Source organism: Passer montanus, unplaced genomic scaffold (genome assembly GCF_014805655.1).
Source record: "Passer montanus isolate IOZ18808 unplaced genomic scaffold, ASM1480565v1 scaffold1, whole genome shotgun sequence".
Classification (NCBI taxonomy): domain Eukaryota; kingdom Metazoa; phylum Chordata; class Aves; order Passeriformes; family Passeridae; genus Passer; species Passer montanus.
This window is the reverse complement of record NW_024356504.1, coordinates 20,254,420-20,366,858: the sequence shown is the minus strand read 5'-3', so window position 1 is coordinate 20,366,858 and position 112,439 is coordinate 20,254,420. Positions and strand designations below refer to the sequence as shown.

Sequence of the window (112,439 nt, the reverse complement as noted above, 5' to 3'; positions counted from 1 at the left end):
CTGTGACTTGGTTTTAGTTCTACCACTGCCCTGCTTAGGAGATCATTGTCCAGTCACTTCAGGTGCCCAAAACTTAGAAGGGATTTTATAGAGCCCTGAAAATAGCCAGAAAAGAGCCAGTTATTAGCCCTTGAAAGGTGGGTCAGTTGTTTGGTTTGAGTTTTTAAGTTTTTTTCAAATTAAAGTAATGCTGAAAGAAGCTTATAATCAAGGGGCTGAGCGTACAGAATAAAATTATCACTGCTCCTGGCTTTTGCTCTATTAGCTTGATTTTCTCAGGATTTTAGCTGATAGGAGAATTCATGCAGTGCTTATTGAGGTTTTTGTTTGTCCAATGCTTTTAGATTTATAGAAGGTGTTGAGCCCTGACAATAAGAATCCAACCTCGAGCTGCAATGCTCTTAGCTGCTAAAAAAATCTGCTGGCTTGCATCAAAGTCATAAATACCATGATGTTGCCTCTGTCAAATCTCTTTATTGCACAGCCATGTGGGGAAGAGATTACTTTTGTTTTTTCCTCTTAGCCCCCATGATAAACTTTTGCTATGGAGTTGTGAGGAGAGATAGAGGAAAGATGCCATTAGAAGAAGGGAAGACAAATGGAAAGTCAGGGTCCTGTCTAGAAACACATCCACTTTGCTGTATGGGTGTCATCCAGCTTAAGAACTGCATTCACTTTTCAAAAAAAGCCCCAAAACCTTAGCATACTCCTCAATAGCAGTCCATCTTCCCAGACACTTTTGTAAGCTGCAACACTGAAAAACATAACCATCTACTATTTTTCCCAGTTGGTCAGAATTTAAAGGGAAAAAAAAATGGAAATTGTAGGCTCTGCAAAATCTTGTATAACAGTTACAAAACTTCCAAACCCTCCTCTCTGTTCTGACTGTCAGCTAAAGATGTTGAGACACCTAGGACTTTATGGGCTCCTCTATGAGTGGTTACAATCACCTGTGAATGTTTTTACTATTGATAAAATCAATATTACCTAGCATCTATGTGACATCTAGATTCTCCATCATATTTTCAATCGTAAAAGTATGAAACCAGCTCTTAAAGGACTTTGGAAGGTTTGTTTTTTGTCGAGCTGAAATTTTCTGTATATTTCTCAAATTATCTACAGGATTTATACAACTGACTTCTTAAAAATGCTTTAGAAAGGAGGCTTATTTTCTATTAAAGAGGATGGAATAAAACTGCATCTGCCAGAAGCTTTTTTAGCACTTGAATCTAAAACAAAAAATGGAAAATATGTAAAGAGTCAAGTTCAGTGTAGTCCCTTTATAATGGTCTAAAAATAATCTGCCTCTAATGGATAAAAACAAACTTCTGGAAAATGTAACATAAAATTTTATACATTTGCTATAAAAATACAGCATCACTTCACAAAATGGGCTGGAATTCTGTTATATCTGGATGAATCATCACCCTCCAGAGCTGTTACTGAGCTGCCTGCTGTTCTTGGAAGTGCTTGGAAATGGTGCTGTGACAACGCTGGCTGAGCAGCTGCTCCCTGGGGAGGACAGACACCTCCTCAGCACAGCTGAGCAAAGGGGAGCTTGGACATGAATTACAAGGATGCAGGGAGAGTTAAGCCAAGAACTTTCAGACTGACAGAAAAAAATAGTATAACAAGACCGAGTCCAAAAAAATTCAGTTAAAGAGACTCCTGAAGTGATGTTTGGTAAAGTGATGAGGACTAGGAAATATGTTTTGCAATTCCTCCCCTCTGTCACAAGTCCTTTTCTCATCAATTCTTGGGTCAACAGGGAAAAGTGAGAACAGATGCAAAGGAAGATGTGAAGTATTTAGACTTACAAGAGATTGCTATTTTCCACCCTTTTGCGTTTTGCTTCTCAAAAGCGCCACAAAGCACCAAACATCCAGATGGAAAGATGACATTCCCTTGTATTCACTGCTGATTCTACTGTCCGTCTCCAAGCCCTTGGTCACATATTTTGATTACTTATTTTAAGAACAACGAAATTGTTGGTGGGAGCACTGAGGGAACATGGCAGGAAAGGGCTGTGAAGAGAAGAGGGTGTCCCGTAGCCTCATGGGGTCCATGGGGAGAAGGGGGTGTCTTGTCACCACCTGGGTCTGTGGGGACACAGACTATTGCTGTCTACTCAGTCCTGCTGAGGCCACATCTGAGCACTGTGTCCACATCAGGGCTCCTCCGTACAGGAAAGGCAAGGGGAGGGTCCAGCAGAGGCCACAAAGGTCATGGGGGGTCTGGAGCAATTTCTCTTATGAGGAGAGACTGTGAGAGCTGGGCCTGTTCAGTCTGGAGAAGACAGGACAGAGAGGGGATCCCACTGATGGAGAAGACAGGACAGAGAGGGGATCCCACTGATGCACATTAAGATCTCAAAGGCAGCTGCCGAGAGGATGGCGCCAGACTCTTTCCAGTGGTGCCCAGCGACACCACTGAAAAACTAAAACACAAGGAGTTTAACCTCAACATGAGGAAGAGCTTTACACTGAGGTGGCAGCACACTAAAGGCTGCCGAGGGAGGTCGTGGAGCCTCCCTCTCCGGAGACATTCCAAACCCACCGGGACGTGTTCCTGAGACACCTGCCCGAGGTGACCCTGCCCGGGCAGGGCGGTGGGTCAGGATGATCCCCGGAGGTCCCTTCCAGCCCCGGCAGCTCAGAGATCCGCGAGCAGGGGCCTGTCTCCCCTCACGGGCAGCAGCGGCGGAGGCGGCGCCTCCCGCCGCCCCACACGGCGGGATGGGCGTGCGGAGCGGCGGGTGGGAGCGGCGGGCAGCGCTGGGGCGGCGGCGCTTGTGGGGCGGGCGCTGAGCGGAGGCGCGTCCCGGCGTGGGGCTCCCGCTGGCCGGCAGCGGGGCTGGGACGGTGCCGGCGGCCTGGGAAGGGGCAGCGGTGAGGGGTCGAGCCCTGATCCGGGGCATGGCGGAGACCCTGAGCCCCTGCTCCCCACGGGGCCAGTGCCAGCCCAGCATGGGCACCAATACCTCGTCCGCCAACGTGGACACCAACGCGTCCTCCTCGGTGGTGGGCGGCAGCGCGTGGAGGGGCAGGGAGCCCTTCTCCATCCTCACCGTCCTCATCCTCACCTTGCTGGTGCTCCTGACCGTGGCCACCTTCCTCTGGAACCTGCTGGTGCTGGCGACCATCCTGCGAGTGAAGGCCTTCCACCGGGTGCCCCACAACCTGGTGGCCTCCACGGCGGTGTCGGACGTGCTGGTGGCGGCCCTGGTGATGCCGCTGAGCCTGGCGAAGGAGCTGTCGGCCGGGCGGCGGTGGCGGCTGGGCCGGGCGCTGTGCCTCGTGTGGGTGTGCTTCGACATGCTGTGCTGCACGGCCAGCATCTGGAACGTGACGGCCATCGCCCTGGACCGCTACTGGTCCATCACCCGGCAGCTGCAGTACACGCTGCTCGCCCGCCGCCGCATCTCCAACGTGATGATCGCTCTCACCTGGCTGCTGTCTGCCGCCATCGCCCTCGCCCCGCTCCTGGGCTGGGGGGAGACCTACAGCCCCGAGCAGGAGCGCTGCCAGCTCCGCCAGGACCCGTCCTACACCATCGTGTCCACGGGCGGCGCGTTCTACCTGCCCCTCTGCGTGGTGCTCTTCGTCTACTGGAAGATCTACAGGGCGTCCAAGTTCCACATGGGCGCCCGCAGGAGGAACGCCGTGGGGCCCCTGCCCGAGGCTGCCCAGGTAAGGCTGGCCAAGGGGAGGGATTCCCCGCTGCTCCCCCGGGCACTGCCGTCCTGCTTCTCCTCACTCCGGCCGTCACCCCTCGGCACAGCGAGAAGGATGCCAGGTGCCTCGCAGGCTCCCGTGTGTTTGACTTTGTCACAGACTGGACGGGAGCACAATTAGCCAGTCAAAAAGTGCAGCTCCTGGAGAAGAGCTTTATTCTCATTTTTTCTTTGTGGGTTGTAAGCGTAAGGGAGAGGTGCATTCACTGCCAGTCAGGAGAGACTTTTGAAAATTGTCTCGTTCTGAATTTGCCAGTCCTTAGGGTTTTTTTCCCCTCTTTATGTATTTTTATAGCATTGGTGGGGTAAAAAAAGACATAAACAGATCCCCAGGTCTGTACCAAGATAAATGCACATTTAACTACCAGCACAGGCTTTGCATATCTGAATACATTTTGGTAAGCAAATTAAGCACTATTCACAATATAAACGTATATATATTGATGTGCTTGGGCTATTTTTCCTTGAATGCTGCTCACTGCCTAGTGTTGAAGCAATGAGCAATCATTTCTGGTTTAAAATTACCTGCTGGCTTCAAAACCATGGTCTCCTTATCCCAAAGATTGTCTGTAATCCTGCAGTGTTGGGAGGTTTTGTTCATTTTGGGGATACACTTTGCTGACAGGAAAGCTGTGTCCCTTCAGAAGGGTTGGGGTTAGCTCCTTGTGCTCCATAAGCCAGGCTCCCTGCATGGTGCTGCTGTCACCCATTCCATGCCTCCACCGTGCCTGGCTGTGCTCTCTGTAAACTTTCCTGCCTTCTGTCACAAACTCTTACTCTCACTCCTGTCACTCTTTATGTTTCTGTGACTGCGCGTTGCACTTCCTAAGCCCAGTCTCTTCCCAGTAGCCAAAGATGAGCTGTGTGGGAGTTGGAGATACCTACAGAGAACATTTCTGTTCCATTTGGGGTTAATCCTGCAGAGCCTCATTCCCCTGCAAAATCCTATCTTTGATTTGGAGGCAAAGGAAGCTCATTATGATGGTCACAAGTAAGAGTCTGTAGGTTATGTCCCCAGATGCTTGCAAGAGATGCACTAGTATAATTGTATTATTGCACTGGCATAATTGCATAATTGCACTGGCAATTATGTGTGATTAGACTTGCAGATTTGTGTAATAATGTCTTGAAGCTGCTTCTAATATATATTGATTTATGAAGGTATCTTCTATGAAAAAGCAAAAAATTTGTTAGAAAAGTAGAGAACGTCTCCTCTAGTGGCATTATTTTTCCTACAATTTTCAGCCCCTAGTTTGCATCAGATTTCTTCCAAGCTGTTTTAAGTACAATGAAAATATTGCTTGGAGTTAATGTATAATCTCTTCAAGCACAAAACCCAGCTGATTATTTGTAGTGGTTTTGCATGCTCTGTCTGTTACACACACACCTACCCACACAGGACTAGTTGTTTGGAATCTAAAAGTCTGAGAAGTGAAATGAGCTGAGGCATTGCTGCTCGAGCCAGTGGAGAGACACAGCACATGACAGCTTTAGCAAGACTGAGTCTGGCTGCAAATTGTCATAGTTCTGTCTGCAGGAGGCCCTGCGTGGGCCCAGCAGGGCTGCCAGGTGAGTGCTTTTTGTGATGCAGCATCTGGGGGCTGGTTTAGGCTGCACTGACACAAGGGCTCTGTCAGAGTGAGCTACACACGCGTTTTGGAGGGGTTATTGCAATGCCAGCAGGTGCTCAAGCCAGTAGGTCTTGTTTCTCATTGATGTGATTGACATATTAACTTCTCCTAGCAGGGATTCTTGAGTCTGCAATTCATGTGTAGTGGCAGCTTCCCCTATTGTCCCAGCATCTCTGTTTGCTGACTTAAATTAAAAGACTTGTGTGATTCAGATGCAAACTTTACTCCTCACCTGAAGGAAGAGCTGATGCTTCACACGTGCACATTAAATGAATTTGTGGATCAAGCAAGCTGGCATTCAGGGTACACTTCTTGTTTTCTATCTAAATTAAGATACTGAGATTTACTTACTGAGTGCTATCCTGATCTTTTTTAAGAATGTGATAGTGGATTCCATCACTTTCACAGGAAGAGTAGCAGTTCCCCAGTGAATTCTGGAGGGGAATCTTCGCACACATCACTGCTGTTCTTTGGCAAAATTCTGTTGATTTTTCAACATGCAAACACAAAGGTAACATTGCCAATCTTTGCTTCTCTGCATGCAGGGCTGATCAGGCTGTCAGCACGAGCTCTGTCCTCTCTGATGGGGCAAATTCTGTTCTGCTTCTCATGGTTTGCCCATCAGCTCATTCTGATTTTCCCATTCTTTCTCCCCTGATGTCTCTCCTCCCTCTACTTTCTTCCATCTCTGTTCTCAGAGAATGCTCACCTGTCATGCTCACCCTGGCAACGTTTTCCTTCTGTCACTGTGACTCTGCATGTGAATTCCCCTCTGCATCTATGTCAGTCCTCACTCCAGGTGCCCTGCACCAGTTGACCTGAAGAATATTAGCAGGGTTTTTTTGGCAGACGATGCCAAAGGCTGGCAGTGTTTCCCAGTCTGGAGGTGAGCAATAACAGCAGTGATCCCTGCTGGGAGAGACGTCTGTGTTGCACTCAGGAATGAGCTGTCAGGTAGTGCTGGACTGGAACCGCACAGCAGGGCTGCAGTTGGTGGCCTGAGGTACAACCAGCTGGTTAATTCTGGCAAGGCTAAGGGCAGAAAAGGTCCGAGTTCACAGCACTCAGATGCCTGTAGGGATGTCTTGGAAAAAACAATGCACCAAGCAGAGCAGTGAGGGTGGTACCTTGATGTTTGTCAGCCAACAGAGTCAGGCACCAAAGTGCTTTGCAGGTTGCCTATATATAAATATATAAATAGATAAATAGATAGATAGATAATGGTTTGGGGTTTTTTCACAGAGAAAGGGCATTCCTTTCAAACTGGGAGTTGGCATACATACCTTATGTTCTTACAGAGCTGCAGAATAGAATAGGCACAAAATAACTATTCTGAGTCATTCTTTGGTTAAAATTTTACTTGTGTTTTTGAAAAATACTTTTCAAAACCTTTGAAAAAATTCAGGTGAGGGAGATGGATGTGAAGCATCTGAGATACTTCTGGTTTTAATGAGAGCTTGGTTTTTGCTTTCCTTTGAAGTAAAACAATTGGGATTCTAAATTAAGCTGGTGCTTTTATAAGTTTTTGTTTGCCAATTATGAAACTCCCTGAAAAGTGAATTCTGCAGGCAATACTGACGTGGGTGACCCTCATTAAAAACCTAGTGACATATCATCACTGACAGAGAGCTATGCTCTGTCACACCTGGTTGACAGCAGGCAATAATTCTCTCTCTAAACAGTCCAATTGAAATAAATGAGACTACTTGAAAACCAGCAGATACTGCTGGATAGTGCCCTTTAAAATCAATGAAATCACTTCTAGCATAGGGATAGCCCAGGAAACCTGAGAATGATGGGATCTGAATTTCTGCATTATTTACATGTAGCAATTGTAAAATCAGGTTTAAATTTTCATGTGAGGAGTTAAAAATTGAGTTCTGTTGATGATTGGTGGAGGTCTTGTTGGTGGGGTTTTATTTATTTATTTTTTATTTCTCCTCTCTCAAAGTACTTAGATAGTATATAAAAACATTAGGCATGATCCAAACCTTAGAGTTTTGTGAGAGTCCTTCCCACTTTGGATAACATCAGGCCCCAGAGCTCCAGAGGTGCTGTGTTGTTGTTCTGCACCTTGGCCCATTCAGCTTCTCCAACCCACTTAACCAGTCAGGACAATGTGAGAGTAAAAAAAACAAATTCTTCTTTTCTGAAGGGGCCACAGGCCTTTTATTTCTTATTTGTGCCTCTGTACAAGTAGAAGAGATGTGTCAGGAAACAAAGTTCAGCTGTCCAGAAGAGGTGAAAAAATGTCCAGAAAAGAGTGAGTCAGGAGGCAAAGTGGAGTGGGTAGTTATTTCCTGGGAGAAATACAGTTAGTGAGAGAGAGCAGGTGTTCTCTCTGTCAGATGAGCTGTTTGTCGTGTTGGTGGAGCGAGGCCTTTTATTTCTTATTTGTGCCTCTGTACAAGTAGAAGAGATGTGTCAGGAAACAAAGTTCAGCTGTCCAGAAGAGGTGAAAAAATGTCCAGAAAAGAGTGAGTCAGGAGGCAAAGTGGAGTGGGTAGTTATTTCCTGGGAGAAATACAGTTAGTGAGAGAGAGCAGGTGTTCTTCTCCCTGTCAAAGGAGCTGTTTGTCGTGTTGGTGGAGCATCCAAGACAGTGTAGACATTTCTATGTTTTGATCCTTTGTTGTGCATTTAGCTTCTTGTGCTCTTGTTCAGAGAGCAAGTAGTGTGCCAGGGCTGCACTGAGGCAGTACTGACCTTTGCTGAACCACACTGTGATAGGCAAAGCTCTAAATTTGTGGTGCTAAGCCAGATTTGATTGATGTTTGTCATTACTGTTGTTTTGTTATTGCAGCCCTGCAGGTGCAGGACAGACACACGCCGAGCACCTGCCACGAAGGACCAGTAATAACAATCATTAAAGCTATAAGGAACATTTTAAATCAAAGGATGTTGTCAGAAGGTCCTTGGTGGCATGTTTTCTATGACATTCTAGGAACACAGGAATTGGGAACATGTAGCCATTTAGGAGTAGTAATTTACTGGGGACAAACAAACAAGAGAAGAAGCATTGAACTGTAATTGCTGATCAGTGTACAGAAGAATAAATTCTGGAACTCAAACCAAACTCCTTTGTGACTGTAGAAGGATTTGTACTTGAGCTCATTCCCTTCATTTACTTTTTATTAGTCTCACAGAACAGCAGTTATCTCTGCAGTTCTCACAGCCCATTGTCCTGGAAATAGCTGATTCCATGAGTTCAGAACCAAATTCTGGCCTCAGAGGAGCAGTCCTTTCATGCCAGCTCTTCCCCCAGTGCTCCCGACTCACAGCTCCTGGAGTAGTGCCTGGGCAGATGGAAGGAAATCTGTGCCCAAGGCAGAGAGTGCTGCTAGACGCCGAGTGAGAACAGGGTGCAGCACTGCAGAGATGGCTCCAGCATAACCCAAGGCATCTCCATGCACTGCTCTAATTTACAGTCTGTGACCACCTCTTCTGCTGCCACAGCCCGCTTGCTAGTGCTCATCAGTAAGCCCAAAATGGGGGCAAAGGTTCTACACTTGTCCTTTGTTCTGTGTGGTTTGGGGATAAAGGTCAGCTGTTGTGACTTACATTGGAAACTGGAGTCATGAGAAGCCTCTGGGGCTGGCACTGGGAGCAGAAGATTTGATGCCAGTTAGAGCTGCATTTAGTTCTAGCAAGTAATTTACAAAACACACCATGATCTAGTTTCACTTGCTCTTTTGTTTTCAGAGGCTTGACCTAACAACCAGGGAAGTTTGTAAAAACTCCTCTTACTTCAGTAGGAGCTTGACCAGGCTGTACGTGCAGGCTTCATTGTGGAAAACACCTGAGGACTGAGGTATCTTCTAGCAAAGGAAATGAAATAACCTTTTCTTACAATATGTAATTAAGTGATGAAAGGGTCACTGCTAGGAATTTCTACAGTCAGAAGCAATGAGAAGGCTCTGATTTGATTTTGTGATTTGATGATGGCACACAGCAAGCTCCATCTTCTGAGCAGGAGCTGCAGATTAAATACAGTATCAAACTGTGCCTGATGCTCCTGAGGAAGTCCTTTGTATGGCTGTTCCCAGGAGGCACTTACGCAACTGTTCCTCAGGGCTAAGACATAATCTTTCAGGGTTGCTTGTCACAGATTTGTCCTCGTGTCATACATTCATCCCTTTTTGCAGAGTGTGATTAAGGACATGCAGAGCAAGTCCTTCTGCAGACAAATGGTGTGATCCTTGCTACATGAGGGGTGTCCCATTTTAATTGTCAGAACAGATGTGATTTTCATTTTCCTCCATTATTTGCCTGTGCCCATAATCTGCTGCTGTTGTGTTCTGCAGCCCTGTCTCGTGTCTGAGGGTGCAGACAGGGATATCCATCCTGAAGAGTGATTGTTCAGCCACTGCTTCACTGCCTGAATTGCTGTGCTCATACTGAGTAGAGGTCCTCCTTCTATTGCAGAGGTAGCACATGAATGTGCAATATGTAGCTAATCTAACAATGACCCATATTTGGAGTGCCTGTGAATTATCACTCAGGAAAATTTTACAGCCTTAAGCTGTTGCTTTTATTGCACTCTCTTCATAAGTGTAGTGCCTAGAAAAACTTTAATATCACAGACACTTCAATCTTCAGATTAAAATCTCTAGGGATTTTCTTCATCTGTTTAGACTCAAAGAACACAGTTTCTGCCCAGAAGCTGTTTGCTCCAGAGCACTGTGCTGTACTCACTGCAGAGTAGTGTCCTGCCCTCAGTGAGAGGAGACAAGAAGCACTGTCAACAGCCTGGAGTAGCTGAAATTTTCTCCTCTCTTGTATAACCTCTACTGAAGCCAGAGTTTGAACTGAAGGTCAAATGAAATGGTGTTTTTCTGGCAATGGTGTTCTTTTTGAGAAAGTACAGAACCACAGCATGGCTGGACTTGGAAGGGACCTCTGGAACTGATCTAGTCCAAGCCCTGCTGAAGCAGTTCACCTAGAGTGGGTCTGAAGGCCATGTAGCAGCATGAGGCTGATGCAGGGACAGGCAGCAGACACAGGCCTTTGTTAGCCTGCCTTGACAACCTCATTTCCCCCTGGGTATGAAGGCATCCAGTGCAATGAAGTGAAAGAGTCCCACAACACACGTGGTACCAGGTACTCTTTATTTAGCTCTGTTTGTCAGTTACACTTGGCAGCTTTTCCAGTGTAATGAGTTTGGCACTCTGGGGCATTCTCTTTCTTTTAGCATGGAAGGAATGAAGTTCAGGCCTTTTGTGGTAGGTGCACAGATGTTGTGCTGTCATTTAGAAGTAATACTTCACTCAAACAAACTGTCTTGGTAAGAAACTGTGTTTGCTTTTGTTTGAGGTGAAGGAAGCTTCGAAGGAACCACAGATGGTGTTTACAGCTCGTCGTGCAGCTATCACTTTCCAGACAGATGGAGAAACATGGAGAGAACAGAAAGAGAAAAAGGCAGCTCTGATGGTTGGCATCTTAATTGGAGTTTTTGTGCTGTGCTGGAGCCCTTTCTTCATCACAGAATTAATAAGTCCCCTCTGTTCCTGTAACATCCCTCCCGTCTGGAAAAGCATCTTTCTTTGGCTTGGTTACTCAAATTCTTTCTTTAATCCTCTCATTTATACAGCATTTAACAAAAATTACAACAATGCCTTCAAGAACCTTTTTGTAAAACAAAGATAAAAGGGGACACAGAGGAGAAAATGATTATTGCATAAAAGAAACATGCCTGTGCTATGTACAGTTTTCATGCACAAGAGCTACTTGAGGGGATTTAGGAGCAGTGAAAAAGAAGATGGAAGACGTCTGGATATAAACCTACTGAGAGTTTACAGCTCCCCCTTATAAACACAGATGTGCTACGCCAGTGTTTGGCAAAGAAGGTGGGAGCAGGGAATGCCTCCCGTCTGCTCCTCAATCATGTCAGGCTGGGTGTGCCAGCGCAGCGCTGTGAGCGTTCGGTGCCGCGGCTGGCACACCCAGCCCGGCTGATGCCGCCCGGGCCGGGCTGCAGCTCTCCTCATTAGCAAAGGCACCGGTGGGAGATGCTAATGAGCGATCCCGACGTGTTTGTGATATGGGCAGGATGCTGGCCTCGCGTTTGAGATTTATTTGGAAGGGAATAAACATGCTGCAGTCAATCAGTCCTGGAGCTGATGTGAAATTGAAGTGGATGACCAAGCAGCTCAGGAACACACCCTGCCGGGACTGAGGGGCTGTGTGCTCTGCAAGCAGCAGGGCTTGATGGGCAGGCTCGGTCAAACAGGGGCCAGCTGTGTCCCCTGGGGTTAAGTGAAACTTAAGGGGCAAGCATAGAATTATTGAGAGCCCCCGAGAATATGTTCTCACTGCTTGCACAGGAGGATTTAGTGAGGATTTTTCACTTGTGTTGTCCTCTCTCACTCTGCCAGGCTCAGACTCTCCCTGTTTTATGAAACCCAGGTGAGCTCAAGATAGACACCAACACCTCCAAGCGAATGGGGACTGTGTGCATGGTTATTTCATGCTATCATAAAACTGAGCAGGCATCTGTGTTACAAACTCCAAACAGGATGCTCAGTCACACCAGGTGTGCTGGCAGCAGCACGTGGCTGCTTGGCAGTGGTGGGTGAGTGCCTGCACTGTGTCTGGGGCCCTTGCACCATAAATGTGCTCATCACCCAGCCTGGGTGAAGTCCACAATTTGTCAGCTGGCATCAACTTCCTCCTACTGTAACAAAGGTGTTGGTGCCATCAGGTTTAAGAGACTCCCCAAAACCCAAAGAGACTCTAAATAATTTTCCCAAGATCTGACGAACATCCCTAACCCAACAATATATACATAAATAACCTATTTCCTTGCATACTACCAAGTCCATCTTGCTCCATATTTGTTTCTCTGGTGGGTTTTACTTCCTCCCCTGCTCTGAGTGGGAGGGCTGACAGCATCTCTGAGTATTTCTAGCTTGGCAGCTTTTTACTGACAGAGTCCCAGGAAGCTTAAGGGAGCTTGGCTGCATCTCAGGAGCACAGTGTATGGTGAGGTCAGGCAGTGCTGTACCTCACACCTGCAGGGCTGTGACAGGCCAGGGTGACCTGCTGTGCCCACAGCCACCTCTGTGTCTTGCATTCCTGCAGAGGATGCTTCTCTCAATTTCAGTGAGAATTCAGAAGTTTTAATTACTAAGAATTTCAAAAGAGTTGTTAGACAGTGACTCAGACTTAAATGCTGATTTAAATAGCTTTCCCTTGTGACTCTCAACTTGCCTGCATATGGAATAGCTACCATTCAAACCAGTGTTTGGAGGATTAATTAAACCAGAAGGAAGGCATATATCTAAGAGACTGAATGTTACTAAAACCTGCAGCTTCATTCAGAATCACTGCCAAATTTTTCAAGTCAATTGATTTTTTTCATGTAAGAGAGTCACTGCTCTAAAACCTTTAAAATCCAAACAGATGACATGGATGGAGGAAATGCAGAGGTCATCCTCAGCTGGTGTTGAAAAACATACAAATCTTCTGCATGTGGCACTCCTGAAATTTCTAGTAAACACATTTTTGGACAAATTTTAGTGCCTGTAATTCCTCAGCCTGGTAAGCCAAGCCATTACTGTCACACAAATCCACTGCCAACACTGGTGCCCTGGCCCATCCAGTCTGGCTGCAGGAGCTGCAGTGATCTCCAGCTGCACATTCCAACTGACTGGAGCAGCACCCAGCTCCAGCTCCAGCAACAGCACAGCAGTGCAGGCACCTTCTCCCATGGCTTGGCCTCTGGAGCATGGGAGGACAGCACAGAGCTGCAAGGCCCCTGTGCAGTTCCTGCAGGGCACAGCTGCAGACACTGACCTGCAGGAGAGCAGCAGGAGGGCACTGAGAGCTCTCCTCCTCCTCAAGGATGAATTTAGCTCCCTTAGGAGGCAGGGCTGGGCCTCTGGAGTTCTGAAGAGAAGCAGCCAGTGCTCTGCCCACCCAAGCATCTGTGCCAGCAGCGAGTGTTACAGTGACAGGCTCACACAGCCAGCCTCCCTACGCACCCAGAGGCTACAACAGGCAAGCAGAGCTTTCATTTCATTGGCTTTAGAAAGCTCTCAACAAAATCAGCTTCCCACACTGGCTCTAAATCCAGACTACATTTAGAAGAGGGGCAGCACAGAATCGGGATTTAAAATTCTGGGTGTTAATCACAGCTTCCTGTGGGAAAAAGAAAATATCAGTGGTTGCTGCCTAACTTGCTGGATGCTGCCATATGAACTAAGATTAATGACACACTATCTTGACTATTCAAACAGGAAAAAAAAATCAAATATTCTAAAGAGACATCATTTGGCACAGCTTAAATACTATGTATTTATTTCCCCAATAGAAGCTGCCAATTTGGAGTACAGCAATCATCTCTGCTTTTAAGCAGTGGACTACTAGTTTTAAACTTCATTTCCTGACACTGAATTTGATCCTAGAAAAGTTTATTGGAGCCTATTGCTCAGCAGAAGGGCAGAGTTGCATCCTGCAGCAAGGCTTTAAGAATCCTGCAGCAGCTGCATTGTGGGAGGCCAGAATGTGCAGACATGAAAGGGCTTTGGAAGATGAGTGTGAGCAGACAATGCTAATAACCCTAATAAAGAAATTAGGTTTTGCTGCAAGTCCTGAAAATGTTACTTTACAAGTCTTAGAAGGTAACACCAAAAGAGTTCAGGGCAAGACCGTTCTCTTTCAACAAGGAAATCCAGCAATACTAAAGAAAAATTCTGAGAATGCCTTGCATGCAACCAGCTGAGATGGAGAATTAAGGCAGATTCTCCTTGCTGTTAATTTCTCCCCAGGAAGAGAGGGAGGAGAACCCTGACACACAGAGCCTGTGCCAGGAAGCAAGGAACAGCTGATGGAACTGTTTTCACACCCTCACCAGCTCCTTTCTTCTCCTTTTCACATGGGCCTCACACCAAAGGTAGTGGCCATCTGCCCATCTCCAGCAGGGCTCCATCTACAGCAGACAGTGAGTTATGATTTCTCCTTTGTGAGCAGCAACTGCATTCTACAAACCTCAGATTTATATCTCAGTCAAAATCATACAAATCCTAGTCAGAGAAACATTTTTATATTCCTTGTGGAAGTTTCCAGGTTACTGTGTTTGTAGCTGGTAACCATAAATTTTAACATTATACTGAACAAATAATCACATAATTTATTCTACATGCAAATTCATTATTTACCTTACCTAGGAAATTTTGCTTGATGCTAAAAAGCAATTGTGATTAAAATGACAAATCCCAAATTGAAATGCCCATTCAAGTTATTTTTTTAGAGTTGTGTGGTACACAAAGACAGCACAGCTTGAATTCCCAATCAGCTCTCCTTGGTGCCAAAGTTAAGTTATTCTAGCTACAAACTGGAAAGAGCCTTATATAGTTGTTATAGCAAGCAAAGTTTGTAGACAGAAATAATGCTTCCTGTATCAAAGCTGACTATAGAAAATCTGCAAGCAGCACTCAATGCAGGTTTCCTTCTTTGAAGGAATGCTGAATGTAAACTTTTCCTTCTTTGAAGGGACTTGGAATCTGATTTTACCTTCATTATTTTGCTAGCCCTGGGCAGACTGACTTTTTGAACAGATTCAAGAGGAGCAGCCCAGATCTATTCCCTCAGTAACCAGTGTGGGGGAGCAAGGTTCCAGCTGGCTCAGTGGGAAGGTTTCCTTTCTGTTGGTGCTGAAGGAACAGGACATCACAAACACAGTGACTCATTGACTATGGACACGATTCATCTTTTAATGCACTTGTAATTCAGGAGCCTGGGAAAGCTTCCAAGGCAAGTTCCACCTTAAAAACACGATATCAGAATATCAGTGGATTCCAAACATTTTTATTTTGTATTTGCTGCCACAGACAGTAACTGAACAGTGCTGTCATCAGTGTCAGTGGGAAAAAGGAGCATGGGTCTTCTTCTCCCAAAGATGTCATGTACATTAAGAAGTCAGTCCAAAATCCTGGTGTTAAGTACAAAAAGCAACTGTTTGAATTATAAAATACTGTATATACAGATATAAAAATGTCTCAGAAAGTGTCCCACAAAGTTTCTGAACTTTCAAGAGCAAATCTTCAGCAGGGTAAGTATTGGTTGTTGTCTTCAAAGGTGAGCATCAGTTCGTTAGAGCAGAATGTCCCAGTCTTTATCTTCCTATATTACAGGTGACAGACTCTGATTTTCATCCCCACCAGGGATAACGTGGTGATCCTAGTATTAAGGTGTTTTTTTCCTGGAGCTATTAATTTAACAAGCAAACTCTCTATATATAAAAATGAAATTTCAAAGAAATTTATACAACAGCTAGACTTTATAAAAATATAGATCTATAATTTTACACCAGGAATTATCCAAGGTAAATTTTCATTTTCTTAGTCATTAGAAATTAATTGTTATCCTTTGGAATCCTATATATGGCTAGAGTATAAACTAAAATAATGTGAAGTTATTAGCTGGAAAAGCAAGTTTGAAGAATCTCATTCTGTGGTTTTTTTTGGGGCCAAAATTAACAAACTACTGCATTCTGTAGTGCTTATCCTGTGGGGTGGTGGACATACTACACAGTACATGTAAACTTATTCCAGAATTTTCACCTAATTGAGTGTTAAAACCCAAATTAAAAAAAAACAAAAAACATTCCCACTGTCCTTACTGTAGAAAAAGAAACCCAAACCCAAATAAATAAAGTTAGACAGTATTTCTATTTTGCTGTACTGTGTTAACTCTTTACTGTGTAGTGGAGGCAATAATGAATAATACAGCCATGTGATGAGGGAATGTAAACTGAACACATACTGGAAAAACCAGACTTTTACAGCTGTGTGTATATATATTTTTTATATATTTCTATATATATACATCTACATTGCAGTTATAACTGTCACCTCACAAAAGAGATTCAGTGGACTGAGCAATCTTCTATAAATTTCCCCAGCTGGAGTTCTTCAGGAAGAACTGGCTTTCAGCTTGGACAGCAGCATTTCATTCTTACGGCATTCCTGTTAACAGAGAGCAAACATGCCAGGAGGAATTGCTCTCAACTCTGCTACCTGCATCTCCACACCAACAGAACCAAACCCTTTCTTTCATTTTGAAACATCTCCACAATCCAAAGCAGCCTGGAGTGAGTGATGAGTTGAAGATAATTGTTATTCCAATGGCAATACTCATTAAACTTCATGACATGCCAGCCAGAAGGAACACTGCTTGACCACCCATCTGAAGTTTTTACATGTAGCTAAAGCAAATTCAGCTTTTTACTTATAACTAGAATAAATCTGAAATGGAGATTACTTGTAGGTGATCTGGAACAGTTCACAGGACAGTTTGCAAAAGAGTCAGTGCTCAGGGAACAACTCTTGGTCAGGAAATGTATTTCCACAAGTACACCTGGTTTCAGTACCACAACCATGACTTTTTTATTTTTAAGGGTGGCAGAGTTGAGCAGAAATTCCCTCATATGGCAATGGAAGAAAAATAGGAAAAAAACTTAACAATAGATCTACCTAAATTCTGCAAGTAGGATGTAAAATTCTGCATGTCAGACAAGTAGCTGAACAGCCCCTGTCATTCTGCCAGAGTATGCTGTCTGAAACAGGAAGGAACTGTCTCAGAACAAAGCAGGAATAATTACACAAAGATGTTTTTCCTCGAACATATGAAGCCAAATGACAATTTTGCCTGCAGCAGTCCTTTTCATTCATTCATTCTCATGGAGACAGCAAGTAACAGAAGCCCAAGATGATTAAAAGCTTGGGAAAGGCTAAATCAATGAAGTGTTATACAGTGCTTTCACAGTCATTAGGCAACAAGGCTGGTTCCTGAAGATTAATGACCAAGATCCTGCATTTCCTCCTTATTCACACACATTTCCACACCCCTCTTTGCTCCAATAACTAACTGCTCACAGACCTTCAGGAGATGCCACGTGAAAATCTAAATACACCACTGGCTTGATAACCTCTCCCTGTAACATGGAGAGGTGCCAATCTAGCAGTGAAAGGACTCCCAGAATCAAATTCAGAGTCCAAGATTCACATGGAGAAAACGATCAAGATATATCATAAACATGGTGTGATAAGCACCATATCAGGAAATCTGGTGCATACATTAATGCACAAGTCACATCAAAATGGATCACTGAACAGGACAGTTGAACATAGCAAAAGCATTCTTACCTCTTTAAATTCTTTCACTGTTTTGAAATAAAGTCTCTGTTTCTCTAGAAGCTCTAAGTATTCATCATTCAACTGGTCTCTTCTCATTTTGTTTTCTTGCTTCTTCTTTTCCATCTGTTGGTATGCAGGAAGGGTAAGAGATCATATGTATGTGATACACATGGACATACTGCACAAGGAACAGCTAGCTATAACACACAAGGGGAGACAGATACTTCATAAATGATACCCCTGGCTCATGCTTGAAATGCAATGAACATTTAGGTCAGCTCTTCAAAATTAAAAGCCTAATGCTGAAGTCTCAGTACCAGAGGCACTGTAGGTGCAACTGGGACAAGGGCACATCATGGTTGGGACTCTGAGGTGCTGCTGACCCTCTTCAGCAGCAGAAAGCAACTTCAGTCAGCTCCCACAGTCTGAGAAACTGTGCTTGAGGTGCAGGTCTGACTGCACCCACAGAGTTCAAATGGAAGAGTTCTCACTGATTTCAGTGGCATTCAATTGTCTCAGGCATTTAAATAACTACACTACCAGTAATGAAGTAGAGAGGTATAAAATTCCTGTCAGGACAGAGGTGTTATAACACTCTGTCATACTCTATTCATTGACATTTAATGGTGAGAAGTTTCTGGCAAATGTGGAAAGAAATAATACTTTTTAGTTGTTTGCTTAATTTGCACCTCTTGTAATGGATAATAATTGTGCATAAAAAGATCCAAGAGGCTTTGTTGAGATAATTCCCAGGTTTTAGCAAAGAAAATGAGAGGAGTCAGACCTTCATTCGATTCTGTTTGATGCCTTCTACAATCTGCTCCATCTGCCGCAAAAACTGCTCCCGAGATCCGGATGATGCCATGGCTCTGGAAAGAAGAAAATGAACACCTGACAGGGATATGGGACACTCTCAGCTGCTGCTGTCTTGCACACCTACCCATGTCCAAAGTTCTCATTGCTTAGTGTTCTGTGTAAAAATTCATCCTTTTAACCACTGGTACCACTGACAGTGCAGCTCTTCAGCTCCCAAGGAGATGGGCACAGAGAGCTCAGAGCCCGTCACAGGTGTGCTCCCTGTCAGCTCAAGTCTGTTCCTTGCCCTCATGTGCTGTACAGAGATCAACTGCTAATAACTAAATAAAAACATAATTTTTTAAGAAAAGCCTCTGTTGTGAATAGTAAGAAGGTGACTAGAGGTCTAGGAGAACAGCAAATGTTGTACAATTTCTCACTGTAATAGAGAAAGCCTAGAAGTCATTTTAGACCTCGAATCATTAGAGAAAAATAAACACTGGCTGATTCACAGACTGATCTTTGACCATGAACTTCCAAGGCAACCACAATTTTACACAGACTCCACAACATATCAAAATCTCCAGATACAGAGATAGTTTATAATAAACATGTCTGAAGTACGTCCCAGTCTAATGTTTTGTACATAATGTAATAACCACAACTCCACAAAAAGGAGGAAAATACTTAAATTAACTCCAGGAAAATTATGACTGAATTTCCACATCTAAAGAGTCAGATATTGAAAACATATGTTGGCTATAAAAGTTACGTAATTCCAAGTCCATGATTCCCCAAAATAGCTTAAACAGAGTTAACAAACTATTCTATAAATTAGTTTATGACTATACAATCTTCTAAGAAAATTTTTAGTCTCTATAACTGATGCCCTCTCCCACTTGTCCAACCAACTCTACCACTCTTTACAACTATTATGAGATAAAGAACCATCACTTACTGGTGGAAGTTGTCATGGATAGAATTCAGTAAGTTAACCTGTGAAATGGAAAAAAAATGAAGAAAATACACATTTGTCTTTTCTGGTATGAGTTTTCAGACAATAAGATGACTTTTATTTTAAAAAAATTTACTATATAGATAATGTCCTCAAAAGCAGACAGATGGACAAAAATTATCATGAGTTTTCTTTCAAAAGATAAACCACAATCCTTTTGATTTAGTAAAATCTGTCCCACTGGTTGAAGCAGAAGTGTTGGACCACAACTGGTCTTTTTAATTTTACTGGCACTCAATTATATCACTGAGAGTTTTCCAGCATGATGCCTTCCCAAACGAAAGCAATGAAGTAAAATGGCCTGTACACGTGTTCAACACGTGTTGGAATTTGACATAAAAGCAGCTGCTGGTCCAGTGTTCAGCAGTTACTGTTGACATGTGCACAAGCACATCACAAGTAAACAGGAAAAAACCACTTTTGCCTTTGAGATGGGAACCACTCAACACATTCTATTTCCACAAAAGGCTCTGAAGACTCTCCAAGCAGTGCAGGAGCAGCAGGTGAATTCCTGCACTGCTTTCATTGTGCAGATGAGGTTTAGAGAGTCCCTATCAGCCATGCATCCTAACTCACTTTGCTTATGTGTACTTTACTGGTTGCTAAAAGGTGAACTCATAAAAAGTACAGAATGGCATTTCAGAGATGTGGCTTCTCTTACAAGATAATAACATTGCACTGAATGAAGACAAAAATAGACATTTCTAACATTTATTCCCAGGAATATTTTGCTACTTGTATAAATTCCCCTAACGAATAAAACTATATCGAAAATATATATGTAACTGCCTTTGATTTTTTTCCTGTTTTTTACATATTGCTGAGAGCATTAAAATTCAACAACTGGAAATTAAATGTAATCCTTTCTTCAGTTTTGAATACATCTTGAAAGTCTCCTGTGGTTAAGCCTTCCAAGCAGTTTCTCCTTTTGAAGAGTTCTGCAAACCCAAGGGCTGCAAACAGAATCACCTGTCCCACTGCCACAGAAAGCTGAACTCATCTCTCCTAAATCTAAAATCCTCCACCTGAATGAGACAGCAATAAGCAGGCATGGCAGAATCTGCAGGGTCTCCTGACCTTCCCTTGGGAAACTCAAAAAAATTCTGAACAGACTCCCAAGCAGCCAAGGTGCTTACGAATTCCTGTAATTCACAGCAGTGAAAATATTGCATTACTCATCAATATTTGCCATGTTCACATCCCTGCCTCAAGATATTTCCACTAAGCCTGTGCTTGAGAACATGATTACAGTTTACACAGACATATACATATATACATTCAAGCCAGGAAAAGTAACCCTGCCCAGCAGTGCTGCACATCCACAGCACAGGAAGAGTGTGGGTGGATTACACTACAGTGAAATCAGCATACACACCCCAAAATTGAAAGACATTATGAAAAAAATTACTTTTAAACCATTTTAAAAAAATGCATCTTTCTCAAAATAGGGTTAAATATGACCCATGGTGACAGAGACCTTTCATGACAGAACTAAAATCCTCATAGCCAAAATTCAACTGAAGAACAATTTTTACTATTGTTTTAAAGCAATGATGCTCAGTGTGTTTTACAAAAGGGCTGGACTGGGGAGGAAAAAGGGGAAAAAAATCTCCCCAAAACCCAGGAACAAGACAAAATGCAAGTATATTCCAGAAATCTTTGTGAAGCACAGATGCCAAGGACATGTTTTATACACTATTAGACAATATTTGCTTGCTGAAACCTTGGTTCTAATATTAAATGCATCTCAGGGAAAGCTCAATGATATTATACACTTAACTAAGTTAAGATGGCATCAGAAGACATTCAGCATTCCCCCTGTGAACCCCCCAAAGGCATTGAATTATTTTGGCAAGAGTACTCCCAGTTTATACAACAGTGAAGTAAATCTGTTCTGCATTCTGTTTCTATTTTCTCTATAATCTGCTTTTTATGCCCCCATTTCAAAACCAGTCTCTCTATAATGTTTAAATTTTCAGGTCTGCCCTCAAAAAAACCAAACCAAGAATAAAACAAAACCTCCAACAAATAAATCTGCATTAAATGCTAATGTAGGGAAGAAGTTAAAGTAATGTTAAGTAATATAGCTTGTACTTCATGCATTTTTTTAAATATGGTATATGACTTTTCTGAATGGAAAAAATGAAAACTCCCTAATGTGGATTAGAATCAGCTGCTTAAGGGAAGGAAATGGTTGCACATGATCTCCAAAACATGATGTGAAAGGACACTGAAAAAGTGTCTTTACATAGCCAGAAATTTGACCACTGCTTGTCTCACAAACTAAAGAAATGTATCTATATAATGCAAAACTCACTAATCTGTTCTTATTTTATTAGAACAAACAGGAAAACCTGAGGTATCAAAACATTTTGTATTTTAAAAGTACAGTCGTAATTTTTATTTCCTCTTGTTTCCTCCTATTTCTCCATCTTTACTGAAATCAAACACTTGCAAAAAAGGAAGACTGACATCATTCAGGCCCAAAAAAGAAGGGAACTCTACATGAGATGGGAAAGAGGAGGGAAAAAACCCCATTCTTTTATGAAAACTACTCTTCTGACCCAGTAAAATCACCAGCAAATTCAATGTAGGCAGCTCAAACCCTGAGAACTAAATCTGATGTTGCTGACAGCAGCTGGAATTTGCTGTGGTCTGAGTTCAAAATAAAAGGTATCGACTAAAAAGAGAAAAAAGGGTAATTTAGTGCTATGATTACAAAGATATTTGCTGATCAAATGTTACTCAGGTTTCAAGAGCACAGTGAGTGTTCAAACATCTGTACTAACAGCAATTGTTTTACAATACAGACCATTGCCCCTCCACTGCCCTTCAATAAATATTCTTATGAATCTGTTGTTCCATTTTTGTTTACAAAGATCAGTAACTCTACTCTGACAGGACTGAATATGGAGAAATCCAAGCAAAAACTTTTTATTTCCTTCCCCAAAGACTGAATACTTGGAAAATAGTAATATTTTCTTACCTCCTTTTCCAAATATACTTTCTTATCATCCAGCGTATTATAAAGAGTAAAAAACTGCTTCGTTTCTTTGTGAGTTGCTGAGACTACAAACAAAAAAAAAAGGGGTAGAATAATAAAAGAATATGAGGTAAAAAGGAATCTGTAAAAATACTCTGTAGGCTTTCTATAACATATTTTCCACTATCAACAATGGAACACCGTCAGTAATGTACATGCAGAGGGAACATCCTTCCAGAGTTTCTCTCAGCAGGGTTCCAGCTATAATCTCTTACAAGAACAACACAGCTCAGTGTCTAAATAAAACCCCAACTGCTGACAGCCCTTTCTGCCAACCCCTGTTGGCACCACCAGCTGCTTGTTTGTGCTTCCTTCCCACCTGTACCTGCCACCACCCAGGCTGCTGTGCTCAAGTGGCCTTGCCTGGGCTGTTGGAGGGGCACAGCCTCAGCAGGGACAGGGAAGAGCAGATAATCTTGGTAGTACTGTGTGGGGGAAAAAGTGCATTAGACTATAAATGTCAAGCTATACATGTGCAAGATGTCCAACAGAGCTTTTGCTGTTTTACAGTATTTTTATTTTTATAATCTATGTGTGGTGATAGAATTAATACTTTCTGGTTTAGATGGTTACAGCAGATGTTGGTCAGAGCTCAGCTGGGAAGGCGAGGCTCAGACATGCCTTCCCATTGGGCCTACAGGATGACACTCAAATCTGCTGAATGTTCCTCTAGCCTTTAGTTCTTTGATGCCTAAGGAAACCCAGTATATTTGTGACTCCCAAGGAAAGAGTTCAACAGGCAGCAAAAGTAAGTCTGGATAGAAACCACAAGTTGGAAAAAATGTATGGGTTAAAAATTATAAACCTTGGTGAAATCTTGCTCATTAGTCTGGGATTTGCAGAACTGCTGCCAAATGAAAGAGGCCTTTCCCAAACCATTTCCTTCATGCACCTCCTTCTGCTCTTCCAGCAGCTCTGGCAGTCACAAGTCTTTCATGAGTGGATTCCACAAAACAACTCAGAAAACCTTTCAAGATTTCACCTGTGTTGGAAAGTTGTGCCAACTTAAGGAGCCTTATGGGCACACACCAGAACCCATGCAGGGTAAAACAAAGGGACATGAGGAAGAGGGAACCAATTGGCTCATTGATTCTCTTAAACATTTTCAATGGAAGAGACTCAGGTCAAAACCAAAACACTGAATATTGTAACTCAAAAGGATACTGGTACAAAAATCACAAAATCACTAAGGTTTGAAGTTACTGCTGAAGATTGTCCTGTCTAACCCCTTGAAGCAAAGTTCAAAAAAAACATGTTTTGGCAACTGAAGATAACCTGAATCTGGATAAATTAAAAGCCTCTAAGTACCTCTAAAAACACAATAATTCACAGAAAAACTTGCTAGAGATTTCCAGCTCATTTCTCTAGAAGCTTAGCCTGTGCAATCAGGCTCCCAACCACAACTGAGCAGTGTGTTATCCTGAGATACTACTCACACTTTATACTTTAGGAAACAAAGTCCCATAAAATTCAAAGCATCTTAAATCCACACCCAAAGCTGCCCAAGTCTCTTTGATGCTAGTCTCTCTGTACTTCAGGTATAAAGGAAGCTCCATCTTTTGAGCAGGTAGCTCTGACCAGACATGACAGAGAATTAGACATGACAGAGAATGTGTGGAAATTTTAAGGAAAAACAACAAAGTTCTTTATAGCTGGACTTGATTAAATAAACTGCATGGCACAGCAAAGAGGGAGGAAGAAGTACTGGACTTGTACTCACATCTATTCCATGTATTTGGACAATACACGTGGAGGACAGCACAGAACTGTGCCACTGGAGGTGCCTCCCCAGGGCAGGGGATTTGGATCCCACTCAGATAACCAGTTTGGAACTGCTCACCCTTCCAGAGCTTGCTTCACACATATATTAATAAATGCAGAATGCCTCTGAATCATTAGCTAGGTTTTCTTATGCTAGCACTCAATCCAGTTAAATATACACCAGTAAGCATACTGGTCTGCTATCAGTTTAATGGAACAACTTTGAAATTTTATTCCATTTGCACCTTTTCCAATTTTATAATTTCTGATCATAACAGCTAAAGACAATTTCTATTCTTCTCCTACCAAGATATAGCAGGATTGTGTCAATTAAAAATGAAAGAAGCCAATCCCCTCAAGAGGATTGGTTTTTACTTTGTAGTTCTTGACATAGATTGGTTCAGAACCAGTTATGTCATGTCAGTAGAAACAATAAAAGCAATCTAATGGTAAGGCAAATTAATTAAACACGATTCAAACTTACAGCAACCTCATTTGTAAATGGTGAATTAAGGACTTTCAGAACATACTGTCCATTAACCTACATGACAGAACCTGCTGCAGACAAAATTTTGTCCAGAGATCTTGTGCACCAAGTTTCACCCTCAGGAAGATTCTTAAAGCCCAGCTTATAAAACCTCGAAAATATGATGTGCAACATGAATACCAAAACCCTTTAAAATACCACCAAATGAGTAGGTGCTGTTGTTACATGCCATATGCTTAAAATGCAACTGCCCTCCTTTCAGGGCTTTAGCCTTCAGCAGGATGGTCCTGCTTGATATACATACCCTGACTGTAAAGTTCAATAAATCTCTTCTGATACTGTGTGAGCTCAGCTCGGCTGGGTACTTCATCAATCTTGCGCTGTAAAATGGCTATTTCTCTGTTTCTTCGTGCCTGAATAGAAAGTTAGGAGGGGAGAAAACAAAGCCTCTTCTTGTTCTCTTCTTAAAATGGATGAAACCCCCCCAGCAATACTTTGTTATTAAATAATTGATTTTAAAAACAAAAAGCTTTGGCTGAGGATCCAATTATTTTTTTGGCAATTGATTTGTGACAAACACTTGTTAAAATTAGAACAACAAGACAAAGAATTAGAAGCTACAAGATAGGACAAACATCAGCAATTTTGTACAAGTAAGGACACAAAGAGTAACTCACCAGTAGCAGGCGGATCTTTTGAAGTTTCTCTTTCTCAGCTTTGTACTGCTGTTCTATAATCTTATTTGGCTCCTGGAAGTTGAGAACCCAAAACAATTGTGTATTACAGTAACATATGAGAGCTGCAGTGCAAAAATGGGCAGATTTGCTTTGTTTTCTGGTTTTGCCTACCTTTGGCTCCCACAATATCACCAGCATATGTTTGTGGGTTTTTTAAATAATAATTCATTATCTGTATTAAAAGCCTGACATCATTTACTCTAAACAAAGGCATTTAGATGGTTTTTAGCTTTGATATTTTTAAGAGCTATCAACAGCTTTTGCACTGCTTTACACCAGTCACACTTTAAATGAAGATACAAATCCAAAGATTGTCAGTACCCCTTGTCTGAGTGCTTATACTTTGATTCGGTGGTGGGGTTAAGAATAAACAAGGCACCTGAACAGAACATAAACCCTCCAAAATGTGGTCTAAACTTCCTGCAGTGTGAACTTCAAGCTAACTACTTCTTGCTAAAAAATTTAAGATTTCAACTTGAACTTTAAATTTTTTCATGCTGTGTTGAGGAGGACAGCAGCATCATGGAAGTTGTAATCTTCCTTGTTCCAGAGGTATGAATGCATCAAATGTTTACCCACTGAAAATAAAGTCATTGAAGCTTTTCCTTTTCTGTTCATTCATTATTCATTGCCATCAGTCTGGATGCACTTGTGTTAAAGTCTAACTTCTGACAGCTGCTCACTGCATGCAGTGCACTGAGCCACTGAAAGCTCATGCTTTCATCCTTCAGATAACCCCACTTCTAAGAAAAAAACAACCAAACCAGACATTCTTTCTGAGGAAGACATGTTTCTGTCAGAGATATGCACAGAGATTCTTCTCTGGTACTACAAAGAAGTAAAAGGCATCTACGAGCAGAGCCCCATGGATTCTGCAAAAAGAACAGATAATGCTGTTGTTGTTTGCAGAGTCCTGTATTTTTAGGATTATCAGCCTGAACTGTGGCTTTACAGAGCTTTTTAAACATTCCAGCAGATACTTTAAGGCTTACAAGAATGTTCCAGAAGTCAGGACTTAAACAAACAATCCAAATGCAATTTGAAAATTGGAACTTGGACTTTTGCTATTACCTGTTCCTCCCCATCTTCTGCTGCTTCGGCTTTCAACATCTCAATATTTTGTTGTAGTCTCTCCATTTCTTCCTTTAAAACAAACAGAAGTTGATTTTTTTTAAACTTAGACCTCTTCTCTTAAGAGGGGAGGGAAGGATCTTGACAACACAACTTCTAACAAAATTTCAGAATTGAACAAATACATAATATTTAAATTTGGAAGATTAAACAGCATTCCCTGCTTAAGGGTATTAAGGAAGGCCACACCAACTCAGATCCTTCTATAAAGGATATAAACCTGGAGTTAGCAGTACCTGGAGGTGTGGGACAGACAACAGACAGGCACACACAGCACAACAACACACCAGGAAAGTACTTATTTACCAAGTTTTAAATGAATCCTTCTAGGAGACACTGGAACTTACCCTACAATGTGCTTTGAACTCTTGCTCCTGGCTTTTTAGGTTTTCATTCATGGCCACCAGTGCTCGCAGACTCTGTAATATGCTAAATTTGAAGATCCAGTAAGCTATGTTAGAGTTTTAGTTTCTAATTTAAACAGATTGAGAATTAACATATATTAAAACAAGCTTAGTTCTAAATAAATTTACAATAAAACCTGGGTAAATTAAAACCAAATATCAGCACTGATATATCAAGGTCAAAATAAAGATGGAGCATTATGGAGTGTTACACTGCATTTTCTGATGGCTTTGTTATGTTTTAACCTCATTATTGTGAAAGTTTTGAGAGACTTCTACTTCATTTATGTGAGATGAAGGCTTCAAATACGAACAAAATAAATCAAGAATGCCTCATCTACTTGTCAGATGTGTCTAGGGCTCTTCTGCTTTAAACACCTACAATTATTTTGAACTACAGACTGACACTTTTCATTCTGACTGAATCCTATTGCAGTATTTCCCTGTCTCTGGAAAGCACGCTGGAGAATAATTTAATTTTTAAATTTTAGTTATTTGTTAAGGCTGACAAACCAAGAAACACTGAATGATTCATTTTAAAACCATCATTTTTCAGAATTTCAAAGATAACAAAGGAAGAAACTTACCTAGAATCTGCTTGGGATTCTATTGTTTCTAAGGCTGCCAATTCCTTGTCCAGCTTTTCACTGTAACTCTTAACCTAAGGGTTACAATTAATAATATATTGATACTAAATTGATTGATAATAAATTGAGTTTCCCACACTATGAGATCAGTGAGTTAAGCTGGCAAACACCTTCAGTGTTTAATATATCCCTTCACAAACAAAATTACTCAAAAAAGTTTCAGCTACAAACAACACAGAAAAAACCCAAGATTACCTCTGCTAATGTCTTTTTTGCTTTGGTACACTTTGCCTGCAGATCAGCACACTTAGCTTGCAACTGTTACAAAAGAGAAAAAAAAAAAGAGTTGGATCTGTTGGATCTATATTCACACTAATTACACCTGTAATGGAGAACAGAGAATATTTGAGCTGCTCATAATGGTTGTCTGTCAAACAGCAGGCCAAGCATAACAAACACTGTCTTTTCCTGTCAGCTACTCCTGCATCTGAGTGCAAGAATTCTGACTGAATATTTAATTACTAATAGCAAACATTTACCACCTGATCCTTTAGGTGTATAAAGTCCCAGAATAAACAACAGCTTTTCCAAAATAGAGGCCAACAGAATGGTGACTTATTGGACAGAATCTCTGCCAAACTGCTCAAACTTTTCTAGCCTGGTTGTACTGGCCTAGTTTCACACCAAGCTAAGAATGAGTCCCATTTTATACTTCTCCAAATAAGTCAGGGCAATTCAAGACTTGCACAGAAGCACCATGGCACCAAACCACAGACACTTCCACACCAAATAACCAAGCTGCTTTATGTTTTTTTTCTGAGTAACTATGAAAAGTCTAGTAAGGCAGTGAGCAAAACATGTATTATAAACAAATATTAGATATTTCACTTGTCAATTAATTTATGGAGGCTAATTTTAGAAAAAAACATCCTTCTTTAAATTCCTCATGATTTAAGGTAAGATTGCAAATAGTGACAACAACATGTATTATAAACAAATATTAGATATTTCACTTGTCAATTAATTTACAGAGGCTAATTTTAGAAGAACATCCTTTAAATTGCTCATGATTTAAGATAAGATTGCAAATAGTAATAACAAAACAGGACATGGTTTACAAAAGTGGAGCAAAAGTGAGCAAACAGAAAATGCACATGTAGCACAGTTCCACTTCCTTTCATGCTGCTTTAGTTTGCTGTTCACAGGATAGAGCTGTGACTCAATGCTCCACTCTTCTCTTTCCACAGCCAAATTTATAAAAATAAAGCTTTGTTATTGTTTTTCATAATTTTTCACCAATAATTCACCAATAAATTTTATTCTAAGTAACTGAAAAAAATTTAAGTCTGCAGTCTACATCTCATGAAAACTGACATGAATTGTTAGTTTTGAGAAATCTTGCCAAAACTTATTGCAGTATTGAAGCAGAACTCCAAAAATATTTTTTAAAAGACCGGGTTCTTGACTGTCACTGATTTCAAAAGCTGATTTTGGCAAGTGGTAAATGAAATTCAGCCAGGAAATTCTTACTTTAGTAAAGTGATAAAAGGATTATATTTGGCTTACAGCTGTCAGTACATTTTTTCCCCATATAAAAACAGCACTGAGATTGTTATGTACTGAAAACAAGCTGCACAGAATTAAAGGGCCCTCAACTGTTAAAATGGCAAAATGGTGCTTCCCAAAATTAAGGCTGAGCTAAGTGCCCCAAGAACACAACCTGTTCTCACAATCCAAGGGCAATGCAAGCATGACATTCAGAGAAATCAGTGCTCAGCATGACAAACTGCTGGTGGAGAAGGTAGCTTGCAGGTATTTTCTGGATGGCAAAAACTTTGTGATCAACCACTTTTATCAATGTTTTCTTCTTTCCTACACACACAATACTTACCTCTTCGAGGAGTTTGGTTTTCTGCAAAATCTGCTTGTTGAGAGATGCCACCTTCCTTCTGTGCTGCTGGGCAGCTCCGAGCCTTTCTGGTCGCTCCTCAGCGGAAAGCTCAGATTGCTGAAAAACCAATAACAACATTTAGAATAGAAATTGTATATTTGCAGTAGACAAAAGACTCACTAAAAACCAGTGACATCTTGATCTCTAAGGGATTATTTGCCTAAAAATTATTTGTACCTTTTGAAAGTCTTCACTTTGATACTTGCATCCATCTGTTTTTGTAATTTGCTTCATGCACTCAGACTTCTTTTTTCACTTAATCCATTTTCCAATATTTCACTAGAAAATCAGTTAATTTTCACGTACCTCAAGTGCTAATTTATAGTCTGTCAAAGACTTCAATACTAAGTGCTTTTTGAATAATTACCAAATGCTGACAACTGCTACAATCAGCTAACATGCTACAAGAAGTGTGATATACTCTTCACTCCTATTTGCTCCTGGTTCCACTCCAGGCAGATGGGTAAGCAGCTTAACTTTTAAATGAAAATAAGCCTGTCTTCCTCCTCTACATTTTCTATGTAATTCATATTGAAGAGCAGCTTAATGATTTGTTATGTTTTTACATCCACAGCAAGAAAAGACCAATTCTGATGGCTGAACCCAACAATTCAGAAGCTTTCTTTGCTTTTGTTGTTAGGAAAGGAAGAAATTACTCTAAGCAACACCTGTGACCCTGAACTACTTAACAAATATACACTCACTCTTACTTAATCCTCTCACCATTTAGTCAAATCACATTCCTTCATCATGTTATGCATTCCAAAACCTTATCCTTCTCACCACAGATTTAGCCTCTTACATGCATAAGATACAAAGGGAGAAAAATGGAAATGCAAGAGAAAGAAACATGAGCTAAACCAGTCTGAGACTAATGTTTGCAGAAATAGTAAAAATTCATGTAGTACAGCTTTGGCATTAAAAAAAAAGAGTGGATCATATTTCAAGAAGTGAACTTTACATCTTGCTTTTGGAAAATGGGAAAGAACCACCACTAATGTCTCTGTTTAAAGATGATCAATTTGCTACTCATTAATAATTTTCTGCCGGTATTTTCAAAAGGTGAGGAACAACAATACAATCCTTCCTCCAGTTCACTCAGCCGGTTAACATGGCAAAAGAATGGAGGGGCAAATGCAGAAAATTCTAAGCATTGATCTTCTGCAAAAATGCCTCTTGTAAGAAAGGTCCTGGCCCAGACCTCGCATTTGGCTTGTCAGGTATCTTTACTGGGCTTGTGGATTCTAGTAAGACTCTGGTAAACAAATAAAGACTGCTGTGTTTCTCAGGCTATGTACAGTTACCAGGGGCTAAGACTATTAGCATTATATCCAAACATTGCTGATGCTTCAGTAAACTCTTTGATAACATCCTTAATTCTCTTCCTGGTGCATGCATACGTGCACAGAAATTCTATTTTTTTATCACATCCCATAGATTTGAAAAGTGATCTATTTTTGGTTTGACTTGAATCAGTTCTTACTTTTCAGAGTATTAATCATAGCTCAACTATAGTCAAGGTCCTGCTCCCTTCTCTCAGAACAGAAGAAATGTAACATTGAAATATGACCCTTGGGCTTCTGTTCTTCCAATCTTTTATAATAAAGAAAAGCCAAGAATTTGCTGTTGAGCTATAGGGTTTATCTCCAGAATGGGAAAGCTCCATACCTCAAATATGTCAACAAAAAGGAAGAAATATGAGAAGACTATTGGACAAGTAAGAGCGACCTATAACTCATATCTGGCAGTGATGTATTGGACGCATTAATTGCTTGGAGAGCCAGATTTTCTTTTCACATTACTGCAAAAAACAATCACAGCTGAACACAGTAACTGGAGCAAACACACACATTTAATTGCTTTGACTTCTCAAAGCAACAAAGGTTTGAGTTTGATGAGATGAGATTCAAAACTTGAGATCCAGGGCATGGCTGGGAACTGGAGTCCAGTGCCAACATCTGGAAATCTGAGTGGAGGAGGCCTAGACTTTTCTCTGAGCAGGCCCACAGAACTGCATTTCTGTGCTTAACACTGAACATTTTAAAGCATATCAAGAATTTAGGCCTCTAGTTTGAATAGGTACAACTCAGGCCCCTCTTCATCCATGAAAGCATTTAGGCAGGTGCTTAAACCCAAATTTGTCACAAATGTAATTTAGGGATATGCACTATTCACACCAAAAGCCTGGGTATGTTTAACTCTGAACTCTGCCTGTGCTGCTGCCCACAGCATGTATTAAATAGTGTTTCAAGAGAATCATGGCAATGAAGTTGGCAGCTTAAAGCCTAAATTAAAAATCTATCAAACACCACAGTGTTAAACCCACTCAGGTAACACACTTACCTTCTCAGCATATTCAGACACAATTTGCTTGATCTCATCTGACTGGAGCCCAACAATCTGGCCAACTGTGCTTGCTGTCAGTTTGCCCTGCAATTGTATCAAGAAAATACAATTTGATGCTTGGAGCTTTGGAACTGCCTGTATTTTTACATGATAATTTCCAATAAGTTCTAATTTTAAACAGAAATTTGCACAATGAGTAAAAATCCCTAATCATAAGAAAAGTCCAGGAAACATTTTACCCCCAAACCTCATTTTGCTGATAGAAATGTCTCACTTAAATCCTTTTAGCAAATTTTTATTCATATTTCAGAAACTAAATTTTTATTCTTTATACTGAATTTTGCATTTGCTTAATAAACCTCTAAGCATGCAGGCATGTGCAAGAATTCACCTTTAAACTGCATGTATGTATAAAACCAGTTTTCAAACAGAACTGAATTCTACAGTGGATTTCAGTAGAAAGCATGTCAGCTAACTGAGACTAGACTAATTATTACCTTTCCTTTCATGACTCCAGCATAAACAGAAACAATGTTTAACAACTGAGCTTATTTCCAGTCCTTTCACCCAGAAATCAAAGAACAGACTACAAGTTCCATTAGATCATTAAACACAACGAAGAAATTAAGAAAAGAAGATAGATATCCAGTATTTTCTGTCTCTTAGACTAATGTTGTTGTATTTATAAGTGCTTTGAAAAGAACCTTGAAAGGCAGTTTTCCAGCACTCTCCCCAGTAATCTTCTGAATAATTTCACAAGATGAATAAAGTAAGATAGTGCATCTTGGGTAACTGCAGAGTAATGTCTTTCCCCAGAAATTCTTGTAGAAACCATTTAAAATAGGCATTTATTTATATTGTCATTATCATTTCAAGGCAAATGATGAACTAATTAGCCCTGTAAAATTTACTGTCTTCCTAATTCAACCATTTTTATGCACTCTTATGAAAATTTAAACACAGTCATTCCATGACTTCAGACCTGAATCAGCAGCCTGATTTTAAGAATCATTACCACAATTAACCATAATTTAAAGAAAGCTGTATCTGTTTTAAATACTACTGACCTCTTCTGTTGCCATTGCAGCCATTCCAGTCATCAGAGTTTTAATGCGAAGCTACAGCAAAACATGAAGAATTATACACAACAATTTAACTTCCATCATTTTGTTATCTTTCTGCCAGGGACACATACATATAATCAGTATCATATAGTGTGTGTTTTAAAACATGCAACAGGGCCCTCTGTGAAAAGAAGAGGTGGCTAAAGTGACTCAATGTAAGGAAAATTTCTTGTAACAGTAAACTTTCACTCAGACTATTCACCTCCCACTGTCAACCAAAAATCAACCTTTTAAAAAAATGATCAGATTCAAGAAATAAAAAAGACGTTTTGGGTGTTAAACACCAACAAGCATTACTTTTGTGCATCAATTTCAGACTCTGTATTCTTCTTTGGGAAGCACTCTCACTTCAACTAACCATGGAAATTTTCCTTCTTTTGGAGAACAACTGGGCAGTGAAAATTGCTGCTCTCCCCCAGGTTAGTAACTCCCATCCCTACTGTGTCTGGGGCTCACCTCTTCAGCTGCCTGAAGATCATCTTCATCACAAGGCTCAGATTTCCCTGCTGCTGCAAGCCCTGGAGGTAGCACTGCTTTTTTATCCTCAGCCTTTTAAAGAAAAATTGAGACATTATTATAACTAGTTCCAATATTATAAAGTGTTAAGAAAGACATCAAGCAGAAAACTGGAATGTAGCTGTTGTGTTTATATGAACACATTTCAGCTACTGGAACATCCTCATCCTCCAAATATCTCCATTTATAAAAACTTAAATGTGACATTTGTATGTGGAATATTGAGATAATGAAGAAGAGCGCCTTTAATCTACTCAAAGTATTGTTGGGTCCATACGTGTTTAATGCATTACCTTCATTAACTCTGTAATAAAAACTTATAGCCAAATTAACATCTGCACTGAAATAACAAAACTACAGGTACCCTGCATTTTATGGACATTTTAAGATGCCGCAATCATCAAAAGCACAGCAAGGATGCTAATTTTGAAGAAGAACAATGATTTATTTATAATTTTATTTATGTACAGGTTTCTCTATCACATTAAACAAAGTGTTTTGTAATAAACGTCTACAATATTTCTTACCAAGTTGAATGGTTCTTTAAAAATAAAGACCCTTTAATGATCACATTATGGAACACTCAGTTAAAAGATACTAAACAGACAAGATATGTCATTATCTAACAGTAAAAGTCAAACCAAAACAAACCTTCGTTCTTCTAAACAAAAAAATTGTTTACAAAATGTGATCTGTGAGCAGAGAAGAAGGAAATCCTTTAAAAAGAGTAATTAATTACACCTTTCATGGCATGCAGATTTTTAATTGCAGTTAGCTATTTTTAAAATCTGTTAATAGTAGAAGTTCTAGCTGTCTATTCTGCTGTATGCTTTTAGGATTTGACAGGAACCAACACTTCAATGCAGTTCTTCCCACAATTTAAGCATTTTAAATTAGTATATTTTTTACCTGTTCTGTTTTTCCTGCTTGTCTGCTAAATCCATATCTCCTAAAAGAACAATAGTAACATGAAGGAAAAATATTGTTTATGACTTCCACAAATATATTAAGTTTTTATCAATTTTCAATGTAAGATATGAACCAAGAGACAGGACCAAATTAGTTTTGAAATGTTTCAAGTAAATTAAATAAGCAGGTACTGGAGCATATTTACAGAATGGTTTCAGATCCATTATCTGATTATTCCATATTCCTCCCATCAAGATTTGCAAATTTTAACTTTCCATAAAACACTGTCATGTAGAGCTCATGAGAGGAAAAGGCAATGTCCTCCTCCCATTTGAAAGTTAATCCTGAGCTATTACACTACAGTCCATGTTAAAAGGAAAGTACTCAAAACAGTGAGACAAAAAAAAAATCAAAATATCTATGGCTTTGGGGGAAAAGAAGCCCCAGAAGACACAAAATGGAATTCAGATGTAAGCGGCACTTGTTAAGTATTAAGAGCTCAGACAACAGACAAGATGTCCTTACTTCTAAACTGTGAAAAGAAAACTGGAAATAGAAACTAGAAACTAGAAATAGAAGCTCTGTAACTTTATTTTTATGTGTTTGGAGAGCTCTCAGTAAACCAGAGGGACTTTCAGAGATAATGGAAAATTGAAAGCCTTGGTAACTTTGTCTCTGAATGAAAGTTTGCAGCAAGGTGAGAAGACAAAACATTCAACCATGATTCAGCAACCACATGAGAACAAGAAAAGCAACAGCTACTGCAGGTCCTTTTCCACCAAATTTTCAGTGGATTGCTTGCAAAAACCTAACACTGACTGATATGCACTAGCTGGAAGGATGATGTATTTAAGATGTTTTTATAAAAAAAACACACCCCAGAAGGAGCATAAAACCTGGTCTCCCATTGCACAAAATATGGTTCACAAATATGAGGACTGTCCAGTCCCCAGAGAACTTACAGGATAAGGACACAAAATCTGAAACCAAACAGGAGAAAATCTGAAATAGCTAAATTCTGACGTAGTAGGAAAAACCCTACCACTATCCAAATTTCATCTGTACTGCTTGTAATACTATAAAACCCAGAGAGAGCTAAGTGAAGCCTTTCACCTGCCATATTCCAGAAGTGTAGCATGAACCTTTGATTCCTCATCCAGCAGTTCCTCAGCTCCTGTCTGACGTTTGTATTTTCTCTGGGGTTTGTAAACCTCCTGCAAGACAGTGAATGAGTTCAGAGCTTGTAAAAGGGTTTTTTTATAGAAAAATAAATGAGGAATTGTCATCTAAAGTGATATACACTCTGTTTGCTTTCCAATTCAATATACTTACCCAAATAAACATCCTTCACTTTCTCTCTTTAGAATTACATTATAAAACCTTACTGAATTAATTTCTAAGCAATTTGCTATAGAAATTTTCTAAGTTTAAAAAACATTATAAATGACTGTTTAACATTAAACAATGTCTCAACCACCTCTTCTGTCATGTTTGAAAGAACAATAAAAAGTAAAACACTCAATATCTATTAAAATTATTTTGCTAATGCCAGTGTCTAGAATATTGTTACCTTCTTTGTGAGTTAATCCTATTTTTAAACTCTGATTAGATAATTAAATGCAATTATTATCTATTCAATGATCACAGGTTACAATGGAATTAAAACAGATTTTATTACAATTTAAGGGGAAAAAAAGTCTCAAGAAGTTTGGTAGTAAAATGACTTTTTTCTCCCGCTATCCAAGTGTAATCCAATAGCTCATCAACAGCCCATCAAATAAAACAAGAATTCACAATTACTATTTTGTACTGATAGGGCTGCTTCCAATTTAAAAACAAAAGGGAGAACATCTCTTCTTAAATCTGGCTTTCCATACCACACAAACTATTATTTTCAACAAACAATTCCTACACCATAACACTGCTGAAATGGCTTTCCATCTTTTTCAAAGATGTAATCCCAAGTGGAGATTTCAAACAGGTACAAATTGATAGAGGGTGAGCTGACATGTAAAACAGAATACAGGTCTCACTGGAAAGGTAAGTGTTTCTAGTTGGAATAAAAGACTCATTGTAATTAAAAAACCCAATCAAAACATGGGGAACAACACTTTAGAAACTGTAATTGAAATTTTCAAAGCAAGGACAATTATTCAAATAAATTAACAAAGGAGTTACATTGGTCATCACCTGGAGACTTTCACTGCAATGTTATTTTACAAACACTTGCTGTAATTCAACCACATGTAGCAGGCTCAGCAGCACTCAGGTCATTTGTACAGAAAACCAACTACCTCTCTCCAAAACCTGACAAGAGAGTAAGGTGACTTGTCTGGCCCATCACACAGCCTCTCATGTGGCACCTTACACCAGCACTGAGCATCTCATCTGTGCATGAAGAGCTCAGGGTGCCTGGCTAGAGCTGTCTGAAAAAAAAGTGATTTTCTCAGGAGAGCAGGGTTACACATTCAATTGAAGAGCCTTGAAAATGTCCCCTTCAAAGCAAACCCAGATTTCTCCTCTTTTGGCAAATACTGCCCTGGAATTTATCAAGATGGTCCAAAAACCCCCAAAGCAGTAGCAAACTACTGTGAGTCAGAAATGGTGAATTGATGGTCCCAAGCAAAGAGGAAATTAGAAAGCAACAACAGAAACTCCAGCTGTCAGCCAGACAGCTGAATTCAGGTATGAGAGTGAGAGAGCCTAGGTATTTTACTGTTTTACCTCTCTGTAGCATTGATGAACAAGTTCAAAAAATATATGCAAACAATTTAGCCAAGTTAGATGTGCATGTAAACAGGGAGAACACAGGTGAGACCACCTTTGCTAACCAACATCTGCTACTTGAAGAAAACATTCCTGAAGTAGGATGTTTACTTTCATTGTTAATTACAAGTGAAAAAGTCAAGTTCTGAAATGCAGATAATGGAGATCATCACCACATTAACTAATTTCAAGACAAACAGCACAACTGCTGATAGCTTCAAACACACATTTAAGTCTGCTGAGGGTTTAACAGTCTGTAAGCTACCCTGTGACTTCTGTTTGATTGTGTGGGATTCCACACAGCCTGTGCAGGCAGTGGATATGGTTTATCTCCTCATACAGTGCACACCTATCAATGTGATATATTGGCATTTGAGACCTGTCTCAAGTACAAAGATCAACATGTAACTTAATTGGGATCTTCTCATGAGAAAACCCAATTAATCCAGAATTAACCACCTGCGTTTAATTACTAAACCACTCACTTGGCCATAAAAAAAAGGAAATCTAACATACTTACAAAGATATCAGTAACCGTTTTGAGTGCCTTCTCTTTTCTTTGCATGAATTCATCATCCTGAAAGACATCAGTGGAGGTAATTAAAAATGCCAGGAATAGAGACTAAATTTCAAACATTCTAATGATTCTGTGAAACAAAGCTGTCAAACAGTTTCTGAGTTGCCCAATGATTTGGTGAAATGTTAGTAATTTTTTGCTGTAACAAGACAAGTACTGGCTTCTGTCTTCAGATGGGAGAGAGGTCATCAAAACTGTGCTCAGACCAACAGCCTGGCTGCTTTTGTGTCAGGCAGTACCTGACACAAAAGCAGTCCCAGCCCACTACTGGGATCTCCAATCTTTAATACACTATTAAGAAATGAAGCTGAGAAAGACTTGATGTGGAAAAGGGAAGTTTCCTCTACTGTTTAGTTTCTAAGCATTAAAGATAATAAAAAAAAAAATCAAAATCAAAACCACCCCAAGTTAATAAAATCTGTCTATCCCAATACTAAGGACATGTACCTTTAATCCTGTTACTAAGGGACAACACTTGGGTAGTAGATGTTAAAAATGGAATTATCTTGTGATACGTAAGAACAGAACTGATGCCTTTGCACTACAGGCACATATCCAAGCTCATTCAATGTCTCCTCCTCTACCAAGGAAACTTCATCTCATTGCAGAAGAGCAGTTCAGTTATTGAATGAAGTTTTTTACAAATCTAGTTTTCAAGAACACATTTTGGGGTTTGGATACAGAAAGACAAGATCTGCCTTTCAGCACTCTGAAAGAAACCCCAAATTATAGAGTATTAACAGCATATTAGTTCTCATTAGCTACATTAGCCTCTCCACAACATGCTGGGTGTTTCTGAACAGTTAGAATAACACAAAAATACCAAATATGGCAGAAAAACTAAGGCAATCATTGGGCAAAAGTTAACCAGAATCTACAAAATTTCTGTCACAATAACGCTTCAATGTTTTTCCAGATAAATTTGTAGGGGATTCCTTTAACACTCACTCACAAAACAATGGCACTTTACTCTGGTAAAGTGTGCAGATTTCAGAGCTGTGAGGCTGGTACTTCAGCTGAAGATCTGACACATAACAGAAACAAGAAATGCCTTGATCTTACCTCTGGCAGTCTGTGAGTTTTTTGAAACTGTGATATAGAGTAAGAACGGACATAATCTCCCATTTCTTCCCTTGTTTCTATTGCACGTTTTACCAGCCACTGAAAAAAAAAATTGTATTAGCTGAAAACAAAAGAATAACAGCAGCAAGAACCAAGCTCTGCCTAATTTTTTAATACATGATAAAAGCTAAAAGCACATTTTTAAGCATGGAAACAAGAGCATGTGATTTATTTGTAAACGTGGCAACTCTTTGGCCTAACCCTAAAAAAATGTGTCAGTATTTACTACTTTATAAACATTTCTTTTTCTTTTGTGCATATGTTTCTTGTATGAAATTCTCCTACTGTAGATCACTCACTGGTTTAAAAGACTACAGCTCCACCAGGAACAGACAGATCTTCAAGCCTATGAAGTGCTCATGAAGAACCACATGCCTGTGCAAGAAAAAAGGCTTCTTCTGACATTTATAAGACCACACAAAAAGCCACAAAATACTGAAGTACATTTTAAACAATGTTAGAGAAGATAAATCTTGCAGACTGTTGACAGCCTGTGCAGGAGGTCACAGAAGAGATGAGATCAGTTGTGGGATCCAAGTTTGAACCAACAACTGTTTGCTGTGCTATAACCATGAACCCCTGGAAAGTGAGGGGAACATGATGACAACAACACATGAAAATGAAGAATATTAATTACCAAGAACATCTCAACACAAGACTGTGTACATACTTTTGCCTGTGATCATATGCAGAATTTATTAGGAAGAACAAAGACATTTCTGCCCAATGGAATATTTGTTAGATTTTTAAAAGTTTTTTTAAAGTTCTGCTACAGTCTATGGCAGTGAGCCAACTTAGCCTAATTTCTTCCTGTAGGGAAGGATCCATCAAAATTCTTGCACAGTGCTAGAGCTAATGGGACACAATGTCAGACTTAAGAGCAAGTATTTGAAAAGTGATTTGAGAGTTACAGATAGCAAGTGGAATCTTGATTTTAACAGGGCATTGAATAAAGTGCCATTATCAAATACATAATTCCTACATGGTGTAGTCAGCATTTTATATTTTGCATGGTCTGTTTCAGAACACAGTATTCTGGTGACACCAACAAGTTTTCTTGAAAGTCTGTCTTGTCTGGGATGAAATGAGGAACTTGCAGTATATGGAGCAGGCAGAACTTCACAGGGACCTGGCAGAAAGCCACAATTTTTAAACCAAGATCCTCTACATACCAAAAACCAAGCCCATCAAAAAAGACTTGTATGGGTCAGCTCTACCACCTACTGGCCAGCTACAAATACTGAGTCACTGCTCTTGGAGAGATCCAGAAGCAGAGTTCCTCCCTGTTTAGAATTAATATTTCTCCTTTCCAGAATTAATATCCCAAACCAGGATTGGGATAAAGCAGGTGAGAGAAATGAACACCTAGTGCTACTGCTTTTACAGGAGGAGGAATGTATTTCCTATGAAACAAGCCTAGTGTTTAATAAATGTAACCATTCATTGCCATCAAGTGACCAGGACCAGAAACTCAACTGGGTTGAATTTTTAATTTTTTTTTTCTGTGTAGGAAATAAGGGTTCAGAAACAAAAACATTAGCAAGACACAAACTTTCCACTTTAAGCAGCATCATCACAGCCTGAAAGCTGTGTAAGAGTAGCACACACCACAGCATGTTTCATGTGGAGTGCTGTTAAGTGTGGTTTTCCTTAGGATTTTCCAACTGGAAGATAAGAGGAAAGAGCACCAGGAAGTTTTCCCCACTTCTTACAGACTGAAATTTAGATTCTTCTTGCTTGCTAAATTCCTTCACAGGCATGAGGTAAGGAGATATTTAATGGAAAAGAAGCTTGCTTAACAGTCTTCATTTTCCCTATCAGTCAAAGATACCTTTCTGTGTGCAGATGAAAGGAAAAAAAAAAATGCCAAGGATTCTCAAAATACCACACGTAACTGGAACACATCAAGTGTTACCTTAAATCTTAATAAACTTGAGGAGGAGGCATATGTTGAGTTAGTGGTGCTCAACAAATACATAGTAAGAGGATCACTTGTCAGAACACAGGTTTTAAGTGATAGGAAATAAGGATGAATTATGCTTAAAGGAATGACCCCAATGACTTCTGCCTTATTCATATCCTTCTGATTCAAGGTCTATCTGCATCACTTTCTCCATAAACTTAAACACAGTCTGGAAGGTATTTGTTCTATTTCCTAGCTTGCCAAAGCAGACTATCAGATTCCACAACAAGATTAAACTTAGGTTTCTTTAAGGAGGCATTCCACAATAGGCACAATCTGACTCCACTGCAAAGAATTCAGAGAGTTTGTTTTGTTTACCTTCTAAATGTGGATCAAACAATATTTTAAAATTCTATCTTCCACAATGTTACTTCATTCTTTAAAAACATTAATTCAAACTACTTCTCTATGCTTATTTATTCTGAAGTTAAATAAAGAGCCAAACAATAATTCAAAGCTTTGTTCTATTTTTTATGCAAGTTTTATGGCCTTTTTCAGCAAAATATCAATATACCATGAAATTATTACCTGTACAACAGGAAATATATGAATGAAATCCAGTCCCTGGATCTGATGTGGTTCCAAACGATGTGGACACTTCATTTTTGGTAATACTGACACGATTTTTTCAGTTAAGGCACTATTATAAAAACAACAAAAAGACAGATGTATATATGCTACAATTTTCTTTTGTAAATTATAGATTATGTTTGAAAACACAGTAGTTCAAAGATTTCCTGTAGTACCTTCCACTATATATAATGAAAAGCAATCCAACTCATCTACAAAACAGCTTTTACAGGCACTGTTTATATCATCAGTCTGTGAAGAGGTGATTAAGCCCCACTTACAGGCTCCTTCCTTGGAAATTCATTTAACTACTACAGAAAATTTCAAGATCTGCATGTCTGGACAGATAAAATACCCATATAAGATACACCTATGAACACCTTTGCATGTTATAGAGTACACCCAACATGAAGAGACAGTAGCTTTAAGAACTTTAAGTAAGAGATGTGCTCTCCAAGGAAGTCCAGAAGCAAATGTAAGGACTTAAAATTTTATTTAGCAGAACTCTCAAAATAAATATTGATGTTACTCCTGAAACTTTTTGAATTTAAATACCTACTGCACTTAAAAGCTAAATACACAGTGCACTTCACATACTTTTCAAGTGACTGAAATTGAATTTGCTGGCAGCAATCTCATTCTAGAGCTCAGTAAGAGCTGGTTAAGTGGAAGGATTACCCTGCCACAAGGGATCCATCTGCAAGAAATTCATCCTGTTTCCACTGAATACCTAATTTTAGGGTAAGAATTTTTTTTTTTTTGCTGTCAGTGTTGGCAAGTACATTTTTAAAGCAGGTGTAACCACTGAGGATGAGAACCTTACTTTGAAAACCAAAGCTATTTCCCCATGAAAGTAAAAAAATGAACTGGTCCAGTACTGACCTACTGATACTTTAGGACTGTCCAAAAGGACAACTAAGATCCTGGAAGAACAAAAGGGGATCAAGAGATATGAGAGAGGGACCAAAATCAGGGAATAGAGCTTGAAACACTTTACTTCCTAAAGGGAAGTGAAGCACAATCAAAGCAAATGCAATTAAAACAAAAATTATTTATCCAATAGATGCAAGATCCTCTCCTAATGTATGCTTCCATTTTTATTTGAGCCCAGCAATTAAATAACATCACAATGGTGTAACACCATCACTTTGGAATAATACTGAGAAAGCACAGCTTAACTTTTCTTTATCTTGAAAACACCACAGAAGCCCTGAGCCTCTACCAACACAAACATTACATGGACATCAAAACAGCCTATGCTCCTCCGATGTTCTGAACACTTTAGGTTTACAAATAAATCATTGTTGCTGTTTTGGGAGAGGAGCCTGGTTTTTGTTTTGCCAGTTTTGCATCCAGTCAGCTGGAAAAATAACAGAACATTTTGGGAACAACCATTTCCTACCCTGTTGTTCTTAAAGATATGACACAGACAAAAAACTACCATTACCATTATAATTCCAAGTCTCTACTTAATTCTTTGTACTCAGCAATACTTTATGTAGTTAGTTATCTATAATGATTTGAGTGTCTCCAAATGCAATTGCAATATCTACAAATATTTCTTTTGAAAAGCCTTGCCAATGCTCTATGACTTTCAAGAAAACACAGAAAGATGTTCTTTTTAACTGCACCAAGTAACTAAGTCTCTTCATGCCATTGTAATTTATCAGACTAAACTTATTTCCCAAAAATTTTAATTATGGCTCTTTTATCACAGACACACATAAAGAAATAGTGGAGTTTAGAATGTGTTCCCTTTCCCAGCATAAACAATGTCTATAACCTCCCTGGCACAGGAATTAGCTGGCTTATGAGCAAATTCCATGCATAAGAAATGAACCAAAACAAAATGTTCCCATTGGGTCACCCTGAGGAAGGAAATCCTCCTCCTCAGTATGGGGCAGGTAACTATTTTGGCAACTTGCTTTAAAGTCTGTTTGCTGATGCCTACAATTCTAACCCAGAACCATAAAAGGGAGTCAGAGGTTATTTACACAGCAGAACTGCAGACACAGGGAACTCAGGGAAGGTCTTCTAATGTTGCACTCCAGCTTCCAGCAGCGTGGTCTCCCTCTGCCCTTTGCTTTGGCCTCTGCAACATCCCCTTGTGCCAGCACAAGCATCTGTACAGCTGCACAGAGAACTGGATCCAGGAATTCATTCATGTTAAAACTATTTTCTTTTTTTTTAATGGGTTTTGGTTTTTTGGGGTTTTTTTTGTAGGTTTTAATTTGGATCAGTTCCTAATTCAGTTCAGTGTGGAGCCACACAAATGCTTTCAGTGCTTAGTAGGGATATAAGAACATGGCAGCCCAAAGGGAAGAGCCCTGCCTTTTTTGAAATAATTCTTTCTGGATTTAGAATTTGTGGAACTACAGTCTGAGAAACCCAGAAACCTGTGCAATGTTTTGTAAACAGGCAGTCCTCAAAAGCAGGAAATTTGAACCAACACTCCTTCTTAGAAACACGGCAGGTAACTTCCCCCTCCCCACCCACTTCTGATTTTCTAAGAAGAAAAATCCCCCACTTTTCATTTAATCAACTTACATTTTTTGACCAATAGTAGAGTTTTCCTGAAATAACAAATCCACGTCGATATCAAAGCTGCAGGTAGTGATACACCACGTCATGCCTCCCACCACCTGGCAAAGGAGCAACAGCAGGGTCAGGGCCATTTAAACTGAAGAGGTAAACCCAAATACATCTTCCAGGCTTTATTTATTTTAGAAACTACATCTCAGTGATCTCACCATCCTCAGTATCCTCTCTGCTCTAACACAGACTCAGATAACATAACCATACCAACTACATACAATACTATACACAATACATGTGTACAAGAAGACAGAAACCAACCCAGCAGTTATTGACAATCTAAATTCCTCTCTTAGCTTTTTATATTAGTTTTGAAACAGCTCTCAGATTGAAAAAAGAAAACCAAATCAACCAACAAATGGATAAAACACAACAGTATGTTAAATGCCATAACCTCTAAAAAGTGACCATATCAAAGTTTTATCAAGGATCATAATTACTGCAGTCTTATATTTACCTTTTATATACATCTTTGCTACTATTATGTCTTGCTTGCAACACAAAGTGCTAGACACAGTATCAGCACAGCAATGGAAATCCCCAGCTCTGCAGAATTCTCTATTTCAGGCCCTATTCTGACATGGGCATATTTAAACTCCTGAGCCATTTCATCAACTTTACACAAATATTTAAAGACAACCTTGCATAAACATGTGCAAGATAACCTAAATGTATGCAAAGGCAAAGAAGAGAAAAGGGGATTAAAATGTGGAATAACTTGCCATCACCACACAGCAAATTAGGAACCTTGGTTTCTAACAAGGTTTCTGACATATTCCCCCTCTCATATCCCCTCTTTGATAACCTACATCTCCCTTTTGCATCAGCATGTGATCACTTTCAGTAGCACGGCTCATTTTGGTGAGGTTGGGCCCTGTCATGAAATGGTAACTTTGCAATTGTATTTAAGTAACTATAAGTGATTTCTACACATAAATGCAACAATGTTACAACCTACAGCAGTCTCTTTGAAACGACTCTGTGAGCATAGACTCCTGAGCAGCAAGTGTTAGCAATACCAAGGAGTTTGAATAAAATAAAATTGCATTGCAAAGTGAGGCTGTGCTATGATCAAAGAGACAGCAGAAAACAGAAGAATCCATTTCAAGGTTGCTGTAGTTCTGTGTTTTCAAACCTTGGTTGAGGAATTTCTCACAGAGTCAGCATTAAAACAATTCAGAAATCTCTCTTCAACCTGAACTTTGCTCACTGTTAGCATCACACTCTTCCTGTCTAGGACAATGAAAGGTTAACAAATATGACATTCTAAAGATATGTAAAAACAGCCCCAAAATAATCTCACCAGGCTAACTGTTCCATTCTTACACAGACACTTCCTCATTTCTCATCAGTGTTGTTTCAAAAATCACCATGTTATCTCCAAGTATCCAAAGACTCCAAGTATCCAAAGACTGGCTATTCTAACTGCTGTTGGGAGAGAGAGGAAATTTCCCTGTACACAACTCTGGCACGGGCCATAGCACCCAAAAAAAGCACACAGCAGTTAGTTTGCATCCAATTGTCTCCTCTAAAAGAGGCCTTGCTGCACAAAACTGTCTTTCAAGACCAAGGAGGTCCTGTCTGCCTAAAACTAGGTCATTTGCAGAATTATTCACACAGGGAAACTTCACAGGTTGCAACTGTCATATAAAGTCACCCAGAATTGCTAAGCAAACCAGCAAAACATATAAGGCACTCATGCTTAAAAGAGGGGTTTAAAATATCGTCATGGCCTCACCTTGTCAAAGGGTGATAACCCCTTGATTCTTGCTCGAAAATACCCAGCAGCCACCAACAGTTCCAAGATTTCAGTCAACTTGATGTTTTGTTCCTCATCTTCTCTTGTTTCAACCTGACAAACAAACAACAAAACACTAATTCAGTTTTTCTCATTCATTTGAAGAATGAGCATTTTCCAAGCCTTGGCACAGACCACATATCAGGGGAAACCTGCCTTCCATTAGCAACTTGGTTGTTAATTCGAAAGACGTTAAAAAAACAGGGAACACATTTGTACACGGACTTAACATCACATATTTTCACCCAGTTAAATACTTTAATCTGCTTTTGCTGTTCAAACTCCTGGTCCACTGCTTGCCTCTAGCTACTAAGATTGTCCTACTGCCATAAACCAGTTAATCTATTCTCCATTTCACACATTTCTCTCAATTTCAGGGTTCATAAACTCACACACCTCAATTTAACCTCTATCCCAGCCGAAACCAGGACACGCTCCTCTAATCCTTCTACAGAAACAGGAGGAGACGCTCACACGGATTTCCACTTTTTGGGCAAGGCAATTTCAAGGCACGGCAGTGACAGAAGTGAACTGTGCCGGGCAGCCCGGCCAGCCCCAGCGCTCCGAAGCCTCACCAGGGCTTTTGTCCCCACCTTGCAGGATGAATCCCCACAGCTGCGGGCATTTCCCGGAGGCACGGAGCTCCCAGCACGCCGGCCCTAGGCCGGAGAGCCGGTCACAGGGCTCCACACCTGCACTCCCTTCCCACCTCCATCCCTCCGGGCGCCCTGCGGTCTCCGCTCGCTCCCACGGGAACGCGGCGAGCCGGGCTCGCAGCGGGGGCACGGGCAGGCGATGCTGCACCGAAGGAAGGTGACCCGCACAGCGCTGCCGGCAGCCCCGCAGGCCTCCCCGCGCCCGGCCCGCGCCCGGCACCGACCCCGCGCTGCCCGCCCGGGCCGGGGACCGGGGCAAGGAGCAGGCGGGGATCCCGCTGCGGCGGGGCCGGAGGAACAGCGGCCGCGCCTCGGCAGCGCCCGGGGCACGGGGGGCTGGGAGAGACGCGGCTCCGGTACCTCCTGCGGGGCCTGGCGCTCCTGTCCCCGCGGGACCCCCATCGCCCTCCGCCGCCGGCCGCGCCGCTGTCACGTCCGCTCCCCGCCGCCGCAGCGCCCCGGCGAAGGGGTGTTCCCGGCCGGCGGCTGCCGGGTTCCCCCGCCCCCGCTCAATGGTTCGCCCGCACCCTCCTTGCGTACAAGCGCATCCGGGCCGTGCCATTCGCGGCCGAGGGGTGCCGGGGAATGAGGGCGGCGGCTCATGTGACTGACTGGCTGCGCGGAGCTCAACGGCCGCGGCCCCGCCCGCGGGCTGCGCCCTTGGGGGCGCCCCCGGGTGCCCCCGTGCCCGCGGCCCTCAGAGCGCGGCTCCTTCCCGCGCGCCCCGGCGCTTCCGCTGCGCTGCTCTGCGCCCGCCGCTGTTTTCTCCTTTTTTCCCTTTTGCAAGGGGTCCTGAGGCCTCCCGCCAGCATGGAGGACAAGTTACTGAGTGTTCGGACTGCGAGGCGCCTCACTGCCGCTCATGCCGCACTGGGCGCTGACACTTCTCATTGCCAGCCGTGTTTCCTTTGGTGACCTAAGAGCTGAAGTGGGGTTTAATTCTGTTTGTTCTCCTTTGCACACAGGTCACAGAAGCACTGAACCCATTAGGTTGGAAAATACCTCTGAGATCAGCAGGTCCAACATCGGACACCACCATGTAAACTGGACCTTGGCATCAAGGGCCATTTCCAGACTTCCAGGGACGGTGGCTCCACACTTCCCTAAGCAGTTCATTGCAATATCTAATCACACTTTCTGTGAATAAATTCTTGCTAATACCCAAGCTAATTTTTGCTAATACCCTCCCTGTCACAGCCTAAGATCACTTGCTCCCATCCAGTGGCTGGTCTCCCAGGAGCAGAGCCCGGCCCTGCCTGGCTGCACCTCCTGCAGGGAGCTGTGGAGGGACAAGGTCACCCCTGAGCCTCCCCCAGGCCAAACGCCCCCACTCCCTCAGCTGCTGCTCCTCAGGTTTGTGCTCCAGTCCCACAGCAAGAAACCCCCCTTATTATTATTAATAATAACAATAATAGCAGCAAGAAACCTGTGCTGGCTCTGGCTCATGGCACATCATGGGGCCATGTCTGAGCATCCCCCGGTGGGAGGGTGGATGTGCCTCCCACCCAGCTTTGGCAGCACCAAAACACCATTTTCATAGGCAGACACTGCAGGGGGATGGCTGTGCTGGGGTCTGGATGCCTTGCCCAGGCTGGTTGCCAACACATGTTGGATTTGTGAATAAAATCACACCAATGCACAGGGATTTGGTGGGCTGGACAGCTGGATAGCAAACCAGGGCAGCATTTCATGGGTAGCATTCTTGTTGGTGATGGCTTAGAAAATACCTGGCAGGGGTGTCTTTTCAAGTCTGTCACAGGTGTTCTGTTTCCAGACTCTTCACCACACACTGAATATTAAAAAAAAAATAACCTTGCACTGGCTGGAAGCATCTCAATAAGGTGAAGGAATAGGAGCGCAGCATTCCCATCCTTTGGAGGGCAGCAGAGCATGCATGAGCCAGTCCATTCTGACTGCTGCCCTGACAGAGCAATAATAATAATAATAATAATAATAATAATAGCAGCAAAAATAGGCCAGACCAGCTCAAGCCATGTACTGGTGTAAGCACAGGCCACATCTTAATTAGAGCTGCAGAACACTGTTCCACAGCCCAGAGGTTAATGTGATCACCACAGCAAAATGGGCTTTCTGTGTTTTGTCTGCCTTCTCCTCACAGAGAACTGCATGGCTCTAATTTGACTGCCATGGAGAGGGAGACTGAAGCCCTCAAAGAGCAGGGACAAAGAAAAGGGTTGAAACAGGAGAGTGTTAGGAAGGGATGCAGACGACCTTCAGACACAGCAGCAAGTTCAGAAATTCTTAAAAATGATAAATAAAAAGCCAAAGGTAGTATAAAATAGGGACTTAAGTAGTAAATGACGATATTAAGTATCAGACAAGGGAGGGAACTAACCTACTCTGGGAAACGGAACTGTTTCTCTGGCTTTTTAAAGCACAGTAAGGCAAAGGAGGGAGACAGGGCTAATTAACTCCTATGAAGTTTAAAACTCATGCAGCTGGCCTCTAAAATCACAAAGCTGGCTTGAAATGATGTAGTTACAGAAATTTAATGGGTTCCTCTAAATTGCTCTATGTCTATGAGACCACAAGAACTGGAAACTTTTTACTCCTTTATAGGCTGGAATTTTCCTTCATCTGGTATGTAGGAAAGAAAAGAGTAAAGCATAAAAATAGAAAAATCTATGATCATTACAAGTCATCTTGGATCACTTGAACCTCAATAAAATACTTTGCAAAAGCATTGCTTCCCAATACCTAATTGTGATGCAAATTCACTCAGTTACCCAGACAGAGCTGCTGTCCCCTATGACATTTGGATAATCAATCTTCTAAATACCAATTAGTTTTAAAAGGAGTCCCAAGAGGGGTGCCATCAAAAAAAGAAAAACCTCCTTTCCTTCAGATTTTTTGATTTTGTGCTTGCAAATCTCGAGCTGTTTCAATTTAGGCTTAGTTTTCCCTACTTTATTTTGGTCTGTGAACGGAAGTGAGCTCTGGTTCTTGGTGCAGCTGCTCTCAGCAATCCTGTCTTGATTTTTCCATTTCATTGATCTTGATCCCACAAAGCTGGGCTAAAAAGCTTCCTCATTTTTTATATAGCCATGTGATTCATTTTGCTGCTCAGCCCAGACTTGTGACAACATTAAACTCAGTCACCACTGCAAATGTAGCAGTGGTAGATCTCACTGTATCTTTTAGCACGTTTGTTTCTTCTTGTAATAAAAATAAAAGCATGAAATGGAGTCCTAACAGCAACAGCAAGGGCTCCACTGTTTGTAGAGCAGACACAGTTAGATAAACAAAGTAACCTAAGTAACTTTCCAGTGTTCTCTATTCTGAGAAGGCCTAAAAGAGATTTATTTCCATTTTGCATGATAGATAGTGTGTGTATCACTTCCTGTGCAATGGTCCTTTGTACAGCATCTTCTTGTTAGGGTGCAATGTTTTTTAAGGATATTATAAAACAAAGTGGACAGATCACGGAGTAAATGGAAAGGATCTCAGTGTTTGCATCAGGCCATGGACCTCAGTACTGCTATGTGTGCATTTTCCCAGTTGGATTCCTACTTCCAGGAGAAGCTGAAGTCTCTTGTAGGGAACTAAGCTCAAACCTTCCAAACACTATCAGATTTTGCATTGTTTTAAGCGGGCTCTTTTTTCAACCCATTTTGTTGCCTGGCAGCCCCAGCACAGACATCACTTCCATCCTGTTCCCTAATAATATGATTCCTGTGATAAAGGTTTTCATCCAGGTTTCTGGAATCAGCAGTACTGTTGGCTACACCACAAGTATCTTCCTCTGCATGCATTTACTCTTTTAATTTGTTGCCTTGGTTGTATCCCATCTCCTCACAGTTACTCAGTTCCCCTTCATCTCTTTCCTGAGATGTAGTAGGCATAGAGAACCATTCAGTGGGCAATTGCAAATTCCCAATTATCGTCAGTGAAAGTGAGACTGTGCACTGTGAAATGAAAAAGTCACAGACCTGTTATAGTGGCCACTGTGTTAGGGGCTGCAGCAGACCATTGCATCCCATCAGACCAGCTGATATTCTTTGCAAGGTATTGTGCCCTTTCAGCACTCACATATAACAGGAAATCGTGGTGTTTTAAACATGCTCACTGTTGTACCCATGAGTGACATTTAGAAGGTCCAATCCAGCCAAGGTCCTGCTTAGTCCCTCCCCTGAACAATTCCTATTTTCAGCACTTAATAGTTTATAACACAGGCAGACAAGAGAACATATTTTTCTTGAAAATTATGTTAGTGTCATTTTTTAATACTGTTTTGTAAGATGGGCAATATGAACACAAACATTTTTAGCTCACTTACTTGGAAGAGGAAAGACTTTGTGGCCTGTGGAATTTGTAGAGGAGAAGGTAATCTGATAGTGGAAATATTGAGATTCTAGTAAGAAGAAAAATCACAGCTCCCTCAATGTCTACATGACAGAAGTTGACAGAATTGGTGGCCCATCATCTCTACAATTTCATCTGTGCCAGATTAGAAGTCTCCTGGAGAGGAATGAGAATATTATAATGAAGAATGTGATGAATATAAAGTTTTTACCAGACTTCTCTTTCTGCAGTGTCATGATTTTGATCTCATGACTCAAAGACTGTAGTCACAATATGCAAGTAGCCAATCATTTTGGGTATTTCAATTTTTGAGAGCCTGGGTTTTCAGAGCTACTGTGCTCTCTTTGAAAACCAGGCTGCTGAGGAGTTTCTCAGTTTCTATGTGGGTGCACACTGCAAAGTCCAGGCAAGGACAGGCACAGCACCCCGTGACACAGGGCAGTCACCCACAGAGAGGTTTGTTTGGGACAGTGCCTTTGCACATCTTTTCTGAGTCTCAGGTCATCTGTAGCTGTTGTGCTCAAAATAAATTAATCTCCAGGAGAATGAAGTGGGTCTTTCTAACTCACATATCATCCATGGAACAACTAATTAAATCTGATTCACTGAGCCTCGACCTGAGAAGGAACAAACAAAATGAGAACCTCTGCACTATAAGTGCATCACAGACTCCTTGGTTTGGGCCAGGATATTAAATTTCAGATCACAGCTCTGTGAAGAAATGTTTTCCTTCCTTTTTATATTGAGACCAAGCAAATCTGATATGGAATTGTTGGAAAACGAAATGCCCAGGAGCTTATAATATATTTGTGAAAGGTAAAACTTCTCCAAACAGAATCACTAGTAAGACTTACTTGAAGTTCAAAGAATAAGAGACTTCAGGTTGTTGGATTACTGATTAGCAAATCCTTACAAAGGGGCAGAGAGATGTATATTTTCACTGTGGCATTCTTAGGCAAAATATATGGATTTAGACTTTACCTTCTACATGCCATAATAGTATGACACATCCTTTACTTAAAATAGTTGTAAGAATGAACAGTTAATTTCCCAATGGAGTGAGAGAGTCTGAAACAGTAACAGACTTCTCACAGGTACACCTCACTCCCAAGAGAATGATGATCTAAGATGGAGGAGTTCTTTTAGCTTTGCTTCCATGTTGATTTTTTTGAAAGAGAATTGAAAAGGCAGACAAGTGGTAAGAGAAGAAAGATAAAACATCAGTGACGTAGAGACAAAAAAGACAGAACTGTAGAGATTCAAGGTGAGCTTTGGAAGTGTAACCTTGGAGAGAGCTAAGCAAAAAGGAAAATAGCCTGCAGGGGAAAAATGGCTGTGTACCATCTGGATAGACATCCAGTTTAATGTCAGTAATTTGTACATGTGTGCATTTTGAAATGAAACAGTCCCACCAAGCAATGTTTATTAGGAATTTTAACCTGACTGCAACTTAACCCTAAGTGAAAAGCAAACTTTGCTGCTGTTCACTACCACTCCCTCCATCTTCAGACTGCTTCTAAGCAGGGGATTCTGGCGTAACCCAAAACTGCCACACATCTTTTTAAGAATGAAATCTTGCTTTCACTCGGGCAGACACTTTGACAAATGGTGGGAGAGCACCCTCTGGTGACAGCAGGCACAGCGCTGTGCTCTGCAGCCTGCAGGAAATGCATCCCGCAGCACGGGCGCTGCTCTGGAACGCCGCCTGCATGGGGTTTATTTAGCAGGTTTTAGTTCATTATTCGGTTATGCATAAGGAGTACAAGTCCTGAAAATAAATCAGGGGTGACAGTGACCTTACTTCTGTCTCTTAAATCACCCGGTTCTTGTAATTTGAATCAAACATTTTCTGAATTGTTCCGAGACATTTTTTAGGAGGCTTTGGAGCAGGTTTTATGGGAACCATGAAATGCAGTCCCAAGTTTTATTGCACTGGACAGTTCAAGGCTTTTCAGAGTGTGATCCAAGTGTTTTCTTACAGTGTTCAAGAAACTTGGCTAAGCTGTCTTTTGAAAGATTTTCTTTTTCCACAGAAGCAATTATTAAGAAAAATGAATTACCTTTTGCTGCTCTAGCTATTCAGAAGTAAGGGGAAAGGATGGATCTTAACCTAATAATTATTTGCAAATCATAGCTCATTTCAGCACAAATAGAAGCTAAATATGCTAACAAATAAAATACATGATTTTTCTGGATGGATTCTTCAATTCAATGCTGATGGCACCTATTTCATTAAAATTCAAGGGCAAGCTAATGTGAGCTTCATCAGGAGTTAATAAAAACTGTTAGTGTTTATAATAACTTTAGGAAACACTTTCTGGAATTTTAGTCTGCAAAGAACTGATTTTCTAAGGCTGGGGTTTGTGCAGACTGATTCTCTCACACTTAAGCTGTGCAAAGCCCCTAAACATCAGAGAATCTTGCCAAAAATTAGGTAAAGGTAAAAAATGTTGAAAACATGGACGTTCTTAATTGTAATTCAGTATGTAATTAATGAAAAAATGGTCATGTAATTATCAAATTATTTTATAATTTATCATATTAATCTGGTCCCCATAATATTGATTTAATATTTTATTTAGTAAGATAATACAGCATTACATCTCCAAAGTGTAAAGATAGTCCTCAGAATGTCACCTAGCATAAAACTTGATAACATGTCTGAATAAGTCAGCACAGAGTATCTCATGATTACCATGAAAGAAAAGTGATATGTTGTGCTTCTTCCCAACAACTCACAACAGTGGGTGGAAAAATTGAAGAAAATTTTGTTTCTTAATTAAAACACAGACTTTCACCTAATCTCTTGATTCTGGGAGCTAGGCTATAAACAAACATCGAATATTGCAAGGCTCATAATAAAAATAAGAATTGTCAATGCCTTATTATGCAACTTTACATCCTTTATGCAGGGCCACTCAGGAGAAAGATTTACCTCTAAGATTGTCAGCATTTTTCTTATCAGCCACCTCAAAAGCAGCAGCATGGCTGACTCCAGTGACTGTGTTGGGTTTTTTTACAGTTCAAGGCTAATGAAGTCTTTTGTTGTAGAATTCTCCTAGCAATTCCTCCACTGTCTCCAGTTGTTCATATCCTTGTGATTTTGAAAGGCTGGAAGTAATACATTTGGAGTTACACTGCTTATCTCCAAGGCATGCCCTCTTATCAGGAACTATGCCTTCTAGAGATGAGGTGGAAAAGGATGCTTTGTAACTTCCATGACTTTTGAAATTAGGAGGAAAGTTCCTGCAGGTACACACACACCTGGGGCACACCGGGACACAGCACCATGTGCTGCCCAGCACAGTTTGTCTGGCATGGCTGTAGAAGACACAGCTTTAACAGCCACAAGGCAAGTGTTACAAACTCCTGCAAGCTCTGCTGCCCACTGCTGCTGCCTGCTTTCTTGGGATCCATGTTAATTTTACTCACTATAAGAAATAGACATGCAGCTACATCCTGGTTCCTAAATCTGTCTCTGTAAGGGAATATAACCTTTTCCAGCTTCCCATCTCTTGGCCTTGCTCTGACAACTTACCATAGTCCGGGCTGTGATGTCCTGCAGTTGCAGAGATGTGTTGCTTCTCTTACTCAGACTTTTGTAAACTAAAAAGCCATGCCAAACTCTTCATTTCCTACAGATGGACTCAGCAGAAATGATTTCCTTCCACTCTGGGAAGCCTGGGGTGGGTGGGAAGCTGAGCAGTGAGCACAGAGCAGTGCCGTAACTGGAGCCATGGGGAGCAGAAATTACTGAATCCAGGAGCTGCTTCTAGGGAGGAGATGAAGTTGCTCCCATTAATTCAGGGACTATCATTGCCACCAAAGGAATAATTAACCTTTTACCTTGCCTACTGTTATACTGAGCTTAAAGCCATTTCTCTGTCTTCATCTCTTCTGCTGAAACTATCTCCCAGTTCCCTTTTTATTGCAGATTTAAAGAAAAATCTGACAGTGCATTTTCTTTTTTGTCAGTCTTTGCTTCCCTAACTGGCTGTCATCTAGTCAATCCATTGACTATACTCTTCCCTTTGTATAGCCAAAAAAAATCCTGCAATTTTTTGATTTAGAAAGTAAGATGAATTGAGTGCATATGCTCTATCAGAACATCACATCAGGATTCTCCTGCCTTTATTTCTGGAAGTGTGTATGAAGTGAAGCAGCATGTTTCACAGTGGCTCAGAGAAAGCTGCTCTGTGACAGAACAGCCAAGCCTGCTTTCAGGAAGACAAAGAGAACTGGGAGCTCCAAAGTGAGAAGGACAGCAGTGGCTCTTGTGCCATGCAGTAAGTCAGAACTACCAAGTACCAGTCATTTTCCATGAACTTGCCAACACACAGAATTTCAAATGTTGAGCCAGTTCTGAAGAGATTTAGCTCATGAATTCTGCCTCCACATATGCTGGGTGGTTGTGCAGAAAAGTGGATGTTCTCAGCAAAACCATTGGTTTCATAGGAGAAACTGAGGAAACAAAAAATGCATGGGAAAGGGTTAGATTCAGAACAAGTATTTAAAATATTTTATGGAGGAATAAAGAATAAAGAAAAAAAAGAGCAACATCTCTGGTCTTAGACCATGATAAACTCTAGCCCAACTTTTCTGCAAAATGTTTTATATAACCCTTTCATTTTCAGAGTCATTTGTTCCACGTCTCATACTGAGGTTTTTCAGGAGATCTGGACATGAGTTTGATTGTCACTGCATTCTGCCCACAAGAACACACTCCTGTGCTAACAAGTTACCAAGTGCTGGACAAGGTTTTTTCACATGCATCTTGTTGCCCTGAGGGAAAAAAAAAAAAAAAAAAAAAAAAAAAAAAAGAGCAACATCTCTGGTCTTAGACCATGATAAACTCTAGCCCAACTTTTCTGCAAAATGTTTTATATAACCCTTTCATTTTCAGAGTCATTTGTTCCACGTCTCATACTGAGGTTTTTCAGGAGATCTGGACATGAGTTTGACTGTCACTGCATTCTGCCCACCAGAACAACTCCTGTGCTAACAAGTTACCAAGCGCTGGACAAGGTTTTTTCACATGCATCTTGTTGCCCTGAGGGATGTTGTTCTACTAAGGAACTGGCACGTTGGTGTTCCATTCTGATGCTTCTTCACTGAACTCCATATCAAATTCATCCCATTTATAAGGCAGAATAAAATTTTCTAACTGCCTGGTCTGCACTTAACACAGTATCTGAAAATTGAGCTACATTTTTTCAGTTCATAACTTAGCTTTGATAGTGACAGATATTCCGAGATCAGGACTGAAATGCAATTTTATTGTTTGGCCTTAAGAGGACATAGACTATATCTTGCTTTTTCTACATCTGTACTCATCATCAGGTCTTTTAGTAATTACAAAAAAAATCAGAAAAGCAAAGACATTGAAAGCATTGCCATGAGGAAATATTTATTACCAGAGTAGTAAGCTGCCTATTCTTGACATTGCAGAGTAAAAATATACTGTTTGTAATAAATGTGTATAACTGTAATATCATTTACCTTTCAAGGCCTTTAGGTTAACTATCTGAACAACATTTATGTTAATTTTCAAATATCACTTTGTTTTCCACTGTAATTTTGCTAGCAGTCTCAGCCAAAGCCTGCTGTGGTCAAAGGAAAGTTTTGTTGTTTTGTATTGAATCAGGCCAAAGAACTAAGTCATTGAGTCAAAGCTGGAAACACATACATAGGAAGCAATAGAAAATGTCATGATTTTACAGACTTCCTGTCTCTAACTGCACCCATCAGTAGCAGAATATATTCCACTTTTGACATCTTTTTCCATAAGCGAACTATTTTTTCAGTTCATAGCCTAAATATATATCTATATATTTCTGGGGATTTTTTGAGTAGATGCTGTTCAGTTGGTTGTCTTTATTTTTTTTTTCCCTGGATGCAACCCATTATCCACACTGTGTTATTTGTTAGATGCAGTGGAAATGCCAGGAAAAAGTAACTAGACTGGAAGGAACTTCCTGACCTGCAGAATGACAGGAGCTGATGATCCAGCTGCTCTGGCGCTGTCTGCCTGATAAACTGATGGTGCTTCCAGTGCACAAAATGACAGTTGGCATAATTACTGATTACTTTTCAAGCCCTTATTCTATGTACTCTTATGCTGGGTGGAAAAGATGGGATTTTCCAGAATCTGTTTGAAGGAACACAGGGCAATAGTGGTGTCAAAAAGAACATGAGCAAAAGTGGGAGGGAGATACAGAAGGAAACCGTGCCCAAAGAATGGTGGCATGACTTAGCTTGGTGCTGCTGGAGCATTCACAAGGTGTGACAGGGATAAAACACTCACTGGGATGAAGTAAGAATGCACAGGACACAAACCTTATGAACAACAATTTCCTTCCTGTCCTTTACAACACAGCAAAATTGTGTAAGAGTTGGAAGTGCTTTGGCAAGCCATACCTGAGCACATCACAGCTATTTCCCGGGCCTGCAGGCCAGGTTCTCTTCCTTAACAGCAGATGGCAGTGAAGTTAAACAAATGAGTGGAAATAAATCGAGAAAAGATGTTGCTGCAGATAGCTTACAGCAGATGGCAGTGAAGTTAAACAAATGAGTGGAAATAAAATAAAAGATGTTGCTGCAGATAGCTCAGAGAGCTTTGGGCATATTCAGACAGTGCAAGGTTGATTTCCAATGCAGAGATCTCCTGTAGCACATTCAGGAGGCAGAAAATATTAATTCATCCATAGCTGTTTGTAGTCCAAGTCATGTTTATTTTGTTTGTGATGTCTTTGGTGACAGTAGAACAGAGAGAATCTGTTATAATTTCTTTCTTACATCCCTCTTTCATACATTTAAAATCTATGCATAGCTGAACATATGAGGATGAAGCTCAGTTTCAAGTGAGTAAATTTTTACTCTTTCTTATGTCTTTTGCTTCCTTTGAGGCAATGAAGCATGGGTTGCTTTTAAAAGTTTTATATTGCCAATTATTTTTTGCTGCTAAAAAACTGTGAAAGGGTTATTAAGGCCACAAGAACAGAGATGGAGAGTAAACTTTGTTTACCGTCTTGCCTTATCCTTTATTTATTCATCAGTCTCATTCCTGGTGGCAGGATGGGAGAAAGGGCTCTTTGTTGTTTGTTTTCCAATTTCCATCAGGAAAATTTCCATGATGGAAAATGATGGAACTGTCAGTGCAGATATTTGATTGCAGCTTCTAAGTTCCTTGCCTAAAGTGAAAAAGGGATGAAAAGATATTAGAGATATCTAGATAATGTCATTAATAGCTTAGTTCCATGGCAGTGTCATGAAAAAAAAGGTGCTTTGTGTGGTCTGTGATTTCCAGTCAGGTGCTAGACCATCAAATAGAGCCTCTGCTTCCCTTATTTACTGCTCAGTGCTCAGTCCAGCTGAGGAAACCCAGGAGGACTCTCCCTCCCTCCCATACCAAGGTAATCACTCAATCCTGTAGGATCATGCATAGCACTGAGGAGTGCCTTGAATATGTACCTCAGAGGCCCAGAACTTCATTTCAAAACCCCTTCAAGACAAAGCAAGCTCTGGGTGAAGCCTTGGCCGTTCTCAGGGCTGACCTGAGTGTCACTACTGGGACAGAAGGAGGAGAGGAACCAGAGGAACCTTTCTTGCCCTGCTCTTTTGGATCACTAATGCTCTGCAACACAAGACTTGGACTCTGCAGTCCTGCTCTTAGAGAGGTGCCAGGCCAGTGGGACTGCTCAGAGAAGAGAGGGCTGCTCCCAGGAGTTTGATGGCTTGATGCCTTATTGTGGCATCCATATTATATGTTCTCTTTTCAAGCTCATATTCACACATCCAATAGTCTCAATATGCTTTTAATCTTCCTGTTGTATTAAAACTTCTAGTTAAAAAATTCACATGACACCCCAGCAGACATATTTATAACAAGCAAGGGCACAGGCCTCAATCACTTGTGAAGAAGCAGCCCTTCAAAATCTGTCAGTCAATCCATGCACAAAATACACAGAGCATCAATTTCTTTTTAGGTTATTCACTGTGACTTCTGTATTTGCCAATAAATCTCAAATACAGGTCAAAGAATATGTAGTTCAAGTAAATCTATAAATGTAGCAGAAAAGCTTCACTAACTACCTCAGATTGCCAAAGCTGAGGTCATTTCCTTGTTGTGAAAAATACCGAGTCCATAAATTATTTTTATCACCTCTGGGGCAATGCAAACAGTTTCCCACAGATCCTGAAAGTATGATATGGTTTTTATTTGATATGAGAACACCACTTTTACACAGCTCTTAAAATGCAAGGTCCAAGATTCTGCTTGTGCTTTAAGGCCCCAATTCAGCAACATATTAAACCAGATGCTTCAGGTCCTGACATTAAACACGTGCCAAAGTTCTTTGTTGCATAGTCACAAATTGCTGAATGGAAGCCTAAAGACTAAATTTTTTCCTGTGAAATTCTGGATTTACCTTCTGTTTTCCTTCAAGGAAAACAAGGCATTTATTCAAATATAATATACATAAACATTCAAAAACATTCAAAAATGCTTGTCTTTCAGAGCTCACTGGCTGAGCCATAGCTCTGGAAGTAAACCTTGGACAAAAATTGATGTAGCATTTTTTACAACAGTTTAACTGGTGTTTACTTAAGATTTAGTTAATGTTTATTTCCACAAAGGAAATAAGAATACTTTGAACATGTGAAGACATGAGTGTGAATGGTGAATGTCCTACAGAGAACTTTGGAGAAAACACCACTGAATTAACTTACAGTACATTTGTTAAACATGAGCAGCTCTAATAATGACATTTCATTTAACAATGCCCTTTGTCTTTTCAGTTCATCAGTTACCTATTTCAGTAATGAACTGCAGTCATACCATTCTGATTTTCTCCTAATGTAAAGGCTGAGATCACTTCACTTGCAGTGAAGCGTGATGCTATTATTCTGTTTGTGGCTTAGGAAAAAAGCTATAGAATATATCACAATTGCAATTGGCTAACAAATATTAAAGTCTGTGATCAGAAAGGATACCAATAACTTTGTTTAGCTATTAATGGAAACAAGTAAAATTTTTTAAAAATAGACAGAAATGGTTGAAAAATGCTCAGAATATCTATTTCATGAGCAGAGGAGCAAGTATTCATCTGGGGAAAAAAATGAACCGCGCATTAAACGTTATTTTAATTTTTTATCAAGAACCCATGCATAGAACTTAACATCAACATTTTCAGATAGGATGGATATTCTCAGTTGCAAAAATAAAATGGAGTTGCCTGCCTATGTAAGAAGGATTTTCTAAAGAACTAGAAGAAGTCAGATTAAGTGGATAATATCCCACTTTGCACTATGTAAACACAAGAGAGATAAAAAATATCATAGGTCTACTTGATATGATCCATAAGTCTTACAAGGGGTAATGGAGCTTGCTTTTACTCATTTGCCTATCTCATTTTTTGGCTTTCTTAGATTTCAAAAGCTTTTTCATTGCCTTTCTAGCTGCAAGAGAGATATTTTACCCAGGCTGCTGTTTTCACTTTTCTATTCATCGTGATCCATTCAAAATATTTTCAGAGCTCACCAAAAACATTTAATTAGCAGCCAGTGGTGTCCAGCATTTCATAATCTTTTCCCAACTGAACCAAATCTGCACAATTTACAATAGATCTTTGGAAAACTGCTTTTTACTGTGTGCTGCATCTATAGATCTCTCTCAATTACCCACAGTAAATTTAGGCATTGTACAAGAGCAAATTTTACAGTCCATGAAGAGATGAAGTGAAATCTAGATGAAATTCATTGTGACAGATTCTCAGTTAGTGCCCTGATGTGTCTGTATTACAGAAGATAGACATTCTATTAGCATGGAAGCTCCCATAATGGACTGTGAATCATTTCAGGTAATAGAGATGCCAACTGGAATGACTGAAAAGCACTATTGAATTCCATTAGAGCTCTTTGTTTTTAAATCAGTCATTTCTTTGTGAATATCCAACTATATACTTCTTGACCTTAGCTGAGAGTAATAATTGTGAACTAATATTACAAAACATTAATCTGAGTTACTGTTCAATTAATGTTTCTGCTTGAGGGTTATTTTCATGCTGCAAATGTGAAGGAGACTGTGGCTTGTATTACAAATATGTATTTGGACTTGAGCTAGTGCAGAATGCAATTTTCACTTATATTTCTCTCTCCACTGTATTCAGTCTCATCTCATTAGCTGTAAAAAGACTCAGGTATTGGCTTTTCTTTTTCCATGTCATCCTACTGGAATAAAATAACTATAATCAACAAATCTATAAAGATAAACATTTTTATAAGAGATGCCACAAATAGTCTTCTTTCATTTCGGTGCTTGGTTAATTATCAGCAAAATAACTAACACCATGTCCTCTTACCCAAACAGCCCCACCTTATCTATCAATCATGTATGATTTATCAGACTTGATAATTGCTTGGATAATTAACGCAGAATTTAGGTTTATTCAGTCTGCTGAAACCTCAGAAATGCCTGCATAATTGCCATTTGTGTAGTAGATGAAGTTATGAATAATTCTTTTTCACATAAATATGAAGGCTGGATTGCAGGCAGCACAATTTCCTCACCCATAGCTATTAATGCAGATATTATGTCACACAAGGGCTATGGTATTGTCACATGTTAACTATATGTACATAGTTCAAGTAATTAAAATGAAAATAAAGGGAAAATCTTTGCCTTTGTTTGTAGGCACTGCGTGTTTCTCTCGTGAAGAAGTACAGAAGGAGAATGAAGGAAAATTAGTCTGCTCGGTACAGAAGCAACCAGATTTGAGTCCCTGTAATATTCACACATAAATCCTTTGGGAAGCCTTTAAAGAGAGTAGGTTCTGTATCTTCTGTCTACGATCATCTATTTTCACATCAGAATGAGCAACATTATCCTTACATACCAGAGTTTCTGTGTCTAGAGCTTGAAAATGAGCCTCTCCTTACTGCTGTAATGACAGGTGTAAGATTAACTTTGTTAGGTGTCTAGCCACTCATGCAAACTAAATTAAATTAATGGAACAAATTTCTCTCATAATTAAGATAAAAATTCATGTCAGCTGTAACCTTGCTGTACACTAATTATATACAAATGATTTATCATCTGCTTCGCCCAGAATATTAATCCTCAACTCATTGATAACTGCAGCCAGTGTTAAGAGATGAGAGTTGATTAACTATGACAGATTGGGCAACCACAGTACCAAGTGCCTGAACAACCAGTGAAACCAATAATATTCAAATAGCACTTCTTATTTAAAAATGCATTCCCATGGAAACAGATGCATGTTTAATGAGGGATACGGAGATTATTTCAATAATGACTGATATTGGAAGAGTGGGCAGAACTAATCAATAATAATTAAGTCCTTAGCCTGGATAAGATATGGTTTTATAAAGCAGGTTATGTACACATTAGTGAGGTACTAGTTCAGGCCATGTTACCTATAATGTCTTCATGTATTGCTGTTGGTTATTTATTTTCCTACTGCAGCAGATATTGCAGAGTTTACAGAAGTTAAAAAGTCCACAGTCTAGTCTTGGGTCCAACAGATCAAATGAAAAGAAGAAACTGATGCCATCAACTGTCCTTTGAGAGTCAACTCCTGCAGTAATTCTGCTTTGGGAAGTTTCTTTATAAAAATGTCATTCTTCAAAAAACCCCAAACAACACTTGAAGCTTCACCTGTTCAGAAGGACACTCATTCATCTCTTGGAATAAGATATTGTATTTTTACTTAAAATTTAAATTATGACAATTAACTTGTAAACCTTAAAAAAGCTGTTATTTTTTAAATAGGTGATACGCATTTGGGGAAGATTCTTAGTTAATAATGTATCCTTTGATAAATAGAAAGAATAACAAAATTGCAGACATCTCAGATATTCAAGTTAGGTCTTGGGCCTTTTTAGTACTAATTCTGTCTCCCCAGGACAGCTTTTTTAAACTAATTGCTCATTGAGGCTCCAAGAATCCCTGTCAGAATGAAGAAAAAACCCAGTCTTGTTCTTGAACACTAATAAGGCACAACCAGCCAGCTGGATGGACTAAGTACTATTGCTGTAAATTAATTACTTCCATGAAAAACTGGTGTGTCTGAAGACAAGTTATGTATGAGAAGGAAACTTAAATACTAACATAAAACTGAAGACAATTGCAAAATCAGCACAGGGCATGAACCTGTCATTCCCAGTGGCCAGGTGAATGAGAAACAAGCCCAGGGATGGAGGGCGTGCTCTGCAGGGAATGTAGTGATGGCACAGAGCTGGGAACATGTCCCCAGAGCACTGCAGCCACAGCTCAGGCATTGCTGCTCACCAGACTGCTTCCATTCCAACACAGAGGCAAAATCCAAGAGATTGGCTCCTGTCCTGTGGCTGCTCAGGGCCTGGGTTCATGAGAGCCAAGCTTTCTCTGTCTGCTCATCCTTACTATGGGAACAGCAATTCCTTTGGAACTGGAGTGGCCTATTTCACATAGGCTACACCAGGATTATGTCTCAAATGAGAGTCTGAGCCCTTTCTTCTGCTCCCACATTCCTTAACACCCACTGAGCCTCTGACTGGACACAGGTATTCCTGCACAGGTAGCTCCAAAGCTTGGCTTGGATAACAACTTGAGCTCCTGCTGGGGCCTGTGAGCCAGCTAACACCAGCCCACGGCAGGGACAGGCTGGACACAGCAGATGGTGTGGTGCTGCAGGTTTGGCTGTGCTTTGTGGTGACCTTGTGGGCTGGTACTGAGCACACAAAACTCTAGAAGCACCCAGCATTGCTCCCAGCCCAGCTTCAGCTGCCAGGAGAGCCAAAACACCAGAGCCCAGCCATCCCAGCACCAGAACTCTCAACATGTGGATATAGACTCAGCCTCTCAAAGAGTACTTGAATCACCAGCCCAGGAAGAAAATATCCTCTTTCATTATAATGGTCCTTTCCAGCCTCCTGTCCCATGAGGGACTTTCTTTTTTTTTTTTTTTCCTTTTTTTTTTTACACTTGTCTTATATGCTTCAAAAGAAATTAAAGTTCCACTTAAATGAAAAAGAAAATGTGAACTTTATGGGAAATAAAATTTCAAACATTTCTTTCTCTACATTTCTAGCTATTTCAGGGCTAATTGCCTTTGAATTTGTAAATGCAGATAATGAGAAGAATCCTATGTATATGGAATTGAAAAGAATATATGCAGAGCGAGTCAAGTACTTGATAACCAATTTAACTTGGAGTTGGATATCAACTTTAACTAAGCAAAAAGGCCTTAAGTTTTTTTCATCATCTTATCCCTAGGGGATACATATCTGCTGTGAACCTAATCAGCTACAGAACACCACAGATCCTCTAATGAACATTCCTATGCTGGAATAGAGATGGATCATCAGCACTGCAGGTCCAGTGGGGCGACCAGACACTGCCCCACACACTTCTACAAAGATTCACTCGATGCAAAAGTTTGCATGTAAACTGCTTTTCTGGTCTTGGGGATCACCACCCAGAAGGAAACCACCAGTAGAAATGCTTTACAATGAAAGCATAGAAGAAATTCCTCATGTAAAATTACTTTTTTGAGCAATTGTAGTGACATGCAAACCATTACCTATCAATGCTAATGGCATCTAGTGAGATGCTGAGCTAGACTTTGTCCACACCAAAGCCATGGCAGAAAAGGCTGTGCTGCAGCTCCCAGAATCACCCTCTGCAGCAAAGCAAGCAGCAGCTCCCATCCATACAAGGGTCCCATCCTACCCTGTGCTCCTACTGCAAGTCCTACTGCTCTGCTGGTTGCAGTAAACAGCGACCTGTCTTTCCAGAGCATACAACACTTAATGGAGCCACTTCAGGGGAAGTGCCAGTGTGGAAGTCAGCGGCACTCTTTGCTTAGGAAAAGTAAACTAGAAAGACAGCCCTAATTAGAGAGAAGTCATGTGGTCATTTAGCACTTCTTTTCTAGCAGAAGCACAGCACAGACATTTGCTAGTGAGAGTGTCTAAATGCAGCCTTCCAGGAATGGCTAAAATGGTTCTACATTGACGAGTGCTACCTTGGCTAATTGCTGGAGGTAGGAACTAGAAACCCCTGGTACCCTCATTGCCAGTTAGAGCTGCAGCTGATAGACCTGAGCTCTGCTCATGCTGACACAAACAATAGCACACCACCCTCAGTGGGGCTCCTCCAGTTTAACAGGCACAAGGAGAATCTGATGCAAAAAATGGAGTGTCCTCGTCCTCAGTCTCTTTTGCACACTGCATTGTCCTGAGCACCTTCAGCCCTTTCCACTCAGAGTAAGAAGTGGGATTATGCTGCCTTGCCCAGCAGTATTCCTTCATTCCATTGATCAGGTTCTGCAAACAATGCAATTATCTCAGAAAGGAATGCAGCCAGACCTGGTTTTGCTACTTCCACTTATTACTGAGGAGCATCAAACTACCCAGCCATTTTCCTGCAGCCATCTTTAAAAAAGGCAATGATCTCAATGTGCTGCTAACCTAATGAGGGCTGTGTGTGACAGAGCCATGGATACATTTTCTCACTAGCCTAATGAGCAAAGTGACAGACAGTGAAACAGTTCACACTTGAGTAATTTTCTAGTCATCAGCAACTGCAGTGTTCATGGGAGCAGGAGCCGGAGAGGGGACGAGAGCTGTACAATAAATACACATTGGCTCCATTGGCCAGAATAAGTTATCACTAGGATAGAGGTCCTGGGGCAAACTCCCTTAGGAAATTCAAACAAAAAGAGTCAATTTAAGGCATCTCTAACAGTGCATTCAATTAAAATTAAATTTAAAACGTAGGATCAGCTGTTGGGCTGTTAGGCCACCTGCCCAAAGGAAGAAAAAAATTAGAGATGTAACGAACCTTTACTCCTGATGTCTGCAAGCTGCTCGTGAATCACTGCATAGTACCAGCTTCTCACAAGCATCCATTCAGCACAAAGTCCAGTTCTCCTTTGTCTCCCACCCCAAGAAGGAAACCAGCAGCACGTACCTCATTATCCATATTGACAGCAAGCATTTGTGTGAAAAATGCTGTCCTTCTTACATTTTTAATGTACTGGCAACTTCTCCCAGTGAAACCATTATTTCTCAAAGGAATGTTACTATGAGCCAAGCCTTGGAACATCCACTGGCACAGGCTCCAGGACAGATTCCACAAGGAAACAGCAAAAGCCATTCAGAGCTATGCAGTTCTGCAGGTACTGTTAGTGCACCCAGCACCTCCCACTGCCCTGATGATCAAGTATGGAAGTGGAGAAGAGACAAAGCCTAGGTGCAAGGGAAGGAGCCATTCCCAAAGCTGGGAAAAATATGCAGTTCTGCAGGTACTGTTAGTGCACCCAGCACCTCCCACTGCGCTGATGATCAAGTATGGAACTTCCCAAAGATGGGAAAACCAACTGGTTCAAAGAGAAGCATTTCACCTGCCAGTGGTGTGATCCAGGTCTTGAAGAGATGCCATGCTGGTCCTTATCCCTCCTTGATCCCTTTCCTTGGATATTGCCATTTTTACCACTGATAAAATATGCCTACCTCTCTTCCTTCTTCTCCCAGATGAAGAGAGGAGACATTTGATGCTGCTGGTACAAATAAAGGAGCAGCAGCAGAGTCCACCTGTCTAATCCCAAAGCTGTGCCCCTGCAAACTGGCCTCTCTAAGCAGAAGGGATGTCAGGAAATAAAGAGCCCTGTAGTTCCTCACCTGGAACCTTCTGCTGTGACCATTCCAGCCACATATGGGAACCAACACGTGGGCAGAGGGACAAGTCCTGTTAACATTCTGTGCTGGAATCTCTTCATGGAGAGCTGTGGACGTGCTTTAGAGGTGCAGCAATCAGGTGTGGCAGAGCTCAGACCTTGTGCTGCTCCACAGGAAGCAGTGATCACCTCAACTCTTTCTTTCACCTGCCCTCAAATTGGGATTTGGGAATTGGTTGGTGCTCAAAAGGCCTAACCTGCACCAGTGTCAGTCAGCTTCAGCTCATGGGCTGCCTCAAGGAAGCAAACTCAAAGATCTGGGTTCCGCTCCTCAGCATGGGCTACCTGGCCAAAACCTATTTATCCAAACCCACTGTGAGCTCGGCTGAGCTGTTTTATCTGAAATTTCTCCTTGCAAAATGTGAAAGAATCCCCTTGGCTTTGAGAGAAGGGCTGTGATTCAGCAGGTGAATGGGCTCTGAGTCAGGTGTCTCTTGTACTGTGTCTGCTTCTGTTTCCCTGGGTCACCCAAGGCAGGGCATTTAAACTCATCGCACCACACTTGTCATGTTAGGCAAACCCAAAAATTATCCTTAAATGTTATTGTCTCAGCTGGGGGTAAGCCAATAAACACTGGGATCTTTTAAAATTAGGGAATTCAGTGCTTATCTCTCCCTGACTTTCACTGGGGCTCAGCATTCAATTCCTTTAGGATATTTTAAAGATTCTTGTCTAGAAAAAAGAAACTGGCATTTATGGGCACAGCACAAATATTAAACTACTTTGAATAACTCTCCATGTGGAACTGCTCATGTGCAATAAAAATGGCAGTGTTTTCCAGTATAAATAATCTCTCATTTCTTGAAATCATAAATCATACACCTTTTGAATTATTTGGGTGTCAAGGGATAAACTGTTAAATCTATATTTAGTATCTAACTCAAAGTCCTGCCTGGACGTCAGAAGTACTGCACACTCTTCAGCTTGGAGAATTTGTACATCAGATCCTTTGGATAGAAGTGCTTAAATTTGAACTTATATGCTTACATTTAAAAACTCCACTCAACATTTAAGAGTACTGAAAATTAGTTAAAAGCAGTTTTGAGCATTTTCAAAAATTACACAGTGGAAGGTGTTCCAGGTGAAAATGCTCATCACAGATATCCTGGACACAAAATCCTGTCTCTGCCATAACATCTATGCTCTGGATCACTCAACAGAGGAAGAGAGTGGAAAAGCCAGGCTGGGGGTTGAAACCAGCCAGTCATTCCAGGGAGATGGGACATGAGGACAGGACAGAGCCTGTGATGCCACACTGCAAAGGAGAACTGCACTGCAGCCCAGGTGATTTCAATACCCTGAGCCATTTGAGTGTCTGCATAAAAGTCTGTCCCAGACTAGATATGGTGCAAACATTTTAGAGGGACCTATATAAAACTGTTCCAGTCCCTGAGTAGAGATGGACACACAGAATCTGCCAAAAAAATATTCATCCAACCACAAAGTGTCAAGAGGATTTTATACAGGAAAAAAGATTGGAAGAAACTCAGTGGTTAAGGAAATGTTCATTTTACTTTGTAATTCACCTTAACTGATCCTGTATGTGAATCAAAACCCCCAAGACAAGAAATGTGTGCAAAAGGTATAAACCTGTGAAATGGTGGGACAAATAGTTTCTCCTCCTCTAGTAAAATGAAACACCAGCTGCTTGGGAAAAGAACACATGTGCCAAATCTGTAAATATGCTCTACCTCTTTTTATGCTGCTGCTATAATTAATGTAAGAACCTTTAAAATTCCTATCTGATACTTACACTTGTTATAGCAACATATTTAATTCCAGAGCTACATCCTTTAGCAGACTCTTTTACTTCATTCAAATTACTAATCTTTTAGATTCTCTCTGAAAGTCTTTCCTCCCTCACTCCCCATGCATGCTTAACCTAATTAACTATAAATGAGAAAAAATGCTATTCACATAAAAAGAAAATGTTAACCTATAAATTATCCAGTGCTTCCTCCTGAGGCTGGCAACGCCTCTCACAGAAAAGCTCAAATATTGGTGCAGTATTCTTGGCTTCCTATCCAGTTTCTGCCACCCAAAATCATTTTATACAACACATTACTCTGCCATTTTGTACATCTGGCAACATTTACTGATACTAAGTCCTCTCTCGTGTTTTCAAGATTACACGAAGGAGGATTTCTGGGATGATTAATTGGAGAGAGAAAATCATCCCTTTATATTTCAAGGAACATTTGCAGAAGACTAATGGTCACTTATGGAAATATGGCCTCTTTATACCCATTAATGTCTTCCAGTGCTCCCTGTGGGTCACACAATTAACCAACCCTTTGTGTTTCTTTGCTGCCGTCATCCAAAATCCTCTTAGTTGTTGTCATCCGTTGAAAATCTTCTGCTTTGCCACAGCCAGATCAAAAGCACACTCAGGTTTGTGGGACTGAGCCATCTAAGAGACTTGCTTTATATATTTCTCCTCAAAATAAATTTTTTTCCAGAGGTTCTCAACTGCATTTTGCCAAATTTGACCCTGACAACCATTTCCAAATGTATTTGTAAATCCAAATAAAAAGTAGAGAGGGGCAGTCCTTTATTTTCTTATTCCATTCCCATGCTTTTGTGCTTTTATTCATCCCACTCTCCAGTGGTGATTGAAAGGGCTTTGCTGTGCCTAGCACAATATAATTCTGATCCAGAGCTGGAGCTCCAAAGCACTGTTGTACCTTATTGTCTTTATCACTAGTGTTACCATTATTTGGAATTATAACAGTTCCAGTGAAACCTGACACAACAGATCCCTGTCCAGTGAACCTGTGCCCAGGTACCAGGTCACATCATGGGCACCACCAAGGAAGACTGGCACTAGGCACATTTGAGGGAAATGACCTTTCCAGCACGTCTTCTGTAGCTCTCTGCTCCCTGTCCCTTCCTCCCTGTCACTCAGGGCTTTGGGTCAGTGTCCCAAGGGCATTAATAGGCCCTGATGGCCCAGGGATGGTATCACACAATGCATTGCCCAGTTTTTTCGGCTTTCCCAGTGTGAGCAGACTGAACTAGCAACAGCCTCTTGCCAGGACATTTGTGTGCCTCTGTTTTGGAGCTGCCATCTCACCAGCTCGTGGTTTAATTTGCCAACAACCTCTCCAGAGGATCAGAGGATTTACAGCTGTCAGCCAACACCAGGGATGGATATCTGCTGACAGCTGGCCTTTGTTACAGCTTCCTTTGCTACCCCTGTAACCTGTTCCAGGTATTTTATCAAGTGAAAAATATCAACACTGGGGTTTTTGCCCTTGATATCAAAAAACACAAACCCAAGCGTAGAAGAAAATGAGAGAGAAAAAGGAGAAATGAGGGCAACACTGATAAAACCAGGGAGAAATGCTAGATCAAAACACTGTAAGGTAAAAAAGAGACAAATGGCTAATCTGTTCATTCCCAATTCCCTGAAATTGTCTCCATTTTGATGGTGCTTGATCACAAGCTGAGAGGAGACGGGCCTTCCAGCTGTGAGGAGACAGCCTCATACCAGAACAGGAAAGAGAAGCATAACCTACTTGCCATTCCTGAATACAGTGAAAGAAAATTTCAGGAACAAACTGCTGGCATTTTGCTTTAGCTTCCTGCATAGCAAAATCAAGACAGGTTTAATGAGTGTGTGTGCATTATATGGAGCAGGAAGCACTGTCACCATTACATAAATTAGTTGAAATTTTTATACGAACACAATTCTTTTAAAATATTCTTATTAAAAGTACATGTAAAATTCAGGAGAATATAAAGCCCTCTAATATCTTCTTACTTTACCATTGCTTCAGGATGATTTACAGCACTTCAGCAGAGAATTACAAAAAACCATCCATGTACATTCACTCATATTTTACCCTGATTTTCCTGCAGGAAGCCCCATGCTCTTTTCTGTGGTCACTCCAAAGACTGAACCAGCACCACAGCACCTTGCAGACAGACCCCATCACACCTACACCCCCCCTGCTCTCTCCCCATAGTCTCACTCACCCTGAATACCCGAATTTTGTGTTCCCTGAGCTCCTCTGAGCCACACCCATTCCCTGTCTCCCATTTCCCATCAGAGGCTGAGCCCATTCCTCCAAGCCTCTCCAGGGAACAGCAGCCACTCCTGCTTTTTTCACAAACCTCTCATTCCAGTGCCTGCACAAACCCCAATTGCTTCCTTTCCTGTTCACTGCCAGGAATCCCCTTTCATCAATGGGTTTGCAGCACTACAATTGCTAAGAATTTTAGTTAATTGGTACTAATTATAGTTAAGAGTAACTAGAGGCTCATTCACAGGGGGGAGGGAGGGCTGGAGGGGGAGAAACATAATTCAGTATGCTTTCAACTCTGTACACACACTTAGCTGAGCAGGGTTAATAAGAGCATCAGCCTGGTTCCCGAGCACACAAGAGGTAAATAGAAGCCATTTTTCATGTTTTATTCTGCAGGCACAGTTTCACCATGGCCCATTTTACAAGTGAGGTAAATGAGTCATAGAAAAAGCAAGTAGCTTGACCAAGGCCTTGCAGTAAGACATCGGCAACACAGAGAGAGCACTGCAGGAGCTCCTTTCCAGCCTCTTGGTCCTCATGGGAACACAATCTTGCCTTATTTTTATTATCATTATTCCTGTGTAGTAGCTAGGATCAGAAATTTTAGGCTAAGCTGAAGCACAGCTGCACAATTGAATTTTAATTAATCAATCTTTAATCTCTGATTAGGTAAACACAGCAAGAAGAACATATCTGAGGGAAAGAAAACTTCTATCAGAAATTAAATTATTACTTGAGAGGCTAACATCCTGCATCAGTTTACAACTGATAAGATTCAATATGCAGTTGTGGAAAAAATAGTAGAAAATCTATTAGGAGACACTTAGGTGAATATTGTGTTCCAACCTTTAAAATCCAAGCTGTGCCTTAAGATTGTAACTATCTTTTTGCTCCAGAAAAAAAGAAAAAAAATTGAAAGGCACAACTATTAAGCAAGGATAAAGGTTGAGTCATAAGCAAATGTCATGTTATAGATTTACCTACCAACAGGAAGGCAGCGGGGTTCAGGTCAGAGGTTAATGAAAGACATCCAAAGGACATTTGGTGATTATGTGAGAGCATGAGTTTAATAGGGCACGGGGACGACAGACACTGACAGAAGATTTATACCAGAGGTGATGACACCGCTCCGAAGAGTGCTGATAAAAAGAGCCCCAATATGGGCCTGAACAGAATGATGAATGGTGCACAGGGCTGCTCACACTTCTCATTATAAGCTCCTTCACTCATGGTGGCACTTAGCAGCGTTTATTTACTGGGGTTTGATGGCACTGAGCAGAAGCACAGTATATCTAATACTTTAAATGTAGACTTGCCATATAAAAATGAAACAAGAGATAAGATTAGACCATTGAATAATTGCCCAGCTTTCCTGCAGAGATTATATTCACCAGTGCTAACATTATTTTTTTCCTAATGTTCTAGTGTACGAACAGCTCAAGTGAATTAATTTTCTAAGGCAGAAGGTCAAAGGAAAGTAACTGATAAGGGTTGTGCCTGCTATAGAATATCACTTTACAATATTCTCGCCTCCTCATTTATCAGATAGAGAGGAAGAGATAATATAATAAAGGTATATAAACATATTTTTTTGTCACGATGACTTTAGTTTTAGTTGTCCCAAGTGCTATTTTTCCTTGTGGCTCTTAGTAGGAAAAGGATCAGAGAAGTCAGCCAAAAATGTCAAAATAAAAGGAAAAAAAGAAACACAAAAAACCAACAACAAACCTTAGGGCCAAACCCAAGGAAAACTGAGACCTGATAAATAACATGCACTGCACCAAGAAACTCCTTTTCAGACTGTTATATATTTATCAAACCACTGGAGTGTGAATTTATGAATAAGTCTTATCATCTTTCAGGCAGCAGGCACAATAAAAATTAGAACCACAGAAAATTGTGGGCATTACGAAAGGTTATTTCTATCAGCTCATGTGTATCTGCAGATGGGAATGTCACAGAAGGAAGTTCTGTACATCTTCGCACTCACACCTTCACCCAGAGACAGAGCAGCACTGCATGATGTCATAGTTAACATTTAGCTGCACATGCAGCAAGATAAATAAATTTTAAAGAAATAAATAACTCAACCAAGAGGTCTTGTGAAGAGTGTTTTGTAATTTTAAGAGGTGGAGAGCTGTAACATTCTGAGCATCCGGTATCAGCCCTGTCCAAGGAGGTTCATTTAATTACCTCGCCTGTGCTGCCATCATTGCTGCTTCCCAATGCATCTCTATTTTACACCATATCCATCTCATAGTGCCTGAATATGTGATAAACAGGGGAAAAACCCTACCTGCATTTAGGAAAGAAAGAAATATCTCCTGGTTACCTTGAAAATCACACAGTGGGTATCTAATACCTGAAGGGCATCTGAAGATGCCCCAGGATAAGGGGCTCCAGAAAACCAGATGTATGTCAGGCAAAAGCTGCTGAAGTGTCACATCTAGTTAATGGAGAGAGGAATTACAGACCCTTACACCTCTGCTTGACTAGGAAGAGTGAAAAAAGAAAAATAAATGTAAATAACACCTCATCCCTGTGCAGCACATGAGACCTGAGCCAAAAGGGAACACGAGAGGTGCTGGCTTTGTACCAGGCTCTGCAACTTGGCAAACTCCAACTTGAGAGGAAAAAATGTCTTTTGTTACCCATCCAGGTATTCCACCAACTCACACCCCTGTTACAAGTTACAGACTGGAATTTTTCAGTCATCTCTTTCATCTGTGCCCAGAGCAGATGGACATATATATATATATTTTTGTCCTTTTAAGGACCTCCCTCAGCTTTCCAGTGTTTTCCAAGTACTGCAGAATAATTTACCAAAAATACATGTAACCTCCATTTCTCAGTAGCAGGTTGTTTATTAATCTTCAACATCTGGGTACCTATTTTTGTTAATTTTTTAATCACTAAAAATTTACAGAAGTGTATCCACAAGGCCATTAAAATACAGTGTGAGTCTGCAGGGTACATTCAGATACATGAAAACTGATTAAAAGGCAGGAGGCAGAATGGTTTTCCTTTAAAGCTCTCTAGTCATCAGTGACACTCTGTCATTCAGCATGTTTTATTGTCCACCTGAATCAAATGAATAGAACAATCTAAGGGAAGGCACAGTGTTTCTGGGTAGGCAGTGTATTTGTTAGTGAGGCAAACAATAAAATGTTAGTAAAGCATCTGAAGTGGCTGCACACCAAATGAGGATGAGATTTCCTATTTATGAATAAGAAAAAAACCCCTTGAATGGCACTCCTTATTTATTATTCAGAAAAAGAGAAAGCCAAGATGACTGAAATTCTGCCTACAGAGCAAACAGAAAATGTATGTTTTCCAGCACAGCCACAAGAGACCAAGTTTCATTTGAAGATATAAGATGTAACATCACTGCTGGTTCTGAAGTTAAGATCACTTTTTCTGAAGCAGTAGAAATGGCAAAACATTACTCATTTTGGTCCATGTTCTGGTTACAAGCATGTAAAACTACTTTTAAAGCCTCTAATAATATATAGCTAAAATCTCATAACTGGAATAAAACATGATCTTTATTCTGCTGCACCACAAATGCTGGAAAATGATCTAAGAGTCCAGAAATTGTATAAGCAGCTTACTCTCAAAAAGATTGGTGCATGAATTTCCCCTTTTAAAAATAATACATTTGGCAACTGACACATGGCTTTGAATTTATTTGGAATGGATCTTCATAAGACTTTAAGGATGTCATATGAGAAGCTGGTGCTTTCCCAAAATAATTATGTTATCTGGAGTCCAGCATCTGCCCTGCAAATCTAAACTAAAAATAAACTAAAATTATCAGATATTCTAATCTGCCAGGTTTAGATCAAATCTCCAGAAGAACTGGTTTCTAATTGCAAGTATATGCATGTATATATGTGCACATCTGTATGGACAATATTTTTAGTTTACCACTCTGTGGATTTAATTAATTTAGTTCTTGAAAAAGCTTTCTTCCGAGAAAGGCCAGAGAAGAAAGTACTGTGACAACAGCCATAAATCCACAGCAGAAGATCAGCAGGGTAAATAGCACAGGGCACAAGCTGTATTTAAAGAGTTTGTGTTCACTTTGAGTATGTGTGTTCATCTTTATGCGAGTCCTGGCCTGCTCAGAGTACTTCAATTCCTGGGTAATGGAAAGACCATCAGAAACCTGAATCTCATCATCTTGTTTCATAAATGAATCACTCGACCAAAAAGAAGAAAACAACTTACCAAAAAACCCACAAAGAACAATCCAAACACAAACACAATACTGAGATTTTGTCTCTGCAACATGAAGGCCAAATGCTTCACTGGGGTAAATTTACAATGCCAGCAGAAATTCATATTCAAAATGTGTAGTGTAGGAGTAAAGGGCTAAGACAAAATCCAGGAGACAGTTTAAGCTGGTCATAGTTCAGTGTTCCACATCAGCAACACAGCTGGGAATGTATATGTCATTACCTCTGAAGTCCTGTGTACTTTAGTTCAACTTGTGTGTAATTCTACTAAAAGAGTTAAGAATTTAAAAAATATCTTCCTCATTAAACCTTCCTAAGCCTTCCTCATTAAACCTTAGAAATATGTGGAAGAGAATATAACTGATGCTGTTAACAGATCCATTTGCCATCACATTAAAATATAAGTTCAGAAGGTTCATACCCCGTGTTCTGGTAGTAATATCAAATCTTACACAACACAGTAAGCCCCTGCTTTCATCAGAAAAGGTCAAGTTTAAGCAGTAGCTCAGAAATCCAGGGCAGCCTAACAATTCTTTGCTGACACCAGCTAGTGGGTCATTATAGAATAAAGAGACAATTCTTTATCTTTTCACAGCGATTATAGCAAAAGTGGTAATATAATTATGAAATAGGGAAAGGCCTGAGAACTCTGCAATTCCAATCCCATTTATATTATATTCCCATAAAATCGTAAAATGGTTTGGGTTGGAAAGGACCTTAAAGATCATCCCATTCCAACCCCCCTCCCATGGGCAGGAACATTTTCCACTGGACCAGGCTGCTCAGAGCTGCAGCCAGCCTGGACCAGTCATGTTCTTATCTTCCTTCTCTAGCACACGGCTCTCCAGTGTTGCCTCTGTGACCTTGTGACTTAATAAATATATATATAATAATGTTGACTCAGACAATTATTAATCCTCCTTGTCTTTTCATAGCTCCAGGGAGACTCACAGGGTTGATTACTAGTTCCTGCTCCGTTCATCCCAGTGTTCCTTGCACAATCCAGTTGCCCAACACCAGACTTCATTTTTTTCTTGCCGACCTGGCTGTGGCTGCCATGTGCTCCAAGTGTTCCCAGGACAGCTCCTGCTGAGAGTGCCTGCCCTGCACCCTGCCTCCTGCTCTGGGCCTGGAGGGAGGCACTGGCAGAGCCAGCTCCCAGAGTGCTGCACTTGCTGGAGGTCACAGCACGGAGCTCCAGTGCAGGAATTTCTGTCTGCTCTGGTGCAAAATAACCAGGAGGGGCCAAAAGCATGCCATGAATTTAGGGTGAGATTCAAGGGCACTGTGCTGCTGCCCTCCCTCCTCTATCATGCTCTGACAGCCCATTAGTAATGGCATCAGATGGGATGTTTTATTGTCTGAAACTGGAGAGATTCTGAGACTCACTGTGCAGCCACAGGGTGTGCAATGCTGCTCCAGATGCCCTGGAGTGTCCCTCCCCATCCCCAGCCCAGCCTCAGCAAGGGAAGGGTCTTGCAGGTGGATGTCACATCCCCAGCTCTATCCAGGTGTCCTGGATGCCTTAAAGTATTTCTAAGACAGACCATGAATCCTGTGTTTAGGCACCTGCATCGCTTACTGACTGTCAAAAGTGACTCCAGCTGATGGAATATATTTCATTAAAACTGCTTTTAATGGAAAATTGTGTTTCCAAGTGAGCTCTTGGTTCCTTTACTTTTGCATTTGCATCTTGTGCTTTCTGAGAGAAAGGTCAAATTTGTGAGGAAGCTGAATGCTGCAAAATGGAAATATTTGTTGGAAATGAGAACTTGTGATATTTGAATTGTCACTGTAAATTTGCGGATTTCTGTTGGCTAAGAGAAATAGACATTTTTCAAACTGCTCTGTAATGTGTCCTTCCCAGCACTGTCAATGCCAGCAGTGATTGCTGCCTGACAGAAGTGCCTGAGACTGCTGCAACACAAACATTCCTCAACACTGACCCAGATAACCTGGGCTATTGAGCAAATTACACAGGATAACATCATTATTGCCTTATTCTGAGGCCTAAAAGTTAGATGTCTATGAGGTTTGGCACCTTTTCCATCTGCAACAGGTGAAGGAAAGAAACAGGCCTCTCCAGAACACAATTTTTCAACTTAAAATAGATGCATTAAATGAGCAAAATTATCACGTTCTGTGTGTGCTATTTCTTTCTACCACCTGCAGAGGAATCTGCTACACTCTGGACTGTAAACTCTGCAGGAGTAGAAATTGTTCGTGGATTCATAGGACAGTCTGAGTTGGAAGGGACCCACAAGGATCATCAAGTCCAACTCCTGAGCCTGCACAGCAGCACCCCAAGGTGTGTACCTGAGAGATTCACACTCTGCCTTCATATAAATATATTTAAAACATTTTCAATCAAGCCAAGAAAAAAAAAACAAACAAAACTTATTGTGCAAGGCTGTTTTCATTCTACACTGCAGTTTTTCTGTTTGCATTTCTTATGCCAATTTCCTCATCCACTCAGCCATCTATTTTTAGCTTGATTTGACATGAATTTCCTCCCTGCCCTTTTTTATATGTACTTACTCAACTGCACTGACCTTATTTTGACTCTTAGCAAGTGACACACTTATGAGAGATGCACGCACTCACAGGACTAGAATGCATCTTGCACATTCCCTGTGTGTACCTTCAGGCTCCACACTGTCCTTGCCTCTCACCAGAAGCCACCACCAAAAAAAAATACCACTGAAAAAAATACAGCCCACTGAAGATCAGTGTCCCAGCTATTTAGTCTGTCCCTTGAACCTAGATATTGCCTGGTGCATATATAAAGATATAGTAGGAAGTCTTTAATTTCTAAATTCCACATTTGGATGCATTCTAACATGATGATGATTACCTTGCATTTTCAGTATCTTGTTTAAATGTCAGTCCTTCAATGCTGCAGCTGTTTGTGGTTCTTTGGCACGTGTTGCAATGAGGTTATCTTAGCAAATTTCTGACTGGGCTGGACTCCATATCTCAGAAACCACGGCCATGGCTGGCAGTGTTTACTCCCTAGGTGCCTATTTCAGCAAGCACTGAATGAGTGTGGAAACCAGATCAGGGCTGAGCCACGCTGGCAGAGTGACACAGGGAAACCCAGGCTGCATTCGGCCATGCAGACCTTTCAGCACACAAATAAAGGACTTTAGCCCCTGGAGCTGACAACCCAGTGTCTTTTGCAAGTGGCTAAATAAATTTAAAAAATGCCTTTGATAGTTGTCCTAAAACTGCATATCCTGAGATAAGCACAAGCCCTTTTCATATGTGAGAACGCATGTGATCCGATGGCCTCACACTGCTGCTGTCTCTTTTCCCTTTCCTCTCTAAAATGCCAACACTATTGGAAAATCAATTTTATAGAACTTGTCCACTGCTCACTGCGCTGTTGCCAAGACCCCAGCGTAGTTCACAGCACGCTGCTCTTTGTGCCTAACAAGTTCCTGGGCTGCAGGACTTGTCAGCCCTGCTGCTCTCTGCCTGTGACCCAGCTGTGTGCTAACCTAGGTGGCTACTGCACCTCCTGCTGCAGATAATAAAACACAAAACAGCATCCTCAGCGAGAGAGATAAAAGGCATTTCTGGAAAACATGCCCAGTTCTATTATTCTTTATTTATGAAGGCCCTCCAGAAGGCTTCTGTAAGTATGGAGAACTTCCAAAAAGGCTTTGGAAGAGATTTATATTCCTGAAGAGTATTTAGAACATACAGCATCTTTTTTTTTTCTTTTTTTTCTTTTTTTTTTTTTTAATACAATCCTAGCTAAAGGCCCCAGATAACAGCAGTACTTGATATAGTTGTCTGCAAAGTGGAATGAGGGAGGGACAGGCATTCTTTGTTGCAAACCTGCTGCTGGTCATTGGCCATGCCTCAGCACAGCTCACAAGCAGCCTTCTGCAGAAGGGCTGTCATGGATATTTAGGATCTGCAGACTGTGCTTGAAGAGCTCTAAGGACATTCATTCATGCACCTGACAGAATGCAAACCTGGCCTAATCCCTGGGAACAAGGCTCCCACACAGATGGTTTTCTTACAAAGAGAGCGCTGTGGTTACCCCACTGCTGCACACAGCAAAGGCCTTGGGAAAGAACAAAAACTTTGACCTGATGCTGTCCTTTATTTATACAAATTCTGGAAGCCCTACCAGGAATCAGCTCCAGACTTCTACAGAAGGCTTTCTCTTGCCATACAGATAGGATTTTCCTAAGTTACATGTGATACAGGTTCAGAAACACTTGATATTTTATCATGGATCACACACAAAGACTCAGGTTAAGTTTTTTCTACCTACTCTCTTATTTTCTTTTTCACTTTCTCACCCACCCATCCATATATCCATGAATCCATTGTCTTCTTAATATTCCTTTACAGTCCTGCTGTGGACACAATTCCAGCCAAGCCAAGTGGCCTTGGCTCACTCAACCAGTGTCTCAGGCAGCTCTGAAGGCCTTTAAAAAGTGCAGCTTTTAAAAAGCCAGTTTTAGGGACAGGAGAACAGCTCCACTTTTTCTATAGGTGTGTGGCTGCTTTAGGCTTCTCTGCTCTGTATGAACTCCCCCGAGTTTTTCAATCTGTCAGATTTATTATATCCAGAGCAACACTGAAGTCCCAAAACTAAATTCAGAACATTCTGTATTATCTTGTTCTGCAGCCAGTGCAATCCAACCACTCTGTGCTGCCTTCCAAGAGATGATTTTCCCATGATGCTTCATAGAAATTCCAGTCAATTCAGAGCAAGTGCCACTTCTCTGCAGGTCATATGTCTACCTCTTTTCTCTATAAAACTATTTGGCAATGCATTTATTTTGGCAATTTCCAATTCAGATAAATTTTTGTATGCTTTTCCCTCACACTTCTCCCATTTTCATGCAATAGGATATTGTGCCCTCTGAGATAATCACATGGGTGTAGGGACTGAGACTTCAGCTGTGAGTTGGCAATGCCATCAAGTCCTTGGAGCTGCAGTGATTTACACCAACACTGGTTATTTATTTTCTCACATATTAGTTTTAATACACCTCTATTAATATGGTTAATATTTGTCATATGGTCACTTTTTTTGGGTAGGAATTAAGATCTTGTGATTTTATAGTACCAAACACAGGAGCAGACCTGTAAGTAATCCAAATTTATTGATATACAAGCCATTACCTGACTATATCTACAAGTGTCTGGAGAAGGAAAGATCCAGCAATCACTGGCAGTCTCCATCTATTCATGCCATACATTCCTCCCTACAGCACACACTTCATGTTTCCAAAGTTTCTGATTTCAGGCTTTCTGGTGGTCCTGGTCTTTAAGGCACAAATAAATAAGGCACCTTGTTCTGCTTCAGGCATATGGCCAGGCATTTATTTGACGTTAAGGAAAGATATTTTATTTGATTAAAAAAACCTTTTGAATTCTTGATCCAGAATTTGGCGTTCAAGTACAGCAAAATAACCACCTAAACCACAGACAGGGCAGGCAGCTCAGCAGAATTACTGAGTAAAAAGACTTTGTTTCTGTGTGACAAAAACCAAAGTTGAACAATTCGAAAATTCATTTATTGCTCGTCTAAACCACAACGGGTTTCTGCTGCTGAATTTCTTCCTAATATCTAGCCTAAATTCCCTGTGTTCCAGTTTGTACCCATTGCTCCTGCACACAGCACTCACAGTGAAGCGCTCCCTTACGAACTCCGCGGCAGGGCCGCGGTACCGGCGCTCCCCGAGGCGGAGCGGGGCCCGCCGGCTCCACAGCCCCGCGCCCCCCCGCGCTGCCCGGCACGGCTCGGCCCAGGCCCGGCGGGCGCTGCGGAGGCTGCGCGGGGCGGGGACTGCGGAACATGGCGGAGGCCGAGTGAGTCCCGGCGCTGCGGAGGGGCCGGGCTGGGCCGGGCGGCCCCTCCGCCCGCCGGAGCTGCCGGCGCTGCCCAGGCGGGCTGGGCTCGCCCGGCCCGGGTCCGGGGCAGAACCGCCGCCCGCTGGCTGAGAGGCGATGGTTTTGTTTGCTTTTGGCGTTGCCTCGCTGCAGACGGATGGTTTCTTGCCATCTCCTGCGCGGTGTTGCCCAAACAAATGTTCTCGTTGTCGGCCTCACCGCGCCGTGCCCGGTGTGTGTGTGGTGTCAGAAGTTGTGAATCGCTCTCGGTGCGCAGGGTGAGCAGGAGGGATCTTCTCCTTAGGAGACAGTTAAGTGACTAAGTGTTTTAAAAATGTCTAGGGTGATAATTTACTTGTTAACTTTTTGCGCAACGCCAGGCACCGTGCGGTGCCTCGCGAGTCGGGCACGGTGTGTTGAGAAGCTTGGGCTGGAGTCCGCGTGTGCCAGCGAGCGAGAAAGCGCAGCTGAGACCCTGGCAGTGCCAAGCCTGCAGCTTTCAGTGCCGGGGACAGCTGTGAATGTGCATTCCCAGGAAATGAAGGCTCAGAAGTCGCGTTGGTTCAATATGTTGTGGTCTGTTCCTATCTGAGAGGAAACCTGCAGTAAAACATAAGGCTTAAAAGGAGACAGAGTCTCCGCTGTCTGCAGAAACAGTGGCCTCCTAGTCAGAAGGAACTGGAGTCTTCAGAGATAGTAATTTGATTTCCATGAAGGGTGGTGATAGTATATATCTGTGCTGTGCCAGGGCGTTGTGAGCCTCGGCTGTCTGGGGCAATGAAGAATGTTTCCTGAGCGCTGATCACTTTGCTCTGTTCCCCGGTTGCTCTGTGGCATGCCAGAAGGTCAGTGGAAAATCTGGAAACTGATGAAACAACTAGGAATGAGATGTGTAGGGTGAGAAACCACCAGGTGCAAACGACTGCGTCATGCTAGATTCAGCCTTTGAATTACTTGCATAAACATCTGTCAGTATGTTCCTACCCAGGTGCCCTTGCTGGGGTCAGGCTGTTTACCTGTTAATAAAAATCTGTTCTGGTGTCTTGAATAACTTGCACCTGCAGTGGTTGTGTAGAAGCAGTAAGTGATTTCCTTCCTGTTGCATTTAGATAAGCCTTCACAATTAAATATGTGTTTGCTGAATGGCATATTAAAGAAGTGGAAATTATACAAATGCGTCCTTCCTGTTGCATTTAGATAAGCCTTCACAATTAAATATGTGTTTGAAAAATGCAGGTTTTATTATTTGAAAGTGATTTATACCGGAGTAAAATTGGACTTTTACTTGATCACCAGCATTTCTAGGAGAAAAACCAGTAAGAGCTTATCAGTGTTTACATTAGTATTGCTATGTGGATAGTTGATGATTCTTAATTAGGCTGAAGATTCCTGTGGATGAAGAGTTACAAGAAGCAGAGTCTTGTTAGAGGGAGATACCAAGAGAGTGTAAAATGGGGAAACAATCGATGCAGGAAAATTATTTCTAGATTTCATCAAAGACAGGGACTTGAGCTGATCTCTTTCAGTATTTGGGTGGTGGAACTAGATGATCTCTAAGGTATCTTCCAATCCAAAACATCCTGTGCTTCTATTTTAGTTGATAACCTTGGTGCATAAAATAGGATGCAGGAGGATGCTTGCTGATGACCCAAAGCTGGCAACATTTGCAGGGCCAAAGAGGCCTGAGAGATCCTGCAGGAAAAGTGGGTTGAAGTTGGGTGTCAGAAATCAATGACACCTATGGGCTGAAATGCAGCATGCAAGGTCTGGAGCTGGTGCCAGGGAACAAAGACTTCAGTAACAGGAGAGAGAGATTAAGGATCACAGGACATGAGCAAACCACTTTGTGACTGAAAAAAGAAACCTGTGTGCTGCTCATTAAAGGAAGAACTAGAAGTGTGAGCTTCCTTATGTATCAGCTTGAGTCATGCATTTAAAAAAGGGATGTGCAGACTTCAGGAAGTGCCAAAAGCTGTTGGGATGGTGAAGTAAGTGGAAAGTTAAGAGCTTAGTTTATTTCCCTAGGCAAACCAAAACTGAGAAGGGACATAACAGTTTGAAAACCCAGTATTCCTGCAGAGTTTGTAATTGGGAGCTACAGTCCCCAATGCCATGTGTTGGAAAGACTCCTGTAAATTTTGAGAATTCCGGTGATCACCTGGTGTGCAAAGCCCCAGGGGACACGAGGGGGACTCTCAGTAGAAATAGTGATGTTTTTGTGACTCCGTGGTTTCTTTGCTGGAGGCTAAAAGTATGATCCAAGCTCCAGTGCTGTGCATTCCAGAGCAGGAAAGAAAAATCTGGAGCACCTCCTTTTTGCTTGAAGGAAGTATTGCAGTGCCAGTGCCAGCCGTGATACAGACATCAAGGCTGGCAGTCTGACTCAGGAAGCAGACTAAGAAGCCTGACACCTTGGTGGTTCTCTTTCCCCCCAAGGTGTGTTCATGATTACAAGGAACTTGGAAAATTGGCTTTGTAGAAGAGAGCCTGTGTTCTTAGGAAGACCCTGTTGCCTTTCCAAACTGCCAGTGGGAAGTTTTGTATGAAGACAACTTTTTTGCTTTTTTGTCCTCTTTTTTTCTGTCTGTTGGAACTTTCCTCATGTCATGGAGAATGCTTTGGTGTGGCATCACATCTGTGCAGCTGACTGGAGTATCTTAACTAGCCTGAATGTATTTAACTTCCCTTTTGGCTTTCAGTCAGCAGAAGTGAATGAATGCTGTGACCTCTGTCTGCTCTGCTGTTGTGTCTGCAGAGAGCTTCCTCGGGGTTGGCTGGAGCTGAGAGGAAAGGGGATGGATGTTCTGGTTTGGCACCCCATGTGCCATAAATAAGAGTTAACAGAAGCTGCTACCAGCTGGCAGTTTCAGATTTAAAAACAATGTCAGGGCTTTTTTTCTGAAGTTCCAGGTGGCTAAGCTGTCGATCAAAACCGTTGTTGTACACGAATGTGGCCCTGAATCCGTGTATAACAAGACCCATGATGGACAGGTTTTGTTTTTTTTTGAGGAAGGGATTGGGGTGGGAGCTGTGCCATTCCTGTAGTGCCGGCAGTTACTCATGTCAGAGGCTTCCCAGTGCGAAGGCAGGTGGAGCTCCTTTTCCTCTGCCCTCAGGTGCTCCTGTGCCTGATTACAGTTAGGGTTTGTAGTGATGTAGGGCACTTTTCACCAGATGTGTGTGTTACTTTGTAAATATTTCTCTGTGCTGAAGTTACTGCTCTGGTTTGCTGAGCTGTTTGCTCTTACTGGAGGTTACAAAACATGTATGCTGCAGGATTGCTGGAATTCTGACTCCAGCCTGAGTTACTAAACAGATTTCACTTTCCAGTTGAGAAATGTTTTTTTTTAGTGTCTCTTCAGGAAAAGAGATCTCTTAACCCCTGTGGCTGACTTGAAATTGAGGGCTGTGTTTACTTGCTGCTGAATTATATAACCTCCAGTTGTTGCTTAAAGGAAGGGAGTAAACCAATTTATTCTTGCTGCAAAACAAGCCTTCCTTCCATCTGATATCTGTGTCATTTCTTCACCTCCTGGAATGTACTTTCACATTCCTACTTGTCCCATCCCACATGTTTCCTCCTTTGTCTCCTAGTAGAAAAAAATAGTTGTGAAACCTATTCCCTTTGTAAGGCATTTTTGCAGCTGTGGTTGATTCTGCTATCAAAGGACTAATTGCCTCTTCAGAAAATTCAGAAAAAATATAATAGGCATTTTTTTAACCCAGTCTCCAAAGAGGTTGAGGGAAATACTTGTAATGTTTTTTATATCTGAATTTTTCACTCTTTTTTTATTATTTTTCAGGGTTTGGGTGTCTCCTAATTGAAGAGAGTCGAAATATTGATTGCAAGTGAATCCTCAGTCAGCCTCTTGGATGCCTCTGATAACTTAAGAAGTCATGGCAGAAAATGATGCAATGCCAACCTTACCAAAAAAGTGTGGCCCATACATTTCATCTGTAACCAGTCGTGGCATGAATTTGGTAATTCGTGGTATAGTGCTGTTTTTTATTGGTGTATTTCTCGCATTAGTATTAAACTTGCTTCAGATCCAGAGGAACGTTACTCTCTTCCCCCCTGATGTGATCACAAGCATCTTCTCCTCAGCTTGGTGGGTACCACCTTGCTGTGGCACAGCATCAGGTAAGTTCAGTTGTGTGTCTGTGTTTGGTGTGCTGAGATAGTTAGGTAGTTGCATAAAGCTGTGTGAGTAGTGGGGAAGATAAAAAATTCCCTTTCAGCATCACTGTCCTTGTTGAGCTATTAGTATCCTTCTGATCTTTTGTATACATGAATACACATGTGTCCAGGAATTAGTTTTTGTGCTTTCTGCAGCTGCCAGTGGGAACTTGGGAAGGCTGCCTCTTGCCATCATCTCACAAGAAACTTGTAGGCCTTTCTGGGCCTGATGGGTTGGTAGTTTTGATGGAAAGACTGGACATGACTTGTAAAGTGTACTGTTTGATTTTAGTACTTGATTTTTAAGCCACCTCATTCAAAGATACTACAGCCTTGATTGGCTTTTCCCAGCAGGAGTCACTCTGTTGAGGTGTTCAGGGTTGGTTTTTTTTTTCATTATTAGTCTTCTCCATTTTCTTTCCTTATCTTTTCTGCTGGCATGCATACAAGGGACCTCTGTGGTAAATGCTGATAATTCACCCACTTTCTTACCATTTGTACTTGCACAGCCTTCGTGGAATTGACGTAACATTTCTCTGCAGTATGGTTTATTATTGTGAACAGAATAAAGGTATTTTGCATATTTATAATCAAGGGTGATCGAGGCTGCATTCAGAGAAGTCCTTTCATCCATCACCCTTATTAGTCATGAGTTTGGCCCAAGGCCTTTGGCAAGAAAATTGCTCAGGGAGGTTTTTTTCCGCTCCAGCTTTACTGATGATTTATTTTCTGAATCCCTGAGATCAGTTTGCTCTGTGGCAGAGGAAAGAGCATTTGCAGTGTTACCCCCAGCAGAGTGCTGGACTGAAGGCGCTGCAGTCTGTTCCCATGGCTCTGGCTCTGCTGTGCTCACACCACTACAGTCTGACATTAAGGCACCATTATTGTTCCTTAGTGTGGTTGGTAAAAATCTTTTTAGCTGCAGTTGCAGTATAGAATGCATTTGTGAAGAAATATTGAAAGAGCATCTCAATTCCCTGGGGCTGGAATTCCTGTTTGCTTTCTGTATTCAACAGCTACTGTAGGCTCTTGGCTTTCTCTCTTCTGGGTGAGCTTGAGCGTAGCATTGAAGAAGAGAAAAATGTTATCCAAACAAAGCCTGCTTGTAACAAGAACAGAAGAAAAACACAAAGTATTGATGTTATAAACTACACCAGTACTGTGGTGTGTTGGTTTTGCAGTTATTTTAAACGTGTTTGATGTGTGGGATTTTTGGAAGTGCCCAACCTGTAAGCTGTTAGTGCTCTTTCTGAACTACAGTGTAGATGTTGGTGTGGGGGAGAGCTCTGTCATCCTCTGTCCCTGGTTCAAATTGCCTCTGTATTGCTGCTTCTGCTGCAGTGGCTGAAGATGCTGCTGAACTCTGTGTAGCTTTTTTAAATAATGAAACTCTTTGAAGTTCCTCTTCTTTTACAATGTATGTTTTTGTGCTGTTTGTCCTTAAAATATGTGTTTTAGTAGTGACTATAGTTGTCAAAGCCTAGATAGCCTTTATTCTAGTTAAATGTTGCCAGTGCTTTAACTTCAGGGCCTTTTTTCTTTCCTGTCTCCACAGCTGTGATTGGGTTATTGTACCCCTGCATGGACAGACATCTGGGAGAGCCACATAAGTTCAAGAGAGAATGGTCCAGTGTAATGCGATGTGTAGCAGTCTTTGTGGGAATAAATCATGCCAGTGCTGTATCCTGTAACCAAATGACGTTGGTGGTAACAAATGGGTTTCCTCTTAAAAAAAGCTCACACAGTTTGTTGTGGTGAGTTGGTGTTAAAGGTGTAACATGCAGCATTTTTGCAAGGAAAATGCAGATTATGTGTTAGTGTCAAACTTGTAGCAGTATTGGAGCTGATAAGTCTCACATCTTTTTGTTCTGAAAAATATATTCATTAGGAATGTCTCGATATTGGGCTTTGTCTTACTTAGAGTCTTTATTTTCTTTGTATAATGAAGGTTAGTGTGGGAAGATATTAATGCAGTAGGTATTACAGAAAAGTGCTTTAGGTTGCTGCAGGCTGATATCCAGTAATACCATAGTAAGAGTTTGAGGCCCTGTCTTGAAGTCATGAGTGAAACACTTTGCAAAGAGTGGGGAAAGCTCAGGACTAGGAATACCCAGGACTATACAATGCCAGGAAATGTTGCTACCCCCTTCTGCAAAGGGTGCCTTCCTTGATGCCGAGAGAGTACCCTGGGTGACAGGTTGCTTTTCTCATGGACTGGTGCACCTTACTGGCAGTGCTGTGGGTCTGAGAGACTTTCTGCAGTTATGCCTAGTGCCTTCTCTGTCAGCTAAAACCAGGGTCTGCTGGTGAAAACTGGGGTCTTGTAAAGAAAGCTGATCATCTCTGCAATGCTCATCTCCATCCATGTCAGCTCCAACACAGTTCACAAAAATGATGCTAAAAGTTCTGTTCGTGTGCTGTTGGATCTCCTCACTCCCAGGAAGAAGGAGCATACTAAGTAAAAGGTGGCAGAGTTGGATGAATCCTCTCTTGCTTGGGCACTGATGGTTTTATTGCTGTGTGGTTTTTCCCCACCCTCTGCTGTCCAGTGTGGCCAGATGAGCTGGAGCTGCCGAGGTTCTGAGTCACTCCCACTGTCCCTCACAAACCTCACTCTCCTTCCACAGAGCTCTGCTCTGGCACTGTGCTTCTCACTGACCTATACCTGTTGGGTGAGCCCATGGCAGCTTTGCTGCTTTTAAGAAATAAGAGTTGACAGCTCCTTTTCACACAGGTCTGATTATTTACAGCAAATTTTCTTCAGTTCTCTAGCAGCTGTTCCCCATATCCCAGGACATCAGTAATGTACTGTCTGTATTTCCTGCTTGACAGCTCTCCAGACTGCTTCCTCTTCAGCTATTGCCAGTTCTGCACATTGCCAGATTTGGTGAGGGTTCTATCTTCTTTGACACTTTTTCAGAAGCTATTGATTTTTATCCTGTAATTATTTATTTCAGTTAGTCAAGCTTGTTTCTCATTTCCACTAGGTCTCCCTCCAGATTTTTGTGAGGAAATAGGACAGTGGTTTTTATACTGTCATCGCATAAATTTGCTTTCAGGCCTATGAAACATGACAAGCCCCTTTTTAATTATCTGTTTTGGACAGGAGTAATGAGAATGAGTTAGTGTTTCCAAAACATTTTGAAGGATGTGAAACACACAAAGATATCTGAAGTGACTTCACAATTCTTTCATAAGCTGACAAAACTGACTTTCAATGTTGATTTACATGAACACTTCCAAGTAGTATTTTAATTTTGATTTGTAGAACACATTAACATTTTAATGCTGAACTGAATGTAAAGCATCATGTAATTTAAACAAAATTACAATTAAGAGTGATAAATACCTTTTTTTGGTAAATCCCTATCAGTTGAATGAATTTAATGCTAGATTTAAGATTTCATATTGAGTGTAATAAAGGTCCAGGTGAGGGTGAGAAGTAACATGTGTATTGTGTGTCTCTATAAAATGCTTGATTGTTTGGTAGGGGAAGAGGCTCTTCAGTCTTGTACAGTGCAAAGACCCTAAAATTGGAAGAAGTATCATAACTTTTTAGTTTCCTGAAATAGTGACAATTACAAGCCTTAATTCCCCACATCTGATAGCTGTGTGAGAGGTGATACAGGTAACACAGTACTTGTCTTAATGATATTTTTTTCTGTTGTGCCAAAATAATAGAAACAGAATGGCAAAAATTGCTTTATGCTTGCACATGGTATTCCCAAGCTGATCCTTAACAGCCAGCACAGAAGGTGGATTTTGCCAACAATATCCAGCTGTCTCTCACCTTGGCAGCCCTGTCCATTGGGCTGTGGTGGACCTTTGACAGGTCACGAAGTGGCTTTGGTCTTGGAGTAGGGATTGCTTTCCTGGCCACGTTGGTGTCACAGCTTCTGGTGTACAATGGAGTTTATCAGTAAGTATTTGCTCCCCTAAGGTGAAATGATAATGTTCTGAAGCTGTAATGTTAAATCAGAATAACTGGAGGGGTGCAATTTGACATGATTTTCAAAGCTGTCAGCACCTAATTTTGAGCACAGCATAAATTGGACTGTTTATGAAAGTTCCTATCTGAGTGTGAGAAATCTAGTTGGAAATGCTAATTGAAATAAAATTGCTACCTTGCCAATGATGTAGCACACTTTGTTTGGTTGAATAAATGCAGCTATAATCAATAAGAAGCCTCCTTTGTTGTTTGCTGCAAGAAATTAAATTTCTATAACGTGGATCTTTTTGAGTTAAAATATCCTAATAATTGTGAGTTTGCCTTGGGTTTGGAGGACCCTATTGCACAACACTGAGCTGAAAAATGTGTATTCTTTTCCAGATACACATCCCCAGACTTCCTCTATGTCCGTTCCTGGTTGCCATGTATATTTTTTGCTGGTGGAATAACAATGGGCAATATTGGCAGGCAGCTGGCAATGGTGAGTCTGGAGGAGGGGGGTTGATTGCCTTCCAGTAGAAGTTAAATGTACATATAATTTCTTCCTCCATGTATACCAGCCAGATGTTTGGCTCGAGGGTGTGCAGTGAGGTGGAAACCAGCAATCATTTCTTGTTGATGTACTTAGTGAGCTGATCAGTCTGTAAATCAGAGTACACCCATGCTTTGCTCTGTACACTCTGTTACATACTTTCAGGACCATGAGCTAAGAGCTCCTGTGTCTGGGGAGAAATCAGGCCATCCCCAAAGTCTGACTGCTCAGGGGACAGAAGTTGCAGTCACCAGTATGTGCATAAAACTTAAGGGATCAAACTTATCTAAGTGGAGTTTAACAAGAGCTATTTTATCACCCATTTTGTAGAAAAATCACTGAAGTCTTTTTCACTAGTTATGTAAATTAATATTATTTTGTCAATTTCTGTTTTTCAGTATGAATGCAAAGTCATTGCAGAGAAGTCTCACGAGGACTGAGAAGAAATAATATGCACCTTTTAAACAGGAAAATGTCTGACAAATGACTGTTGGAGGAGCATAAGGAACACTTGACTATAAAATTGCCAAAATGCAATTTTTTCCCTTGAGTGGTATACTTTACTGCAATCTGTGATTGCTGCTTCTATAGAAACCTTGATGTCTGATTTTGATTACTGTGAAGTTACAATAGTATGCAATACATTTGACAATATTGGTTCAATTATAGGATTCTTTTTTTCCAAATCTAAACAGTTTACCATAAATTCCTGTCTGTCTGTAATATCGCAGTGCCAAACTGAACCTTTGCACTATGTTTCTGTAGCTGAAACTTCTTGATTCACTTTATTTTGAAAGTTTTGAGGAATTTGTTCTTAACAGCTAGTAAAAGACAGAGAGGGTTCACGTTTAGCAGTGAAGATCTCTTTCCATGATAGCCCATAATATCTGTATGAAATTTAGGGATTACAGGTGAACTTGGATGCAATAAGTAACTGATTTATGCCTATTAACACAGTATACAATTCTTCTGACCCACATTACTGGTGAGGTAACTCTCTGCAGGTTTCATGGGTTACTGCCATAGCATTTCATTTGTCTGTGGTGTGTGCCCAGAATCACAGAAATGGAAACTGAGTCTGGAAACTGTTCACTGTTTTTCCCCTGGTACACCCAGCATTATGGGTTTTTTTGAGTTTCTGTGAACTGTGGACAGATTCTGAAACTACTTGTGTGCAAAACAGGATACAGTTCAGGTCATTCTCGTGCAATCCTTTAAGCTGATTTGTGTTGATAGGAAAACAGCTTAGGGAGTTTTTATTGCAAAATTCAATTCTGAAGTAAATCAGCCACTACCATAAACCCCTGCATTACCAATGCTACCCTTGGTGCTCCTTGCCCACCCCCTGCTCTGTTGGCAGGGATCAGCAGTGCTGTGTTTTTAGGTACTGATGGAGCCCTCCTTGCTGTTACTGTGTCCAGGCAACCATAACTGCATTTGTTCTTGCAGCAGTTTCCTGAGGAAGGGAAATGCTGTTAGCCCTGTTTGGCAGGTGCCTGTGCACAGACAGCCTGGTAGGACAGCGAGCTGAAATAGGCTGTGTGCTGAGCACTTCCCTTCTTAAGAAGGATTTCAGTGTGCGATCCATATCTGGGGGCATACACGGAATTTTCTCTTGGCTTTGCAGCTCGCTTTTAAGACCATGACCTGGAAGAAATGCAAGAAGGCAGAAAGCAGATTTCAAGAGGACACTACTAACCTGTGCCTGCAGTGAGTTTGGCGTGGGATGTCTCCACTCTGTTTTCCCATTCTTTGTTGATGATGTTTAAATGTATTTGTTTTTCTTTTTTGTCTTTAAGTACTATTTTTTAAGTCTTCCATGAAAGGTTTATAAGACATGTTACAGTCACCTAGGGAGGCTGGAGTTGGTCCAAAGAACAAATAGATGTTTAGACAAGTTTTTATTAATAAATGTGTGAATGCGTTGTACATGAAGCTTGAACTAGGCAACTTTTTCAGTCTTACCTGCTTACCTCCAAGTCTGAAAAGCATGGAATGAGCACTTCCAAAAGCATTGTAACAAAATACATGGTCACAAAAGAAAAAATTATTGAATGGGAAATTGTAAAAATAATAAATAAGCAAGTGATGTATGAAGAGCTTGGTTCTGCAACTCCAGAAAGTGTCATCACCTGAAAGTGTCATCACGCACCTGTCCTGGGATGATGATTCAGGAAAGCACCTGCAGATGGTTCAGGAAAGCAGAGACACTTCGCTTTAAGCAGAGGCAGAACATGTCCAAGTAGATCCCTGACCAGAGATTTTCTCTTAATCAAACCATATGGCAATAAGAAGCATTTTATTGATAAAACCAAGAAGCTGGGCAGGAATGAAGGGTGAGTTTCTTTAGGCAGGCTCTGGCAATTTGCTGAAGAAGCTGTTGGCTCTCTCTCTTACAGTATTCCACCTCATCCACCTTCTTTACTTCAACAAACGGCTTCAGCTTGGTGGACAGTGTGAGAAGTCCCTATTGAGTTATCAGGGCATGAGTGGCATAAAAATTCAGATGTTTCTTATGCTAACTGTAGGGAATAACACAGTACCTCAGTAGCCAGTGTGCTGACTTGGTAAACAGTGTAGTTTCATCATGACCAACGAGTGTGTACAACTGAAGATGAGTTGGTTTTGTTATTCCCTTGGTGGTAGAGCTGCTGTTACCTGCCAGCCTCAGTACTTACACAGAAGCAGCCTCGTGTGTGTTGAAATGTGCAGTATGTGAGAAGTGGTTGTTGTGCATCTGTGGCACCCACTTTGCAGCACTTTGCACTCAGATTCAGCTAAACCTGGTTAGACTGTGCTGTCCGCTGACTTTTAAATTTCATTTTGGAAATTTTGAGCATGTTGTGCAAAGGCAGCAATCATCCAAAATAAATTTGGGTGGAGTCCTTTATTATATGTGTCTGTATTGTTTTTATTCTTACTTGACTAACATCAATTCAGGATCACATCGTGGGTGTCCTGTTGTTTCAAACTGCTGTGATTTTATGGCTGATGTGTTCAAGCCCTGAGGAAGGTTCATGATGAGAATGGTGACACAGCCTTAACTTGAGTGGTGTGGACATGCTGCTACTGTATAGCATGTAGTTATAACACTAGACTGTCTGAAAAATGTTGTACAATAAAGAATAAATAAGCTATAATTTAGATACAACTTTGAAAGCTCTCTAACCTCTTCACCAGTTAACCCTTGTAAGGTCTATGCTGTTTAAACTGGCAAATTGCTGTTAAAAGCAAAATGTGCATTAAACACAATTACAACCTTGATTGAAAGGTTTCCTCTTTCTTTAAGAAGTTATATTGATATTTAAAATACACTGAGTTGCCTTTTGTCAGCAATCTCATAATAATTCTGACCATTTAGCTGGCATATTGGGTGCACATCTGTATAAAAATAGTGAAAAAGAAGCAGGGAAGATCAAATCAGCTGTGATTCTATCTTAATTACCATGCTGAGCAGCCTTGGAAAATCTCCTCTTTTGAATCTGCAGTGGGAATAAGATAACTTCAGTCACAATACAGAAAATAGAGGTTTAGATATAAATAGCTAATATGGATATGAAAAAAACCCAAAACACAAATGGCAGGGAAATTCATAATGTATTTGTATTTATTAATGTTCTGGTCTGGATATGAACTGAATATTGCTCTGGTACTCACAGACTCCATCGTGCCCATCACTGTCTCAAAAAAGCTGTGATAAAGAGAGGTTTGGAATGTAATAGAAAAGCATCCAGGCAGAGGTGAGGAAAGGGTGAGAAGAGAGATGCATGGGGTTTGGGATGTAGACCCACAGCAGGGCAGCACCACAGCCGAAAGCTGGAAGGAGTGCAGGGGGTGAGTGGAAAAATCCTCTGTTTGTGTTGGCAACCTGTGGCCCAAAATTCCTAACTCTGCTGTCATAAGGCAGTATCCTGACCATGCCATGTGTCTGACCAGGCAGATTACAGCCACAGGCAGAAATAACCATAATTTTGGATAGTAAGCACTAAGATTAGCCAAAAGCATATGAGTAAAGGTGTTTTGCTGGAAAATTTACCTCTCCCTTCCATCTGTAGCCTTGGAGAGTGGAAATTCCAGGTTCTTCTAGCCTGAGGGTGTTGAATGGAAAGTTACTTGGGTTTTGAGGGAATATTCCAACTGCTGACCTGTCAGGCACTTGAAAAATGTATCCTGTGCCTTTCATTATAACAGGGCTGCTGTAAGCTGCTAGGAGGAGAGTAAACAAAGAAACTTTCCCTCCACAGCTTCTCCACTTCCCTGCTGCCATCTGGCTGGGAGCTGCCGTGGGGACCTGTGGGTGTACACCAGTACTCCTTTTTTTCTTACCTGGTACATAAGGAAGGAACCTAATTGCACCAGCTGCATCACCCTGGACATTTTGCATAAGCTTTTTACATTTTGGAGCAGTGTTTTTGATAATTCCTGATGGCAGTGGGCGAGCAGAACCTGTGATGTTAGGTATCAGATCAGTGTTCCTGAAAGTACGTGCACAGCTGGGCAGAGGGAACGCGGTGCCTCACCGTGGGAATAGCTATCTAATGCTGTTAGTCCTGATGCCAGTACTAAATGCAAAGCATGAGTAATTTTGCAGCTTAATGTTCAGCACTAAACAGTAAATGAAAGGTCAGTCCAACATGTTAACTGTCATGGAATAGTAAACACTCCTTTAATTGCTTCAGGCAGCCAGCTTGGATTTTTGGTGTGTCTGTTGTCATGTTTTGAGCAGCATGGTCCAGAGCCTTGTCCTGATTACCTCCTCCCCAGTCAAATGACAAAGCCTCAAATTAAAGGATAAACTTTATGCCTGGGCTTTTCAGGAGTTTGTGCTTTGAATGTTTAAAAGCCGTGCTGGGGAAGAAGTAGGGGTTATTTCTTCTCATCAGAGCTGAAATACAGGTTGAAATGTAGTTTGGCATTTTCTTGAGGTCCTCCTTTCTTGTTTGGTTCTGAAACACAGAAGTTCAGTAGCTCCTGTTGCACATCCACACTGTTTTAGCCTACCTAGCTCTGTAGCAGGTAGGAGGCAATATATAGGAACAAAAAGGAATGTGAAGCAGAAGGCAGCTACTAATTTTCTTCAGGCCAAGCTGGTTGAGAGGTCTGTGTCCAATGTGCCCTGTACATCTGTGTCAGGTGCATAACCTGCAGCATTTCCAGACTGCAGTTCATAGGATTGACTTTCTCTACAGGCAGCAGTTCTGCCTTGTCTTTGTCAAATGTCCCTGCACGAGGTGACCTGCTGTACTGTAGTTTTGCAGGGGTATGTGCACACATTGCAGAGCATTTGCAAGGTGCACAAATGTAGCCATAAGATGTGCTTTTTATAACTTTGTTGGTAAAAATCCTGAAATTGTGCTTTTGAAGCAAATATAGCAAAATATTTATTGAGGGAAAAATCTGTATTTATAAATATGTTACTCTCTGAACTCAGGGTGTAGCACGGCTGTTTCTGTTCTCTGATCAGTGTACATCTTGAAACCAACATTTAGATGTTTAATGCCAAATTAAATTTAGATATTCAATGCCAATTTAGATTTTTAATGCCAGTGGTTTTGGTAATCAAACCTCAAAGCAAGATTTATTTCACGCAATTATTGGGGAGAAATGTTTGCACTAAAAGGAAAGCTATGAGGAACAGGATTGCACCTTAATTTACCACATAGAAATTATGCAAGGAGAGCCTCCAGCATTTTCCATAATGTTGCAAGAAGGAAAAGGACAGTAAGTGATCGTTCTGATTGTACCCTGGGTTTCAAAACAAGGGTAAGGGGAGTCTTACAGTTGCATTTGTATTGACTTGTTCTGGTCCCAGCTGCTCTCCAAAGGCATCACCTCATTGGCAGTGATCACCAGAACATGTTTTGGCTCATCTGTTTTTCTCTATCCCAGCTGTGCCAGTTGTTTCCTCAGTGGCTAGGGATGCCTGGGGTAAGCCTAGCTGTGCTGAATGAGAATTTTCATGGGAATAAGGCTTTAGCAGCTTCCTGCTTAGATTGACAAATTCCATTTGAACCCTGTGAGAAACTGCTGGTCTGGCCCAGGGCACTGGTTGGTAATGTTGAGGTAAATGTTGAGGGTGATGTTGAGGGTAAAGTGAGGGATGTGACTCCACAGTGTTCAGGTGGGGTGAAAGGATGCCCAGTGCCTGTAAGGACATTAAGTGCATGTGTTAATTACAGGTTCCAACAAAGAACAAAGATGTCCTGCTCTGCAGAGCATCATTTCTTGTCCCGAGTGCTGACATGCCATCAGTGTGCCAAAGAGAGAAGAAAGTGCTTTCTTCCTTCTCCCTACTCTCCCTTTGCAAAAATTCATAGGAGCCTGAGCTAAGGAGAGTTAATCCTGCACTTGGAGCCAGGACTATGTATAGGCTGGGATAGCACTGAAAGACTCCACTGTTTCTTTTTAAAAACAAATGCTTGTTCTGAGCTGCACGTCAAGTGCAATCATTGCTGAATGAACTGACATGGAAAGCCAAGTTCTCAGCCAGACTGGCAGAACTCCATCGATTTCACTGGATATGCAGCATTTCATGCTGTTTGGGAATTTGGCCCACTCTGCTTGAAAGGGATGAAATTGTTTAGACCTTACTTCTTTTCTCATCTGATATAGGTCAAAAAATTCCTATGTTGTGCAACACGTAAGAGCAGCACACCACAGATTCTGCCTTTCCCTCTCTTTCAGCACTGATGAAAACTGTCATCATCCTCTGTGATTTGCAGTGTGTGCTTTTTATATGGGATATCATCTCTTCAGGAGAATCAGATCTGGCAGAGCAGATTAATAATGATGCAAATACAAAATGTTGGCTGCTGATGAGCTTGTTGTCATAGATGCTTGCCACAATCCTGCTTTTTTTTTATTTTATTGTCCTGTATTTTGTTTGTAGGAAATTCAGCTGAGGCTTTGTGTTGGACCTGTGCCTGCTCTGATTAAACTGGGGAGAGAGAAATAATACTGCTTTGTGTGGTTTCAGACTCTTCTTACCAACCAATTTCCTCAAATCAGTGTATCAAGCAAAAATAGTGCTGCAATAGTGACTTGAAGAAGATGAATTGGAAGATCCTGAAGACTGATGGTTTAAGGATGAGAATCAATGAGTTGATGTGTCCACTGTGGGCATAGGTGGTATAAGAAGCATTAGACATGTAGCTTTATGTAGGTAGAGATGCAGTATCAAGAAATAATGAAAGGTGGAAAGGAAGGTGTCTACCCGTTCCTGGAAATGTGTTTTTTTTCAGGTTAGTTCTGCAGACTTTGATCATTGCACTGGTCCAGGGGATGAACTTTGGGACAGCAAAGAGCAGCAAGATGGGTGGTCACTTGATAAGCTGGCTGGATACGAAAGGGAATTCAGTTGCGATGTCAGGTCAAAATGCCCAGCTCAAAGACAAATACCAGTGGTGTTTGTATAGTACACACATGGGCTTTTTGAGGTTTTTTTTTAATGTAGGTTTACAAAGGGGAATCACCTTTAAGTACCAAAAGACAAAGAGTATGACAGGTTGCTTCTGCATTCAACCCTTAGCCTCAGTGGGAGTAAACTTGAAGGTGTGAGGGAGAGTTGTTTTTTTCAGACCCACCCATTCAAGGTGTTTTTTGCACCCCAAGTCCCTGGATTTGTGAAACCCGCCAGGTTTCCCCACTCTGGATGAGTTCACAGGTAAATTAGAATGGCTGTGTTGCTCTCACAGCCTGTGGCTTGACAAATGTGGTCCCTGAATCTGTTCCCGGGCAATAAAATAAGATTCTTGAAGCTGGAGTGGTTCCCCCATCAATGCAAGGTCAGTGCAAAGGGTCAGCATCCTGTCTGTGGTGTTGCCTTCTCCTGCCTACCACTAGTCTTAGAAGGAGGACACCAGAGGTGCTCTGCAAGGGAAAGGGACCCAGCTGATACCAGAACCCCCAAACTTTCAGGGAAGTTTTAAAGCCATGGGGACTGCATGTGCTTTCTGGCATCACTTGAATCAGCTTTTCATGGAATAGTTTTGCCTTGGTAAACTGTCAGGCTCTGAAGGTTTGTGATTTCTGGTCACAGTAACTCCAGTGAAACCCAGAGGGAAGTGGTGAGGTTGGTCAGGGAGCTGGTACAGGGCAGATTAGGGGATGGGACCTAGGAAAAGGTCTGTGCAACACAGTCCTGAGGTGTCCCTTGCACAGCTGTTCTGAGGTGCATGATGACACTTCACTGAGGAAGGACAGAGGCAGGCAACTGACACACTTGTAAAGACAAATCTTTATGGGATTTGATACCCTATCCAATGCTGACTGATGTTAAAGGGACACCATGGGTGGGAAACCTTGCTAGAAAAATTGTTCTGCTTGAGCCCAGATAAATGGTGGGCAGTGTCTGGTGCGTGCAATGAAGATGAACATATGTTCATCACTTTGGCATCTCTTAAATTATTAAGGCCTGTTCATTCTGGTATCTAAAGCTCTTAGGCAGTATCTTATCACCATGTCATTGTTTCCCCGAGATGGTTCACAATATTGTTACCCATGAACACTGTCACATCATGTCGTTGATTAAAACAGTAACTTCCAACTTAATCTCGCTGTGAGAACAAAGTGCTGTAGATATTAATTTTTCTGCACTTCTTCAGTATCAGGCTTCTCTTCAACACAATACTGTTTTAATTAATTCAGCTGACCCTTTGTTATGATTTCTAATGGAAAAAAAAGCTGATTAATGCCCAGGCACAACACCTACTTAATTTTTTTTTTTTTTTAAAGTCTGAATTTATTCTGGCAGACAGTTAACACCTCAAACATATACCTTGGAGCATTAACATATATCCTTAGCTTTTGGGATGCCTTCATCATGCTGATGTGCCAGAGGTCTGACATGAGATGTTGGATGATGCCACACCCGTTCCTGGGAGCAGAACATGGATTTTTTGAAGTGTGGGGGATTGGGCTGTGGTGGGACCTTGAAGGTGGCTGCAAGCAGAAGATTGAGACCTGTCTGCTCTCCTTCTCCCCACTGGTTCAGAGAAACCCACCAAAGCAGTACTCTGGGCCAAGTGGTAATTGTACACTTTTGATTTATGGTTATCTGAGTGTTGAGGAAAAAAAATAGTTTCTTTTCAAAGCCATCTTGTCAAAATGCCAAATGCCGCTTGTTTTTGACATTTTCAGCTACTGTTAAATAATAGTCTTGCTTCTGTCACAGCTAATGTTGACTTGAAGGCAGTTGTGCATTTCTCAACTCAAATGCTAAGCAGACAGGCTTGGGTCTTGACAAATATTTTTCTGGGCTTGCCCTAGGCAAGTAAAAATGAGCTTCTAGTTAATCGTTTGTTTTAAAATTCAAATTGGTGAAATAGGCAATTAAAAAAATGACAATTTTCATCAAAATTTGCAAATTAAATGTCTCTTTGCAGTCAGAGCGGGTTCAAGAAACTGCAACAGATAATTGCTATTTGAAATCAGTGAAGTATCCAGCATTTTAGGGCCATGAGGATTGTGGCTGTTCTGCCTTACTAAATCTTGATTGATTTGGTAAATAAGCATTTCAACTTTTCTCTTTAAAATAAATAAGCAATTTTATTGCTTTATTGCTTACCCCTGTATGGGAGGTAAACAAGCTTTCGAGCAGCAGCCCTGTAATATCATGAGCCCAAGTGCCATCTGTCACCGAGAATTCTGTCCCTTTATGCACAATAGCTTCTTATGGCATTAGGTCCATTGTAGGTTAATTGATTAGCAGAGATCCTCCTTTCAGTTGTTCCTGCTTTTCTTCGCTAAAGGACCGTATCTCTCATCTCCATTTCCTTTTCTCTCTCCCGTATTAGCATACTAATCACACTGAACTCCCACTGCTAAAAAACTCTATCCATTTCATAGTGGGGGAGGGGAGGAGGAATGGGCTGGCTTTTCCTGGGAGATTTGTGGATGCTGTTTTTTATGACGGTTGGGAGGGAGGAAAAGAAAAGAAGAGGTGGTGGCAGAGGCGAATAATGCGGGCTCTGGTGTGCCAGTGAAAGCTGAGCCTATGGCTGCATAAATATTGAACACGTTTGAGAAGCACTATTAAAATAAATATCAAAGGCAGCATTGCTCACACATCTGTTTCTCCTCAAATTTTGCCACAGCACTCTACATTTGTTTTCTCTCCAGCTGTTAACACCTGTCTTTCTGTCAGTGGTAATAATGCAGTTTTAGGTGGGCTACGGAGCTGACAGTGACATGAAAGAATCCTCTATTTTTGATGTAAGAAATTCCTTTTTTGAGATTAAAAAGGGCTCAGTGAACAAAGATATATCCTTGTGCTAATCCTTCAGAGCAGAGTGTAGGGGGTTTGTTGTTGTTTTAGGGCAGCTTTTTATCAAACTACACAGAGCTGGGCTGTATTGCACAGCTGAACTTGAACTAGATGAGACATCCTACAGTGGGCAGCTACTGCTTGCCTTTGTAGTTATCATTTTATTGCTGACATACATTCAGAAGGTTGTATGTGCATGGTACTCCTCTCTCCATGTGATGCTTGTTATCTAACCTCATCAAAAGTGTATGCTGTGCATTGATTGCTAGCAGAGAACGCACATCCAGCCGTGATGTCTTCTTTATTTACCCCTCAAATGAGCACACTGTGCACAGGGCTGCCTGAGAAAGTGCTTTATGCCATCAACAGAAGGGTCAGCTCAGCTCTCTTGGCATTGAAGATGATGAGACAGATCCTCAAATAATGTAAACTGAGAGAACCCATTTACTGAGCCTTTTTACCTAATGCAGAAGAAAAAGCTATTTATTCCTTTTGGCCTATAGAAACACATCCTGAGATTTAGGGCAAAAGCACTGACGAACCACTCCACAAATAGCCCAGGTAGGGCACAAGCTCAAGGTTGTTGAGCCCATATTTATTCTTCATGCCACCTTCTCCTGCAAGGCAGTCCTTGGGTGAAGAAGAAGTTCCCATCCACTGTGGGCCTGTACTTTTCCATCCATAATTCCTACCTGTACCATAATCCATAGTTCCAAGGAGACAAATGTGAGTGAACTTTGCAGGTCTTTCAGCACAGGTTGTTTTTGCTGCCTGGGTGAAGTTGAGCTGGCAGTCAGACAGGGTTTGTCAAGAAATGCCAGGATGTGGCATGGCAGGTAGATGTCCCCAGGTTTGGTTTGTCTTTGAGTGGTAGGTACAGTTTGGTGAGACCCTTCAACAATAAATTATTCTTCTCCTTCTGAAGGTGATACATATGATTTATGAGCACATTATTCTTTCATTAATAAATGAAAAGGGTCAATTTTCAAAAATACCAACCTGCATCAAAATTTGCCACCTGGGAACAAAAACTGACCACACAGCAAATAGCCCTCAAGGTCAGAAATTACCATCTTTGTTATCTGTGGGAGGATATGGAAGTATGAACCATGCCATGGCCAGCCTGGCCCTGTCAGCCCCCTCTTGCAGAGCTTCACAGTCATCCGCCAAGCAGACTGGGGTGACAGGGGCTCCCCAGGGGTGGCATTCCAGGGAAGGGTCCCTCTCCATGAGCTGTAATGGTTAATGCAGAGGGGCTGTGCCTCAGAGGCTGCCCTTGGCACGGCGGCCGCGCTTCCCCGCCGCGGTTCCTTGTGCAATGCCTGTTTGTTCAGGCTTCACACAGGGATGAAACATTTGACCCATTGTGAGGGAGCGGGTGGAGGAGAGGAATTTCCCCAAGCGCTCTGTGCTGGCTGCGCTCTTCTGCCATTAAAGCAGCTAGGGGGTCGAGGGGCTCATTGTTTTCCAGTGGGAGAGGATTTGGGCCACGGCTGAGCCCTTCAAACAAGTCCCACCCCAAAGATCTGCAATAATAGAAAATTGAACCCAACTGTAACTCCGGAAGAGGGAGATGATGTTATAGCATGAGGCACTCCTTCATGTTTTCACTTTGCCATGGGCTGCATGTGCTTTGGGGAAAGTTTCTTACATATTTAGTGCATGCTGGAATATTTTCCACTGCCTGGGGAAAACTTCCGAGGTGCCAAAATCCACTGTCACCCTCAAGTCACCCCTCCCATTTTTTAAGTGCTGTTTGTGCTGGTGGGTATCCACACTGTATTGAAGCTCCTGGTATCTCTCAGAAACTCAAATATTGTGAAAATTACAACCAGGATGTTCAGGGAGCAGAATGTCCCTTTCATAGCAGATGGCAGCAGCCCACAATGTCCTGTAATTGAAACATAAAATATTACTACTTTTGCATGCTGTGTTTGGGAAGACATGCCAAAGAGTAGTTAGGTTTCATAGGCTCAGAGAAGTTTTTTCAGTAGGAAATAAGTTGTTTGGAGGGTTTGGCTTTGGGAGTCCTTTTTGTTGTTGTTATTACCAAATAGATCTGTCTTCAATCTGCAAGTGCAGCGGGTCTCTGAATATGGCATTGTCACAGAGGTAGCTGGGAAAAGGCTGTACTTCACTACAGCAGTGCCTGAGAGTTTCAAAGGTCTTATAAACCTGTTTGGGCTGACTGGTTTGGCATTGCTTTAGAGGCCTTTGCCCTGGCAGAGTTGTAGGGTCTGGCTGCTGTTGGGACAGGCCTCAAGAGGAGGGCTGGTCTGCTGTGACTTCAGCTGAGTTCTGCTCCCAGATGATAAATGGTGCTGTACACAGAGTGTGCAGAAAAGAGCATCCTTCCTCCTGGAGACAAATTACTTTCTAGTTTCTGCAGGCTGCATGGTTGTGATTTTTCCCCCTGATGTAATCTGTATTGGGTGTAATGTTACATAATGTGCGATTAAAGACCTGTGATGACTAAGAAGGTAAGTGATCAAATATTTTACCCGAGACACATGCATCATTTATCTCACTTTCCTCACTGAAGAAATTAAACCAGTTTCCTTAGCTGTTAGTGCAAGCAAATGAAAGCCTGGATTTGATTAAGCATTGATCCTTCTGCTTCACTTTCTCCAGGAGCTGTTATTCAAATTTTGGGATAACATCAGTCCTTTGAATGGTGCTCATCAAGTCCCAGTCCATATGGTTTCTTTTGTGGAGCAAAGAAATCAAATCACTTGGGGTATTTTAGAGATTGTAATGTCATGGCAAGGAAGTTCTCATACTTGTTACAAAATATTCTCCCATGCTAGATGGGAAAAGTCCTGGTTTATGCCATGGGTAATTCTACCCACATTCTACCCAAAATGTGGGTAGAATGTGTTACAGTTCCATTCTTCTGAATGTGTAAGTCCCAAACAGGCTGCCAGTATGGAATGATGAGCCATAACAACTGATGAAGCAAGAAAAACGTCAGGATGGATGCCTTGAATGAGAGAAAACAAAGCCTTTTGTGCAAAAAATCTTCAGGATGAGATGGCTCCACATCTGCCCATGGGCAGGGATGAGGTTAATCCAGTCTTATGTCCTGTTCCCTGACCTCTCCTGGTACTACTCAACTGTTCTTTGAGTTATTTGGGAAAGAGTGAATCGGCATGACATCAACTTATTTCAACATCAGCACCTAAACCTGAAGAGCTTCTCCTCAGTGGGACATAACCCAGGGTTGGCCACATATCCTGAATTTTCTTCCTCTCTGTACCTTGCCAAAGTCTTTGTAAAACTAGCCTCAAATCCAGCAAATTTCCAACAGGATGACTGCAGCACAGCTGCTGTCCCAGCTCCTCCGTAGTCCCGGGCTTCTTCACACAGAGGAGGAGAAACCCGAGCCAAGCAGCGGGGCACTTAACAGGAGCCTCACATCTGATATGTTCATTTTTTTAAGTGCAATGAATTATACATTTCCAGCCAAAGTCAGAGCATTCAGTTTGCTCATCACAAAAGCCACCAGCACAGCTGGCAACTGTCCCCTACCTCGTTTGATGGGAAGGGCTGTAAATAACCCTGTAGCCAAATTCCGGGTGAGCAGCGTGGGTGTGAGGCACTGCAATCCTGCAGCAAATCCCACTGTGCCAAGGAGGGAGCTCCACATGGAACAGGACAGGACTTTTAATGCCTATGCAGTAACAAATGGATTAGAGATGGAGTCAGGCCACGCATGCTGAATAGGAATTGAAAAGCTTCCAAAATTTGACGGTATTTGGAGACTTTCAAAAGTCTCCAAACCATTAATGCCCAGATTATTTTTTCATTTCTCTGGCATAGAGAGGAGGGTGTGCAATGAAATATTTTTTCCAGGCTTTGCAACACGTCCCCTGACACAACTGCCCTCTGTCTTTTCCCTTCACAGTGCTGGCATTGGGATCACGGCGTGCCGGCGGTGCTTGGTGGGCAGGCAGCCCTCGGGCTGCAGAGGTGCTCAACCTCCGTGGCTTTGCTCCGCTGAAGCTTCACTCCATTCGGGCTGAAATATGAAGTGTTAAAAACTGCCATTTCCCTCCTTCCAGTGGCATTCCTGAGGGAAATTCTGGAAGGTGGCCAAACCCAATAGAAGGCAGGAACCCTGCAGCAGAGCGTTGCAGCCGAGGCAGTGGGAGCAGCCTGTGCTGGGAGTGCTGCACTGCCAGGGGATCCTGGTGCTGGCTGGCCACGGGGACAGCAGCAGTAGCATCATTTCCTCTGCCCTCAGCACCCATCTCTGGGACTCATTTTTTTTCCTCTCTGTCATCCAGAGTCAAATCACAGCTCTCGGGCACTTGGGGAGAAAGGACCAACACTCCTGGCCTTGTGCTAGGGAATGGCAGGAAAAGGCAGCCAGAGGGAGCAGAGGGCAGGAAAATGTGTCCTCCCCACCTTGACTGCAGCATCCGGAGCACAGATCCTCTGTCCCTCTGCACATCTCCCCACTTCCACTAGAAAATGTGACCCAGTGGTAGCACACTCTGCTTCAGGGCTGAAATGCTCGTGGAAAGGAGGAACAGTGCTTACTTATACCAAGAATTTATGTTGGGGGGTGAGCGAGAAGGGAAACTTAATTTAAAATATGCACACAGAAAGATCAGGAAGCAACAAGTAGCTGTGGTAGAAGATTGAAATGCATGGGCTCAAGTGTCCAGAGCCAAAGGTACACACAAAAATACACTTCAGTGATCAGGCCTTTGACAAGCTTGAACTGTGTGTTAAACAAAAACCAGAAAAGGTCACAGAGACATCCATGAAAAGGTGTTAGTCAAACAGACGTCCTTGTGGGGAGGTGGCAGAGCCTGTAGGGTGTCAGCTCAGACAAGCACTGTCTGTCCCCTGCAAAGGGAGTCTCCCTCCCTCTTTTGAGGGTCTGTCAGCACCAGAGGCACTCTGGGGCAAACGAGGGCTCTGAGCTGTGAGCAGGGCTGTGTGCAGCTCCTCTCTGGAAGGCTGCAGCAGAGCAGCCTCATGCTCTGTGCATTACTGTCGTACTGGAGGGGAGCTTGGGCAGGTTTCAGTCGCCTTGGAGGGCATGCAGCTGCTGTAGCTCAGGTGTCTCCATGGCCAGCCCTGCCCTCCAGTGCTGATGTGGATCCTCACACATCCTCCCTCCTGCCAGCCCCACCCCGATGGCTCAGCTGCCCCGGGAATCCCACCTGGCACTGGAGACTGATGTTTCAGCTGCTGATCTTCACCCTCTGGGCTTCAATTCCTCCACACTGGCAAACTCTGCCTTGTTCCAAGAGCTTCTGGAAGAGGTAATTCAGGAAAGGCTTTATGGTCTCCAGTGCAAATTGCCACTCCTAAGAGAAGCAACATGCCCAGATTCTGAGAGAAGTGTCTGTTTTGCTAATCAGAAAATGGCAGTAATGGGTCTGGATGTAATTGGGCTCCATTGGTACTATCTGGAATAACATGGAATGTTATAACCTGGAAGGACATTGCTAGGGCTGTGCCAGAAAGAATCTTAGTACAGATGTGGGTGAAATGCAATCAAAATATTTAGGGTTGAAAATCATGCTGCTGTTTTCTTTCTCATCCATGTTTTAATAGAGCCGTTTTTCCTGGAACCTGGCCATCAGTTCTGTCTGCTGCAGCCACACTGAGCCAGATTCTGCTTGAGGCTGGGATGCCATGAAAAACCCTGCCCCAGCCTCTGTGCTTTGTGATACGGAGGCACAACGCTCCTTTCAGCAGCAGTGCTGAGGAAAACTCCCTGGAGGGGTTTCTCTTTTTTTTTTCCACATGGGAGTGTTTTCACTCTACCATCTCCAAGAAAGCTCTGCTCTGGCTTTTCTGGCTCTGCCTTTTCTCAAATATGCAATGTATCACCTGTTCTGCTGTGTTTTGTTCAAAAAATGAGCAGTTTTGTTTGTTTTTCTGGTGGAAATATCTACCTGGAAACGATGAACAGGGATGAGATTTTCAGCACTGGACACTTCAGTGCTGCAGAGCCAGTGCTTGAGCTCTCAGAGGCAGCAAGTTGTGACCTGTCCATGGGGAAATTCCCTTCAGCACAGGATGCTCCTCAAAAGGAGAGGGCTGGTGTTTCTTGAGGGAACAAAAGGACATCTGTCTGACATCTTCCAACAGGGTCTCAATCCTGAAATGGGCAAACAATGAACTTTTGAGGACTTTTAAACTTAAAAAAAATAATGCAGGCAGTGCCTTGAATGTTTTTGTGGCAAGTTTTTGCGGCAAGTTTTTGCAGCCTGGGCTCTTTGAAGAAGTTCAGGTTTCTTCCTCAGACTACATGCTAAAAAGCAATGGCTATGGACCCACTTTTATCTCATTGATGCAGTATTTTATGTATCTGAATTATTACAAGGTAACAATAGGCATGGCATAGGTTTTACTATAGCTTATCATAATAACAAGTGCAATTTTAAACAAGTTTATTTGTCTTAAAAATACATCTAATTTAAATGAAAATTTTATTTACAATCAAGCTGGAACTACACTTCCAGCTGCCATGGAATCCAACTCATTTCTAAAGCAAGGAAGTCCTAGGGATTAGTTTTTTTCATCACTAATAAATTTCAGCTTATTTTCAGTCCAAATGTGTTTGGCTTGAGCTTGCAGCTACCAGATCCTTCTGTACCTCAGCCTGCTGGCTTAAAGAGCCCTCTGCTGTCAGAATTATCTCTCCTGATAGTATGTGTAGGTGATAACAAAACTATTGCTGAATTTTCATTATACTGAATTACATAGGCTGATCTTTGCACCATGAAGCAGGTTTTTCCAAATGCTGAATCATTTCCTTGTCTCTTTTTTGGAATCAGTTTCAGGCTGCCCATGTGTCTGGTTTTGGCAGGCAGGGAGCCCTGGCTCTGGGAAGGCACAGGAGGAGGGGGATCATAGTGGTGGGACAGAGACTTCAGCATTGCTGGATTTCACTGGAGATAAAAATGGACAGGTTGATAATATGTCAGCCTTGCCATTTCTTTAAGTGTAATTTTTAATTACATAGTTACCATTTGGGCATTTTGCTGAAAGAAGAGGCTGAAAAACTTTCATCTGTGGCAAGTTTCTTGCGGCTTAAAATTTCCCAATCTTTCCTTCTTTGTGTGAGCCCAAAGCACTGTCCAGCAGGACTGCAGCTAATGAAACTTTTTAATTTGAAAATTAGAGGTGAAGGAAAAAAGGTGTTCTGAAGCATCAGGGATCTTTTCAGATTAAAACCTCTGTTCTCCTTTTAAACAGAAGGATAGAAATTGGTGGCATGTGTTTCCTATCATATAATCACTAGGAGAAATAGAAAATAAGTGAAGGGGAAGTAATTTATTTTGGGGCCTTAGAAAACAGTTCTGGAGCTCTTTTTATACCTGCTTCAGCAATTACACATGAAAACATCATGCACATAGTATGAAATCTGTCAGGCAATCAGATGCTTAGCTTTAATTCCCATCTGGCTTTGGGGACTGCTCTGAAGCTTGACCTCAGGATCTGAGGTGCAGCCTCCTCAGGTGTGTGAGGCACCACGTGTATCAAGAGGGGTCTCAGCTCCAGTGGTCCAGAGCAGCTCCTGTAAGCACAGGAGGCAAATTCCTCAGAAATGTGCTCTGTGACCCACACATGCCCTGTGGGTAATGTGGGGTGTGCAGATTATTGAAGGTGAACTTTGAACAGTTTCATGCTGTGTGTGACATCTACCAGGCAGGGTTTCACTGTGGGAATCCTTTGCCTTCCAAACCTGCCAGTTCAGCCTCTGGCACAGAGCCCTGCATCACCACTACCCCCTGTTCACCTGACACAGGCACCTGAGCTGGCCAGGTAAAAATTATCATTCATCTCACCTGGGCAGCCTAAATCAAACTGCAATGACACCAGCACACCAGAAAACTCTGAAGATTAGAAAATTCTGGGAGCCAGCTAAAAGCTCAAACACTTCCAGAAGAATTTCTTTCTATAGGTTTTTTTTTTCTTTAAACACCCGAGAAACTTTTGCATTTATGTTAGGGTTAGCCAAGGCATATCTGAACTGTAAAACTTTAATATTTTCACGTCAAAAATGATTTTGCTAAAGTTAACTTTCCCCATACTTTGACTTATCAGTTTCAGTCGTGGTGGCGTGCATTTCAGTTGAAGTTTTATTACATTATGTTGGCAGCACATTATGTTTTTTACACATGGATTTGATTGAGAAATGAAACTGGAATAAGAATGAGGTAGCAGCAGCATCTGCTGGGAGACGCAGCTAGTGCTGGTGTCAATCAGTCTGATTGATTAAATATGGTGGCACACATTTTATTAAAACAGAATGCTCTCCCTGAAGAATACTATTATGCCAATATAATACACAGCTTTCCTAAAGAACATTACAAAAGAGGAGGTCTGTTTGTGACATACAATGCTTGTAAATAACTGGAAAGAGCTGAAGAGTTCAAATTACATCGGGCTGCTCATGGAAACAGCTTTTTTATTGCTTTGGCATGCGTTGGCTGGCATTGTTGCACTGGCAAGATCAGCAGCACTGATGGAAGTTGAATTATTGTGTGGACCACAAAGGGTTTTACGCACTCGCTGACGTTCTTGAACAGGTCTGAGGCTTTAAAGTGTGCGGTGCCTTGAGAGCAGGGTGCACACAGGGCTGGGGACAGAGGCACTGCCTGCCCGCCCCACGCCTCCAGTGTGCTGGAATTCATCCAGGCATCCTCCTGGCTCTCTTTTTGCTAGGATGGGTGTTCACAGTGCCAGCGAACTCCTCTGGGAATGGACAGACACCAAGGGCATGATTCCCTGCCCTCCCAGGTGCAGACATCTCCACCTTGCCTTCCCTCGCAGGAGCAAACACAACCTGCAGCCCCTGCCCCCCAAAATACAGCTGGTGGCAAAAGAAAGCATTTCGTGGTGCATTCTCTGCTGTCCCCAGAGGAAGGTCAAGAGAAACAATGACTCATATTCCTTGAGATGTGCTCCGAGACTGTAGTGGTGGAGAATTAAGGACACAATAAATCCTCACAGTGTTTCCCATCCACCTAAAATTATGGGTATTTTAAAGAGTCCAGTAGTTTTCCACTAGATTCACTTGGGCTGAGGTTTTACTCACTTCCACTTATATTCTCCACATTAAGATGAATTATGAAAATTCTTAACCAATGTCAATATTTTACTCACCTTCCTCCAAGTGTAGACATTCCTAATTTAACATAGGTTTCTGCTTGCTACATTCATCCTCGCCAAATATATCCAAATAATATTTGCTTCCGTAAATAATATAAATTTAAACATCTCCACCACAGAAGAGTGCTGCATCCTACTCTTCATAAGTGTGGTGACTCTGGGACCAAACAAGAGTGGGTTGTACATGGCACTGCAGGAATAGAAATACATCTAGCAGCACAGGGGAGAAGGGTAGAAAACATCAGGTTTTGGTTCACTCCCTTTTCATTTTTGCCGCTGGGTTGCTCATGGTACCTCCTGTGTATCAGCTCTTCTAGTTAGAGTGCAGTTCCCTGTCCTCATGGTAACTCCTATGGATCTCCTCACCTAGTTCCAGAGCAATTCCTCATCCTGCTTTATTCCACTAGGAGGAAGCAGCCTGCTCTTTGTGCCCTGATGTCCAGGTACCCTCAAACCCAGCAGCTGCTCCCAGAGCACCAATTGCTCTTTGGCCATCTAATTCAGGGAAATACTGTAGTGGGTGCTAGATTTAAAACCAAGCTCAGCAGAGAATCTCAGCATATTTAACGCAATGACTTCAAAACAACCTGAATTGGCTTAGACAATATCTGTGTTGAATTTTTAATGGCAGGTTCAGAACTATTTTTAAGATCCTACCGTTATTTCTCCTGAGAGATCTTTTCTTAGCAATCTAAGTAGAAAATAATAATGAGGGGAAAAAACCCCTTGCTAGGCAACCTCTTCAATATGCAGATGGTTTCTGCAGTGACACTTCTGCTGAGGCTAATCTTTCAGGATTGAGATATTTTCAGAAACATCCATTTGTGGGTTTTGTTTTGGATTTTTTTACTCACAAAGACACAGCTTTGTATACAAATCTTTTCTCCATCTACACCCATTTATTTGGTGGTTTTGAGGCTTGCTAACAACTTTTTTCATGAAAAGACATTGCCATTGTATACTTTGCAGATCTCAGGAATGTAGCTAATGATGGTATTTGTACTTTTGCCTTCAGCCTTCATTTCATCATGGAACTCATTGGCTTTCTTAAAAGTTCACTACCACCTGCATTGTCTTAACTTGCAAACTTATCCCAGTGCAGAATTTCTCTGAAGAGAATCAGGGCTATGATCTTACCATTTTACAGTGGGAACTGGTGTATTTTCGAATATCCTCTCAAAAAGAGTCACTGAGGTCATTCTGAGCACATCAGTCTTTGGCAGGTGACTCTCCCATTTCTTTTTTCTAAGTTAGTTTCCTTTCATCCCCATTAATCTTCTGTACTCCCCACCTTTGCAGGAGCTTCTCCATTTAGTTTCCTTGCTGCTTGGATGCCCCTGGGCTGGGAGACTTTCTGGTTTGTGGTGCTTATATTGTCATCCTGATGGAGAAACCCAAAGGCAACATAATCTCTGGATTTATGGTTAATGTGCAAAGACAGGACAGTGATGTGGGCTTGGGGGAAAAGCCTCAGGTTTGCTGTACAAGCAGAGGAGAGGATGGTCACTTTAGACTTCAGTAAGCATCTGAATTAAAGCAAATGCAGTGACACCACCCCTTTTGATATTCCCTGACAGTGCGAAAACGAAGATTGACATAAGAATTTGATTTCATACTAAAATGCCAGACTGCACCACAGTTCAAGAGCGCTGAGCTTCCTGTGCAGGTGTAACTTGCAGCAAGCTCCAGGAGCAGCCTGGGCAGCAGAAATCCCTTCAGCCATAATGGTTAAACAGCTGAGAAACATGCATCAATTTTTAAGTAGCATAGAGTGAAATGTAATAGCTCCTAAAACATTCAAGAGCAAACTAAACATTGCTGAAGGAGTGAAAATAACGTGAGACATTACCAATCCTTTTCTTTAAATCTTCATGAATCTGCCAGTTTTACTACCAGAGATTCATAGTTACAATTATTAACCCAAAATTCTTGTTAATAACAACTGAAGTGCATAATAGGACTTTGATCCATATTTTGACCCAGCTGCAAATGCTGGCATGGAAAGACTTTAACTTGCTTCTGGCTATGATTAGCCTTAAGAAAAATATTTTGTAGAGTGGCTCTATGAGATTTTAATCTCCTGATAGCTATTGAAAGTCAATAGCATATATAAAAACATCTAAAATGCAGTGCTTATCCTTTCACACAGGACAGGGCACTGATCTGTGTTAGCTAAAGTAGGTAACATCTGCTCTGGGGACCCTGACCAGAGACACAGCACCAAACTGGGACCTACTGACTTCTGCACAGTCAGGAGTTTGCATATTGTGAACTGGATAAAACCCATGTTAAGTGTAAACATTTATAAGACTATTAAGCAGTTCAGTGCTCAATGACTACCACATCTCAAGTGCTTTTGCTGGCACAGTGGATACCAGCCTGTCTTTTTCTTTCTTAGGACTCAAAAGCCATATCTTGATAAGCAAAATGCCCTTGAACAATGCAGTAGGAGGGAAGACCAGCTGGAGCTCTGCTTTGTGATTAGTTATATTTTGGAAGCCTAAGTAGCTGTTTGCCTATGTCTATATTCATTAGACAGGGATTTAAAGGAAAAAGTACACCATTCATTATTGTTACCGCAGCACAGACCTCCACAGCCAGCCCTATCAAATAATGCAAACCCAGTGAACAAACAACCAACGTAATTTACTGTCAGCTTCTGTAAAAACCTGGGAAAAAATCTCTGCAGTACAAAATATTGTGGGTGGTTTTAACAACGTTGTCCACAGTGCATGAAATGCAATATTTTGGGGGTAGTAATTGCCATTATTTAAACCTCAGAAAGCCACAGATTTATATTTGTTCGGTTTCCCCTTAAGCTGGATAATAAATCTGTACAGCCTCTTCTGGGCTTTTTTTTTTGTATGTGTCTATTTTTTTAGTTTCTTTTTTTTTTTTTTAAAGAAAGGCTTCTGAGATTATAATATCTGCCTATATCAGGTTTGAGGGTTTGGGTTTGGTTTTGGTTTTTGTTTTCTTTTGGGTTTTTGAGGGTTTTTTTGTTTGTTTGTTTTGGGGGTTTTTTGGGTGTTTTTTTTTTGGGGGGGGTTTTTTTTTTAGAAATCACAAAAAATATTTCAATTGCTGGGTTGTTCTATGTGGAGCAAATTCTGCCCTTAGACAACCCATATGTACTGAAGATAGCACCACAGATACATATGCAGAAACCAGCAGACAATTTTGACTCAGAAGATAATACACCAACTGTGTATTAAGTTTAATGTAGATTAATGCGAGTTGCTTTCCTTTGCATGTATGTACACAGGTACAAATAATTAAGATTAATTCCACTGGATGTAATGGCCTTCACTGTGCACAGTGCCATAAAATTCTTCTTTAATAGCTGTTAATTGGATGTATTTGCTTTGATGGTGAAGTCCTGATTAGTCTTGTTACCCTACAAGCCCTTCCCCCTCCCTTTGCTCACTTTTGTGCTTAGGAAAAGATTTATAATAAGGGAATCACAGCTATGCAGTTTATTAGCAAAAAAATCAATACCTGTATCTGTTTACATGTATTAGAGCTTCAGCCAAAGAGGGGTGCTCTGCATAATATTTGAAGAGTAAAGATGATGTATGTTTTCATTTTTGATTCTTTTCCCCATGCAGTGTCTTTACTGATAATAAGTCAGATTTCTTACTGGATTTCTTTTTTAAAATCTCTTTTATTTCTTCAGCTTCTGCACTGAACCTGAGGAGTTTCTCAGCAGTAACAGGAGGACCTTGGTACATTCAGCAAGTTCCAGCTCCTGGGTGTCAGGTGGAGGGTTGAATTTAGGAACTGCTTCCATACAGTGGCTCCGTGTGGTTTTGTTGGGTTTTTTTAACAGTCAGTAAT

General features: G+C 41.4%; 3 protein-coding genes and 1 long non-coding RNA gene across 7 annotated transcripts; 3 read left to right on the top strand and 1 right to left on the bottom strand.

The window, feature by feature from the left end:
* The first annotated feature begins 2,768 nt into the window (after window positions 1-2,768).
* Window positions 2,769-14,108, top strand: LOC120512370 (5-hydroxytryptamine receptor 5B-like). 2 transcript variants are annotated; one of them, XM_039730729.1, is made up of 2 exons: window positions 2,769-3,689; window positions 10,678-14,108. In XM_039730729.1, exons 1-2 carry the CDS (start codon window positions 2,916-2,918, stop codon window positions 11,008-11,010), a joined length of 1,107 nt encoding a protein of 368 aa, XP_039586663.1. In that variant the 5' UTR covers window positions 2,769-2,915; the 3' UTR covers window positions 11,011-14,108. The 2 variants fall into 2 exon arrangements, with proteins under 2 accessions (XP_039586663.1, XP_039586574.1); XM_039730640.1 differs by having other exon boundaries at window positions 10,654-14,108.
* A 48-nt stretch (window positions 14,109-14,156) lies between these two features.
* LOC120512464 lies at window positions 14,157-15,960 on the top strand. Its single transcript, XR_005630028.1, has 2 exons — window positions 14,157-14,305; window positions 14,895-15,960. It is a non-coding gene; the product is annotated as an uncharacterized LOC120512464 (long non-coding RNA).
* On the bottom strand, window positions 15,156-46,914 carry CCDC93 (coiled-coil domain containing 93). 3 transcript variants are annotated; one of them, XR_005629991.1, is made up of 23 exons: window positions 46,715-46,756; window positions 45,639-45,752; window positions 43,853-43,947; window positions 41,264-41,375; window positions 38,713-38,811; window positions 37,594-37,650; window positions 35,421-35,521; window positions 34,308-34,347; window positions 33,339-33,431; window positions 32,826-32,876; window positions 31,756-31,842; window positions 29,353-29,469; window positions 27,717-27,779; window positions 27,462-27,535; window positions 26,818-26,899; window positions 26,411-26,482; window positions 25,280-25,351; window positions 24,907-25,015; window positions 22,298-22,380; window positions 19,255-19,292; window positions 18,286-18,392; window positions 17,511-17,624; window positions 15,156-16,331 (listed from the first exon to the last, which is right to left on the bottom strand). XR_005629991.1 is itself a non-coding variant. In XM_039730375.1 (23 exons), the coding sequence occupies exons 1-23, from the start codon at window positions 46,754-46,756 to the stop codon at window positions 16,278-16,280; spliced, it is 1,854 nt and encodes a 617-aa protein (XP_039586309.1). In that variant the 5' UTR covers window positions 46,757-46,914; the 3' UTR covers window positions 15,156-16,277. The 3 variants fall into 3 exon arrangements, 2 of the variants coding, with proteins under 2 accessions (XP_039586309.1, XP_039586436.1); XM_039730375.1 differs by having other exon boundaries at window positions 18,286-18,370; window positions 46,715-46,914; XM_039730502.1 differs by lacking the exon at window positions 46,715-46,756 and adding an exon at window positions 46,095-46,593 and having other exon boundaries at window positions 18,286-18,370.
* A 33,427-nt stretch (window positions 46,915-80,341) lies between these two features.
* On the top strand, window positions 80,342-92,461 carry INSIG2 (insulin induced gene 2). Its single transcript, XM_039724722.1, has 6 exons — window positions 80,342-80,518; window positions 84,343-84,680; window positions 86,272-86,396; window positions 88,469-88,635; window positions 89,047-89,146; window positions 89,596-92,461. Exons 2-6 carry the CDS (start codon window positions 84,437-84,439, stop codon window positions 89,635-89,637), a joined length of 678 nt encoding a protein of 225 aa, XP_039580656.1. The 5' UTR covers window positions 80,342-80,518; window positions 84,343-84,436; the 3' UTR covers window positions 89,638-92,461.
* Window positions 92,462-112,439: the final 19,978 nt, after the last annotated feature.

Bases quoted from the DNA above. Each gene is read 5' to 3' on its own strand.
- LOC120512370 (XM_039730640.1), top strand. From the start codon at position 2,916: ATGGCGGAGACCCTGAGCCCCTGCTCCCCACGGGGCCAGTGCCAGCCC. The intron at 3,690-10,653 runs GTAAGGCTGGCC...TGTCTTGGTAAG, and splicing joins CCCTGCCCGAGGCTGCCCAG to AAACTGTGTTTGCTTTTGTT.
- CCDC93 (XM_039730375.1), bottom strand. From the start codon at position 46,756: ATGGGGGTCCCGCGGGGACAGGAGCGCCAGGCCCCGCAGGAG. The intron at 27,780-29,352 runs GTAAGTATTGTG...CTTTTGTAACAG, and splicing joins AAACCAAACTCCTCGAAGAG to TTGCAAGCTAAGTGTGCTGA. The intron at 16,332-17,510 runs GTAAGAATGCTT...CTCTGTTAACAG, and splicing joins CAGTGAAAGAATTTAAAGAG to GAATGCCGTAAGAATGAAAT.
- INSIG2 (XM_039724722.1), top strand. From the start codon at position 84,437: ATGGCAGAAAATGATGCAATGCCAACCTTACCAAAAAAGTGTGGCCCA. The intron at 86,397-88,468 runs GTATCCTGTAAC...CAGCCAGCACAG, and splicing joins GAATAAATCATGCCAGTGCT to AAGGTGGATTTTGCCAACAA. The intron at 88,636-89,046 runs GTAAGTATTTGC...ATTCTTTTCCAG, and splicing joins GTGTACAATGGAGTTTATCA to ATACACATCCCCAGACTTCC.